Source organism: Podarcis cretensis (assembly GCF_951804945.1).
Source record: "Podarcis cretensis genome assembly, chromosome: 7".
Taxonomy (NCBI): Eukaryota; Metazoa; Chordata; class Lepidosauria; order Squamata; family Lacertidae; genus Podarcis; species Podarcis cretensis.
Window position 1 is genome coordinate 435605 of NC_137176.1, and position 144179 is coordinate 579783.

At 44.2% G+C, this 144179-nt stretch overlaps 1 protein-coding gene across 1 annotated transcript; it reads right to left on the reverse strand.

Moving 5' to 3' along the window:
* Nucleotides 1-13049: 13049 nt before the first annotated feature.
* OLFM4 (olfactomedin 4) lies at nt 13050-87778 on the reverse strand. The gene is made up of 6 exons (XM_079983608.1): nt 87612-87778; nt 38762-38955; nt 36285-36437; nt 25273-25485; nt 24218-24371; nt 13050-15524 (listed from the first exon to the last, which is right to left on the reverse strand). Exons 2-6 carry the CDS (start codon nt 38846-38848, stop codon nt 14716-14718), a joined length of 1416 nt encoding a protein of 471 aa, XP_079839734.1. The 5' UTR covers nt 38849-38955; nt 87612-87778; the 3' UTR covers nt 13050-14715.
* Nucleotides 87779-144179: the final 56401 nt, after the last annotated feature.

Below are 144179 nucleotides of genomic sequence, written 5' to 3' on the forward strand. Positions count from 1 at the left end.
AATCCTAGGAGGAATTATGACTGTATAAATAGAGGAAATTAGTAAATTCTTTGTCAAAAGGTGGCGTTTTCATGTGAGACATTGTCTTTCTCAGGTTGAGTTCTGACTAGCATTTATTTGAATTTGGATTTATTTGAATCATTAAAAGGTTACTGATCTCAGGTTTCATAAGATCATTTAGTGACCTACTTTAGAGAAGGGTGGGGGGCAAGTTTTAGATGTCTTGGTAGTTTTATTGTATACAAATTAGTCTAGGCTAGCCCATCAATGTCATATGTCAATTTTGTCAATTTTGAAGCTGTGTTTTCCTTTAAGATGTTTTTCGTCTTTGAGGCATCTGTCCACATTGGCTTCCAGTATGTTTCTGAGCACAATTCAAAGTGTTGGTGTTGACCTTTAAAGACCTAAACAGCATCTGCTCCGTGTACCTAAAGGAGCATCTCGACCCCCATAATTTGGCTCATACACTGAGGTCCAGCTCCGAGACTCTTCTGGTGGTTCCCTCTCTGCAAGAAGTGAAATTACAGGGAAACAGGCAGAACGGCTTTTTAGTAGTCACACCTGCCCTGTGGAATGCCCTCCCGGCAGACGTCAAAGAGTTAACCTACTATATAATTTTCCATAGACATATGAAGGCAACCCTGTTTCAGGAAACTTTTAATGTTTGATGCTATATTTGTGTTGGGGACCCCCCCCCAGTGTGGCTGTGGCAAAGCAGTCGGAAGGGCAAGGTATAAGAAATTGATGATGATAATGATGATGATTGCTGTCAGAAGCAGTACGTCTCTGAATACCAATTGTTAAACACCAGGTAGGGAGAGTACATTGTGTAACAGGCTTCCTATGGTCCTCTGGTTTGCCATTGTGAGAACTGGCTGCTTGATGAGATGTTCCTTCAGCCTGATTCAGCAGGCTCTTCTTGTGTTCTTAAGAGCCCACAGCTGACCCATGATGTACCTGTTCCCAAACCTGCCTGGCAGGTTTCAACCATTAACCCCTTCTCTTAGAATCAAGAACTACTGAATTAGAGGGTGCTATAAGAGGTTACACCAACCAACTCCCGATCTTGGAACACTTTTCATCATATTGCTCTCCACTGTTCATCACATACTCAACAACTGTGGGTCAGTTCTGCATAAGACAGCACTTTATTTGTCCTTTTCCATTGTCAGCTATGGAGTGCTGGGATTTCAGGGACTCCTCCCGGACTCCCAGTCCGGTACAGACATGCTGTGATTACTGTAAGTCAGCAGCAAAACAGTTAATGCTCTAAGGACTGCAAAATGGGCTCAGGCACATTCCAGCAAAAATTACCATTTTGTACCTGATACTTTCGCAACCCAACATTCATTTGTGGCAGTATTGTGCTATCAATCCATGTGCATTCCAGGTGCATGACTCCTATTAATTTTAATAGAAGTCAGGAGAATAAAATGCTGAGCAAAGCACTTTGAAAATGTGTTCCATTCTAGGGGAATGTATTGCTCTGCTTTGTGCAGGGGGACATCTTTAGAAAACAAAGCTGAATGCTGCATCATTTCAATAGCTCACACCTTTGTGCTGACTCCTAACAGTGGGGCTCTCTGGCTGGTGTAACATTGCCATAGACAATAGGCTTCTTTACTGAATAAATGACCAGAATTTATCGACCTGGAGCAGACAAAAACTCAGGAGAAAATAATGTTATAACATTTGCATGTTATGTTATTTGGGAAAGATAGATAGAGAGCAGAGGCTCAGACAGTCTTTTCCTGAGTAATCCCATCCACAGCACTACAGTTACTGTGGCACTGTAGACAGTGGCTTGAAGGCCTAACCAGTCTATTAGTCAGAATGAAATTTGATTAGTCTGTGTTTAGCCAGCAGGAAGCATAATGACACCAGCTGCTGGTCTTGGGCACCAGCTTCAGGGCCAGTTCACACATGCATGTACATCCAGAACTGTGCCGAATTGTGTGGTGTTTGAGCTGCAGTCACATCAGGGCTGCTGGGAGATAAACTGGGTTCATTACAAGCCATGATAAGAACATGCTGCCCCCCAAAAGGTACAATGCAGCATATACTATACCTTCTGGACAATATGAATGCAACCTGCAGGGTGGTTTCCCTAGGGAGAGCCTTTTGCATCCCTCTGACACAATCCACAGTGGACAACCCCTCTCCATGTATGACTTATCTGGGTGCTGAAGAAGGATCTCAGGGTAGGGCTGGCATTCCTATCATCTTACTGTGTATTTGGTGTGCTGGGTCAGTGGAGCTTTGGGTCCACTTCAAGGACTGTTGGTGTGCAGAGATACTGCCAGGGCATTACCAAGGACCTGGCCTGGCCTTTCTGGCAATTCCCCCCAGAGCTGGAGCTAGCTGCTCTGGCACCCGGAGGCAGGGCTAGCGTCCTGGGGGGCAGGGTGGTGATGTTACCCTCCCCCCAGGGATGACATCCGGGGTGGGTCACACACCCCTTCCACCACACACCCCTTCCTTCGCCAGTGTTTTCCCCTACCTTGGTTGCTGCCTATCTGTGGCTAGAGGAATTCAGAAATAAGAGAGCTCAGTTGTGGTGTGATAGCCAGGCTGCAGAGTCGGACATACAGAAAGATGTCCGAGTGTGTCATTAATCTGGCCCCTCAAGTCAACAACCCATTGGACACTAGCTCTCCTCTCCTCACTGTCATCTGAGCACAAGAGTGTCTGGATTATCATTTCACTGAATGCACACTATGCAGTGCTGGATGGTTGGCAAAACAGCATCCATCACAGCCTTCTTTTGCAGTCTAACTTGCTGGAGCTGAAACAAGATACGGCCTGGGCCTGCCACCTGAGTGTTTTGCTTTGATGTTGAACCAGCAGGGGTAGTACACGCAAATAATGTATTCCACTATCAATGCTAAGTTGTTGAAGATTTTGCCTTTAAGGCCATGTATAGAAACACATATTCAACAAAGCCTGTTTTTTTTTTTTTAGATATAGATAATACTTTATTCGGCTATAAGCCCACAAGGTAAAACAAATCAATAGATAAAATAGATAAAACCACACTCTGGTTTCTCTTCAGATCGTATAAACAAAGCCTGTTTGCTGTTCACCACGTTGAATGACTCACTGGGCCAATTTCGAAAAGGGCCAGATCCATGGGAAGTTTTCCTCTCCTTATGCCCTGTGTGATCCAATATCTGTATGCTTGATCAGTAGACAGATCCTTTATGACATTGTTACTCAGTGAAGCAAGAGGCTCGCCAGTTGAGAGTTTGGTGAATGAAGGATCAATTTCAAGTTCTGTAGCAGAGTCCAGCATCTTGCCAATGTTACCTGTCCACTTGCTGTTAGACAAGTTCCCTAGCTGTTCCTGTCAAGTGCTGTGATCGAGTGTTGCAGGGGCAACTTGGTGGTGTAGAGGACACAAACAAATCAGATCAGCTTATGAACAAGCTTGACCTCTACTCAATGCATACCAAGTGCCCAGCCAGTGTTAACATTTGTAGAACCACCTCCAGTGACTTGGAGGCCCTTATCAATGCCTACAGCTCCTTCCAGGCATGCCAGTCATTGGAGGGGTGGAGGCTGACAGCCATTGTCATGTGAAATAAGTATCACATATGATTTCCTGACCAGGATATCCCATATCCTCTGTTCCCCAGATGACAGTAGGGACATTTCTCACTCCTCTCCCAACTGACCATCCTTGATCCCCCCCCCATTTTTGATGCCCCACCCACAGAGCATTTTCTATCAGAAGAAGGGCACACAAGCCCTCCACCATCATGAGAAGACTCATTAATCCCCATTTTATTTTATTTTATTTTATTTTATTCTTTGGCAAATTTATAGAAAGAAAAACATAGGCCAATAGATAAATTTTAGAAAGGGGCAAGGTTAGATGCAGATGCACAAAGTATTATTTTTAAAAAAATCAAAACTCCTTGCTCAGCTCCCCCTTTCTTCCTGCCCAAAGTGGCCCTGCCCTCTACCTGGTCCTCAGAGCCAGTGTGTTATATGGGGCGGGGCCTTTGCAGTGGCAGCCTCTCTTCCTCCTCACCTGCTGTCCAGCAGCTGCTACGAGCTGCCCAAGGGAGGAGGCCAGCAGCAGCAGTCATGCAGAAGCAACAGGGTGCTCCTCACAGCCACCATTTTCACCATCATCATCAGTCTGATGCTGTAAGAGTGACCCTTCTCAGCGGAGCCAAGTGCAGCCACACTGTATCACCTGCTTGTCCAAGTAGGGGGAGCCTGGCCAGCTGACACAGGCCATGGTGGGTGATTCACTCTGATGCCAGCAGAGAGGAACTCTGGGCCAGGACATGCCTGTGTTAGGGGTGCCTGGTTTGCACCCCCTCAGAAATGTGCAAGGGCTATGGCCTCACTAGCACCCCCACACTATGTCCCTGCCTCCAAGTAGATCAAGCCAGCATATATCTTGTCCTTACAACAACAACCCTGTGAGGCAGGTTAGTCAGTGACCTTCGTGAAATAAATAAAAAATTGTCCAGTAGCACCTTAGAGACCAGGGACGCAGGTGGCGCTGTGGGTTAAAGCCTCAGCGCCTAGGGCTTGCCGATCGAAAGGTCGGCGGTTCGAATCCCTGCGGCGGGGTGCGCTCCCGCTGCTCGGTCCCAGCGCCTGCCAACCTAGCAGTTCGAAAGCACCTCCGGGTGCAAGTAGATAAATAGGGACCGCTTACCAGCGGGAAGGTAAACGGCGTTTCCGTGTGCGACTCTGGCTCGCCAGAGCAGCGATGTCACGCTGGCCACGTGACCCGGAAGTGTCTCCAGACAGCGCTGGCCCCTGGCCTCTTAAGTGAGATGGGCGCACAACCCCAGAGTCTGTCAAGACTGGCCCGTACGGGCAGGGGTACCTTTACCTTACCTTTACCTTAGAGACCAACTAAGTTTGTTCTGGGTAGAAGCTTCCGTGTGCATGCACACTTCTTCAGAAAGCTTATACCCAGAACAAACTTAGTTGGTCTCTAAGGTGCTACTGGACAATTTTTTATTTATTTTGACTGCGTCAGACCAACACGGCTACCTACCTGAATCTAGTGACCTTCAGCGTTCATGATGGATTTGAAAGGCAGATTATCCTGGCTGTTCCTATAAATATATTTTTATTAAGTTGTGCATAACAAATTTAAGTTCAAACAAATCATTCACCTCTTCATTTAGGATTCTCTGAATCCTTTGACCTCCCGCCACCCTTCCCTGGTTTCCATTATCAATCTCCCCCCCCCATGCTTTTCTTATTTTCTCTAATTTGTTAAAAGAATAGTAATCCACTTCCCATGGTTTTTCGTACATTACAAGCATTACTCAAATCCTGCCAAAGTTTTTAGTTGTTTACAGTGTTCTCTTAAATACAATTTTTTCCCATTCCTTAAAATTCTTATCTTCCTGGTTGCTGATTTTCCCAGTCATTTTCGCCACTTTGGCATAGTCCATCATCTTCATCAGTCATTTGTCTCTGGTTGGAACTTTGTCTTCTTTCCATCTCTGGGCCAGTAGTCTCCTAGCCGCTGTCATCGCATACATAAATAATCTATCCTGGATGTTCCAATGCACTACACCAGGGGTAGTCATCCTTTTTATACCTGTTGTTGTTGTTGTTTAGTCGTGTCCGACTCTTCGTGACCCCCTGGACCAGAGCACGCCAGGCCCTCCTGTCTTCCACTGCCTCCCACAGTTTGGTCAAACTCATGCTGGTAGCTTTGAGAACACTATCCAACCATCTCATCCTCTGTCGTCCCCTTCTCCTTGTGCCCTTCATCTTTCCCAACATCAGGGTCTTTTCTAGGGAGTCTTTTCTTCTCATGAGGTGGCCAAAGTATTGGAGCCTCAGCTTCACAATCTGTCCTACCTACTGCCCACTAATGAATCTTTCTTGATGGTAAAATTTCCTTACCGCCTATCAGTGCTTGATGGAAGGAAGATTCCCCTACTGTCACCTAGAATCCTGAAACGCTCACTAGTGGGCGGTAGGGACCAGGTTGACAACTCCTGCACTACACAACACACTGCACAACACTAAAAACAACAACAACAACAACAACAACAACAACGTTTGTTTTCATTTTCCATTCTACCGACCCATGTAGCAGCAAACAGAAAAAATGTTCACTAAACCACAGTTGCACCAAAAGGGCAGAGTCAGAGCCTGCTTCTGGAATTGCTTGTTGGTTTAAAAGCATCCCCTACAGGCTTCTGTATGAAAGGTGAGGAGGCCACTTGAGAACCTATGCCATAATGTGCTAAGGGATAAGTAGGTGATAAAAAGCAATCAGCAACAATGAGAAGAGGAAGGAATGGAAAACAGGACTAAATTATGTGGATCACCCCAGTGCTTTTCAACATCTTTATATGCCCCCTTGCTCAGTTTGTCCAGAGTTTTGAGCTGGGTTGCCATCAATATGCTGATGACACCCAACTCTATCTGTTGATGGACGGCCATCCTGACTTGGCCCCAGACACACTGATCAGATGTTTGGAAGCTGTGGCTGGATGGTTACGTGGGAGCCGGTTGAAGTTAAATCCTTCGAAGACAGAGGTCTTTGTTTGGGTTGGGACGATATGGGATTGGGGGGGCAACTCCCATCTCTTGCGGGGGCGCAATTAGTGCCAGCACTGTCCGTTTGGGTGTAATCTCTGACACCTCCCTTTCCACGGAGGCACAGGTTACAAAGGCGGCATTTTTTCATCTCTGCCAAGCTAAGCAGTTGGCTCCTTACCTCTTTTGCCCTGACCTAGCCACTGTGATCCACGTGACAGTCACCTCCAGATTGGATTATTATTATTTATTTCCAATTTTTAAAATTAATTTTCCAAAATTTTAAACTAACTAACAAACAAATATCATAACTGAACTTAATCCAATCTTATTGACATTGTTAAGTGACTTCCTCAAATTCCCTTGACTGAATTTCAATATATATCATTGTAACGGTTTTCCAAAACAGATTCTCATAAAATTTACTTAATCCTCTTAACATCTTTGTTTCTTTTCATCTTTGCTTTAAACATAGTATTCTATAACTTCACATATTTAAATCCTTAGCCTATCTATTTTCTTGCAAGTATTTCTAATTAATTTATCTTGGCATATTTAAGTAAATAATCTTTGAAATTCTTCCATTCTTCCTGATGCTCCTCCTCCTTCTGGTCACGGACTCTTCTGGTCAGGTTGGCTAGCTCCGAAAAGTCCATCATCTGCATCTGCCATTCCTCCACAGTTGGTACTTCTTGTGTTTTCCAATTCTTGGCCAGTAAAATTCGAGCTGCAGTTGCGGCATACAAAAACAATCTAACATTTTTTCTGAGCAATTCCAAACCTGTTATTCCAAGAAGAAAGGCCTCTGGTTTCTTAACAAATGCATATTTCAATTTTTTTTTTCCAATTCATTATAAATCTTCTCCTGGAAGTCTTTCACCTTGGGACAGGTCCACCACATATGGTAGAAGATACCCTCCTTTTCTTTACATTTCCAACATATATTATCACTGTTGTGATAAATCTTTGCTAATTTTACAGGGGTTAAGTACCATCTATACATCATTTTCATACTATTTTCCTTTAACACCATACACGCAGTGAACTTGATCCCTTTCCTCCACAACCTTTCCCAATTTTCAAACATTATGTTATGTCCCACATCTCTTGCCCAGTCTATCATCACAGATTTAACTTGTTCATCCTTCGTATGCCACTCCAACAACAGATTATACATTTTAGACAAATTTTTAACTTTAGAATCTACAACTCCGTTTCCAGTTTGGTTTTTTCCGATGCAAAACCATTTTTCTTATCTAATTTATACAATTCATTGATCTGGTGGTAATGTAACCAATTTATTTTATCTTTAATTTGGTCAAATGGTTTTAATTTAAATCCTTCTTTATCTTCCACTAACAAATCTGAATATCTCAACCACTTGGATTCCATGTTTAACTTTTCCTGGGCCTTTGCCTCCGTTGGCGAGAGCCATCTGGGTGTTTTCCTCTCTAAAAGATCTTTGTATTTTATCCAAACATTATGTAGAGATTTTCTAATTACATGAATTTTAAAACCATTATGGGCCTTTACCTTGTCATACCATAAATATGCATGCCATCCAAACACATTGTCAAATCCCTCTAAGTCTAAAACATCTGCGTCTTCTAGTTGTATCCATTCCTTAACCCAGCAAAGAGTGGCAGCTTCAAAATAAATCTTCAAGTCTGGCAGGGAGAATCCCCCTCTTTCTTTTGAATCCATTAATAATTTGTTAATTAATTCTGGGTTTTTTCCCCTGCCAGATGAATCTAGATAATTGGTAGGGCTTGAAACAAAAACAGCATCTTTGGCAATACATTCATCTTAACCACAGAAATCTGGCCCATTAATGACAATTTCAAATTTGACCAAATCTCCAAATCTCTCTTAATTTCATTCCATAATTTCTCATAATTATCTTTATATAAGTTCACATTTTTCACCGACACATTAACTCTCAGATATTTAATTTTTTTTACAAAGACTAGGCCCGTCTTTTCTTGTAATAATTTCCTTTCCTCATTATCCAGATAATTCTCTAATACTTTGCTTTTGCTCTTATTTAACTTAAATCCTGCTACCTGCCTTAACTCCTGTATCGTCTCCAGTGCTTTTACTGCACTGGAGTCTGGATCTTGAAGTGTCAACACCAAATCATCAGCAAAGGCTTTTAATTTATATTGTTTGGATCCTACTACTATACTTTTAATTTGTTCTTCTTTTCTTATCATACTTAAAAAGACCTCAAGGACTGAAATAAACAGCAGAGGGGAAAGTGGGCACCCTTGCCTGGTACCTTTCCCAATTCTAATTTCCTCCGACACCACATTATTTACTATGATTTTAGCTTTTTGTTCATAATAGATTGCATTAATACCATTTAAAAATCCTGACCCACCTTACTACTTTCTAAATTTTGTATCATAAAACTCCAAAGTACATTGTCAAAGGCCTTCTCCACATCGATAAACGTTAACATTGCTTTACAATTTTTTCTTGCTCTTAACTTTTCCAGAATATCTACTATATTCCTTATATTGTCCTTCATATGTCTACCAGGCAGAAAACCTGCCTGGTCCTTGTGAATATATTCTGACAAGACCTTCTTCAGCCTATTGGCCAGTAAGCAAAAAAATTGTAATCCACATTGAGTAGGGAAATTGGTCTGTAGTTTTTGACACTGGATCCATCTTGATCTTATTTAAAAGGTTAAAAGCAACAAAAAAGGCTTTTATGGGTATGTTCGTAGCAAAAGGAAGAACAAAGAAACAGTGGGGTCACTCAGAGGAGAAGATGGTGAAATGCAAACAGGGGACACAGAAAGGGGTGAACTCCTCAATGCCTTCTTTGCCTCAGTCTTCTCCGATAAAGAAAACAATGCCCGACCTGAAGAATTTGGAGCAAATGATTCAGCAGAGGAAACACAGCCCAGAATAACTAAGGAGATAGTACAAGAATACTTGGCTAGTTTAGATGTATTCAAGTCTCCAGGGCCAGATGAACTGCATCCAAGAGTATTAAAAGAACTGGCAGATGTGATCTCAGAACCACTGGCAGTCATCTTTGAGAATTCCTGGAGAACAGGCGAAGTCCCGTCAGACTGGAGGAGGGCAAATGTTGTCCCTATTTTCAAAAAGGGGAAAAGAGAGGACCCAAATAATTACCGCCCAGTCAGTCTGACATCAATACCAGGGAAGATTCTGGAGCAGATCATTAAGCAAACAGTCTGTGAGCACCTAGAAAGGAATGCTGTGATCACCAATAGTCAGCATGGATTTCTGAAAAATAGGTCATGTCAGACTAACCTGATCTCATTTTTTTGACAGAATTACAAGCCTGGTAGATGAAGGGAACGCAGTGGATGTAGCCTACCTTGATTTCAGGAAGGCATTTGACAAGGTGCCCCATGATATTCTTGTAAAGAAGCTGGTAAAATGCGGTCCCTTTTAATATTTAAAAGGCAATCCTGGAAGTGACAGATACTTTTTGTTACTTAAAAGCAAGTCCAGGCAGCAGCAGGATACAAAATATCCAAGTCAATGGAAACAAAATTTGAATGTTTCCTCTTCCATTGTGACGTCACAATGGAGTCTAGCCTTTCCCTACCGGGAGGTCCGCTACAAAATGAAGACACTTCTTTATATTAATACACAGACTCACAGGGTTTTTGAGACTAAAAATAATTTCCCCTCCTTCCCCCTGCAGAAGGGGGGCTTTGGAGTTAACTTGCAAAACTTTCTTTTCTCTCTCAGGGCTTCTGTCCACGTTTACCAACTCTCCTTTAATTCAGCGAAAGGGATTGACCTCCGTTTTTAAATCCCTATCTCTCCTAAATGTGGTCTGATTTAAGCTTTATTCTTTACTCACGGTTCTGAATTTTTAGTCCTTTTTTTCTGGAGGAATTGGCCGCTCACGATTGCCAGACACGGAGCTTCGTGCTGTGAAGGAAACAGTCATTTCCGCTGTGCCGCATCTCCAACCCCACTCGCTCTCGGGCTCTTTACGAGTTTACTGGGGAGTAGGGGAGTCACCAAAAGGCACCCAGGTCCTCAGAACGCCAGACTGGATTATTGTAACTCACTCTACGTGGGGCTGCCCTTGAGACTGACCCAGAAACTCCAGCGGATGCAGAATGCCACGGCGAGACTCCTTACGGGGTCCTTGCCATGGGATCACATTCCTCCAGTGCTATACTGGATGCACTGCCTCCCAGTGGAGTACAAGATCAGGTTTAAGGTGCTGGTTTTAAGCTTTAAAGCCCTATATGACCAGGACACTTGTACCTACGTGACCGCCTCTCGTGGTACGTCCCATGGAGGACCTTACAGTCTTCAAATAAAAACATATTGGAGATCCCGGGCCACAGGGAGGTAATGCTGGCCTCAACCAGAGCCAGGGCTTTTTTGGCAGTGGCCCCGATCTGGTGGAACACTCTGTCACAAGAGACTAGGGTCCTGGGGGACTTGACATCTTTCTGCAGGGCTTGCAAGACTGAGCTGTTCCACCGGGCCTTTGGCCAAGGCACAGTTTGACCCCCTCCTTCTGTAATCCTCATAGAACTCTAGACCAATGGTTGCCATTAATTTGACTCTGAATTGATTTTAGAATGAATTGATTTTAGAATGTATTTCAATTAATTGATTGTGATTTTATGTAAACTGTGTTATTTTTACTGTTATTAGCTGCTCTGAGCCCAGCTTCTGCTGGGGAGGGCGGGATATTATTATTATTATTATTATTATTATTATTATTATTATCTATAGACCCAAATCCCTCCTCAGCCATTACATTTTCTGTATGATGCTAAGGTTGCCATATGTCTGGAATTTTCTGGACTTATCCAGAATATTGCAGTTGGCAGCAGTGTCCGGGCGGAAATCGGCAAAATATCTGGGAAAATCCAAATGTATGGCAACCCATGTCAGCAGTGTCATTTTTGCCAATTTCCCATAAAAATAGCTCAAAAACATCCATTTTTGTTATTCCGCCAAAAAGCTGAACTTTTCTGTCCAGATTTTCACTGTTTGAAAAATGGCAACCCTAATTTGGGCCAGTAACTATTTCTCAGCCAAACCTCTCTGAGAGGGACATGATGAAGATAAAGAGAATTGGGTGGGGGCACAAGAGATGCATCCTTGATCTCTTCAAGGAAGGACAAGATAAAAATTAACAATAATTATATTAATTTATTATCATTTCTATCATCTGAAGTGCCATTTGAATCAGGTACTTCCAGGCTCACACATGTGCTTGATTGTGATTTTATGTGATTAAGCTGCACCAGCTCTCAATAACACAAAATGAGGATTCCTATAGTAGATCTCCTACTAAGCTGGCAATGTAAACAGTTCTTCTTCTTCTCCTTCTCCTCCCCCCCCCCCAATCTTTATATTAGAACCATACTGGATTCCCAAATTAAGGCATTGCGTAAGGACAGACTTTAGGCCCATTTTACAGGTTTGACAAAGAGTGTGCTAATCAACAGGGGCTTTTGGCCAAGCACAGCTCTCTGCTAAGTGTACATATGCAATTGGTGTTTCTGAATCCCTGGTGGCTGCACAGTACATGCTGCTTCCTATCAAACTAGGTGGTCAGGTAAATGTAGCAAATGTGACAGTAGCTTTTAAGTTAATTCCACACATTTTTAGATAAAAAGCTATGTCATGCAGAAGTTCCTCAGCCTAGAAAACCTGATGTCAGCGAGAGGACAGGGTTGGAACTTTTCTCCCTGGCTTCCAATTTTGTATATGGAACCGGGCCAGCTCAATACATTTTGGTACCTAAGTCAAACCAGAAAATGGTGCCCCCTCCAGGATCTGCATCAGGATCTGCTGCTTCTGTGGATCCTGCTGCCTGAGGTGGTCACTTCACCTGGCCTCATGTGTGGTACAGAAAGACATTTTCAGATGGAGGAACATTCAGATCTTCAGTGTGAATAAAATTGGGCTATACAGATTGGCCACATTGGTAAGAAATATGCTCATGATGTCAGTTGAGCTGGCCTTCCCAAGATTCTAATCCAGTTGGGTAATACACACAAAATTTGCTGACAGACTGCACAGTTTACTTCTATACACCCATTTGGGTTTTGTTAGGAGTCACATAAGCCACCATGTCTAGTGGCGTGTGAGCATCATGGTTTGAAATGGAATCTGCCCAAGCTGTTTCCTAGACTAGCTGTCAGAAACAGCATCACCCACTAAAGAATTCCATTTCATTTTTCTTTGCCTAATATATTTTATTGAAAAAGAAAAGAAAAACCAGACCAGTGGTAAAGCTATGCATTTTCTGCAATATTCAGTTCCAAATAAATGTAAGCCCGCATTCAACATGAATAATGCAAAGCATCACATTTATGCAAATGCACTTACAGTATCCAAGCTAGCACAACTTCCATGTTTTATTATGAATCTACTTTTAATTTTTTGGGTTTTTAAAATATTCATTATTTGATATTTATATGGCAAACAGAAGTGTGTAGGAAGAAACCATTGAACAAGTAGAAGAGAGGCAGTTGTGAGATTAAGCACACTAAATTCTGTATTAGATGGTGGTCTAGAGTTTTCTTTTATTTACAAAATATAGAAGTCATAGAAAATTTACTGTATGTAGTTCATTCAAAATTCTAATCACAATTATTCATAATTAATAAAAATGCAAAAGATGGCATAGCATATTATAATTTCTTGCTACAAAAAAATCAATTATTCACTCATTGATCACAACAAAGGAGGGGTTTACAAATGTTTGCATAGTATCTTGGAATTTGTTGTCCAAAATGTCACAAATAAGACCCCCTTTTCATAAAACAAATACTATTGCTCTCCCATTTCCTCCAAAAGTAGGGACAACAGCAATGAGCCATTTTTTATATATTCCAGTCCAAAAAAGGAAGGCTTCATTTGGCCTAAATCTTTATTACCTTTGCAGGACTCTTTTCACATCAAGAAGCTTGAGGACTGGAATCTATCCAAAGAGATAGATTAATATTTGGCTAAAATTGGCAGTACTTTTACATTAGTGGCAAATTGTTTTGCATACACCCTGGCTTGGATTATGCTGTGTGGACATAAAGGTCACAATCTACCTTGTGGATTGTTCTCTTGAGCAAGCCTCATTGAAATGAACATAACAATCCTTTGCTGTGTAGCTCTTGTTAATTTTATTATCTGAGCTTTCACAGAAGGAGTGTGCCTCATGAGCGTATCCACTAACTGTATTTTTTGTGTGATCCTTCCACATATCCCTGAGCAATAACTTTAAGGCCCCATCCAGATTTCACAAGATATACTTGTGGGAGTCAGTGGAGAGGGGTAGTAACCATAAAGGGCCTGTCTCCCCAAAAGTTATCAGTTTCATTCTGACTATCCAAAGTGAAATTGGCAAAGCACCATTCAGAGTGCTGATGAGGGATGAAAGAGTCCTCAGTCTACAATTTATATAACTTTCCACTTTAAAACATTTCATTATTGTTAGTAAGTCTAGATGAGTGTTGATGACATTCAAAGAATATTTTAAAACTATAATCATGTATAAAACATGTCACTATAAGGCACAGGAATAGGGGAGAGAGTACAGACAAGGAGTTGTCATGTGTTATTCTGATACCACAAATGCTAACCAAATGGTGCCTATGACACACACAAACCGCAGCCTGGGAGCAGAACCAAATTCTCACTGCAATGAACTACAGCAATTTGAGCACTGGGAAAATGTAATAACAGTAGTGGTGCTTTGAGAGGAAATGTTGTAAGTCTGCATAGCAAATAATATGGAGTAGGAAAGCCCTGAGGTAGAGATGAATATATTCCCCTGCCCCAATCCAAAAAGACCAGGTCCCCCCCCCTAGTAACAGACATGAGCATCACACATAGGAAGAACACTGACCTAAAGGGACAATTGGTCTGAACCATGCAAGGCGTATTGTTATGGGCACAATCAAGCCAAGCTTAAGCAGTTTTAAGTCCTGCTCATTTCAGTGGGAATGTTAAGCAAAGGCTTAATGAAATAAAGCAAAGGCTGGTGAAATAATTGAAATTTAAGTGTTCAACATTGGCTGGACCTTGCCCCAAGTTTTCCAAACTTCCATGTTGCCATGAGTTAATATTACATTTCTGCCCCTCGCCCCTCAGAAATGTAGTAGCAATATTGGGAGATAGTACAAATGAATTACAAACAAGTCAAACCTCTGCTTCCTCTGCTTCACTTTTGTTGTGGAAGAGTCTGGAAGGTCAACTGATGCTGAACAAGGTAGCCATCATTGAACACATAAAGTTTCCCATCTATAGGGCTGTAGTTGATACTCTGAATTGTTTCTAGCATTTTATCTAGAGTGATGCTTGTTCTGCCTTCTCTTCCTGTGTTTGTGTCATATGTGTAAAATATTTCCTCCTTCCTAGTATTGATGGGCCTTGTGGCATAGAGCACACCACACACAACAAAAGCATTGGACACGGCTGGCTTGTACTGCCTTGTTTCCCATGTACTGATCACCTCAAGAGTTGTTTCATTAAGTCTGCTTATCACGATATTACCTGTGCTAGCTTCTTTTGAGTAAATTACCCACAATCCATTCTCATCCACAGCAAAATCCAGATCTTGCCATGACACCCCTGCATATGAGAACCGATTGTTAAAAGCAGCATCTGGAAGAGTTTTCTTCAGCACCACAGTATTGGTGCTTAAATCTAGTTTGCTCATATCTCTTGAGCCATGTTGGTTAAAATACATATAGTTGTTGTAAGCAACCATGCCACTGCCCTGGCCATATAGAATTCTAAATTGATTAGAGTATCTGAACAGCAATAAATTATCAAAGGAATCATGAAGTCTATAATATTCCAGGTATCTTCCATCAGTGTTCAGTGGTGCAACCCAATAAAGCTCCTTTTCAGGGTTCAGGGGAGAGGTATATCTTCCCCAGGCACCATATTTGTAGTCAAATCCTCTCCAGTTTAGCTGGATCACAAAGGGCTGGCTGGCATTTGCAATTCCACCATGACTGCAGCTTCCTGAAACCAACCAAAAACAGAGTGTGTTGCACATATGCAGTTCAAAGATTCTGAGTATCTCTGGCAGTGAAATAACTTATGTCTCTAAAATCTTCACCTCTCACTTGCTTTGTGCCCTCAGTCACTCACCACCACTTCCTCACCCTCATTTCTACCTCCCATCCTGCTCTTGGCTAGTTATTACCTTTCGTGTCACAGGACCCTCGCTCCAGACCAGGTGTCTTGGCAACGCATCAGTTTGGAACATAGCTAGAGAAAACCTATTGCAATCATGGGGGTTTCCCCCCAGAGATTAAATGAATCATTCCGGGCAAAATTGACTAAGAGTGTCATGTCCAGAAGGATGGCTGTGTTTCAGTTCTCATATTGTTTTGCAAAGTGTGGATTAAGCAGGTTTGCCTTTAAATGTGAATTGAATTGACTTTATCCACCATTCTGACTCCCAAGCAAACATATTGCTAAAACAGGAGGACAATGCATTCCCAGGGTCAATAGTATTGAAAAGAAATGGTTGTTAACGTAACAACATCAAGCATTTATATAACACTTTAGAGAGTTTCTAGATGGGGGGGGGGGCAACCTGTGGCCCTCCAGGTATTACTAAACTACAAAACCCATCATCCCTGACCATTGCCCATTCTAGCTAGGGCTGATAGGAACTGGAGTCAAACAACTCCTGGAGGGCCATAGGTTCCCATCATTGCTCTAGACAAAACATATTAGCATTTGGCAAAACTGCTTCTAGGCTGTACTATTTCAGAATGCACAGGAGAAGGGCAATGATAGAACCTCCACCTCCAAAAACAACAATAAAAAACACCTGCACATAGAAAACTAGCATGTCAGGTAGAAAGCTAAATCTTGTCCTTTAATATGCAATCCTCTACCTGCAATGTGAAGTTGTGGAGTTCAACCTCCTGATCTGATTGTAGTGAGTCTATAAGACAAATGTTACTCAGGGCTCATCCACACTTCCATTTGTTCCTGGGAAAACCCAGGGACCCATGCTTTCTAGACATGGGGCAAGTGGAAGTGTAAACGAGCCTTTAGTCACCCTTACAACAGCTCAGGCCAGTGTTGATTGCTATCCCCAGACTATTGATGGGAGAGTTGCCAAATCCAACCCTGAGAGAGTTCATGGTAAGGCAAAAACTGAACTGGGGACTGCCCAACTCACATGCAATCAACATGATCTCAGCTCTTGGCATACCTACACTTCTGTACTTAGAGTTATATATACCTCCATCAGCCCAATACAGGAATAGAATAGGTAGTTTTATGATCCGGGTTTACTGCTAAATGTTGTGCCACTTACCAGCTCACTAAATCAATGGGAGCTCTTTACACAGCAGAGAAGCCACTATAATTTATAGTTTGCCCTTAACTGTCAACACATTATGAATTAGTGCACCTAAATCAGTAATGTTATTTTCAAATTAAATGCTTATTAACGGCATGCATAAATCTGCAACTTACTTTTTTAAAAGCTGCAAAAAAGATATAAAAATGTCCACAGCAAGTTGCAGAGATTCAGCCTAAAATAATTTTTCATGTCATTAAACCAAGCACGGATCTAGCTTCATCTTAATAATTCATGCATTGTTTCATAAATAAAAAACAATCATGTATTCAGCCAAAAGGCTTTTTATGGTACAAAAGAAATAAGAAGATCTTATTTTCCCCCTTAAAGAGATCTCTTTCCTGAACATTTGTTTGTTCTTTACTTATGAAATAATACATGAATTATTAAAGTTAGAAGTGGGTTTGGTTTATTAACATCAAACATTGTTTGAGGTTCAATATCCAGTCTAGGTTTTTCTTTTTAAAAACAAAACAGCCTTTTCAACATGCACACAACATGCACATGAATAGTCAGGGTAGGTTATCCATTTCTTGTACTAGATCTGAATACTGTGTTGCTGTTGAGTTTCTTTAATGTCAGTATGAGCAGAACAGGGTGGGGTGGAGGGGAGTAGAAGAAAACAAAGCATCCTCTCACTTTGTAAATATTGGAAGGCATAAGAAATAAATGTACATCCATTATTCAAGCTGTCACTTGTTTTCAAAGCTTGACCATGGGACAGCATGCATGTCAATGCAGGGGAGTTAAGAAATGTTTCACACACAACTAGGGGAATTAGCAGATATATGTTCATACACTTAGTAAACTCCTGTGGTCCCCCACAATATGCTGGAGCCATGCTAGTCTTTCTTTCACCTCAAGTATAACTCATAGATAACGGGGACCCCTCACAGTTTCCCATGACATGTACACAGTCATCAGGAAAAGCTTAGAAAAGCACTTACAAATTTCAGGGAATCTCAGAAGCACACAGCATATTCACACACATGTACCCACAATCCTTGCAATGTTTGAAGGGACACTAAGAGAGTATATGGGTGCTTTTCCAGATACTGAGGACTGCAGTTCTGGGAGAGGAACCAGGGATCTTTCTTCCCTTTCTTAAACGGCAAAGACTGAAAGTCATTGTGGTGGAAGTGATTTGAGCACAAGCCTTTGCCCTGAAAGACAAATGCTTTAAGTCATCTTCAAGCACTACATTTTGAGCTCAGGAAACCCAAGAGTGGGACAGGCAGCAGGGACATATCCACGAGCTGCATCCCTCTGTCACCTTTCCCATCACCTTTTAGCACAGGGAAAGCAATCTTCTGAAGCAGGGAGACTTCCATACATGCTTTTCAGATCCCTGGACAAACACGGCTCTCAAAGGTTTTCCCAAAGCACAGCAGGCTCCCTGCTTCAGACCACCTTCTGCAAATTGGAAGGAAATGAGCATACTCCTCTCTGGACCCATCTCACGTACTTGCTAAACCATCAAGGCCATCACCAAACAAAGAAATTTTAAGCACTTTCACTATTCTCAGGAGTCTTTGAAGTAAGTCATGAAAGCTAAAGCAGGATAAAACTGAAATAAGCTTAATGAGATCCATGCTAAAACACTCTTTCTTGCTCTTTCCTGAATTGTCTAAGTCTAAGACTTAGACTGCAAGAGGCTTTCATCATAACTTTACATGAAGGGAAAGGGAGAAGGGAGAAGAGGTGGAGACAGACAGGCAGGTGTCACTAGCACATTAGACCGCTTTAGGCAACAGCTTCCCAGAAACAGGACAGGTGTAGGCATGGGCATAGCCAGGGGGCAGGGGGGCATCTGCCCCCTGTAAATCAATCAAAATCTCTACAAATCATTACACATGTGAGGTTCTCCCTCCCCTAACAAAAGCCTCCCCCCTAACAAAAATCCTGGCTACAGCCATGGACATAGGATAGCTCCATTAAGATTCCTACTCAGCCCTGAAGCTCATTGGGCATAGAATCATAGAACTGTAGAGTTGGAGCAACCCCTAGGGTCATCTAGGAATCTTTTGCCTAACATGGGGCTTGAAACCATGATCCTGAGATTAAGAGACTCATGCTCTACCAACTGAGTTACACCAGCAACCATTGGTTACTTCTCAGTCTCACAGGAAAGTATAAATGACATTAGACTTGTAAAGCACTTTCTCACATTAGAAAACACTACAGGAAAAAATAATACCCTGCCATCTTATCTATAAGGTGTGCATGTGTAAAGAGGGCAGATGCACCTACAAGGCAGCAGCTCCCTTTTTTGAAACAGGTGCACTTGTTCATGGCATTATAATCATGTTTACAGTAGTCAGTGGCCATGCTAGAAGTCAGAGGCATATCAGACTTCTAGCATGGCCACTGACTACTGTAAACATGATTATAATGCCATGAACAAGTGCACCTGTTTCAAAAAAGGGAGCGAAACAATACAAACTGAAAGCATTTGCAGATGACCTAGTTTTGACCCTACAGGAGCCAGAGCCCAGTACTAAAAGGGTATTACAACTGATTTATGAGTTTGGTCGAGTGGCAGGATTTAAACTTAATAAGCAAAAAACTAAGGTTTTGGAAAAAAAATTGACTTATTCAGAATCAGAAAGGTTTCAGAAAGAGACAGAATTAAATGTGGTTAAAAAAGTGAGATACCTAGGGGTAAATATAACACCGAAGAACAGGAACTTATTTAAAGACAATTATGAAAAATGTTGGTCTGAAATTAAAAGGGATTTAGATGTTTGGTCAAGACTGAAACTTTCTTTGACAGGACGTATTGCTGCAATTAAGATGAATGTATTGCCAAAAATGTCATTTCTGTTTCAAACTTTGCAGATTGTGGACAAAATGGAGTGTTTTGGGAGGTGGCAGAGAGATATTTCAAGATTTGTCTGGCAGGGCAAAAAGCCCAGAATTAAGTTTAAGATATTAACTGATGCTAAAGAAAGAGGGGGATTTGCCCTGCCGGACCTAAAGTTGTATTATGAATCAGCAGCTTTCTGCTGGTTGAAAGACTGGCTACTTCTCGAGAACACTGATGTTTTAGATTTGGAAGGATTCAACAATGCGTTTGGGTGGCATGCATATCTATGGTATGACAAGGCCAAAATACTTAAGAATTTTAAGAACCATGTTGTCAGAAAAGCCGTATTTAATGTCTGGTTGAAATATAATGACTTATTGGAAAACAAGACCCCAAGGTGGTTATCACCAATGGAGGCTAAGGCTGTGAAAAAACTCAATATGGAGGCCAAATGGCCGAAATATTGGGAAATAATAGAAAAAGATGGAGATAACTGGAGGTTGCAGAGTATGGAGAAAATAAAAGATAAAGTGCGAGATTGGCTACATTATGCTCAGATTAAAGAAGTTTTTAAGTTGGATAAAAAGGTAGGATTCCAGGTGGAAAAATCAAAGTTAGAAACTGAACTGTTAGAACCCAGCTCTAAGATACTTTCAAGAATGTATAATTTGCTGTTAAAATGGAATACACAGGATGAAACGGTCAAATCAGCTATGATAAAATGGGCACAGGACATAGGGTACAACATCATGTTTGCTGACTGGGAAAAGTTATGGACTACAGGTTTGAGATTTACGGCATGTAATGCCTTGAAAGAAAATATTATGAAAATGATTTACAGGTGGTACATGACCCCAGTCAAGCTTGCAAAGATATACCATGTATCTGATAATAAATGTTGGAAGTGTAAACAAGCTGAAGGAACATTCTTTCACCTCTGGTGGACTTGCCCTAGAGTGAAGGTTTTCTGGGAAATGATTTACAATGAACTGAAAAAGGTATTTAAGTATACCTTCCCTAAGAAACCAGAGGCCTTTCTCTTGGGCATTGTTGGTCAGAGTGTGCAAAAGAAGGATCGAACCTTTTTTATGTACGCTACAACAGCAGCAAGGATACTCATTGCTAAAAGCTGGAAAACTCAAGTACCCACACTGGAAGAATGGCAGATGCAACTGATAGACTATATGGAACTGGCGGAGATGACGGGCAGAATCCAAGACCTGGGAGAAGAACTGGTGGAGGAAGACTGGAAGAAATTCAAGGACTATCTACAAAAATATTGCAAATTGTATGATTGTTAAGAAAGATGTAAGATTAGTAAAAACATGGCTTCAACAAACTAGTTATAAAGAATATAAATTTAAATTCAATTGGAAGATGAAAAGATAAATCTGGGATAAGTAATATTTTATGATTAAGCTTTAATAAGTGTATGTTAAATCCCAAAATTTGAGATATTAAATATTGGAAAATTATATTATATGAATTAAATCAAGTTAATAATTTGCTGGTAAAATTTATGTTTAGAAAGCAGGAACAAGAGATGTGAGGAAGTCCAAAGTTGAGAATGAAATGTGGATAATGGAAAATATTATGTTATTATGTATGTTTTTTATTGGTTATACAAAATTTAATAAATATTATTATATAAAAAAAATAGAAGTCAGAGGCATATCAAATATGCTTTTATTTAGCACTGATCTACAGTGAAGTAACTGTGTAGATAAGACAAAAGACTATTTTTGGAGGGGAGAATTGTTAAACAGATGAAAATGACAATGATTTGCCAAAATGTTCTTCAGAAAATGAGGGTGTAATTCAGTATGCCAAATGCTTTTTTCTTCCTTGGAATGAGCATTGAGTTAGAAATTTGCAAGCAAAATGGAGGACATATTTTGTTTTAACATTGCTGCAAACTAGGCTAATCCACTCTATTGAGCACAGCCACAAGAGAAGCATCTCATGAGGTGACTTTCTAAAGCTCTTCCATAGCCATTAAACTTTATATAGTCTCATTAGATTCATAAGCTTAGACAGCTCTGGGATTTCCTAGGCACTCTTCACACCCGCCACAAAATATCAAGGAAAGAGAGAGGAGAAAAAGGAAAGCATTGGAATCAGGACAAAAAAATCACCCAGTTTAATACAAACATTATAAATATAATATGAACCCAAAGCAAATGGAAGCCAAATGGGCTGGCAGATATACACATGGAGCTAAGTTTGCTGGGAGAATGTACTTAACTATTTGCTCTCACCTGCTTCGATGAGTGCAAGGAAGCTGTAAACCCACAAAGCCCCCACCCACTTAGAAAGTAAGGGAAATTACAGGGTCCTCCTGCTCCCCAGCTATCTGGGTGTTGCAGTCAAGTCAGGGGCAAATTAGAGATTACATGCAAATGTAGGTAACATTAAACCCCCATCAGCCTTGTTTTAAAATAATATGGAAAAGTAGCCTTGCTGTGGAGGCCAGTAATTTTAAACAAGTTAGTGGCAGACTAGTTTCTTTTGTTCAGACTTACTCTGACTGCTTTCCCCCATACAGATGTATATTTATTGTGAAAGCTCATCCAGCAACCCCCCCAAAAAGGATGAAAATACAGCTAGTGGGAGAGATTTTTGTGTGTCGGAAAATGACTAGTGCAAAAAGCATAGAGCCTCTCCCCCTGCACACACAACTCTGTGACTCAAAATTCAAGTTTTTTAGCTGTTTCTTGAAGGAGAGTAATGCCCTTTCTGGGCTTCAGAGGTGTTGTTTCAGATCTTTTGTATATGTGTGTGTGTTTTAAATCTCTCTCTCCCCAGCCCCACATGACCTGACAGACAAAAGGGTTCCTCATCCTTCAGAGAGAAAATGCAGCTGCTGCCTGAAAGGCAAGTAAGTTTAAGAAGGTGTTTTGAACAATGAAACTTTGTCTTCCATCACTTCATTTATCCTTCTATCAAGGAAACAGAAGCATGTGGTGAACAAAAATAATAAGATCTTTCTGAGATGAATTGCCCTTCATACAAAACACGTAACTTTTTTCCTGACCCACTTTGTACCTTATAATCCAGGGACTGTTTCCTGTGGGCCCCTAGATATTATTAGACTACAAATCCCATCCTCTCTAGCCACTGAACACGCACGTTAGGACAATGGTGGCTGCAGCCCAACAACACTGGAGGGTCACAGGTCCCCACAAGCATGTAAAGTACCAGAGACTGTCCCATCATGAGGGAATGGGCAGCAGCCGCCTACTCAGAGGGCAAATCCTGGGTCCTGTGAAAATGGCAGCAGAGATAGTTCAGCAGAATGGTGTGCTGTTCACCAGAAGATTTTCTGAATAAGCCCAACTGAGATGAAGGGAGCCATCCAAGAGCATAACAGAAGCCACTACACTACCTGATGGGTCAGGGGTCCCTGTTAATCTGTGGTCATTGAAGTGTCTTCCACACTTTGCCATGGTGATTATCTGAGACTGATTTCCCTTATGGCCCATTTCATTAGCATACTGCAAGCATACTGATAGTGCAGGAAATGTATTTCCCAAGATTGTGATGAGCAGCAGATCACAAAGGCAGTTTCAGAAGAGAGTCACTGCAGAAGATCCTCCATTATGTTATGTAGATAACTTGAATGTATTAAATTCTGGCATCAGTGAGTTATCACTGAATCTTGCTACCTCTGACAAAGGTCCCCCGCCTCCAAAATTAGGAGCCATTCTGGAATGTGGTAAGAGTCATTGAGCTAAAGCTCAACAGGTTGGGTAGGGTGGGAGACTCATTCAGGAACCTTGCAAGCAATCTGTGCAATAAACTGAAGTCAAAATTTTGACCGTTCTTTGTACTTTTGACCAGTGGGGAAGTGTTTTATTCCAGCATTTTTCTGCGCATTTTACCATGTGGCTTCATTTAGGTACCAAGTCATGTCTCAGTGTTTTTTAGAGTTGCAGTCACACACAACCTGGAACAATCTAAGGGGTCGGGAGCCTTTGGTGTTTTTTAGAGTTGCAGTCACACACAACCTAATCATTATCAGGATTGGTGTTGCAGGCCAAATTAGACAGGTGGGAAAGGCCACCCACTGTCAATCACATGATGTCACCATGCCATCCAGTGCCAGGTGTTTTGAAGTCCCAAACCTTCCAAGATGCTGCTGAAATTGAGGCCTCCCCCTTCCTTTTAGAGTTCAAAAGGGCTTACTTCTGGTTGGTTAGGATATTATTTACTTATTTACTTTCAGAAGCATTTTAATCCCTGTTTCATTGCAAAATGAAGAATTTCTCCATTAATTGCCTGGTCCTCCTCCTCTCTGCTCTTTTTCTCATTCACTGCAAGGAAGGATGAAAATGGCCACAGTGTGACATGCTGAGGGCTGGGCAAATGAATACTAAAGATAATTCATTCACAATATATGTAACAAAATGAAAAGTTTTCAGGAAAGAAGCCTCAGATCTAATTATTTACCCTGCCCTCCAAGAATGGAAAATATGAAAATATACTTCTGCAACATACGTTCCATCATCTAACAAAACAAATACTTACCAGGAGGGATGTAGTGGCTGGTGGTGCTCTGGTTTGTATTCGCTTCACATTCTTGCAATTTATTCTTTAGAGCCAGAATTTCTCGGCGGACTGCAAGGATGTTATGCTTATCCAGCGATTCCAGTTCATTCACCATAAGACTCAAATTCTTAATCTAGGCACATAAAATGGTAGGAGTGACTTTTGGTTATGCTCAAGTTTGTTTTGCAAACTCATTTTTGCTGATATTTTAATAAAGGATGTTACCAAGAGTGCAGTAAGTACAGTGGTACGGAGGTCCGTTCTTAACCTGAAACTGTTCTTAACCTGAGGTACCACTTTAGCTAATGGGGCCTCCCGCTGCCGCCGGGCTGCTGCTGTGCAATTTCTGTTCTCATCCTGAAGCAAAGTTCTTAACCCGAGGTACTATTTCTGGGTTTGCGGAGTCTGCAGCCTGAAGCGTATGTAACCCGAGGTACAACTGTAATTAGAAATTGTGCATTTCTAACAATAAATTTTATGCCATCCCCATTAATGTAGATAGATGTATGACAGGTGCTCAGTGTCACATAGAAATCTTTTGGCTTTTGCAAATAGCTTAGGATAAGGTTACTAATTTGCTTTAACTTCCTGTTTTGTTTTGTGTGCATGGTTTTGTTCTTTTACTGTGAAGTGCCTTGAACAAAATGAGTGGGCGATTGGATGCAAATTTATGAATTCTTTTCAGTGCTCAGTGTGGGAATAGTTACTAATTTTTTTACAGAGCAGGTTACTTGTGGAGCTTTGATTGGTCCATGGTAATTATTCTGGACCACATAGCTCCCATTTCCTCCTTAGGGCCTGGATCCTTCTCCCCCTTACTCTTGACCCTTATTCCAGCCCCACTGTTTCATCCTTGACACTTTTCTCTTATTCATGGACCAGCCATATTTTCCAGTCCTTGTGTAAACTGGCTAGGAAGGGAGGGAATAATTTCTACCTTTGGTTATATGTGCATAATTTCAGGAGAATCATATTAAAGCTACTGGAGTTTTTATCAGGAGAAACTGTGGATCTTAACAAAGCTTTTACCATACCTCTCCATACAGCTGCTCAACAATCACATTGCTTCCCGTTAGCGTACTTTTCAGCTGTGTGACTAGCCTCTCCATTTCACTGATTTCCAGTTTCATCAGTTGGAAGTCCAGTTCAGTGTAAGAAATGCTCATCTTCTCCATGTGCTCAATCTTGATGGTTAGGTTTACAATCTTTTTTTCATACATTGCAATTTCTTTGGTGTACTTGGTAATCTATACATATACACAGGAATGTATTCCATTTTAGAAAATGTATTTAAGATACCTTTTAAAAAGATAAGTTTTGCCCCACTGCACCTCTGTAATCTCGCCAAGATCAAAATATGATTACTTGGGTACCACTGAGCACAGAAGCTTATATAACATTGCTGTGGATTCTGGTCTAAAAATAAAGACAAAGATTACAGATAAATGACATAGATAAAGAAGAATGTCTGCAGGATAGGGAAAGTGTAATCACTGTTCAGCTACATTTTTCTCAGTGGGTTTTAATTTTTATTGAGTTCAACAGAAAAGTGCCTCCAACTGTGACAGAATGACATAGATGATCCTTATCCATACTTTAAAAAAAATAAATCTGGTGAATTCATCAATCAAGTGCAATCGATCACAAGAGCTTTTAGGCAGAAATACATTTACATAGATTACCTACCTTACCAATTGCAGGGGCCAACACTGCATACACATGCTACTTTCTATATCTAAAGATGTTTTGGAAGCCTGAGTACTGAGTATCCATGGAAATTAACTAGGTAAAGTCCCATTCTCAGAACCAGATGCCCCTGGGACAAGGCAGAGAACCCCAAGAGTCCCTGCCTATAACTACAGACGAAATGGATGTATAGGACACATGATCTGCATTACAGCCTTCCTTTTATTTCACACCAGTTAACTATCATGGCATCACCTATCACAGGGAAGGGAAGAAGTTTGAACCACCCAGTTCAAGTTGGTTGCTGAGATTCCTGCAAAGCATGTAGAACTAAATAGGCCTTCACAGAACAGCAATTAGGGAGTGGGGCTGGTTGAATTTTCAGGAGGGTTAGGGGAATGAAACCTGGAAGAATGTGAACTCAGGGTGTATGGGAACATCATAGTAAAAAGTAAAAAGTAAAAATGAACAATGTTTCACAATCATGACCTTAGATTTAGCTTATCACCAAACGTATCATTTGTACAGTTCTGTTAGCTGAGTACATGTGGTGAACAATCCAAAGCCATACAGGTTCTTTTCGGATCATGTCACCCTCTAGTTAACCCTTCAGATTGTGATATTTAATAGGTTTTCATGTCAGGATGATTGACTGTGTAAAAGAAATCCTCAGCATTGTGATTCCAGTGTGAGATTACAAGAGGACATACCGGTGCAATATAAGCACGTCTCAAACAGATGCTTGGAAGTGTAGTGCCTGGGGCACCTAGCCATTTTCAAGAACAGTTATGCATTTACAAGATCCATCAATCATTTGCTGCTGGAAATAATAAGAAAGGTGATGACTTGAATAATGTTTTTATATAGAACAATAACAAATGAGGTTGCATTTATTTTATGTCTTTACCAAATGACCTCAACTATGAAACAGAAGGCTCAAAAAGCTCTTTATTTTTCCTGTATAAACAATTCTCATAAATAAGTGAGTATCTTTAACACCCCTGTAGAAAAGCTGTGTTTTCATGTCTGACCCGATATGTTATCTGCCAAGATTATGTCAGAGGATGTGTCGCTCTGCATCTAGCTTGAGGGTTTGTTGCCCTGCTAGGCTGAATTGTCCAGCTGGACTGCGGAGCCACAAAGGTTTGGGGCAGGGCTGGGGGGTTTCTTTTTCCAGCTACCATAACTTTAATCACATAGTGCTCCACAGGAGAACAACACTGTTAGGTTTCAGAAATTTCATTGTTTAAAACTATCCTTAAACAGCTTTCAACTGGGAAGATGACTTTTTCTGTAATCACTTATTTTGCTGAATAGCTCAAGATAATTCGCTAGTAAGCACAAATGATTAAAATGATTTTTTTAAAGTTCCTATCAAAATTATTCATGTAGGTTGTTAAATTTTTTTTGTAGTCCTACAAGTGGGACCCCATTAAGAATGAACCAAATGGCTGATTTTAGTCCTTGACCATCCCTTCTTAACTTCTGCAAGAAATCTGTCACTGCTGGAATAGATGACCCTCTACAATTCTATGATTATGTGATTCTCAGTCTGTTGTCTGATTCTTTGTGAAGTCAGGTGAGAAAGCCTTCACAGCCTAATTCCTATACTTCCAATTTTTCTGTTCAGGATGGGATTTTAAACTTTATTCAGGCCCATATTTTAAATGTATGTTCAACTCTCATACATGGGCCTTGGAGGAATAAATTGCAATTAATATATCCTCTCCTGCCTATTAAATCCCACCCACAGTTAGAGAGGTGGACCTTTGGGTGACAAGGAAATCAAAGGTGTGCTAAACAAGAGAAGGAGATGACAGAGAAGCTGAATGAATCACTTGCATCTATCTTCACAGAAAAGCCTATAGCACAGATCTCTGTGCCTGAATAAACTTTTAGTCTGAGGAACAAATAGTGGTTACAAGAGAAAAAGTTCTAGATCTTATTGAGAAAAAAAAACCTTAAAAAATCTGGAAGTCTGGATGTTATCCACCCAAGAGATCTTAAATGACTCAAACGTGAAATTGCTGTCAAAATATTGTTTAAAAACTGAAATGTATGTATGTATTGTATGTAAGGGATGCGGGTGGCGCTGTGTGTTAAACCACAGAGCCTAGGACTTGCTGATCAGAAGGCTGGCGGTTTGAATCCCAGCGACAGGGTGAGCTCCCGTTGCTCGGTCCCTGCTCCTGCCAACCTAGCACGTCAAAAAAGTGCAAGTAGATAAATAGGTACTGCTCTGGCGGGAAGCTAAACGGTGTTTCCGTGCACTGCTCTGGTTCGCCAGAAGCGGCTTAGTCATGCTGACCACATGACCCAGAAGTTCTACGCCAGCTCCCTCAGCCAGTAAAGCGAGATGAGCTTTACCTTTATGTATTGTACAGTGGTGCCTCGCAAGACGAAAAGAATCCGTTCTGCGATTCTGTTCGTCTAGCGGTTTTTTCGTCTTGCGAAGCAAGCCCATTGACGGCTTAGCGGATTAGCGCTATTAGCGGCTTAGCGGCTTTTAGCAGCTTATCAGCTTTGCGGATAAGCAGATAAGTGGCTTAGCGGCTTAGAAAAAGGGGGGGAGGGAAAAAAAGTCGGAAAAACTCGCAAGACATTTCGTCTTGCGAAGCAAGCCCATAGGGAAATTCGTTTTGCGAAGCGCCTCCAAAACGGAAAACCCTTTCGTCTAGCGGGTTTTTCATCTTGCGAGGCATTCGTCTTGCGGGGCACCACTGTATGTAGAGAGAGAGAGGGAGAGAGAAAAATTGTTGTCCTTCTCACAAAAATATTTAACTTGTCTCTAAGATCAGCCTCTGTACCTGAAGACTAGTTAGTGGCCAGGGTAATACCGTTTTTTAAAAAGGATCCAGGCTGGATCCAGGGAACTACAGGCTGGTTACATTAAAACTGGTGAAAAGCATTGTTAAAGATAGAATTACCAAGAATACAGATGAAAGTCCTGCTGAAGATGAACAAACTGGCTTCGGCAAGGGTCAGTCCTGTCTCACTAACTTACTACTACTACTACTACTACTACTGCTAATAAATTTTTATTATACCCCGCCCTCCCCGGCCAGAGGGCGGCTAACACCAATAAAATTACAATAAAACATAATGGGGGGAACCCAGTTTATTAAAATACGGGTTAAAATACCATTTAAAATGCAGCCTCATTTTAATAGTAGCCCATAAATCAAAACCATAAGGGGAGGGAAACATAAGGGTCAGACTGAGTCCAAACCAAAGGCCAGGTGGAACAGCTCTGTCTTGCAGGCCCTGCAGAAAGATGTCAAGTCCTGCAGGGCCCTAGTCTCTTGTGACAGAGTGGGGCCAGTACTGAAAAGGTCCTGGTCCTAGCTGAGACCAATCTAACCACCTTGCAGCTTGGGACCTCCAAAGTGTTGTTATTTGTGGACCTTAAGGTCCTCCACAGGGCATACCAGGAGAGGCGGTCCTGTAGGTACGAGGGTCCTAGGCCGCATAGGTCATAGTGGACAGCTTTCAACCGAGTGTATGGCAGCTGTGAAAGATGCAAATTCCATGCAAGTGATCATTAGGAAAGGAACTGAAAATAAATCTACCAGTATCATAAGGCCATTATACAAATCTATGGCATTACTGTACCTGGACAGTTCTGGTCACCTCACCTGAAAAAAGGATATTGTAGAGTTGGGAAAGTTCAGAAACTGGCAATCAAAATTATCAAGGGGATGGAGCACCTCCCTTAGGAGGAAAGGATACAACATTGGGGGCTCTTTAACTTAGAGAAAAGGTTTAAGGAGTAAGGAGAGAAATGACAGAGGTCTATAAAGTTACGCATGGCAGACATAACACTATAACCCGTGGACCATCCAGTGAAGCTGAATGTCAGAAGATTCAGGACAGAGAAAGGAAAGGACTTCTTCACATGTGGCATTATCAGAGGTGCCAATTTGCGGGTGAGATTGAGGGGGCAGATGTTGCGCGTGTGACATCATGACATTAAGTCAGCATATGCTTCAACGTTGGTCCAACATTTCTTGCCCTCTTGCCCGCCCAACACCACTGATGCCTCTTCACATCTCGTACCCCGAAACTCAAACCACAATGCCACGGCCACAGCCACTTGGTCTCTTGCACTGCCCCCCCATACCTAAGGTGGCTAAGAGAAGGGGTGCTGGCACCGATGCCATGCTTCTTCTCTGCTGGGCTCCGGTGCATAAGGGGGGCGAGGACAGCCCCTGAGGGGAGAGTATCCTTGTAGCAGCCAGTGATGTACTTCAAGTAGCTTGTGCCTCAAAGTGCACTTCCAGAGAAAGTCAATCCAGACCTGCCAGCAGATTTATGTTTCTACAATGTTCTTTTAAATAAACTCTATATATTGACTTTCTGTGGGTAATAGAAGAATCTTACAAATGAAATGGAACAACATAGAGGAGATAAAGTTCAGTGTGTAGTTAAAAATGTAATGAGGGTAACACAATGGGTGAATCGGAGGTCATAGTGAATTTAACCACCAATCGTTTTTCTTTTCTTTTTTCTTTTTTTACAGTGTGTATTAATCATGGATTGAGTACTTGTTTATTTCCTTCTATTTTTGATTTCCAATGACTATTTATGTTACTTAGTATGTAATACAACAAAGCATTCAAAACTCAAAAAAAAAAAAAAAAAAAAGGAAAAAAGAAGAAGTGCACTTCCGGAAGTGCAGCCTGGCTTCCTGAAGGATATCAGCAGCCTTAGCAGGCCTTGGTGGAGGCTTGGCAGCAATCGAAACAGGAGATCATGGATTGACATCAGAAGCCGAGGCAGCTTCTGTCAATCAGTGATGTCCCTGTTGGCAGGAGGAGGAGCATGAGGCGGCTTGGTGCTCGGCCTCCTTCTCCCTCTCAATATGGAGAAAAAAATATTGAGGGGGCTGCCCCTAGTAGTTGGTGCTATGCTGCATATATATTCTGTGGGATTCACTCACACAAGAGGCAGTGATGGCACCTACATGGATTAGACAAATTTATGGAGATTCTTGGCATCTAGGGCCAGATCGTCCACTATCAGTTGGTGTTTCCTTGCCCTGGCTCTTCATGGTTCCCATTCAGCCAACACAACCCCTTCCTGGGCCAGGATCCTCTCTTCTCTGCAGACAGGGACATTTGTCAACAAGAGGACAGAGGTGAACATATGTAAGCCTCACCCTGGGCAGGTGTGTCATAATTCCTATTACTTTAAAGAAAAGTGTTTAAGCAAAAAACAAATGTTCCCAGAGAACTGTCTCTGTCTCCACCACCTCCCTGTTGTAGATTTTTTTTAATGCTTAAACTTCTTATCTCTTCCTGATTATACTGTTAGAAAGTTTATTAATATTTATGGCCAGAATTTATAATTTAGTGTTCTGTCTTTCCTCCTGATTAATTCAAGGACACTTCATTTGTTACGACGTCTGGTTCCTGGAGCAGTCAAATAATTTCTCCTGGACACCTAATTGAAACCCTGCATATTTTTCATCAAGCAGCCAATGTCAAATGCTGGTTCTTGGCTGCATGAGGTATTTCCACCCCCAAACCTCACCCACCCCCACTTCCTCGAAATTACAGATGTTGGGGGTTATTTGTGGGGATTTTAATGAATGTTGCAAGGGAAAGGCAGCAGAATTCCTATAGCAAACCACAAAACAGCAAAAGGCTAAGCAGCTTTGCTTTAATTAGACAGCCTCATGACCACATGAAAACAACCCACTGTTGTGCAGCTTCACAAGGCAGAGGGAGCTGTTGAATCTTGCAATATTTTCAGACAGAAAGGAGGAGTATCAGGCTATTATCACCCTTCTTTTGTGTGAGAAGATCCACCTTGCTTTCCCCCATAACTACCTGCCACAATAATAACAGGAGCTTCCCTTGCCGTTACAGTAAAAGCAAGGCTAATCAGTAGATTCTGTATCCACAGACACCCCCCAACCCCAGTACAGTGGTGCCTCACAAGACGAAAAGAATCCGTTCCGCGATTCTCTTCGTCTAGTGGTTTTTTTGTCTTGCGAAGCAAGCCCATTGACGGCTTAGCGGATTAGTGCTATTAGCGGTTTAGCGGCTTTTAGCGGCTTATCAGTTTAGCGGATAAGCGGATAAGCGGCTTAGCGGCTTAGAAAAAGGGGGAGGGGAAAAAAACCCTGCAGGAACTCGCAAGACATTTTCGTCTTGCGAAGCAAGCCCATAGGAAATTCGTTTTACGAAGCACCTCCAAAACGGAAATCCCTTTCGTCTAGCGGGTTTTTCGTCTTGCGAGGCATTCGTCTTGCGGGGCACCACTGTATGTTAAGCAATATGCTTAATGTGGGGCTCTCAACCAAGGAAAACATTTCACTTGATTAACTGGCTGCTTTTTAACCTCTGATTTTATTAATTACGCCTGCACAGAACCTCAGGACATGTGTGTCAGAGCTGCCCCTAGGTCCCAGCTCACAGAGGACCAACGCGAGGCTGTCGTTATGTACAAAGTCTTTATTGAGGTTCACTTTCCATTTCAAAGCCGCAGCGCGCAGCTCTACGTCTTAAAGCCTAGACCGGCGAAGTACCATCTGAGTCTCCTCCCCGATGACACCAGTTTAAGATCCTAGCCCGGCCCCACCTTTTACGCTGCTCTCTCCTCCTCTGGGTCCTCCTGCCCGCTGGGGCATTGCCCTTTCTGGACTCTTCCGATGCTGAGTCACTTAGCTCCTCCCCCTCCCTCCGGCGGGCTTTAGGACCCGGTTCCCAATCCTCATTCTCTGCTGTCCCGCGCTCCTGTACATTTGAACTTGCCTCTCGCGCCAACCCAGTGACCTTCCTCCTGACCGTTACACTACTTCTGTCACTGCTTCCCTCTTCCGGGATACTGGCCGGATCTGACCTCTCCTCCGTTGTCTGACTCTCCTATGGAGGTGTGGTCAGCCCTGCCTTATCTTCTCTCCCTGGTGGGGAATGCACTGGCCCTGATCCTTGGGACTCTTCCCCCCCACTCTGCTCTGGTGGGGAAGCTGGTCCTGATTTCCAACTACTGCTCTGGGAGTCCCCGCTGCCCCCTTGCTCCTGGGGCGTTCCCCTTGGGAACCCCCTACCCCTGGCCACTGGCGCCCCCTTCTGTGAATCTTCCGATTCACTGGAGAGGCTCATGGAATCCCTTGGTCCACTGTCCTCTTCTCCTACGCTCCCCTCGGATTCTTCCCCTTCACTCTCCATCTCCTCTGTTCCCTGTGCCTCTGCTCCTGAACCCCTGACAATGTGCCTTTTTGAAAGTTAAAGGAAGTATAGGTTACAATGCAATGTGACAAAGCTAACTCTCGTTCTTTGAAGGAAAGGCCATTTTTAATCTTTTCCTTTGTGTTTCTGACTTCTGTTCAACCCCATGGCAAGTTCTGTTTTGTCTCCCATGCTAGTCAACATCTATTTTAATCCATTGGATGACCTCATCTGGATATTTGAAGCATGTTACCATCAGCATGCTGATGAAAGTCAACTCTTTCTCTTCATACTATCCAAATCAGAAAGGGCTGTGCAAGTGCTGGAATGATGCCTGAACACTGGGATGGGTTGGATGACGGCTAGTAAACTGAGGTTGAATTCTGATAAGACAGAGACTCTGGTGATAAATGGTTCCAGTTCCAAGAAACAGGTGAATGTCATGTTCCACATGAGGTGCCACTCCCCCTAAAAGAACAGGTTTGTAGTCTGGGGGTGCTTCCAAGCTGTAGGTGCTCATGTGGCCTGAGTGGCTAGGCTCAGCTTTGACTGGTTTGCTAGCTGCACCTGTCCTTGGAACAGGGTGACCTATCAGTCACCCAGAGCTCTTATGCGAGGGTGTGGCATAAGAAATAAAATGATAATAGGACTTCCGGGTCAGCGCTATCGGCGAATGGTGGAGTTCCTCCGACCGGAGGAACGGACTTCGTGAAAATTGGGTCTTCCTGCCGCGGCGAAGGCGGGGACCCGCTAGAAATCCCAGGCGGAGAAGCCTGGGAACGTGGGGTTCAGCAGAGCACCAAGAGCGCCTCCCCTACCCATGGGGAAACCCCTCTTTGGGGCTCCGGAGCGGAGTGGGGTGAGCAGCGCGGTGCTGCGAACCGATTGCTACTTTCACGGAGGGAAGCCGCACAGCCATCGCCGGAGAGCGTTGACTTTTTCCTGATGACAATTGGACTTTAAACAAGTACCCGTGAGTAAAAACGGAAGATTTGACCAAGAAATTTATGAAATTTATGAATTAGGCAATGAAGCGGGAAGGTCTAAACAGGAGGTCCGCCTTCCGCTTTTTGTAAATAGACTGAAGCAAAGATTTCGCAAGCTAAATAGCCTGGAAAATTGATCTAAAGATTGAAATTTCCTGCATTTATAACCAATAAAACCCCCTTGGCAGCAGGAGAAAAGGGGGGGGGGGATTTTGACCGTCTAAGCCTGCAGAGAGAGAGTAAAGGAATATAAGTTTCCATCGTCCCAAACCTGGGGACGGGGTGTCAGGACAGAAATTGTTGGAGATGTCCATTGATTGAAAGTGGAACACTTTGACAGATAGTTAAAAAAAAAAGAGAAACAAATTAACTTCAATGCTGCTTTCTGCATTTCTGTATTTTAAAGAAACAAAGTATTTGAAAATCGAAAGTAAATTTCCCTTTGTTGGATACATCTTAAAGATGGATGTAAATAGAAATTGTGTCCCCTAGAGGGAGCTTGTCAGTTTGTTGCTGCAGTTTACAGGGAGACTTTACAGCTGTGAGACTCAGACCGTGGGACCAGTTGCTTGACCTTGAACAGAAATGCGCTGGGAGGAAGTTTTGGTGTCTGCCCTTGGCAAAACAAATGCTATGCTGAAGCAGTTGCATGAGAAAATGAACTTGATGGATGAAAAGTTGGACTTGATGACTGCTGTAGCCAGTGAATATGAACTAACAGGAAACAACGATAAAGAAATCTTACAGCAACCAACTCAGGAAACTGGCTTGACAGGGCAAGTCCAAGGGCAGATGAAGATGGAAGAGGTCGAGATTGCATCTCAAATGATACAAATGGAGAGATCCAAAGTCCTGCATGACCAAAAGCCGGAGTATTGGAAGATTGAACTTGGAGTGTGTCTGGAAGTGTCTGGAGTCAAGGAAGCTCTTAACTCTGGTGGGACTGTGAAACAAGTTGACAACTATTTTTGGAATAACTATTTTTTGGATTACAAAATTAATCTAGGGGAGTGGGACTGTGGGGAATGGGCTAGTTTGATGAAAGAAAATGGAGATTACTACCGGTTGGAATTCCCCGGAGATCCACTCCTCAAGGAGAAAGGGAAGAAACTACGAAAGAAACCAACAAGGGACAGGGAAGGGTGCAAGTATATAAACAGGAACAAGAAAATCCACAGAGGGGGCATAGAAGAGACCTAAGAGCCTCGGACATTAGAACACCAGATTGATGGACTGGATGTAATGGTTAGAAAGGACTGACATAACCCGAGACCAGGAAGAAGGGACGTTGGATAAAATTAGAGGAAAAAAGTATATAAAAAGGAGAATTTCTTTCTATTTTTGGAATTAGTGTAATACTAATGAAACATCAGGGAATATGCTGGAAAGGAACTAATTGGCTTTAGTAGAAAGGTTTGAAGGAGTTATGTATAAATATGGCTTAATTTTGAAATTTTATGGTTTTTAAGGTAAGATAAGGTTAAAGAAATTAATGGTAAATTGAATAACAGAATATAGTAAAAGCTGGAAAGGATATGCTGAGTTAATAAAGAAAAATAAGACAGATTGTTAAGATAAATTATTTAAATAAAAATTGAGAAATATGGGAAGAATTTGCTGAAATAATGAATTAAGTTAGAATACAAAAAGGGAGGTGTGAGGAGGTCCAAGAAACAAGCAAACGAAAGGATGTAATTTGGATTTGTATTTTTCTTTTGTATTTATGTTTTTTATTCTTTTTTCTCTTTTGTTGTTGTATTTTCCTGTTTTTTTCCATTCTTTTTTATATACCTATGTATTTTTGAAATTCTGAATAAATATCATTAAAAAAAAATAAATAAAATGATAATAGCAACACTGCCAATAACTCACCAGAATTATAACAGCAATGATCAAGTGGTCCCTTAATTCACAGGCTAACTGATTAAGATTATCTGATTAAACTGCAGGAGCCAAAGTCTTAGGTGCTTAATCAAACAGATTAAAGCCTGCAGTTGCCAATTAGACCAGAAAAATATAGAAGGTTGTGTAATGTCACTGTGCACTATCTACTGAGAAGTTATTCTGCACAGATCCTGTGAAACAAATGGGAGCTGATTTCTCCCTCCCTCTCTCTCTCAACTTAGTTTTAAAAAACCAGAAACTATATGTGCTGACTACAGAGGTGTATACTTTTATTTATTTTTTAAAGTAACTTACTTTTGAAAGCTCACTCTCAAATTTATTTGAGAGCTGTTGGGCTAAGATCTCAAGGCTCTCCATCCTCTGCACAGGGAATGTGGTGTCTGGTAAGAACACGGAACATCGGCAAACTTTGTGGTCATCCACAGAACCAGTCACATTAGCAAATGGCTGCAAGAAAATTGGGGTAGGGGGAAATAACATGAATGTTATACAATTATTGACACAAAAGCGTAAAAGCCTGAGAGAACAACTGGCCTGTTTGACTTCATTGGTCACTGATAAGAAACAAAATCTATTTAGTGGGTGTCATACCTGTTGAGCACTCCTTTTCCCTCTTCATGTTGTGTGCTCAAGCAAGTTCAAAGTGAAGAAAAGAGGCTAGATATTTACAGTACATCAGTAATTCCCCAAAGTACCATACTCTTAATTCTATAATTACCACACCACCATTGCTGTTGTTGTGTTGTTGTTTGACATGAAAAAGCAAAATCTGGCCCAACTCCCTGTTCCCTCACACTGAACATGGCCTCTAGGCTCTGAGAAGCTGGTGGCAAATTCCACTCCTCACTCTCACTCCAGAAACTGGAGGATTATTTTAAAATAAAAAATGGAAAAAAGAATAACTGAAGGGATTGTAATCCCTTGTCCTGATCCCAAAACTGTCCCCTGATTTGTCAGTGCTTGGAACTGTAAATATATATTGCTTTCTCCTCCAGAACAACTGGACTCTTTGGAGCCTCCTCCACTTAAAAATGGGGACAAAAGGCCTTGTTCTGCTGCCACCAGGCCCTGGGCTGCTTTGTGCTCCTCGCCACACATAGGCCAGGCTCTGACTGTTGAGAATACTCTTGTGGGTTTTCCTATTCACCTAAAGGCAATAGCTGGCCAGAGTCTGGAAGATTCAGATTATGTCCCTCAGTGGCAGATAACTCTTAAAAGATTGTTTTAAGACTCAGAGAAGGAGATAGGAAAGATACCTCCCTGCAGCCAAGGGTGATGCATTCCAAGGCATCTTGGAATGCCTTGCATGCAGTGCACTCCCACTGTGTACAAACATCGTTAGCATCCTGCAATATGGAATACTACCTTTTGACAGATTTTCCCCCAAACCAGATTTGGTCTGAATTGAAAAAAAGAATAACTTAGCCGCACAACAAGCTGGTAACATGTACACAGCAAATAACCCAAGTTGAAGTTCTGAATTGGGGAGCAAGAGAGACTGAGAAAAGACACAGAAAATGCTGAGGTGGGTTGAGGCGGAGGGGGGCGGGCGGTTCCTGTAAATACAAACAGTATCTGGAGATGCAGTGATGCCTTGCTGGATATTTAAAGTGGGACAGAGGAACTTGCTTTGTTTGAGCACTAAAGCTGTCTACCTCCAGTTTTGCTAACATTTATACATAAGCTCAAGTATGATACAATATTGTAAGGTTCCAGTGATCCCTCCTTTGAATGGAAACTGAATATGGAGAAGTACCATGCCCTTGCATCTTCCCATCCCTCAGTGAGATGAGGCACATGTAGGCTCCTGCAACACCTGCAGAGAGAGCAGGCAAGTTCCCTAAAAGCAAATTGTGCCTGCTCTGCTAAAGAAGAGACAAGGCAGGCATAGAACAACAACAGACAGAGAAAGTCAACAGCAGCTCTGCATTCTTCTCCAGCTTCCTCTGCCTGGTGAAACCTACAGAAGTCTCAACAGAGAAAGCCTGGCTCACCTGCAGCTACTTTTCACTCAATGACTTTTTGAAGCTAAGCCTGTGGTGGAAGGGTCATCAAGGGTCAGGGGTGGACCAGGTGCCTCTGCAACCTTGTCCAAAATTGCAGGTGCAACTCTTATGTTTCTAAACTGCTCACCCTGTGTTCTGTTTCTTGGTCACAGTTGTTTGGAATGCTGGGAACCTTCCCTGGATGAGATTAGATAGCATGAAAGAACCTAGGATTTCTCTCCCATCCACCCCTTTTTTTGTTTTTATATAAGTTGGAAGCTGCCCAGAGTAGCTGGGGCAACCCAGTAAGATGTGTAAATAAATAGGAAAATGATCATTATGGAATGGGACATCCCTATTTTCATCAGGGAAATTTTGAAGGACATGCTGTTCTACTGGCTATAAATTTGGTGTCACTGAAATAAAGCCTAATTTATCCCTGCCTCCCTTTCCCCTCTTCTTACTGTGTTGTCTGCTCTGTGGTGAGTTCTAAATTGTAAGGCCTTTGGGGCAGGGTCCTGTCCTCCTGTATACTGTGATGGTGTAATATAAACACCAACAGCAACACAAATATAAAATAACCCCCCACCCTTTGCTTCCCCCCTGACCTCCCCTATCTTTTGGGGGATGCTTTTTGGAAAACCTACCACAGCACTTAGTTGGGAATCAGCTGCTTTTGAACACTCTCACCCAATTTAACCTGAATAATATTGTGATGATTATGCCAGAAGGAAAAGAACTACAATATATGGAGTTAATGATAAATAATCAAGAGACATCTCTTACCCCAGTTGTTGGCCTTGCTGCAGTGACATTTGCTGCAACTGCACTTTGCAGAAGAAACAGCAGCCCAGCTGCACTGATGGACTTCATCTCCCCAGCTTGGACACATCTGATGAAGCATGGAGAGGGAAGTCTCTTTATAATGTGGTCTGGGGATTTCCCTTCAGGGGGCTTGCGCTTAGAAGGAATTTGTGCAACTGGTTGGATGACAAAATCAGAAGTGTGAGTCACAATACCACCAGCAACTGAACAAGAACATTTATTTCATTGTTTGTCCGCAATAGTTCTTGCAAAACCCCTTTTGTTACGGCCAACATCTTATCAGAGTGATTACAGAAGACAGAAATACCATTTACCATTTCCTCCTAAGGTGGGAAGTGATGACTTGGGCTAAGCTGAGCTGGGCAGTTTTCTCTATGCCTGTGGCTTAATCAAGAGCTTTCCAAACTTTTCATGTTGGTGGCACACATTTTAGACATGGATCATTTCGCTACACAGTAATTCAGTTTTACTAGCAAACAGGAGATTTTGGTGGACATACAGTGGACAGGCAGGGTTGATCTACAGGCCTGTGCCATTTATCAACCATGTATCCCCTTCAAGCACACTGAACCCTAATTAAACCCTAAATAGGTAATATGGATCAATCACCTGCTCCACTGTGGAAATGCAAACTCTGTCAAACAAATAATTTCATATATCACAACATCCACCCCTATTTCTGGAGAAAATGTGATGAACCAAGAGCAGCAATCAACAAAGCACACCCAGGAAGGCAGATTATGCAACTGCAAACAATTATGCTCACCTTGAATGTCTTACAAGGTAAAGGCATTCTTTGAAAGAGAAATACATCACAACTAGCAATACCTATTTTGCATGCCTGGGGAATTTCCCCTACATTCCTCTTGCCCCAGCTTAGAAATTTCCCTTCTGCCTCTACCTTTGTTTGATGAATTGTAGATTCATACACAAAGAGCCCCCAAACAGATCACAGTGTCTATATGTCCTCCTTCAACCTGTGCAGATGTTGCACTCCCAATCAGTTAAATACTACTTCTAAAAAAATATAAAATATAAAAAATATTATATTGTTTAATAAAAACTCCCCCACAAAATCAGCCTATTTCATTTGTTACGATTCATAGACTACTAGAGTTGGAAATGATTCCAAGGGTCCTCTAGCCCAACCCCCTGCAGTGCAGGAATCACAGCTAAAGCATCCCTGACAGACAGCCATCCAACCTCTGCTTAAAAACCTCCAAGGTCATGTACAACCTCCCAAGGGAGTCTGTCCCACCGTCAAACAGCTCTCACCATCAGAAAATACTTCCTGATGCTTATAAGAATTTATTTTCATGTAATTTGAATCCACTGGTTTGGGTCCTGCCCTCCGGAGTACCAGAAAACATGTGTGCCCCTGTGTATAAGACTACCTGCCTTTTTACATTATTTTTTAGTAAAAAACCCCTAGTCTTATACACAGAAAAGTACGGTAAGAATGCTTTTTAACAAGGAAGAAAACTTTGATTGTCCATGATTGCAAAATAGATCCTTCAAGATTTTTATTCATGGGGAACATCCTCAAGTCATTACTTTAATTCATTTTTATTTTATTTATTACATTTATATACCACCTTTATCTTCCAAGGATCTCAAGGTTGGTGTCCATGGTTCTCTTCCCCCCCGCAATTCATCCTCACTGGAACCCTGTACTGTAAATTAGGCTAAGAGATGATGACTGGCTCAAGGTCACCCAGTGAGCCGTCTAAGTTGTATGTGAGAGTTGGAAGCAGGCTGAAAATAGAAGCCAGAGATGGGGAGCCACACTCGATTTCTGCTGGAATCCAAGTCTGTGACCGTGGCAGAAGCGAGACCTTTTGGGGAGTTAATGCTGTGAGCCCCCACCACAGTCTCCACTGTCCCTCACTGCAAGGACACTGAACCCTGTGTAAGAGCATGGAACCCCTGGATTCTCACACCACTCAGAAATTGGAATGGTGAGCAACATCTTTTTTCCGGCATAGCACGGTGAACAGGAACATAAGTCAATATATTAAGTCAATATTTGCATTTCATTGCAATGTTCTCTTTTATTCAACACTGAGGACTGAAAAATGCTTACTGGAAAATTATGCAAGTTCTCCTAACCCAGCCCTAAAATATTTTGAAATAAGGCCAAAAGACAGAGGACACATTAACTTCTCTCTCATAGAAGCAAAAGAACATGATGTGAGGAATTTGACAGGGTACCTCCTTGCCCAATCTGTTGCAAAATGTTTCTTTTCTCAAGCAAATCAGCTTCACCCTTTTGCTAAGATCAGTAGAACAAGGAATTATCAATATAGGCAAAGCTTATGGCAGGCTCTAATTACTTCTATCTATCTATCTATCTGGACGCAGGTGGCACTGTGGGTTAAAGCCTCAGCGCCTAGGGCTTGCCGATTGAAAGGTCGGCGGTTCGAATCCCTGCGGCGGGGTGCGCTCCCGCTGCTCGGTCCCAGCGCCTGCCAACCTAGCAGTTCGAAAGCACCTCCGGGTGCAAGTAGATAAATAGGGACCGCTTACCAGCGGGAAGGTAAACGGTGTTTCCGTGTGCGGCTCTGGCTCTGGCTCTGGCTCTGGCCAGAGCAGCGATGTCACGCTGGCCACGTGACCCGGAAGTGTCTCCGGACAGCGCTGGCCCCTGGCCTCTTAAGTGAGATGGGCGCACAACCCCAGAGTCTGTCAAGACTGGCCCGTACGGGCAGGGGTACCTTTACCTTTTTATCTATCTATCTATCTATCTATCTATCTATCATCTATCATCTATCTATCTATCATCTATCTATCATCTATCTATCATCTATCTATCTATCTATATCTATCTATATCTATCTATCTATCTATCTATCTATCTATATCTATCTATCTATCTATCTATCTATCTATCATCTATCTATATCATCTATCTATCAATGCATGTCGTGCACAGGGCTTTTATCCAGCTAGAACTCACTGGAACTCAGTTCTGGCCCCTCTCAGCTGAGCACCATTGCCATTATAAGAGAACAAGGGAGGTGTTGAGTTCTGGCACCTCTTTTCCCTGAAAAATAGCACTGGTTGTGTGGGATAAAATACTGGAATTGGAAAGCAATGTGGCAAACAACTCTGTGGATGACATCCAGGTATAATAATGAGTGCCAATGTTGAAGGAAGGAAGTTGCAGACAGGTGTCCAATGTTAGCAGCTGTGGGGCTCATTCTGGAAAGTTGCCCAGGAAGGATTCTGGCTCTCAGGCTGAAAACTTTTATCGTTCCTCAAAATCCCAGTGGAGTTTAACATTTACTGCGAGAACACTCTTTGGATGCTGAAGGCCCACCCTGCCCAGTCTACCCCTCAAACCACAGAGGAAACCACAACATTAAATCCTTTTCAGTACACATCAAAAGTAGCTCCTCCTTTTCCTAACTTTTATGAGAGTTTCTGATGGACTAAGGCAGGCTGGATTATCATGCTATGTCTGTGTCACATCATACTAATAGCTAGATGCCATGATTTGGGACCCAGCTGGATGCCATGACCTAGGGACAGATGTCAGGACCCATGAGCTGGGCTGGATTTATGTATAAGCTAAACAAGCTGTAGCTTAGGGCCCCACTCTCTTGGGCTGCCCCCTAAAAAAAAATTAAAGGAAGGTTCCACTGTATATTCAACACAAAAAACAGTGACAATTTGTTGTTGACAAAGGACAGCTGGACATATAAAGGGCCCCATTCCCATTACCTTCAGTAGCTTAGGCCTTCATCAAACCTAATCCCACAGGGTCAAAACAGCACGCACATCCATGCTCACGTTCTCTGTCACATTCTGCTTCCACAGCATCTATTTCTGATACCTGAGTGCCATAACTCCGAGGGGCCAGAACTCAGGACTCAGATACACTCGTCAATTACTGTATTTTTATCTGTATAGATCCAGCCTCAGAGCCATAACTCAGAGGTGCCATAACTCTGAGGTTTGCACGTTATGTACACAGCTGACCTCAGCCTGCTGAGTGCTGAGTTTGCATAAACTCATTCCCAAAATCACAACCACAACCACAGTTGCAACTACAAGACCAGTTACGCTTGGCCTGGCCTGAGCTCCTGATACAGGAAGCAACTGTTCTGCAGCCAAGTAGAAGAATACCTTACTTAGGCATGCTTTGTGCATGTGTGTTCCTTGCCAATGGTGATGCAGGAAATCATGTCTTTTCTACTATTGTATAGATGCTCTGTGCATCCTTTGCTTTACACTTGGTCTTTTGGGAAATACTGTATCCTACCAAGACTTATTGCTGCGGCTATGAATAAACTCTTTTTATTTTTCTGTCCACTGTCTCTTTATTGGCTCTGGGAGCATTTGGACTTGGTTGTGGTAACAATATGTCAAAGTTATGTTACATCTGAATATGAGCCCTATGATGTGGAAGGGTCCTCTCTGTTATTTTCTAATATTATATATAATGTTTGCATGGGCATAGCCAGGATTTATTTTAGGCAGGCTGGCTTTATTGGGGGGGGGGGCAGAACCGAGTTATCTTTGACACAATTCATCAGTTAGCTATTTTTATTTACTTATTTGTTTTACTTACTTGACCCCCTGACTATGCCCATGCATAGGATTTTGTGCAAACTAAACTAATGGTTTGCAGGAAGACAGGAGTGCCTGGCGTGCTCTGGTCCATGGGGTCACGAAGAGTCGGACACGACTAAACAACAACAAAAATGGTTTGCAGAAGATTCCCAAAAGTAAAAAGACCCTACTAAACGGACTAATTTAAAGACAAGAGGTAGAAAATGTAATAAATTCAATGCAACTTGGCAAGGCCAGATGGTTTATCAGCAAAATACTATAAGACATTGAAAGACTGGCTTATTCAGCCACTGTTAGAAGTTTGCAACAAGATTATAGGAGGGGACAAAGCACCTGAAACCTGGAAGGAAGCTTATATTACTCCGATTCCAAAACATAGAATCATAGAATCATAGAGTTGGAAGAGACCACAAGGGCCATCGAGTCCAACCCCCTGCCAAGCAGGAAACACCATCAGAGCACTCCTGACATATGGTTGTCAAGCCTCTGCTTAAAGACCTCCAAAGAAGGAGACTCCTCCACACTCATCGCCCTCTCGCACTCTGATGAGGTTGTACGCCCCCCGGAGGTCCAGCTTGGTGAAAATTTTCCCCTTCTGCACCCTGGCCAGAACATCATTGATCCTCAGCATTGGGAAGGCCACAGGTTCCGTCAGGCTGTTCAAAACGCGAAAATCCATGACCAACCTCTGCTCGTTAGTCGATTTCATGTCCACAAAGTACAGGGGGCTCCCACCTGCCGCCTTGGATTCCCTGATGAATCCCCTTTTTATATTTTTCTCAATAAAGTCCCTCAGGTCCTTGATCTCTCCCTCCGACATGGAGTAGATCTTTCCCACTGGCAGCGTGGCCCCTGGAATCAGGTTGATCTGGCAATCATATGGTCGATGCGGCGGCAACGTGTCAGCCTCCTTCTCGCTGAACACCTCCTGTAGGTCCCGATAATACGGAGGAATTTCGATTGTCCCTGCTTTGCATGCTGCTGCCATCCTTGCCTCCGTTTGTCGAGGTTGCTCTATGCCCAGGCAGTTCTCCATGCAGTGGGTCAAACCGAACGTCAGGGACCGTTGATGCCAGGAAACCACCGGATCGTGCAAGGCCAACCAGCTCATGCCCAGTATGATAGGCGGGCCTGCCAATGTGGCCACGTGAAAGGCGATGACCTCGGAGTGGGTAGACACCCGCATCCTCATGGGAGGTGTTTGATGGGTCACTTCACCTCCCAACAGTTTTCTCCCATCAATTGTAGTGACTTGCAGTGGAAAATCCAAAGGCCTCAGGTTCAGTTGGTGCTGCGCTGCAAACTCCTTGCTAAAAAATGACGCCGAAGCTCCGGAATCAACCAAGGCCAACTCCTCCACCGCATGGCCATTCGGGAGTTCTAGGACCACCTTCAACACTATGCTTGCTTTGGGGTGTCCGAGCCAAGGACTTTTGCTCTTGCTCCCGCCTGGCTGTTGCCCCGGTTCACCACCAGCCAGGCTGCCCCATTTCCCGAAGTCTGGGGTTCCTCTGCCTCTGCCTGCTGGGTAGCCCCAACCATTCTCTGCCAGTTACGACGTTCCGGACACACTCTGGCAAAGTGCCCCATTTTCTGACAGAAAAAACATTTCTTGGCCGCTTGCCAGTACTTCTTCTCTTTGCCGCCCGGCCGTTGAGCCTTCAAACTTTCCCGCGCGCGGGCTGAGTCTATTTCCATGGGCTCCGGCTGTTGTTGACCTTCTGAGGCAGCTGCCGGCATTTCAGGAATGTGGTTACCATGGAAACTCCGGCCCTTGCCCTGCTTCCTTTCCCGCAGTCTGGCTTCCTGCCTCAGCCCCACCGCAAGAGCAGCTTTCATTAGCTCATCCATATCCTTGGGACAGGGGGGGGGGGGCTAGCAAGCTCATCCTTAACTTCAGCATTCAGTCCAGCCTTAAACCAAGCTTGCACAGGCTCTGATTCCAAATCCCATCCCAGTTTGTGCACAAGCATTGCGAATTCTGACCAGTAACTATGCACCGTAGATTTGCCTTGCTTCAAAGCCAAAAGCTCCTCCTGCGTCTTGTCAATATAACTTTGATCTGCATATATAAAGTCCATAGCTTGCCAAAACTTGGGCAGACTTCGAAGCGCTTCATTATTAGAGGCAATTAACGGTCTCACCCAGCTCTTAGCCTCCCCCGACAGGTGACTAATTATGTGAGCAACCTTCTGAGCATCGTTGGCAAACTGAGCTGCTTCAAGCTCCAAAACATCTCAGTCTTAAAATCCAAATAGCCCTCAGGATCGCCGTTAAACTTTTCCACCCATGCAGCTTTGCCCCTCGCCTGTAGCCCACCTGTGGCTCCACTCTGAGCAGCTCCGGCTTCCTCCAGACGCTACTGCAGGTCCGAAGCGCGGGCTTCCAGTCCGGCATTTCGCTTACGCAGTTCAGAAATCTCCTCCATTTTTTTGCTATTTCCTCTTTTCACTAGCTTTCAGCAGTGGAGTCGATTCATGCTGTGAGGATTTTGTGCTGCCAAAGCTAGCTGAGATAACGCTCCAAGCACACAGCCATTTCTGTTTTATTGCCAAAAGTTCAAAGCAGTTACAAGAGTTCAAAAAGCACATCCATCTCTTGCTCAGTCAGATGAATCGACTGGCGATCTTTTTTTATTCCTCCCCCAGCAGGACCATTTCCTCAGTGCACGCCTCCTACTTCCTCTGTTCTGTGAGTGGCTAGTTCCTGGCACTGGTTCCCCCCTCCCTATTTCCTCCTCTGAGTTGGATGAGAAACTGCTGATGAGCGATTTAGGCTCTCTTTAATTGCCTCCCCCCCCCCCTCAGCTCTTTGGCCGTTTCCAATTCCCTGACAACCGCTGTTTAACATCTAGGTGAGTTGCAGCTGAATTATTGTGATTTTTTTTTCTTTTTTAAGAAATGAATTTCACACTTTTAAAAAATACTGCTTAATCTACTGTTCTGTTCTTGGCTTACTCTGGTGCTTTGATATCACAGTGCTACATGGTATTATGCTATTGTAAGATCATACATAGTGTGCCTTGCAATATCTCAGCACAGTTGGGTAGTAGAAAATCTTGGTGGAGAACCATAATCTGTTAAATTTATTTGAAGTACTCCCCCCCCCCCGATCTTTGCAAATGAATTATACATCCTACACACAGTTTTTTTTGTGTGGAACATTAAAGAGGAGAAGTGAACAAAACAGCCTAGATTGAGAATTATCGCACTGTGGTCTAAACCACAGAGCCTAGGGCTTGCTGATCAGAAGGTAGGTTGGTGGTTCAAATCCCCACAACGGGGTGGGCTCCTATTGCTTGGTCCCAGCTCCTGCCAACCTAGCAGTTTGAAAGCATGCCAAATGTGCAAGTAGATAAGTAGTTACCGTGTGCTGCTCTGGTTTGCCAGAAGCGGCTTAGTCATGCAGGCCACATGACCCAGAAGCTGTCTGCAGACAAATGCTGGCTCCCTTGGCCAGTAAAGTGAGATGAGTGCTGCAACCCCAGAGTTGCCCGCGACTGGACTTAATGGTCAGGGGTCCCTTTACCTTTATACTGTGTGGAAGATGTGGGATCTTAGTTTATTCATCATTAAAGGTAAAGGTAAAGGTAAAGGACCCCTTACAGTTAAGTCCAGTCGCGGCGCTCATCTCACTTTACAGGCCAAGGGAGCAGGTGTTTGTCCGCAAACAGTTTTTCCGGGTCATGTGGCCAGCATGACTAAGCTGCATCTTGTGAAACCAGAGCAGTGCATGGAAACGCCGTTTACCTTCCCGCCAGAGCGGTACCTATTTATCTACTTGCACTCTGACGTGCTTTTGAACTGCTAGGTTGGCAGTAGCTGGGACCGAACAATGGGAGCTTGCTTCGTCACGGGGTTTCGAACCACCGATTTTCCGATCAGCAAGCCCAAGGTTCAGTGGTTCAGACCACAGTGCCACCCGCGTCCCTATTCATCATTAGCATGGCTAATGAATCCTTTGGAGTTGAGAGATACAAAGTAGGCAAATCTTTTCCTGGGAAATTCAAAAAAATATTTTTTTTTTCTTTGACAATGCAGGTTTGCCATATTGTTCAAGATTCGTCTCACTTTAAAGAGGTGGGGAAAAGAGGGTGAAGGAGTGTAATTGGAGGAAAGGGGGAATACAAGGGTCCCCTGATGCCCTGTGCACAATGGCCACATGGGGTTGGCCCTGTCCATAATGCCTCTGACCACCTGAGTCCTTGGAAAAGCGTTTTTGTCATGTCCTCACATTCAGAGAGTTCTTTGGGGAGCAGCACTGCTTTGGAGTTCATATCTTAGACAGCAAGATCCTTCCATTTCAAACCCTCCTACCTGACTTGCCAAATGCTGCTCTCTACACCAGAAAAATGTATAAAATTAACATTTTATTGTTGGAAACATGCTCTAACTCGAACCTACAGAGACTGCCACAATCATTCATGTTTCTAACATAAGTATCCTGAAGCTCCATCTGGAGCAGGAACCGGCAAGCCACTCCAGTATCCCTGCCAAGAAAACTCCATGGACAAAGACAACAGGCATATAAAAGTTATGACGCTGGAAGATGAGCCCCCCAGGTTGGAAGGCGTCCAACATGGTACTGAGGAAGAGCGGAGGACAAGTACAAGTAGATTCAGAGCTGATGAAGCGGCTGGGCCAAAGCCGAAAGGTTGCTCAATTGCGGATATGCCTGGAATCAAAAGGAAAGTCCAATGCTGTAAAGAAAAATATTGCATAGGAACCTGGAATGTAAGAACCATGAACCTTGGTAAGTTGGATGTGGTCAAAGATGAGATGGCAAGAATAAATATTGACATCCTGGGCATCAGTGAACTAAAATGGACGTGAACGGGCGAATTCAGTTCGGATGACCATCATATCTACTACTGTGGGCAAGAATCCCGTAAAAGAAATGGTGTGGCCTTCATAGTCAACAAAAGAATGGCGAAAGCTGTACTGGGATACAATCTCAAAAATGACAGAATGATCTCAATACGAATCCAAGGCAGACCTTTTAACATCACAGTAATCCAAGTTTATGCACCAACCACTAGTGCTGAAGAAACTGAAATTGACCAATTCTATGAAGACTTACAACACCTTCTAGAAATGACACCAAAGAAGGATGTTCCTCTCATTATAGGGGATTGGAATGCTAAAGTAGGGAATCAAGAGATAAAAGGAACAACTGGCAAGTTTGGCCTTGGAGTTCAAAATGAAGCAGGGCAAAGGCTAATAGAGTTCTGCCAAGCGAACAAGCTAGTCATCACAAACACTCTATTCCAACAACTCAAGAGATGACTCTACACATGGACATCACCAGATGGGCAGCATCGAAATCAGATTGATTATATTCTCTGCAGCCAAAGATGGAGAAGCTCTATACAGTCAGCAAAAACAAGACCTGGAGCTGAATGTGGCTCAGATCATCTTATAGCAAAATTCAACCTTAAACTGAAGAAAGTAGGAAAAACCACTGGGACAGTAAGATACAATCTAAATCAAATCCCTTATGAATAAACAGTGGAAGTGAGGAACAGGTTTAAGGATTTAGGTTTGGTGGATAGAGTGCCTGAAGAACTATGGATGGAGGCTCGGAACATTATACAGGAGGCAGCAATGAAAACCTCCCCAATGAAAAGGAAATGCAAGAAAGCAAAGTGGCTGTCCAATGAGGCCTTACAAATAGCGGGGGAGAGAAGGCAAGCAAAATGCAAGGGAGATAGTGAAAGATACAGGAAATTGAATGCAGATTTCCAAAAAATAGCAAGGAAAAACAAGAGGACCTTCTTAAATGAGCAATGCAAAGAAATAGAGGAAAACAATAGAATGGGAAAAACCAGAGATCTGTTCAAGAAAATTGGAGATATGAAAGGAACATTTCATACAAAGATTACCATAATAAAGGACAAAAGTGGTAAGGACCTAACAGAAACAGAAGACATCAAGAAGAGGTGGCAAGAATACACAGAGGAATTATACCAGAAAGATCTGGATGTCTCGTACACCCCAGGTAGTGTGGTTGCTGACCTTGAGCCAGACATGCTGTGATCACCAATAGTCAGCATGGATTTCTGAAAAATAAGTCATGTCAGACTAACCTGATCTCGTTTTTTGACAGAATTACAAGCCTGGTAGATGAAGGGAACACAGTGATTTCAGCAAGGCATTTGACAAGGTGCCCCATGATATTCTTGTAAAGAAGCTGGTAAAATGCGGACTTGACTATGCTACCACTCAGTGGATTTGTAACTGGCTGACTGACCAAACCCAAAGGGTGCTCATCAATGGTTCCTCTTCATCCTGGAGAAGAGTGACTAGTGGGGTGCCACAGGGTTCTGTCTTGGGCCCGGTCTTATTCAACATCTTTATCAACGACTTGGATGATGGACTCAAGGGCATCCTGATCAAATTTGCAGATGACACCAAACTGGGAGGGGTGGCTAACACCCCAGAGGACAGGATCACACTTCAAAACAACCTTGACAGATTAGAGAACTGGGCCAAAACAAACAAGATGAATTTTAACAGGGAGAAATGTAAAGTATTGCACTTGGGCAAAATAAATGAGAGGCACAAATACAGTGGTACCTCGCAAGATGAAATTTATTCGTTCTGCGAGTTTTTTCGTCTTGCGATTTTTTTGTCTTGCGAAGCTCGGATTTTGGAAAAACTTCAAAAATCACCAAAGTCTTCAAAAACCTCAAAAAAGGCTACCACACCGCGTGCTATGAGTTGTTCCTCGAAGTCAAGTCGCAACTGCACCCCTTGAATGCACGGTTTTAAGAAAAAGGAAACAAACTTGTAGGGCAGCGGCTGAAGAAGGAGCAAAAAGGGTTTTCTCCTGTGTGTGTTTCTTGTGGCTGATTAGCTGTTCTCCCTGTGCAAAGGTCAGAGGGGGCAGGGTTTCTGTTGAGGTAGGTGATTAGCTGTGGGAGGAGCTTATCAGAGCTTGTAGGGCAGCGGCGCGCGCAATTTTATCTATCTTTAGATTTAGGGGAGCTAGTCTCAAACGTTTGTTGGGGGAGACCTAGGGTTTTTTTGGGGGGAGTTACTTGTCCTGTCTGCACGCTTCTTATGATAGAGGACCACTGTAGCCAGCCCCAACGACACGTTCTCAAGATGGAGAGTGAGGGAACAGCTGCAGTCGCCTGCGGTTCCTGCACAATGTTTGCCATCTTGCCAAAGGTTGCAGGCAGCTTTACCTGCAGCAATTGCATGTTGATTGCCCTCTTAAAAGACAAAGTCCAGCAACTGGAGGAACGTGTGGCTACGCTCCAAAGAATTAGAGAGCTGGAGCTCTTCTTGGAAGCAACAGAGCACACTATCTCCACCAAGGAGGAGACAGGGGACTCCCCTGAGAAGGAGGCTAGTTCACCAACACAGGAGCCAGATATCTGGAGAAACGTGACTCAAAGAAGTAGGAGGCCCAGGGTTCGCTCTGATTGTTTAGAAATACACAATCGCTTTGAGGTCCTCTCCCCTAGAATGGAAGACGAAGAGCAGACTCCATTTGAGGATCTCTCCCTCGTTACAGTCGATCAGGTATATGAAGACGAGCAGCAAAGTCAGTCCTCAGGGAATGTGCAGGCGACCTTGGAACGGACAGATCACGGAAGAACCCCGACCAAACCTAAGAGGAGGCGTGTAGTGGTGATAGGGGATTCCCTACTGAGGGGAACAGAAGCTGTGATCTGTGGGCCTGACAAGATGTCTCGGGAAGTGTGCTGTCTCCCCGGGGCTAAGATCCAAGATGTAACTGAACGACTACAAGGAATCATAAAACCCACTGACAAATACCCCTTCCTCTTGGTTCATGTGGGAACCAATGACACTGCAAGCAATAGCCTCCAGAAGATCAAAAGAGACTATGAGGCTCTGGGCAGGAAATTGAAGCAATTAAATGCACAAATTGTCATCTCATCTGTCCTCCCAGTTGAACGACGTGGCCCAGGGAGAGGGAGAAAAATAGTGGAAGTGAACAGCTGGCTTCGCAAATGATGTAAACAGGAACGGTTTGGATTCTTAGATCATGGACGGCAGTTTCTTGAAGATGGACTTTTGGCAAGCGATGGGCTGCACATCACAACAGTTGGGAGGAATGTTTTTGCCAAAAATCTCAGAAACCTTGTCAGGAGGGCTTTAAACTGACTAATGTGGGGGAGGGAGACAGTGCTCCTGAAGGTAGGAGTCTATCAATTGATGAACATGATCATCCAAATGTCATAGACCAAATGGAGCAAACAGCACGCAGACCTAGTGGTGGGAGGAAAAAATCCTTAAATAAGAGACACGGGGGAATGATTAATGGACTTCAATGTCTGTACACTAATGCGCAAAGCATGGGTAATAAACAAGATGAGCTTGAGCTCTTGGTACAGCAAACTAAATATGACATAATAGGCATCACTGAAACCTGGTGGGATAAGTCCCACGACTGGAATGTAATAATGGAGGGTTACAATCTATTTCAGAGAAACAGACCAGACAAGAAAGGAGGAGGAGTGGCGTTATATGTCAGGGATGTGTATACCTGTGAAGAGATCCAAGATTTAGAACCTCAAAGCCAAAGTGAGAGCATTTGGGTCAAAATGAAGGGAGAGAAGAATAACAGGGACCTCATTGTGGGAGTTTACTATAGATCCCCATGCCAAACGGAGGACATAGATGATGCCTTCCTGGAACAGATGGCCAAGCATGCAAAAGGAAGGGAGATAGTAGTAATGGGGGACTTCAATTACCCGGATATTTGCTGGATGTCAAACTCAGCCAAGAGCATAAGGTCAAACAGATTCCTCACTGGCCTTGCAGACAACTTCGTTGTCCAGAAAGTGGGAGAAGCAACAAGAGGAACAGCCATTTTAGATCTGGTCCTAACCAATGTTGATGACCTGGTTAGTGGGGTAGAAGTAGAAGGATCACTAGGCGCGAGTGATCATGCTCTTCTGAAGTTTACTATACAGCGGAAAGGAGCAGCAAAGCATACTAGGACTCAATTTCTTGACTTTCAGAAAGCTGACTTCATAAAACTTAGGGAAGTGCTGGGTGAGATCCCATGGACAGTAATAATAAAAGGAAAGGGAGTTCATGATGGCTGGGAGTTTGTTAAGAGGGAGATAGTAAAAGCACAACTTCAGGCAATACCAATGAGACGGAAACATGGAAGGTGCCTAAAGAAGCCAGGGTGGCTATCTAAAGAACTTTTAACTGAGTTAAGATTAAAAAAGGATGTGTACAAAAAATGGAAAAGGGGGGAAACCACCAAAGAGGAATTCAAACAAATAGCCAGCATGTGTAGACACAAAGTCAGAAAAGCTAAAGCACAGAATGAACTCAGGCTTGCTAGAGAGGTTAAAAGCAACAAAAAAGGCTTTTATAGGTATGTTCGTAGCAAAAGGAAGAACAAAGAAACAGTGGGGTCACTCAGAGGAGAAGATGGTGAAATGCAAACAGGGGACACAGAAAGGGCTGAACTCCTCAATGCCTTCTTTGCCTCAGTCTTCTCTGATAAAGAAAACAATGCCTGACCTGAAGAATTTGGAGCAAATGATTCAGCAGAGGAAACACAGCCCAGAATAACTAAGGAGATAGTACAAGAATACTTGGCTAGTTTAGATGTATTCAAGTCTCCAGGGCCAGATGAACTGCATCCGAGAGTATTAAAAGAACTGGCAGATGTGATCTCAGAACCACTGGCAGTCATCTTTGAGAATTCCTGGAGAACAGGCGAAGTCCCGGCAGACTGGAGGAGGGCAAATGTTGTCCCTATTTTCAAAAAGGGGAAAAGAGAGGACCCAAATAATTACCGCCCAGTCAGTCTGACATCAATACCAGGGAAGATTCTGGAGCAGATCATTAAGCAAACAGTTTGTGAGCACCTAGAAAGGAATACTGTGATCACCAATAGTCAGCATGGATTTCTGAAAAATAAGTCGTGTCAGACTAACCTGATCTCGTTTTTTGACAGAATTACAAGCCTGGTAGATGAAGGGAACGCAGTGGATGTAGCCTACCTTGATTTCAGCAAGGCATTTGACAAGGTGCCCCATGATATTCTTGTAAAGAAGCTGGTAAAATGCGGTCTTGACTATGCTACCACTCAGTGGATTTGTAACTGGCTGACTGACCGAACCCAAAGGGTGCTCATCAATGGTTCCTCTTCATCCTGGAGAAGAGTGACTAGTGGGGTGCCACAGGGTTCTGTCTTGGGCCCGGTCTTATTCAACATCTTTATCAACGACTTGGATGATGGACTCAAGGGCATCCTGATCAAATTTGCAGATGACACCAAACTGGGAGGGGTGGCTAACACCCCAGAGGACAGGATCACACTTCAAAACGACCTTGACAGATTAGAGAACTGGGCCAAAACAAACAAGATGAATTTTAACAGGGAGAAATGTAAAGTATTGCACTTGGGCAAAAAAAATGAGAGGTACAAATACAAGATGGGTGACACCTGGCTTGAGAGCAGTACATGTGAAAAGGATCTAGGAGTCTTGGTTGACCACAAACTGGACATGAGCCAACAGTGTGACGCGGCAGCTAAAAAAGCCAATGCAATTCTGGGCTGCATCAATAGGAGTATTGCATCTAGATCAAGGGAAGTAATAGTGCCACTGTATTCTGCTCTGGTCAGACCTCACCTGGAGTACTGTGTCCAGTTCTGGGCACCACAGTTCAAGAAGGACACTGACAAACTGGAACGTGTCCAGAGGAGGGCAACCAAAATGGTCAAAGGCCTGGAAACGATGCCTTATGAAGAACGGCTAAGGGAGCTGGGCATGTTTAGCCTGGAGAAGAGGAGGTTAAGGGGTGATATGATAGCCATGTTCAAATATATAAAAGGATGTCACATAGAGGAGGGAGAAAGGTTGTTTTCTGCTGCTCCAGAGAAGCGGACACGGAGCAATGGTTCCAAACTACAAGAAAAAAGATTCCACCTAAACATTAGGAAGAACTTCCTGACAGTAAGAGCTGTTTGACAGTGGAATTTGCTGCCAAGGAGTGTGGTGGAGTCTCCTTCTTTGGAGGTCTTTAAGCAGAGGCTTGACAACCATATGTCAGGAGTGCTCTGATGGTGTTTCCTGCTTGGCAGGGGGTTGGACTCGATGGCCCTTGTGGTCTCTTCCAACTCTATGATTCTATGATTCTATGATTCTATGAAACTTGCAAGACAAAGGAAACAAACTTGCAAGACGTTTTCGTCTTGCAAAGCAAGCCCATAGGGAAATTCGTTTTGCGAAGCAACTCAAAAAACGAAAAACTCTTCCGTCTTGCGAGTTTTTCATCTTACGAGGCATTCGTCTTGCGAGGTACCACTGTATTTTTTTTTTGAAAATAATATTTATTAAAGTTTTAAAGGTTACAAAAAGAAAAGAGTTAGGCAAAAACTAGATAACACATCACAATAAGAAAGAAGAAAAAGAAAAAGAAAAAAGATTATAAAAAAACAGAAAACAGAGAAGTAGGAACAATTAAAAAAACACAACAAACCTTCCCATAACTTATCTTTCATTTTCTTGTTTCCTTGACCTCCTCACACCTCCCTTTTTTGTATTCTAGTTCGGTTAGCTATTTCAGCAAATCCTTTCCATCTTTCCCAGTTTTTATTATAATTTATCTTAATAAAGTGTAACTTTACCTTCCCTCCTTTCATCCATTACCAGTCTATTTTTACTTAGTCCTTTATAACATTTCTGCTAAAGCCACATAACTTCATTCCAGCCTCCTTCTAACATTCCTTAATTTTACAATTTTTCTGTAAATAAGCTTTAAATTTCTTCCAATCTTCTTCCACCGACTCTTCTCCCTGGTCTCGGATTCTGCCAGTCCAGTCATTTCCGCCAATTCCATGTAGTCCATCACCTTCCATCACCTGCCATTCTTCCCGGGTGGGTAGATCTTGTGTCTTCCAGTACTTTGCAATAAGTATTCTTGCTGCTGTTGTAGCATACATAAAGAAAGTTCTGTCCTTCTTTGGCACCATTTGGCCGACCATGCCCAGGAGAAAGGCCTCTGGTTTCTTCAGAAAGGTATATTTAAATTCCTTTTTCATTTCATAGAATCATTTCATTGTAGATCATCTCCCACAAAGTCTTAATCCTTGGGCATGTCCACCAAAGGTGAAAAAATGTACCTTCAGTCTCATTACATTTCCAACATTTATTTTTGGGCAAATGATAAATTTTTGCGAGCTTGACTGGTGTAATGTACCACCTGTATATTATTTTCATTATATTCTCTCTTAAGGCATTGCATGCCGTGAACTTCATACCTGTGGTCCATAACTGTTCCCAGTCAGCCATCATAATATTATGTCCAACATCTTGTGCCCATTTAATCATAGCTGATTTCACCGTTTCATCCTGAGTGTTCCATTTCAACAGCAAGTTATACATTCTTGACAAGTTCTTAATTTTGGGATCTAACAGTTCTGTTTCCAATTTTGATTTTTCCACCTGGAAGCCAATTTTTTTTTGTCCAAATTATATGCCTCCATTATTTGGTAATAATGGAGCCAGTCTTGCACTCTATTTTTTAGTTTTTCAAAACTCTGTAGTTTTAATCTATCTCCCTCTTGTTCCAAAATTTCCCAATATTTCGGCCATTTGGCCTCCATATTGAGCTTTTTCTGAGCCTTCGCTTCCATTGGTGACAACCACCTTGGGGTTTTATTTTCAAGCAAGTCCTTATATCTTATCCAAACATTAAACAGTGCTTTTCTGACAATATGGTTTTTAAACGCTTTATGTGCTTTGACCTTATCATACCACAAATATGCATGCCACCCAAATACGTTGTTAAAACCTTCTAAATCCAACACGTCAGTGTTTTCAAGAAGCAGCCATTCTCTCAGCCAGCAAAAAGCGGTTGATTCATAATCAAGTTTAAAGTCTGGCAGGGCAAATCCACCTCTTTCTTTAGCATCAGTTAATTTCTTAAATTTTCTTCGGGGTTTCTTGCCCTGCCAGACAAATCTAGAAATATCTCTGCCACTTCTTGAAACAATCCATTTTATCCAAATTTTGCAGTGTTTGAAACAAAAACAGCATCCTAGGCAATACATTCATTTTTATCACAGCAATTCGGCCTAGCAATGATAGCTTCAGATTTGACCATATTTCTAAATCCTTTTTCACTTCCATCCAACATTTTACATAGTTATCCTTAAATAAATTCACATTCTTGGAAGTCATATTAACCCCTAGGTATTTCACTTTCTTAACCTGTGTTAATCCTGTCTCCTTCTGAAACCTCTCTCTCTCAGTCACTGTTAGATTTTTCTCTAAAACCTTAGTTTTCATCTTGTTCAACTTAAAACCTGCTACCTGACCAAATTCTTGAATTAGTTCGAGTACTCTTTTAGTACTAGATTCTGGCTCCTGTAGTGTCAATACCAAATCATCGGCAAATGCTTTCAATTTGTACTGTTTAGCTCCGACTTGTATACCTTTAACCAATTGGTCCCTTCTAATCATGTTTAAAAGGACCTCCAGGACCAATATAAAAAGCAATGGAGAGATTGGGCAACCTTGTCGTGTTCCTTTCTCTATCTTAAATTCTTCCGTCACTACATTATTTACAATTAATTTAGCCTTTTGTTCTGAGTAAATTGCACCTATACCATTTCCAAACCCTTGACCAACCCCCATCCCTTGCAAATTCTTCTTCATAAAACTCCAAGAAATGTTGTCAAAGGCTTTCTCCGCGTCCACAAATATCAGAACTGCTTTGGTATTAATATTCACTTGTAGTTTTTCTAAGATGTTAACTATGTTCCTCGTATTGTCAGACAAGTGTCTGCCCGGGAGAAAGCCCGCTTGATCTTTATGAATTTCTTCTACTAGTGCCTTTTTTAGTCTTTTAGCCAAAATATCTGCAAAAATTTTATAATCCACATTAAGCAAAGATATGGGGCGGTAATTCTTAAGCTGTGTCTTCTCAGACTCTATTTTCGGTATAAGTGTAATATAAGCTTCCTTCCACGACTCTGGTGCCCTTTTCCCTTCCAATATTTCATTACAGACTTCCTTTAAAGGTTGTACTAACCATTCTTTCAGGGATCTATAATATCTTGAAGTCAAACCATCCAGTCCTGGAGATTTACCTAATTGCATGTTCTGAATGGCCCCTTCTACCTCCTGCTCCATTATTTTGTAATTCAGCATTAGCTTATTTTCTTGAGAGATTTTTTGTAGTCCATTTGTTTTCAAAAAATGGTCAATGTCCATTTCTTTCTGCGTCTCCTGTGTATATAATTGTTTAAAGTACCTCTGGAAGCACTTTCTAATATCCACTGGATTCTGTATATTCTTTCCTTCCACTTCCAAATTCGTAATGGTATTAAGTTTTTGTCTTTTTTTCATTTGCCAAGCCAGCAGTTTTCCGCATTTATTTGCCGATTCAAATGTCTTTTGTCTCATCTGATTAATTTTCCATTCTATTTCCTGATTCATCATTTTCATATATTGTATTTGATATAACTTTATCTCTTTCAGGATCTCCTGCGACTTTGGTTTCACTCTCAGTTTCTTCTCTCCTTCCTTTATTTTCTCCAAAATTTTATCTTTTTTCTCATTTTGGGCTCTCTTCTTAATTGCATTCTGTTGTATCAGAGATCCTCTCATAACCGCTTTGCTTGCATCCCAGATTACTCTTTTTTCAACAGTGGTGTTCATATTTATCTCAAAATAGTCTCAAGGCTTTTTGGGCCTTCTTGGTCACTTCTTCGTTCCTAAACAAAGTGTCATTCATCCTCCATCTAAAGGAACCAATTGGTGTTAGTTTCATTTCCATCTTCACAACATTATGGTCGGAGCAAGTTTTAGGGCAAATTTCCACTTTTCTGATCTTCGGAACCAGCCCTCTAGTTACCCAAATTTGGTCAATTCTTGTCCATGTCATTTTGGCCTCAGAGAAGAAAGTTCCCTCTCTTCCCAGAGGGTTCTTCATTCTCCAGATGTCAACTAAATCCATATTGTCAGTCATATTGAAAAAAGTTTTTGGTAGTCTACCATCCTTAGTAACTACCTGTCTCTGTGCCTTGTCCATATTTGTAGACACCACTCCATTCATGTCCCCATCAAAATCATATTGTAATCCATATAGTCCAACAGAGTCTCATGTAACTTCTTAAAAAATTTCGATTTCACCTCATTTGGTGCATAAATGACTACTATCAAAAATTTCTCTCCTTGTGATTGGATTTCAATTGCAACAAATCTTCCTTGATCATCTTTAAATATAAATTTCGGTGATAGGCTCTCCTTTGCGTAAAGTACTACTCCTCTTTTTTTAACTTTGATGAAATAAATTCATGGCCCAGTCTTTTATTGCTCAATACCTTCCTGTGTAGCCTTATCACATGTGTTTCTTGTAGGCAAATCAAGTCCAATTGTTCTTTTTTAAATAAATGAAAGACTCTCCGCCTTTTTTCCGGAGAGTTCAGTCCATTAACATTCCAATTCAATACTTGCAACACCATGGTGTAATTACTCTGATTTTCCTCCAACTGCACCCAATGCTTGCTCTTCTTCTGTTGGTGGTGTTGGTGTCACATTCACTGAGGGATCCAGTCCAAAGGAAAATGTTGATATATCCAATATTCCCTTATTTGATGATCTTCTGTCCGATGCTCTTTGCTCTAGTCCTTTGTCTGGTGATCTTCTATCCGATGCTCCTGGCTCTTTTCCAAGTTCCTTCTGCAGATCTTATTTGTAGTTATTCAGAAACTTTTCTTTATCCTCTACTGATCTTATTTTTATTTTCCTTCCTTTAAAACTAAAGGATAGGCCTTGGGGAAATTCCCACCTGAAGATGATTTTATTCCTTCTCAGCAGGACAACCAAATCTCCATAATTGGACCTAAGGTCCAAAAGATGTTTCGGGATATCTTTGAATATTTCCACTCTTGACTTCTGTACTACCAAAGTCTTCTGGTAGTGCCAACCCAAAATTTTGTCTCTCTCTTCTTTCGATCAGAGGGTAATCAAACAGTCTCTTGCTCTATTCTTCTCTTTCTTCCCTCTTCTTCCAAGTCTAAAGGCACTCACGATATTAAATTCCTCCTGTTCCAAATCCAAATCCCAAAAATTTGCAAATTCCTGCGTGAGGAAATCTATCAAACTATCCTTCTCCACTTCAGGTACAGCTCTGATCCTCAAATTCGTCTGTTTTTCCTTAAGCTCAATCATAGAAAGTGTCGACTTGTGGTCTTCAACTTGCCTCTGCAGGTCTTTGTTTCCAGTTGCGTTACCTTAACTTCCACGGCAGCAACTTTTCCCCTGGCTTCCTCTGTGGTCTGTCGTATCAAAGTAGATTCCTGTATCAATTTCTCGATGGTTTCTGTATTTGTATTCACCTTTTATCCCAAATTGTATAAACTTTCTGTGTTTAGCTTAATTGTAGTAGTTGCATCATCGACTTTCTTATTAAGTTGTTCCAGTGAGTTATTTATCTTAGTGCAAGCGCTAAAGCTTCTTCTGATGACATTCCTTTTGGTTTAGATTGTGTTGGTACAGTTGCCAATGAGGCAGAAGGGCCAGATGATGATGCTCTTCGCTGCCAAGACTTCCCAGACCTTGTTGTTTTGTCTTGGAATGACGAATCTACTTTTTCTTTCCCATCTGCCATAACACTTAAAAATTCCAAGGTCAGTCCCACAGTCCCACAGTTTTATCTTACAAGTGGAAAATTCCCCTGATCCAACTCTTGTAACAGTTTCAGAAACTTCCTCTAGGGGGAAACAGTTGCTATCTGTACTTGTGTTAATCCAAAATAACGCCTTTTGAAACACAGCTCAAGGAAAAAAATTAGTTTCAATTTTCAGTTACTTTTCCTCCTTTTTAAGATCAGAAGGGGACAGCTAAAAACAATGTATCTCTCTATTCACAGTCAAAGCACATTCCAAAGCATTGGCAGTCTGTTCCCAGGTTCTGAGCGGTGAAATTTTAACTTCCTCCCCTGTCTCTTGCACGTATATATGGTCCAAACTTCCCCCCCTCTTCTCCTGCTTCCAAGAGGGGGTTCACTATTTTTAAGTGCTGGAAAATTAGTCCTTTCTGATCGGCGTTCCAAGACTTTAGCTTGCAGCCTCTTTGCTTTGATCTATTTACAAAAGCGGAAGGCGTTCTTCCTGTTTGAGCCTCCCCGCTTCAGTACCAAATTAGGTCTTTTTTTCTTTAAAAACTTCCAATTTATTCTACTCACGGGTAGTTGCTTTTAGAATCAAATTGTCCACAGGAAAAAGTCAACGCTCTCCGGCAACGGCTGTGCGGCTTCGCTCCATGGAAAAAGCAGTCGATTCACAGCACCGTGCCGCTCACCCCACTTTGCTCCAGAGCCCCGAAATCAGGTCCCCTGCAAGTAGGGGAGGCGCAAAAGGTGCCCACCGAATCCCACGTTCAAAGGCTTCACCCGCCTGTGATTTTTGAGGGGTCTCCACCTTCGCCGTGGCGGCCAGACCCGGTTCCCACAGAGCAAATTCCTCCTAGTCAGAGGAATTCCGCCATTACCGATGGCGCTAACCTGGAAGTCTCGCGAGGTACCACTGTACAAGATGGGTGACACCTGGCTTGAGGTGTCACCCACATGTGCAAAGGATCTAGGAGTCTTGGTTGACCACAAACTTGACATGAGCCAACAGTGTGACGCGGCAGCTATAAAAGCCAATGCAATTCTGGGCTGCATCAATAGGAGTATAGCATCTAGATCAAGGGAAGTAATAGTGCCACTGTATTCTGCTCTGGTCAGACCTCACCTGGAGTACTGTGTCCAGTTCTGGGCACCACAGTTCAAGAAGGACACTGACAAACTGGAACGTGTCCAGAGGAGGGCAACCAAAATGGTCAAAGGTCAGGAAACGATGCCTTATGAGGAACGGCTAAGGGAGCTGGGCATGTTTAGCCTGGAGAAGAGGAGGTTAAGGGGTGATATGATAGCCATGTTCAAATATATAAAAGGATGTCACATAGAGGAGGGAGAATGGTTGTTTTCTGCTGCTCCAGAGAAGCGGACACGGAGCAATGGATCCAAACTACAAGAAAGAAGATTCCACCTAAACATTAGGAAGAACTTCCTGACAGTAAGAGCTGTTTGACAGTGGAATTTGCTGCCAAGGAGTGTGGTGGAGTCTCCTTCTTTGGAGGTCTTTAAGCAGAGGCTTGACAACCATATGTCAGGAGTGCTCTGATGGTGTTTCCTGCTTGGCAGGGGGTTGGACTCGATGGCCCTTGTGGTCTCTTCCAACTCTATGATTCTATGATTCTATCCTGGAGAGTGAAGTCAAATAGGGCTTAGAAAGCACTGCTAATAACAAGGCCAGTGAAAGTGATGATATTCCAGCTGAACTATTTAAAATTTTAAAAGATGTTGCTGTTAAGGTGCTACATTCAATATGCCAGCAAATTTGGAAAACTCAGCAGTGGCTAGAGGATTGGAGAAGATCAGTCTACATCCGAATCCCAAAGAAGAGCAGTGCCAAAGAATGCTCTAACTACCGCACAATTGCACTCATTTCACATGCTGGCAAGGTTATGCTTAAAATTCTACAAGGAAGGCTTAAGTAGCATGTGGACCGAGAACTCCCAGAAGTGCAAGCTGGATTTCGAGGGGGCAGAGGAACCAGAGTCCAAATTGCAAACACGCGCCAGATTATGGGGAAAGCTAGAGAGTTCCAGGAAAACATCTACTTCTGCTTCATTGACTACGCAAAAGCCATTGACCGTGTCGACCACAGCAAACTATGGCAAGTTCTTAAATAAATGGGAGTGCCTGATTACCTCATCTGTCTCCTGAGAAATCTCTATGTGGGGCAAGAAGTTACAGTTAGAACTGGATATGGAACAACTGATTGGTTCAAAATTGGGAAAGGAGTATGACAAGACTGTATATTGTCTCCCTGCTTATTTAACTTATATGCAGAATTCATCATGCGAAAGGCTGGACTGGATGAATCCCAGCAACCTCAGATATGCAGATGACACAACTTTGATGGCATAAAGTGAGGAGGAGTTAAAGAACCTCTTAATGAGGGTGAAAGAGGAGAGCGCAAAATATGGTCTGAAGCTCAACATCAAAAAAACAAAGATCATAGCCACTGGACCCATCACCTCCTGGCAAATAGAAGGGGAAGAAAAGGAGGCAGTGAGAGATTTTACTTTCTTGGGCCCCATGATTACTGCAGATGGTGACAGCAGTCACAAAATTAAAAGATACCTGCTTCTTGGGAGAAAAGCAATGACAAACCTAGACAGCATCTTAAAAAGTAGAGACATCACCTTGCCAACAAAGGTCCGTATAGTTAAAGCTATGGTTTTCCCAGTAGTGATGTATGTAAGTGAGAGCTGGACCAGTTGAACGACGTGGCCCAGGGAGAGAGAGAAAAATAGTGTAAACAGGAACTTCGCAAATGGTGTAAACAGGAACGGTTTGGATTCTTAGATCATGGACTGCAGTTTCTTGAAGATGGACTTCTGGCAAGCGATGGGCTGCACCTCACAACGGTTGGGAGGAATGTTTTTGCCAAAAATCTCAGAAACCTTGTCAGGAGGGCTTTAAACTGACTAATGTGGGGGAGGGAGACAGTGCTCCTGAAGGTAGGAGTCTATCAATTGATGAAGATGATCATCCAAATGTCATAGACCAAATGGAGCAAACAGCACGCAGATCTATTGGTGTGAGGAAAAAATCCTTAAATAAGAGACACGGGGGAATGATTAATGGACTTCAATTACTGTACACTAATGCGCAAAGCATGGGAAATAAACAAGATGAGCTTGAGCTCTTGGTACAGCAAACTAAATATGACATAATAGACATCACTGAAACCTGGTGGGATAAGTCCCACGACTGGAATGTAATAATGGAGGGATACAATCTATTTCAGAGAAACAGACCAGACAAGAAAGGAGGAGGAGTGGCGTTATATGTCAGGCATGTGTATACCTGTGAAGAGATCCAAGATTTAGAACCTCAAAGCCAAAGTGAGAGCATTTGGGTCAAAATGAAGGGAGAGAAGAATAACAGGGACCTCATTGTGGGAGTTTACTATAGATCCCGAAGCCAAACGGAGGACATAGATGATGCCTTCCTGGAACAGATGGCCAAGCATGCAAAAGGAAGGGAGATAGTAGTAATGGGGGACTTCAATTACCCGGATATTTGTTGGATGTCAAACTCAGCCAAAAGCATAAGGTCAAACAGATTCCTCACTGGCCTTGCAGACAACTTCGTTGTCCAGAAAGTGGGAGAAGCAACAAGAGGAACAGCCATTTTAGATCTGGTCCTAACCAATGTTGATGACCTGGTTAGTGGGGTAGAAGTAGAAGGATCATTAGGCGCAAGTGATCATGCTCTTCTGAAGTTTACTATACAGCGGAAAGGAACAGCCAAGCATACTAGGACTCAATTTCTTGACTTTAAGAAAGCCGACTTCATAAAACTTAGGGAAGTGCTGGGTGAGATCCCATGGACAGTAATAATAAAAGGAAAGGGAGTTCATGATGGCTGGGAGTTTGTTAAGAGGGAGATAGTAAAAGCACAACTTCAGGCAATACCAATGAGACGGAAACATGGAAGGTGCCTAAAGAAGCCAGGGTGGCTATCTAAAGAACTTTTAACTGAGTTAAGATTAAAAAAGGATGTGTACAAAAAATGGAAAAGGGGGGAAACCACCAAAGAGGAATTCAAACAAATAGCCAGCATGTGTAGACACAAAGTCAGAAAAGCTAAAGCACAGAATGAACTCAGGCTTGCTAGAGAGGTTAAAAGCAACAAAAAAGGCTTCGTAGCAAAAGGAAGAACAAAGAAACAGTGGGGTCACTCAGAGGAGAAGATGGTGAAATGCAAACAGGGGACACAGAAAGGGCTGAACTCCTCAATGCCTTCTTTGCCTCAGTCTTCTCCGATAAAGAAAACAATGCCCGACCTGAAGAATTTGGAGCAAATGATTCAGCAGAGGAAACACAGCCCAGAATAACTAAGGAGATAGTACAAGAATACTTGGCTAGTTTAGATGTATTCAAGTCTCCAGGGCCAGATGAACTGCATCCAAGAGTATTAAAAGAACTGGCAGATGTGATCTCAGAACCACTGGCAGTCATCTTTGAGAATTCCTGGAGAACAGGCGAAGTCCCGGCAGACTAGAGGAGGGCAAATCTTGTCCCTATTTTCAAAAAGGGGAAAAGAGAGGACCCAAATAATTACCGCCCAGTCAGTCTGACATCAATACCAGGGAAGATTCTGGAGCAGATCATTAAGCAAACAGTCTGTGAGCACCTAGAAAGGAATACTGTGATCACCAAGAGTCAGCATGGATTTCTGAAAAATAAGTCATGTCAGACTAACCTGATCTCGTTTTTTGACAGAATTACAAGCCTGGTAGATGAAGGGAATGCAGTGGATGTAGCCTACCTTGATTTCAGCAAGGCATTTTACAAGGTGCCCCATGATATTCTTGTAAAGAAGCTGGTAAAATGCGGACTTGACTATGCTACCACTCAGTGGATTTGTAACTGGCTGACTGACCGAACCCAAAGGGTGCTCATCAATGGTTCCTCTTCATCCTGGAGAAGAGTGACTAGTGGGGTGCCACAGGGTTCTGTCTTGGGCCCGGTCTTATTCAACATCTTTATCAACGACTTGGATGATGGACTCAAGGGCATCCTGATCAAATTTGCAGATGACACCTGTCAGAGCTGCCTCCAGGTCCCAGCTCACAGAGGACCAACGCTAGGCTGTAGTTATGTACAAAAGTCTTTATTGAGATTCAGTCTCCATTTTAAAGCCGCAGCGTGCAGCTCTACGTCCCGACCTTAGACCGGCGAAGTCCCGTCTGAGTCTCCTCCTCCTCCACACCAGTTTAAGACTCTCGCTTTGCTCCACCTCTTCCTAAGTTCCTTTCTCCTCTGGGCCCTCCTGCCCGCTAGGGTCTCATCCTTCCTGGACTCCTCTGACGCTGACCCTGACGATTCTTGCCCCTCCTTCCGGCGGGCTTTAGGACCTGGTTCCCTATCCGGGCTACCTTCTGTGCCGCTCGCCTGTACCTTTGAACTTGGCGCGCGCGCCCAGCCTGCAACTTTCCTCTTAACCGTTAATTCGCTCTCCGATGGAGGCGTGGTCAACCCTGACTCATCTTCTCTTGCTGGTGGTGCATATGTGGGCTCTGACACCTGGGACTCCTCCCCCCCACTACGCTCTGGTGGGGAAGCTGGTCCTGATTTCCAACTGCTGCTCTGGGAGTCCCCGCTGGCCCCTTGCTTCTGGGGTGTCCCCCTTGGGTCGCCCCTTGCCCTGCCCATCGGCGCCCCCTTCTGTGAATCTTCCGATTCGCTGGAGAGGCTCATGGAATCTATCGGGCTGCTGTCATATTCTCCTACGCTGCCCTCGGATTGCTCCCCCTCGCTTTCCATCTCCTCTCCTCCCTGCGCTCCCGCTGAGTCCCTGACATCCATCCCCCCCTCGAAGCCCCCCCTTCCCCCCTCCCCCTCTTCTGGCGTGGGTTCCGGGTGCTCCAATGCTGTGGGGGTGCATGCCGGATACAGTTCTTCCCCCCTGGCTTGCTGCCAGTCCGTGACGGGTACATCGACGTCGCTCTCCTCCGCTTCCATCTCGTTGCCGGCGTGCTCGAACCCAGGATCCTCCCCCAACCCGTCCATGCCCCCTTGTTCCCCCATTTCCTCTGGGTAGTCTGCGTGCCAGGGCCCTCTGAGCAGTCTCCTGTGCCACTCCTCCTCGGGTTGAGTGTCCCACCAATAAGAGCGTTCCGCACCCAAGTCTGAGACCGACCCCTCCGGCGAGGTAGTCTCTGGAACCGTCTCCTCAGCCGAGGAGAACCCCTGAAACGTACTGGCTGAGAGTGTGGGGGTGAAGAGATATTCGTCAAAATAATCCTCCGGCATGGGCCTGTGTGGGAAGAGTGCGTGGAACTCGTCTTTGAGGTAGTGCTCCTCCACCGCATAGTACGGCACCCAGCTGTTGGCGCTGGCCGGGGCACCTTCCCTTGCGATGAGATATTCGACTCCCTCTTCCCCCCATCTCGAGTCCAAAATCTCCGTCACCTCGTTGAGTGGCCCCGCCCTCGGCGACCCCCCTGTCATGGGTGCATCTCTAAGCGGACTGGAAGCTGTCCCTGGCTCCTGAAACCTGTGAGGTGCCTTGTAGGGCGTTAGCACCGATCTATGAAAGACCGGGTGCATTCTGGAACCCTCCGGTAGTGTCAAACGGAAAGCCACTGGGTTGATCTGTGCCTCGACTAGGTAAGGGCCTAGCTGCTTGTGTCCTAGCTTCTTCTTAGCTAAGGATCTGGCCGGCACTGCCTGGGCCGCTAACCAGACCCAGTCCCCTACCCGTATGTCCTCCCCCACTCTTCTGTGTTTGTCTGCTTGCATCTTGTATACGTGTTTTGCTAGGTCTAACTGTCTACGGAGCTGTTCATGGACCTCCTGTAACTCCTCTGCCAATGCCTCTGCTCCCTGTGGCTCCCCCTCCCCCTCTTTCTCTAAGCCCGGGAAGGTCCTGGGATGTCGCCCGTGGTTGGCAAAAAACGGTGTCACCCCCGTGGACACATGTTGTGTGTTGTTGTAGGCAAACTCGGCCAGGGGCAGATAGTCCACCCAGGTCGAGGGCTGCTGGTTGGCGTAACATCTCAGGTACTGCTGCATGACGGCTTGTCCGTTGGTCTGCGGGTGTCTTGCCGACGCTAGGTTGACCTTGACGTTCAGGATCCCCTTCAGCTTCCGCCAGAAACTCGAGATGAACTGGCGCCCCCTGTCGGACAGGATAGACCGTGGCAGGCCATGTACCTTGAACACGTGGTCTATGAACAGCTTGGCTGTCTGTTCCGCTGTGGCCACCTTCGCGCAAGGAATGAAGTGCGCCATCTTGGTGAACATGTCGACTACCACGAGTACTGCTGTTTTGCCCCTCGAGCTGGGCAGGTCAGTGACAAAGTCCAAGGCTACCCTCTCCCACGGTTCGGACGGGTTCTGTAGCGGTTCTAACAGTCCCGCCGGCGGTCTGTGTACTGGCTTGGCCCTTTGGCAGGTGTCGCACCTCGTTACGTAATCCGCGACTTCTCCCCGCATCTTGGGCCACCAAAAGTCTCTGGCTACTAATTCCACCGTCTTTTCCTTGCCGAAATGTCCGGCGCTGGGTGCGTCGTGTAGCTGTTGCAGTACTGTCGCGCGGAGTTCATCTCCCGGTACGTAGGTGGCCCCCTTGCGGAGGAGCAGTCCGTCGCGTATCTGGAACTCGTCGTCCTTCGCCGTGCCGCTGCGCACCTCCTCCATCTTGGAGCGCGCGAAGGAATCTGTTCGCAGCTCTCGCCGTATCGCTTCCAGGTCTACTGTGGCAGAAGCGCATGCCCACGCCTTGGGTGCGAAAATGTGTTTGGCCGCTACCGGTGCTGCTTCCTCCAGATACTGCGGCTTCCTGGATAGCGCATCAGCCATGATGTTGTTGTCTCCGGGGATATATTCTATCCTGAAGTCGAAATCCGCAAAGAACTCCGCCCAGCGGATGTGTCTCTGGTTCAGGAACCGCGCCGTGCGCCAGTACTCCAGGTTCTTATGGTCCGTGCGAACTTGCACCGTGTGTTTGGCTCCGATGAGGAAGTGCCGCCACGCCTTGAATGCTGCATGAATGGCCAGCAACTCTCTGTCCCAGATGGTGTAGTTCTGCTCCGACTTGCTGAGTTTCCTGGAGTAGAAAGCACACGGCCTCCAATCCCCTTGCGGGTCTCGCTGCAACAGGACTGCCCCCACGGCTCTGTCGGAGGCATCCGTCTCCACCCTCATGGGCTTGCTGGGGTTCACATGCAGCAGTTGTTCCTCGGAAGCGAAAAGACGCTTGAGTTTCTGAAAGGACTGCTCCGCCTGCTCCGTCCAGATGAACTTCCTCTTCTTGGAGCTGAGGGTGTCCGTGATGGCAGCCGTCTGCATAGCGAAACCCTTGATGAACTTGCGATAAAAGTTAGCAAAGCCGACAAACCTCTGGACCTCCTTCCGATTGTGCGGGCTCTTCCAGTCCAGTACTGATCGTACCTTGGCGCTGTCCATGGCGATTCCCTTGTCGGACAGCTTGTAGCCCAGGAAATCCACCTCCGTCATGTCGAACTGGCATTTCTCCAGTTTGGCGTAAAGCCTGTGCTCCCGTAGTCTTTGCAGGACTTCCTTGACATCTCTCTCGTGAGCCTCCTGCGATTCCGAGAAGATCAGAATGTCGTCCAGGAAGCAGACGCACTTCTTGTAGAGGAGCCCCGCTAACACGTGATGCATGAAGGCTTGGAAGCAGTGGGAGCCATTTTGTAAACCGAAGGGCATAACCCTATACTCATAGGTGCCCAAGGGCGTGAACATGGCCGTCTTCCACTCGTCGCCCTCCCGCATGCGTATAAGATTGTACGCCCCTCGTAGATCCAGCTTGGTGAAGATGCGTCCCTTCCTCACCGTCGCGAGCAAGTCGTCGATCTTGGGCATCGGGAAAGCCGTGGGCTTGGTTTTCGAATTTAAAATTCTGAAATCAACTACTAGCCTCTTCTGGGGCGTGTCTTTTTTCGTCACAAAGAACACAGGACTGCCCCCCACTGCTTTGGATTCTCGGATGAATCCCCGCTTCAAATTGTGATCTATGAACTCCCTGAGCTCTTGCAGTTCGTCTTCAGACATGGAGTACAGTTTTCCGGTCGGCAGCGTTGCCCCCGGCAGGAGGTCAATCTTGCAGTCGTAGGGTCTGTGGGGAGGCAGCTTGTCCGCTTCCTTCTCGCAGAAGACCTCCAAAAACGCCTTGTACTTGTCGGGTACCGCTTGCAGCATGCCCAGTTGTAGCTGTGGGTCATCCTCTTGCCCCTCGTCCTCCTGGTTAGTCATGATGCAATGTTCTGCACAGTAGGAGGAGCAGAAGGTCAATTTACGCTGGTACCATGCCAATGCTGGGCTGTGCCTGTCCAACCAGCTCATGCCCAACACTATGGGCGTGTCTGACAGTTGGGTGACGTTGAAGCTGATGACTTCGCGGTGATTTACAATGCGCATCACCATTGGCGGCGTTTGCTGTACCACCTGTCCCCCCAGCAATTCTCTTCCATCGACTGTCACTACTTTCAGGGGCATCGTGGCAGGCAGGAGCGCTATGCTATGTTGCTTGATGAAATCCACTCCTATAAAGTCTGCATTGCTACCAGAGTCAATGGTAATAGGCACTTCCATGGTGAGCCCATTGGGAAGCTGGAGTGTTGCGGTGAGCTGCACCACTGGTTTGGGCGGGAGGGGGTCTGTGGGCTGTAAGATTCCTGGGGACTGCTTCACTGATTCGTCTGGCTGGGCCCCAGCGGCTCTGCTTCCAGCCAGACTTCGTCGTTTCCCTGCTGCGGTTCCCTCTGCTGAGCTGCTTCTGTTACTTTTGCTGAGGCTGCATTGTGCTTGCGGAGCCTCTGGGGGCACTCTTTTGCCATATGCTGAGCACTTTCGCAGATGTAACACTTCCTGTTCCCTCTAGGAGGCTTCACCTTGGCTGCTCCTGGTGTGAGGGCTCTGGTCGCTGACTGAGCCTTGGCACCACCTATCTCCATCGGCTCCTCTCCCCCTCCCAGTGGAGGCGTGGATTGAGCGCGCGCTGAGTCTCTGGGAAAGAAAGGAGGTGCCCTTGCTGGCGTGCGTCCCCAACGCCCTTCATCCTTGCTCCAGGGACGTTCTTCTAGCCGCACACCAATCGTCAACGCCTTCTGGACCACTTCTTGAGTGCTCCGTGGCCTCTCCCCCCTTGCGATTTCGTCTTTCACAGCCCCGTTGAGCCCCTCCCAGAACAGGTCCCTGACGGACGCTGAGTCTTTTTCCCATCCCAGCGCGTTGACCAATGCAAAAAAGCGGGAATGATATTGCCTTACAGTGGCTCTGCCTTGTTTCAAACCGTGAATCTCTTTTCTAGCGACATCCACATCTATCTCCGATAAAAAACAATCGTCCATCGCCTTAATGAAGGCTTTTGCGTTTTGGAGGGCTGGATCATTATCTCTCCACAGATTGCGCAACCACGCTTTAGCTTCTCCATGGAGATGCGTTAGTATGAAGCCTACTTTCTCCTGCTCATCTCTAAAGTCCTTCTCCAGCAACTTTAGCGCAAAAACTACGTCTGCTCTGAAGTTAGGATATTGCTGCAGACTCCCATCGAAATGCGACACCAGGCTCCCCCCTCTCTTCCCGAGCCCGATCCCTTCTGATTTGGCTGCCGGTGGCCCCTGTTTAGTCAACATTTCCAACCTGTTTTGCAGATCCTTGCAGACAGCATCTGATTCCTCTTCTCTCCTCCTTGCCGCTCGTATTTCTGCGTTAAGTTGTACCATGGCATCTTGCAAAGCTGCCAGTCGTTCTTCTGTAGTCATCTTGTGCTGCTTTTGTGAGCTCGCGAAGCACCTATCTTCGCCCCTCGCTGCGTCCTCTCACGTTGCGAGGTTCTTTGAAATTAGAGACGGGACTTACTGTCAGAGCTGCCTCCAGGTCCCAGCTCACAGAGGACCAACGCTAGGCTGTAGTTATGTACAAAAGTCTTTATTGAGATTCAGTCTCCATTTTAAAGCCGCAGCGTGCAGCTCTACGTCCCGACCTTAGACCGGCGAAGTCCCGTCTGAGTCTCCTCCCCCTCCACACCAGTTTAAGACTCTCGCTTTGCTCCACCTCTTCCTAAGTTCCTTTCTCCTCTGGGCCCTCCTGCCCGCTAGGGTCTCATCCTTCCTGGACTCCTCTGACGCTGACCCTGACGATTCTTGCCCCTCCTTCCGGCGGGCTTTAGGACCTGGTTCCCTATCCGGGCTACCTTCTGTGCCGCTCGCCTGTACCTTTGAACTTGGCGCGCGCGCCCAGCCTGCTACTTTCCTCTTAACCGTTAATTCGCTCTCCGATGGAGGCGTGGTCAACCCTGACTCATCTTCTCTCGCTGGTGGTGCATATGTGGGCTCTGACACCTGGGACTCCTCCCCCCCACTACGCTCTGGTGGGGAAGCTGGTCCTGATTTCCAACTGCTGCTCTGGGAGTCCCCGCTGGCCCCTTGCTTCTGGGGTGTCCCCCTTGGGTCGCCCCTTGCCCTGCCCATCGGCGCCCCCTTCTGTGAATCTTCCGATTCGCTGGAGAGGCTCATGGAATCTATCGGGCTGCTGTCATATTCTCCTACGCTGCCCTCGGATTGCTCCCCCTCGCTTTCCATCTCCTCTCCTCCCTGCGCTCCCGCTGAGTCCCTGACAACACCAAACTGGGAGGGGTGGCTAACACCCCAGAGGACAGGATCACACTTCAAAACGACCTTGACAGATTAGAGAACTGGGCCAAAACAAACAAGATGAATTTTAACAGGGAGAAATGTAAAGTATTGCACTTGGGCAAAAAAAATGAGAGGCACAAATACAAGATGGGTGACACCTGGCTTGAGAGCAGTACATGTGAAAAGGATCTAGGAGTCTTGGTTGAGCACAAACTTGACATGAGCCAACAGTGTGACGCGGCAGCTAAAAAAGCCAATGCAATTCTGGGCTGCATCAATAGGAGTATAGCATCTAGATCAAGGGAAGGCAGTGGAAGACAGGAGTGCCTGGCGTGGCACTTCCAGGTTAGCGCCATCGGCAATGGCGGAGTTCCTCTAATCAGGAGGAACTTGCTCTGTGGAAATCGGGTCTGGCCGCCACGGCGAAGGCGGGGACCCTTCAAAAATCACAGGCGGGTGAATTCTGTGAATGTGGGATTTGGCTGGCACCTTTTGCGCCCCTCCTATTCGTGGGGAAACCCAGTTTGGGGTTCCGGAGCGACGCGGGGTGAGTGGCGCGGTGCTTCGAACCGACTGCTTTCTTCATGGAGTGAAGCTGCACAGCTGTTGCCGGAGAGCACTGACTTTTTCCTGTGGACAATTTGACTTTAAAACAACTACCCGTGAGTAGAGCGGAGAATTGGATTTTTTTTAAAAAAATGTCTTAATTTCGCAGTGAACGGGGAAGGTTCAAAACAGGAAGTCCGCCTTCCCCTTTTGTAAATAGACTGAAGCAAAGAGGCTGCAAGCTAAAGTCTTGGAAAAGCCTACTCTAAAGGACTAAATTTCCATCTGTAAAAAACTTCTAACCCCCCCCCTTTGGAAGCAGGAGAAGAGGGGGGAAGTGTTGAATCGTGGAGGAAGTTAGAACACTATTGCTCTGAACCTGGAAATAGGTCACCAGCAAGATTGACGTGCTTTGAAAGGTCTACTCATTGCAATTAGAACGATCATTGACAGCTTGCTAAATAAGAGAGATACATTGTTTTGACAGTCTCCGTCTGATTTTAAAAAGTAACTGAAAACTGAAACTAACTAACTTTATTGGTTGAACTGTATTTTAAAAGGGGACATTACGGATTGTTACAAATTGCAACTGTTTCCCTCTAGAGGAAGTTTTTGAAACTGTCACAGGAGCTGTACTAGGTAATTCCCAGTTGTAAGATAAAAACTGTGGGACTGTGGGACTGACATTGAATTCTTTAAGTGTTATGGCAGATGGAAAGGGAAAGATAGACCAGTCAATCCCAGAAAAAACAACAAGGTCTGGGAAGTCTTGACTGCAACCTAGGAGAGCCTCAACATCAGGCCCTCCTGCTCCCTCAGCGGCTGCATCAGTACATTCTAAATCAAGAGGAATGTCAACAGAAGAGGCATTAGCGGCTGCATTGGGTAAGATTAATGAGGCATTGGAACAGCTTAATAAAAAAGCAGACGCGACAAATGCGAAAGTGGATGCGACAATGCGAAAGTGGATGCCGCAACTATTAAAATTGATTTAAATACAGAAAGTATAAATAATTTAGGACAAAAGGTGAATACTAATACAGAAGCCACTTAGAAATTGATACAGGAATCTACTTTGATTCGACAGACCGCAGAGGAAGCTAGGGACAACGCATCATCAGAGACCTACAACCGCTCCTGGACAATGACAATTCTCTTTCTCAAGCTCTGGGAGGAAGACCTTTCATTGCCTACAGACAGCCACCCAATCTTAAACAACTCCTAACCCACAATAATACTACAACCAGACTTAACACGGACACTGGCACCAGAGCCTGCAATAAACCCAGATGCCAACTTTGCTGCCACATACACCCGGACAACACCATTACTGGCCCCAACATCACACATACCATCTCGGGACTATTTAATTGCTCATCGTCTAACATTGTGTATGCCATCAAATGCCAACAGTGTCCTTCAGCTCTCTATATTGGACAAACAGGCCAAACCTTACGCCAAAGAATAAACGGACATAAATCCGACATCGGGAACCACAAGACAGAGAAACCAGTAGGAGAACACTTCAATCTCCCAGGACATTCTATACAAGATCTCAAAGTAGCTGTTCTATTACAAAGGAATTTCAGAAATAGACTGGAAAGAGAAGCTGCTGAATTGCAACTTATTACCAAACTTAAAACCACAGAGAGACCTGGTCTGAACAAAGACATTGGATTCTTATCTCATTATACATGACAAAGCCATTTTTCACCTTCTCACCCCTTGCTTTTTCCTGTAAGACCTATTGGAGTCATCACAGCTATCTGCCAATCACCCAATCCCACCACCCTTCTGAGTAATACCCCTCCCCACCTTCTCACTATATAGAAGGGTCTGGTGACTTCTGTTTCAGTGTATCTGAAGAAGTATGCATGCACACGAAAGCTCATACCAAGAACTAACTTAGTTGGTCTTTAAGGTGCTACTGGAAGGAATTTTTTTATTTTGTTCCATTTATTGAAAAAAGAACATTTGGACTTGATTTGTTTACAAGAAACACATGTGATAAGGCTACATAGGAAGATATTGAGCAATAAAAGATTGGGCCATGAATTTATTTCATCGGATAAAGTTAAAAAAAGAGGAGGAGTACTCTATGCAAAGGAGAGCCTATCACTGAAATTTATGTTTAAAGATGAACAAGGAAGATTTGTTGCAATTGAAATTCAATCACAAGGAGAGAAATTTTTGATAGTAGGTATCTATGCAGCAAATGAAGGAAAATCAGAATTTTTTAAGAAGTTACATGAGACTCTATTGAATTCTATGGATTACAATATGATCTTGATGGGAGACATGAATTGAGTGGTGTCTACAAATATGGATAAGGCACAGAGACAAGTAGTCACCAAAGATGGTAGACTACCAAAAACTTTTTTTGACATGACTGAAAATATGGACTTAGTGGATATTTGGAGAATGAAGAACCCTTTGGGAAGAGAGGGAACTTTTTTCTCTGAAGCTAAAATGACATGGACAAGAATTGACCAAATTTGGATAACCAGAGGTCTGGTTCCGAAGACTAGCAAGGTGGAGATATGCCCCAAAACTTGTTCTGACCATAATCCCGTGAAGATGGAGATGAAATTGATGCCAATTGGTTCCTTTAGATGGAGAATGAATGATACTTTGTTTAGGAATGAAGAAGTAACCAAGAAGGCCCAAAAAGCCTTGAGACTACTTTGAGATAAATATGAACACTACAGTGGAAAAAAGAGTAATCTGGGATGCAAGTAAGGCGGTTATGAGAGGATTCCTGATACAACAGAATGCAATTAAGAAGAGAACTCAAAATGAAAAAAAGGTTAAAATCTTGGAGAAAATAAAGGAAGGAGAGAAGAAACTGAGAGCAAAACCAAAATCACAGGAGATCTTGAAAGCGATAAAATTATATAACATGACTGCCAAGAATGTAAACTTGTTTAAGGATAACTATGAAAAATGTTGGATTGAAGTGAAAAAGGATTTAGAAACATGGTCAAATTTGAAGCTATCATTGTTAGGTCGAATTGCTGCGATAAAAATGAATGTATTGCCAAGGATGCTGTTCTTATTTCAAACATTGCAAATCATAGATAAGATGGATTGTTTCAAGAAGTGGCAGAGAGACATTTCTAGATTTGTCTGGCAGGGCAAGAAGCCTAGAATAAAAAAAGATATTAACTGATGCTAAAGAAAGAGGTGGATTTGCCCTGCCAGACTTTAAACTTTACTATGAATCAGCTGCTTTTTGCTGGCTCAAAGAATGGCTGCTTCTTGAAAACACTGATTAGATTAGATTAGATAAATTTATTGTCATTGTCCGTATATACACAGTATACACAACAACGAAAATCAAACACCCAAGACCGGATTCACATACACATTTGCACGTATCTCCAACACTCTCATCCTATTCAGACATAATCTATTAAAACATACATAATCCAGAATATAACACAACCTATTAGAAGCATAGCATAACCTAAAACCTATCTCATTCCTTACTACTCACTGCTTGCTATTTCTTACAACTGGCCCTGAGATCATTGTTTAGTGCAATCAGAGCTCTTGGATAGAAACTATTCAGAAGGCGTGTGGTTCGTGTTTTCATTGTCCTATATCTTCTGCCCGAAGGCAACAGTTCAAAGAGGTTGTGAGCAGGATGGGTGGGATCTCTCAGGATATTGTGTGACTTCTTCAAGCTGCGAGACGTGAAGATCTCATCCAGGGTTGGTAGTTGGAGCCCAATAACATTCTGGGCAATTTTAATTATTCTCTGTAAGGCTTTTTTATCCATTCCAGAGCTGCTCCCATACCACGATAATATACTATAGGTTAAGACACTCTCAATGGTACTATGATAATAGGACAGAAGTAGGTGCTGAGATAGATTCAATCCTCTGAGCATTCTCAGGAAATACAACCTCCCCTGCACCTTCCTCACAACCATATTAATATTTGCAGTCCATGAGAGGTCCTCAGAGATGTAAGTGCCCAGGTATTTAAAACTACCAACCCTCTCCACCTCCTCGCCATTTATGTGCAATGGTAAAAATACACTTTTCTTTTGCCTAAAATCAATTATGAGTTCTTTGGTTTTTTTGGTGTTAAGCATAAGATTATTTTCTTTACACCATTGAATTAACCCCTGTACTTCTTTCCTATAAGCAGCCTCATCATTCTCACTAATGAGCCCCACCACTGTTGTATCATCCGCAAATTTGATGATTGTGTTGGACTTATACAGTGGGGTGCAGTCAAATGTGTACAGGGAATAGAGGAAGGGGCTTAACACACACCCCTGAGGGGCTCCTGTGCTTAATACTAGAGTAGAAGAATGGTAAGGTCCCATTCTCACTGTCTGCGGCCTATCGGTCAGGAAATTCCTTACCCACAAGCAGATCTTCTGATGTATACCCAAATTGGTCATTTTAAGGAATAACCTGTCTGGTAGAATTGTATTAAAGGCAGAACTGTAGTCCACAAACAACAGCCTTGCGTAGGTTCCCTGTCGTTCTAGATGACTCAGTACAGTATGGACAGCGATGGAAATAGCATCATCAGTAGATCTATTCCTTCTGTATGCAAACTGGAATGGGTCTAGAGTGGATGGAAGACCAGCCTTAATATAATCTAGCACCAATCTCTCAAAGCATTTCATAACGACAGATGTTAGGGCTATTGGTCTGTAGTCATTGAGAGATACCACCACTGACTGTTTAGGGACTGGCACTATAATCGATGTCTTCAGGCAGGTAGGGACAGAACCCTGCAACAGGGATAGATTAAAAATGTCCGTAAATACACCAGCTAATTCTGCAGCACAGTCCCTAATAACTCGTCCCATAATTCCATCCGGTCCAGCTGCCTTCCTAATATTAATGCTCCGAAAAGCACGTTGTACGTCGGAGGTCTGTAATAAAAGTGGTTGTTTATCAGTAATAGTTCCTGATGGTGTGCTGGTAGCCAATGCTGTAGTGACGGTGGTTCCAGTTCCCACCTCAAAACGACTGAAGAATTGATTCAGCTGATCAGCCAGGTGCGCACTGCTGTTAGCCAGTTCGTTTTTAATATTTTGCCCTGTAATTTGTCGCAGGCCTTGCCATACACAACGAGGGTCGGAGCTCTCAAATGCTTTTCGATCCTCCGGCAGTACATGGCTTTGGCATCCCTAATGCCCTTTTTCAGTTTGGCTCTAGCTTCTCTATACTGTTGCGCATCGCCAGAGTGAAAAGCAGCATTCCTTGCCTTTAGCAGAAGATACACATCCCTGTTTAGCCAGGGCTTGTTGTTAGGAAACACCCGTATTTGTTTGGTGGTAGTAACGACATCAATGCAGCTTTTGACATAGAACAGTACTATTGAAGCGTATGTGTCCACATTATTCTCCACAAAAAGTGACCATTCAGTGTTCCGAAAGCAATCTTGAAGTTGCTCGGGTGCACCTGCTGGCCACACTCGTATCTCTCTAGTTGATGGTCTAATTCTGCGTACGAGAGGTCTATATGATGGTATCATAAGTAAGGATATGTGGTCTGACTGTCCCAAATTGGGCAAGGGCTTGGTCTTGTATCCATGCATGATGTTGCTATATACTTGGTCTAGGGTATTTCCCCCCCTAGTGGGACAATCAACATACTGATGGAACTTAGGAAGCACAGTCCTTAAATCGGCTCGATTGAAATCACCAGCAACCACAAATGCTCCATCCGGGTGGGCCCGCTGCTGTTTGCTAATAGCAGTTAGCAGGTGACCCATAGCTGTAGTAGTATTTGTATCGGGAGGTATATACACCGCTGTTATTATGACAACATTAAACTCACGTGGCAAATAAAAAGGGCGGCACTTCACCACTAGGTACTCCAAGTCAGGAGAACAATGCGTGTCCAGTCCGAGCTCCAGTTGTTATTTATATAAACGCAGATTCCTCCTCCTCTACTCTTCCCGGATTCGGCGGTTCTATCCGCTCTAATTACTGAGCGTCCTTCTAGCTGCAAAAGTCCCTGTGGAAAGGAGGAATCCAGCCACGTCTCTAAAAGGACCATAACACAACAGTCCCGGATACTTTTCTGCCGAGAGGTAATAAGTTCCAACTCCTCTACCTTGTTGGGTAAAGATCTAACATTTGATACAAGGAGACTTGGCAGTGCAGGCTTGTGAGGATTTTTACTTAGCCTCACTCGTAGTCCGGCCCTACAGCCCCTCTTCTGCTTACGCCCTCTCCGTTTTCTTTTCTTTCTGGCCAGGAGAGCAAGGGGAGTATCCCAAGGATATGCAAGATATGGAGGCTCTCTGATAAGCTCAGCTGGAATGTTGTAGGTTAAGACCTCCTGGCTGCAACCTTCTCTGCCGATACTTAAGAGCTCTTGACGACTATAAATTACTTGTCCCTGAGTGTTCACAGTCCATAGCAGCAGTAAGTTCACAGATAAAAATAAAACACAACTCACTGAAAACCGGTCTTCGGAGTGCCGAGCCGCTGCAAGTGCTTGCGCCGCCATCTTTCTCTGCTGGATTTAGAAGGTTTTAACAATGTATTTGGTTGGCATGCATATTTGTGGTATGATAAGGTAAAGGCACACAAGGCGTTTAAAAATCATATTGTTAGGAAAGCATTGTTTAATGTTTGGATAAGATATAAGGACTTGTTAGAAAATAAAACCCCAAGATGGTTGTCACCAATGGAAGCGAAGGCACAGAAAAAACTCAATATGGAGGCCAAATGGCCGAAATATTGGGAAATTTTGGAACAAGATGGAGACAGAGTAAAACTAAAGAGTTTTGAAAAATTAAAAAACAAAGTGCGAGATTGGCTCCATTATTACCAAATAATGGAGGCATATAATTTGGATTAAAAAGTTGGCTTCCAGGTGGAAAAATCAAAATTGGAAACAGAATTGTTAGATCCTAAAATTAAGAATTTGTCAAGAATGTATAACTTGCTGTTGAAATGGAACACTCAGGACGAAACGGTGAAATCTGCTATGATTAAATGGGCACAAGATGTTGGACATAACATTATGATAGCTGACTGGGAACAGTTATGGACCACAGGTATGAAATTTACGGCATGTAATGCCTTAAGAGAGAATTTAATGAAAATGATTTACAGGTGGTACATGACACCAGTCAAGCTTGCAAAAAATTACCATTTGCCCGAAAATAAATGTTGGAAATGTAATGAGACTGAAGGTACATTTTTTCACCTTTGGTGGACATGCCCAAGGATTAAGACTTTCTGGGAGATGATCTATAATGAAATGAAAAAGGTATTTAAATATACCTTCCTGAAGAAACCAGAGGCCTTTCCCCTGGGCATGGTCGGCCAATTGGTGCCAAAGAAGGACAGAACTTTCTTTATGTATGCAACAACAGCAGCTAGAATACTCATTGCGAAGTATTGGAAGACACAAGACTTACCCACCCGGGAAGAATGGCAGATGAAGTTGATGGACTATATGGAACTGGCGGAAATGACTGGCAGAATCCGAGACCAGGGAGAAGAGTTGGTGGAAGAAGATTGGAAAAAAATTTAAATATTACAGAAATATTGTAAAATTAATGAGCTTTAGAAAAATGGTGGAATGAAGCAATATGGCTTTGGCAGAAATGTTATAAGGAACTAGGTACAGATAGATTGTTAATGTATTAAAGAGAAAAATCAGGTTAGAATATGTTAAGATTAATTATAGGACAGAAAATAGATGAAGATGGAAAGGACTTGCTGAAATAGTTAATTGAAGTGGAATACAAAAAGGGAGGCGTGAGGAAGTCAATGAAACAAGCGAATGAAAGTTAAGATTGAAAATATTGGAAGTGTTTTAAATTGTTTTTGTTTTTCTTTATTAATTCAATGTGTTATGTAGTGTTTTTGTTTTTGTTTTTGTATTTTATTATATTGTTATGTTTAAATTTCATTTTTTCTTTTTGTATTTTCTAAACTCTTAATAAATATTTTTATTTTATTTTTTAAAAAAGGAGTGCCTGGCGTGCTCTGGTCCATAGGGTCATGAAGAGTCAGACACGACTAAACGACTAAACAACAACAATCCTGAAGTCCATTTCTGCACTCTTTCTGAGAGTTTTATTTGGTTTCTCTTAAATGAGCAATATAAAAAGGGTATTAAGCAAAGGTGAATCTTAAGGCAGACTATAACACATAAACTCCAACAGGTACATTTCTCTGAGAAGAGAGATTCAAACAGTTCCCACAGTTACAGAACTTACTATTTCCCAACATTTCACATAGCTTGCATGATTGTTCTTTACTTTATACAGGCTGTTTACTTTCTTCCTTTGTACTTCAGTATGTACGCAATGAACTGACATATTTTGAAATATGTGCTATGGTGCCATTCACTAAGACATCTGGCGGGAGATCAGCAGGAAGTTACAGAATATTCACTGACTGGAAATGATGCCATGTAACCAACCCAAACCTTTACAGGTGCAAACAGTATTGAAAGTGGAATCACATAGGACTGCCACAACAGTATCACGAGTACAAATCATTGTGGATGTTGAATAAAAAGGATGTTTGGAGGGACCCAAATGTTCTGATTTATTTTTAACCCACTTTCATTGTGCTGTGGCCTCTCTAGACAGCAATAATGCACAATAATGCAATAATGCACTGGCTCTGCAAGGCCCTGGGAACAACCCAAAGCAATGGTCAAGGACCCAGGACCCTCGGGCAGGCCCATGCAAAGGATAGGGAGCTGGGTACACTTGCCCCAGACCTTGGAGGACTAAGCTGGCCATGGGGCTCACCCAGAGTTTATAACTTTATTTTAACAAGACTCCTGTCCTGGGCCTCAGGCAAGTTCTGCATGGGCCTGCCCTTGGGGGAGATGGCTGGGGTCCTACCATCCAGAAAGAAAGATCAGCCTCTGTTTCTCTCTGCCACCACCAATTAGAAAGTAGACAGAAACTGCACACCATTTTTAATTCAAAAACTGACTGATGGAAAGAATAAAGAGGGTTTGGGTTTGGTTTGGTTTGGTTTGGTTTGGTTGGTTTGGTTTGGTTTGGTTTTGTGCAAAGTTCTTAAGTGGCTAAAATTCCCCTTGGCCTCAATCTTAGCTGTGACACCCCAGGCTGCTACTTATTATTGACCCACACTTGCCATGTGGGAAGCTAGATAGTGTCATGGGCAATCCTTAAAGAAAGAGTTCAAGCAAAGCATTTACTTGGCAGCCCAGTTCTCCAGATAAGAATAATTTTCTTTCGTTGGATGTTAGGTTTTACTGGGACTTCAATGAGTGATCAAAGTCTCTAATAGAATAATTAACTGTTCATAGGAAATTTAATAAAGCTTGGTTTCTTTTCAGTCAGTAAGTCAATTGAACATATGGAATGCTTTCATACATTATTTTCTTACTTTAGCAGATTTATACCCACCTTTCTATGCAAAAGTGTCAGAGATAACAAATTCCTAACAATAAATAATAAACAACAATATCTATCTATCTATATCTATCATCTATCATCATCATCATCTATCTATCATCATCTATGATCTATCTATCTATCTATCTATCTATCATCTATCTATCTATCTATCTATCTATCTATCTATCTATCTATCTATCTATCATCTATCTATCTATCTATCTATCATCTATCTATCTATCTATCTATCTATCATCTATCTATCATCTATCTATCTATCTATCATCTATCTTCTATCTATATCTATCTATCTATCTATCTATCTATCTATCTATCTATCTGTCTGTCTATCTATCTATCTATATCTATCTATCTATCTATCATCTATCTATCTATCTATCATCATCTACCTATCATCTATCTAATCATCTATGTACACACACACACACTTTAGAAGTCCTTTAAAATAACACAGAATTCCAGAACAACCCCAATAAATCAGCCCAATAAAAATACCAATGCCTTCTGGAAAATAGATGTGTCTTTAAAAACCCAAATAAAAGTAATTAGAGAGAGTGTCAAACAGATATACCCAAGGAATGGCATTCCATATAATTAGTAATAGTAATAGTAATTTATTATTTGTACCCCGCCCATCTGGCTGGGTTTCCCCAGCCACTCTGGGTGGCTTCCAACAAAGATTAAAAATACATTCAATATAACTGCCACCACCGAGAAGGCTCTCTCTCATGTTCCTGCCATAAGGTCCTCTGATATTGGTGGGATGGACACAAGGTCTTTCTCCACTGATCTTATAGGATGTGCACAGCCTTAAAAGTATCCAGGCCATAAAGTGTAGTAGCAATGCATGTCAAGCAGTGAGTTCACATGGTGAAGTTGGCATATGCTGTTGTGAGTGTAGTTGCAGTTAATTTGGGCAGAATTCAAAACATGCTGAAACCAACAAGTGATTGTTTTGGTACACATGCCGAAAGTTTTATGTGGGTAAAGGGGGTGGCCTAAGTGGCTTTTAAAGTCAAAGAAAAGCACTAATTGCAATACCTAAGTTAAAGTGAAAGAAAAGCACTAAATGCAATACCTAATTTGGGCTGCAATACCAGCCCAAATTAAGTTATTTGATTATCTACCCCTTTGCATGAGTTAATCAGATCCTCCTGTCCATCCCAACCCCAAATACATCCAGTTTTGCAAGCTTGGAACCATTTTTTTTACCAGTTTACATTCTCATTCCTATTCTCATGTCAACAAAGGAAACAGTGATAGAAAAGCACAGCTGTATTATGCCATTAATTCCATATTGTTTCGCCTGTCATCCAACGTCAGAGAGAAATGTAATCCTTAATGTTTCCATATTTATAGATTAGAGACAGTGGCTGTTTCAAATCATTGTTTTATATTCATCTCTACTTCTTCTTCTGGGGAAGCCCAGCCAGATGGGCGGGGTATAAATAATAAATTATTATTATTATATTCTTTCCTTTTCATCAATTTGAAAACAAAATTAAAATTCATGACAATAACGTGTGATTTTGCTGGTGAGCAAGAAGCTTGAAAAGAAAGAGGTCTTTATATTCTGAATTCAAATTGCCCTTGCATACTTAAATAATAATAATAATAATAATAATAATAATAATAAATTTTATTTATATCCCGCCCTCCCCAGCCGAAGCCGGGCTCAGGGCGGCTAACAACAATTAAAACAGTGTGACATTATAAAACATTATAAAAATGAATTAAAATCAAAATTGATGGCAACCATAAACTAAAACTTTGTAAAGATTGCCAGAGGAGGGGGTCAGGCTGCGCCCTGACCAAATGCCAGGTGGAACAGCTCTGTCTTGCAGGCCCTGCGGAAAGATGTCAAGTCCTGCAGGGCCCTTGTCTCTTGTGACAGAGCGTTCCACCAGGTTGGAGCCGCAGCCGAAAAAGCCCTGGCTCTAGTTGAGGCCAGCCTAACCTCTCTGAGGCCTGGGACCCTCAAGGTGTTTTTATTTGAAGATCGTAAGTTCCTCTGTGGGGCATACCAGGAGAGGCGGTCCCGTAGGTACGAGGGCCCTAGGCCGTATAGGGCTTTGAAGGTTAAAACCAGCACCTTAAACCTGATCCTGTACTCCACCGGGAGCCAGTGCAGCTGGTATAGCACCGGATGAATGTGATCTCTAAGCGAGGACCCCGTAAGGAGTCTCGCTGCGGCATTCTGCACCCGCTGGAGTTTCTGGGTCAGTCTCAAGGGCAGCCCCACGTAGAGCGAGTTACAATAATCCAGTCTGGAGGTGACCGTCGCGTGGATCACAGTGGCTAGGTCAGGGCGAGAGAGGTAAGGAGCCAACTGCTTAGCTTGGCGGAGATGAAAAAATGCCGCCTTTGTTGTAGCTGCAATCTGCGCCTCCATGGAGAGGGAGGTATCAAAGATTACACCCAAACTCTTAACGGACGGTGCTGGCACTAATTGCACCCCCGCAAGAGATGGGAGTTGCCCCCTCAGTCCCATGTCGTCCCGTCCCAGCCAGAGGACCTCTGTCTTTGAAGGATTTAACTTCAGCCGGCTCCCACGTAACCATCCAGCCACAGCCTCCAAGCATCTGATCAGTGTGTCTGGGGCCGAGTCCGGGTGGCCGTCCATCAACAAATAGAGTTGGGTGTCATCAGCATACTGATGGCAGCCCAGCCCAAAACTCCGGACAAGCTGGGCGAGGGGGCGCATAAAGATGTTAAAAAGCATCGGGGAGAGTATTGCACCCTGAGGCACACCACACACCAAGGAGTGGCGGGATGACAATTCCCCCCCAAGCGCCACCCTCTGTCCCCGACCAGAGAGAAACGAGCGCAGCCATTGAAGGACTGTGCCCTGGATTCCCACGTCGGCAAGGCGGTGGTCCAGGAGTTCGTGATCGACCATGTCGAAGGCTGCTGACAGGTCTAGAAGAATCAGCAGCCCCGACCCGCCTCGATCCAGCTGCCTGCGGAGATCATCTGTTAGGGCGACCAGAGCCGTCTCGGTCCCATGACCAGCGCGGAAGCCGGACTGGAATGGATCCAGAGCTGATGTTTCATCCAGAAACCTACCAAGCTGTTCAGCAACCGCTCTCTCAATCACCTTACCCAGGAATGGAAGATTCGAAACCGGGCGGTAATTGGATAGATCTAAGGGATCTAATGATGTTTTCTTTAAGAGCGGGCGCACCACTGCCTCCTTCAGTTCCCCTGGGAATGTCCCGGTGCCAAGGGACAGATTGATGATATCCCCCAGGGGGGCCCGCACCTCTTCTGGACACGCTCTAATCAGCCAGGACGGGCACGGGTCGAGAGGACAGGTGGTGGGCTTTCCAGCTCGGAGGAATCTGTCTACATCAGCTGGGGATATCCAGTCAAAGTGGTCCAATATTGGACCCGAGGACAGTCGAGGGGCCTCCAGTTCCTTTATTGTATCCAAATTGGCAGGGAGGTCATGGCGGAGCAACAAGACCTTCTCCGCAAAAAAGCTCGCAAATGCCTCACAGCTGTGTGTCAAATTGTTATTTAAATTTGGCTGTCCTTCGAGGGACGTTAAAGACCGAATTATACTAAATAATTGTGCCGGGCGAGAGCTAGCGGATGCAATGGAGGCCGAGAAGTAGGACTTTTTAGCGGCCTTCACTGCCATCTCATAGGTTTTCATAAAAACCCTATAAGATGTTCTTGAGGCTCCGTCACGGGCACCCCGCCATACTCGCTCTAGCCGTCTGAGGTCCCGCTTCATTTTCCGGAGCTCCTCGGTAAACCAGGGAGCCCGGTTTCTGCGGGGTCGCAGAGGGCGCTTAGGTGCGATCTCATTGATGGCTGCCAGGAGCTGGGTATTTCAGGCCTCAACAAGCTCAGTCAATGAGTCGCCAGGGGGAGAAAGGTCCCGCAAGGCTTGACGGAATCTATCAGGGTCCATCAGCCTCTGCAGGCGAGCCCAAATTGGCTCGCCACCCAAGCAGGGTGGGGGTGGAACGTCAATCCTGGCTTTCAGAGCATAGTGATCAGACCATGGCACCTTCATCGAAGGAAACATGATCACATCAATACCGACGCCAAAGATCAAATCCAGCGTGTGGCCTGCTTGATGTGTGGGGCCCGAAACAAACTGGGAGAGCCCTAGTGTCGCCATGGAAGACACCAGGTCCAGAGCCTGTGAGGAGGGAGTGGCATCAGCATGGATGTTGAAGTCCCCCAATACCAATAGGTTAGGGAACTCCAAGGCCCAGCCGGCCACCGCCTCCAGCAGGCCTGACAGGGTGGCTGCTGGTGCGCTAGGTGGCCGGTACACCAGCCAGACAGCCAAGCTCACCTCGGAGCCCCACACTAGGCCAACACATTCAATGCCGGGGATCGATGGCGATGGTAGAGCCCTGAAAGAACAATCTTCCCGGATTAATAACGCCACCCCTCCCCCCCGGCCCACAGTCCGCGACTGGTGAAGGACGGAGAAACCCGGGGGCGCCATCTCTCGTAGGGTAACAGTATCCCCTTCGCGCACCCAGGTCTCAGTCACACATGCCAGGTCAACCCCCTGCGAGGTGAAGAAATCTCGCAGGGTGGCGGTTTTGTTGCCTTTGGCCTGGCATTGCACAACAATATGTAACCTGACCTGCAAGTTGCAAGAGTGGCTGAGGAAACCGAGTCAGATGGGTGGGGTATAAATAATCAATAAAATATTATTACTACTACTACTACTACTACTACTACTACTTCCAATAAGAAAAGACTTAATCATTTGAGCTAACTCAATTAAAGGCTTGATCCAGCCCAAATTAAGCACCGTTTAAGCACCCTTTCTTCTAATGGATAATCAAGCACATCCTTTATTCCGTGTCATTAAAATAAATAAAATTAAAATTCCTTAAATTTGGCTGCATCATACCCTAAATTGCAAGAAGAGCACTCAGGCACACAAGCTGGGCAAGCAGGTTATAGACATTTCTGTTAATTACAAGGAAACACATCTTTTCAAGTCTTGAGGTAATACTGGGCAATTTTGAATGTTGTCATCTAGTGAACAACATATGCAGACCTGAAAGTAAAGTCACCCAATCAGGTTGGGCATATTTGCATATGATTCAGGAAGCTGAAGGAAAACAGGGCGATTTGCGAAGGCCTGGTTGGTGCAGTCGTCATCACTTTATCTGCCCAAGAAAGAGAGGGATATGTTCCTCAACTAATCCAAATGCTAAATCTGCTCTGTCACACAGAGGTAATTTTGTTATATGGGGAGGATATGCATTTGCTTTTAAAAGAGGGTAATGTATCAGGAATAGCAACCTAGTTTGCCACTATTGAGACAGTTGTATTTCCAGTGTTGTAGCAATTCATTGGTGCCAAAATGTGGAGATTATGCTTGAGATGCATACATGGTGTCTTTCTCTGCCCCCCCCCCCGAAAAAGAGGTGCTGGAACTGTCCACAAACACCTCCCTTGTTCTCTTATAATGCTAATGGTACCCACCTGAGAGGTACCAGAACTGAGTTCCAGCTGAAAAAAGCCCTGTCTGGAACTTAGTACCTGCACCTTTCAGATGGTCGCCAATACCATTATAAGAGAACAAGGGAGGTGTTCATGGACAGTTCCGGCACCTCTTTTTCTGGGAAAATAGCACTGCTTATACAGCTCTACTTACCTCAGTGATAGCCCTCACATCCCTTCTACTAAAATAAAATACTGCTGTGCTTACAGGCTTTTCCTATCTTGAAGTACTTTCTCTCTTCTCTCTTTTTCTTTTTCAATGTGGCCTGGACAATATAAGAAGCACCAAGTGGAACATATTGACACTTAACAATATACTGTTAAATCATGTAGTCATTGTAGTGCCTGTTTTTAATATGATGGTTAAGCACCAGATACCAGCTTGCTCAGGGTCTTAGTGAGGGCAGCTGGCCAGGCAGTGACAGCATTGTACCTTCTGAGTCATTCTTACTATAGCCTAACACACAAAAACACATTCAGCTGCTGGATTCATGGTAAGAAAGGAGACAAATGAAGAGATGTGACAGAAACAATGGGCACATTTTTGCAGAATTTTGGAGTAGAGCCAGGCTACCTGATAAATGCCAATGTTGAATTCCAGCAACAAGATCCTTAAATATCCATAGGCATTCCCACTTGCCCCAGTGCCATTTCAAAGGGTGGGCACATGCATTTTCCAGCCTGCTTTGCACCCATTCCTCTCCTGGTATCACAATGGATTTCCATATAGCAGAAGCTGCCCAGGCACTCACCCATCCTCTTGTGAGCACTTCATGTGCCATTGGAAGATGCCTGCAGTTCCCCTTCAATAAAAGAGAAATGATCACAATCTACAATTCTTATAGCAGTTTAGCCTGGGGTCAAATGAACACAATCTATCTCTCTCTGCTGGAGAAGGGTTCTTCCTTTTTATCTGTGCTGCCATCTAAGTGTATTGCCTGTGTTATCTGCCTGTCTTCTTTTTCCATTTTCCCCTTCATCCCTTGGGAAGATGCTGCAGAATTTAATAGAAGTGGGGGAAAGAGGCTTAAAATTACTTCAAAGGGGTATTAGTAGCACTAGTAGCTTTTGTAACATTCTGTTTGCCTTGAGCAACCATTGCTCAAGCTGATGCCATCATGTGCTTGCCAATGTCATCACAAAGCAGCTGAACATCCTCCCCCAATAATCCATCACTCCCTTTCCCAGAAACTCTGCACTTATTTGCCTTGAGGTATAAGGAACTGCTGCAAAAGAGTAATGCTTAAGACCTGTTCTAAGGCCTAGTCGGTGGAAGTTCACGAGGTAAGAAAAACTGGTTTTGGACTATACCACTTCAGACTGCAGAAGGGGGACTGCCAGTTGGATGGGACTTGGTCTCACGACTTTCACCCTATATATGAATCATAGAATCATAGAGTTGGAAGAGACCACAAGGGCCATCGAGTCCAACCCCCTGCCAAGCAGGAAACACCATCAGAGCACTCCTGACATATGGTTGTCAAGCCTCTGCTTAAAGACCTCCAAAGAAGGAGACTCCACCACACTCCTTGGCAGCAAATTCCACTGTCGAACAGCTCTTACTGTCAGGAAGTTCTTCCTAATGTTTAGGTGGAATCTTCTTTCTTGTAGTTTGGAACCACTGCTCTGTGTCCGCTTCTCTGGAGCAGCAGAAAACAACCTTTCTCCCTCCTCTATGTGACATCCTTTTATATATTTGAACATGGCTATCATATCACCCCTTACCCTCCTCTTCTCCAGGCTAAACATGCCCAGCTCCCTTAGCCGTTCTTCATAAGGCATCGTTTCCAGGCCTTTAACCATTTTGGTTGCCCTCCTCTGGACACGTTCCAGTTTGTCAGTGTCCTTCTTGAACTGTGGTGCCCAGAACTGGACACAGTACTCCAGGTGAGGTCTGACCAGAGCAGAATACAGTGGCACTATTACTTCCCTTGATCTAGATGCTATACTCCTATTGATGCAGCCCAGAATTGCATTGGCTTTTTTAGCTGCTGCGTCACACTGTTGGCTCATGTCAAGTTTGTGCTCAACCAAGACTCCTAGATCCTTTTCACATGTACTGCTCTCAAGCCAGGTGTCACCCGTCTTGTATTTGTGCCTCTCATTTTTTTTGCCCAAGTGCAATACTTTACATTTCTCCCTATTAAAATTCATCTTGTTTGTTTTGGCCCAGTTCTCTAATCTGTCAATATGAACGAGTGCCTTGACATCCAGGGGGAAGTGCAAACATTGCATTTGGGATACTGCTGCACTGAAGGCATCGAGGAACCTTTTGTCTCTCAATGCAGGTCAGAACCTCAGGACTCCCTGCAAGCCACCTCTCTGCCACAGCCAGCTCCCCCGGTCATTCTGGGCATTTTGCTTGCAAGTCAATGGAGCCTGTTTCTGCCTCTGTACAGCAGGGGATGCTGTCGCTTTTAAAGATCTCTGAACTTTTTACTGTGCTTTGTTTGCTCCGATCCATTCATTGTGCATTTCTACTTGGTATGCAGCAGAAATACTCCAAAGCAAAAACCTGTCAGGCAAGCCATATTATTTGGAAATTAGCAATCTCTGAACTGTTTCTAAAACAAATTGTCTCCATTAGCTCAGCTTTCTTCAGTGTGTTTCACAATTAATGGCTGTCCAGATATATTTTTAGCTTCAAAAGGGAGGGACTGGAATAGTTGGTGGGGGGGGTCGGGTCACAATATTACTCACTTGCGGAAACTTCAGCCTCCAAGAGCCAGATGCAAATTACTTGCCATCATTTCCACACACCCTGGAGAACATATTGAGTGTTCTGTACCTTCTAATTTTAAAGAGGGCAGATGATAAATTAAATAAATAAGAAAATAGAACATAAATATATTAGCAACATCTTGGGGAAATTTGTAGATGGAAATATTAACCTTCTTTAAGGTTCTGCAAAAAGCACTGTCTGCCTCCATTTCACTGATGTTATACCAACAGGAAAACAAACAGGCAGGACTAAAGAAATGGAGGCAATTCCATTTGGAAGGAAATTTATGTATCCCATACTGCGATTCACGAGCACTCAGCCACACAAAATAACAATAATGCCTCTTGGCCTTTATACAGCTCTGTAGAGCACTCAAACCACTTGGCATGCATTGTCTCTCATATATGGTCTACACATGAAACAGAACGTAGTGCTCTGAGTTCTGAGATGGTCGGCCAGGTGGGGGAATCACGTTTTTTAAATGCTCCCACAGGGCGTGGAGGGAGCATGGGGAAAGCTAGCACACAAGAAATTGAGAAATGATGCAAGGGATTGTTAAGTGTTTCTTCATCTGCAGTTGGAAGGGTTTTTAATGCTGCATGTGTAAATCAGACCTGTGTGACCATTACAGGCAGCCCAATATCACAAGGGGGTTAGCATTGCTCTAACAGTGGAATTGCCCCAAGCCACTTGATGAGTCAGGGCTGAAGCAAAAATACAACCAGTTATTTTCAGGCATTATGCTAACTATGTCATCTCCTAGAGATGGGTTACTATCATTGCCTTTTGACAGATGGGGAAAGGAGACACAGAGAGAAGTATTTGCCCAAGACCTCCCTGTGAGTTCATTCAGCTGGCACGTAGATGTGCCAGTCTGCATTCTACCCATGGCCCCACATCTCCTGAAATCTCCTGCCTTTTATCCGGGTCTTAGAATTATAGAATCATAGAACTGTAAAGTTGGAAGGGACCCTGAGGATCATCTAGTCCAGGGCTTCTTTTAAAGCCAGAACTCAGTTCCAGCACCTCTCAGGTGGGCACCATTGCCATTATAGGAGAACAAGGGAGTTCCTGGTGAGTTCCAGCACCTATTTTTCTAGAAAAATAGCACTGATCTAGTCCAATGCCCTGCACTGCAGGAATCTTTTACCCAACATGGGGCAAACCATGGGGATTCTGAGTCTGGGGGAGGAGACAAAGCAAGTCCCCTGGCTGCCAGTGACACCTGCTTCTTGGTGAATCTGTCCACCCTTTTGCCCCTAGTTACACCCTTGCACATGGAAGAATGGAGAGTCACAACCAAGGAGCCCCTGAATTGACCAGACACAATCAACAAAGTCCAGTGGTGAAATCTAAGTAACATAGTCGAAGTTATCTTCTTGTAACTGAGGCAACTGGGCTATGCACGAAATTAAGAACTGCCACATGCAGAGGGAATGAAGAATATTGGGCAGCTCTAGCAGAAGGATGAGGGGACATTGGAGGGTGAAGCATAAAGAGCACCAGAAGGAAAAGGGAGGAGAAGCTGTGCATGGAATTCTTTTGCTCTTATATGTTGAATTTAGAGTTCTGTCCAACCATTTTTTTCCAAAGCAGCATTTTTAAAAAAGAACTTTGAATATATCATTTTAAAAAGAGTGTAGGAGCACAATTTGCAAGCAGCATTGTGCCATCTTGACAAGAATTATGGGTTCAGGGCTACTGAAAATGTTGTTCTCTTTTTTTGGCAAATAAACACTAATTTTCTGGTAGCAAGTATAAGACTGCCAGTTAATGGAAATCAAAACCTAAAATTAGCTCCTGTAACCTAAGATGTAACATGAAAGAATTTCACCAGTGGAGCAATATCTATTTCTAAAGCTCAGTGGCTGTGTATGTTGCCAGGATCCCACACGGTTCCACAGACTTCAGTGCCAATTCCATTGTTCAATATCTTCATCATGGCTGATACACATGGAAATATTCTAGGCTAGTGGAGTTCAAGCATTCTCTACATAGGGAAGTATTTCTACATTGATCCATCTATGTTGCAATGGATTCTGACCACATTCTAGGCCACACTCTGAGTTTCTGAGCTGAAAAAGCATTCAGGGTCATAATGCAAGCTTTGTATTTGAGATGAGTGTAACAGGTTCCTGAGATTCCCGTTTCTGAGTCAGGAAATATAAATTCTGGCAATATCTCTACATGTAGCTCAGTGCTGTCTGCTTTTGTTGGTAGTGGCTCTCCAGGACTGCAGGCTGAAGTACCTTGCTTTTAACCTGACTGGCCATACCAACGATGGAACCCAGAGGCCCTGGCATAAATAACATGTGCTGTGCCACTAAGCCATGCCTCCATCTGCAAATTTAGCAGTAAACTGCTGATAAGAAAGTCTGTACAGGTGCAGGTAGAATAAGAGGAAGTCTACATTACAAAATGCAAACCATGCTGAAATCACTTTAACTGTCAGGACTCCTGACTAAGAATCTCAGAGAACTGCCAGTTTATGAAGGTCTAGAAATATAAAATAAAAATATCCCAGGATATTCACAGAACTGCAATTTAGTTCACTGGGGAAGGCATGCTAGTTACCGGTAAATTGTCAGTTGCATGCCATTCTAAGTTGTTTCTGTGGTATCCCAACTTTCAGTAAAAAAATGGCAAATTTTTGTGCAATGTTTGTATGATCACATATGAGGTAAAAGTGTTTCATTTAAGGAGCAACAGCTACACTGTGATATTAATGTTTGAAACTCTGGATGGTTACTGAGGTCAGTTCCCTACCTGGAAATACCACTTTAAAAAAAGTTCTTAGAATCAAAGAATCATAGAATCATAGAGTTGGAAGAGACCACAAGGGCCATCGAGTCCAACCCCCTGCCAAGCAGGAAACACCATCAGAGCACTCCTGACATATGGTTGTCAAGCCTCTGCTTAAAGACCTCCAAAGAAGGAGACTCCTCCACACTCCTTGGCAGCAAATTCCACTGTCAAACAGCTCTTACTGTCAGGAAGTTCTTCCTAATGTTTAGGTGGAATCATCTTTCTTGTAGTTTGGAACCATTGCTCCATGTCCGCTTCTCTGGAGCAGCAGAAAACAACCTTTCTCCCTCCTCTATGTGACATCCTTTTATATATTTGAACATGGCTATCATATCACCCCTTAACCTCCTCTTCTCCAGGCTAAACATGCCCAGCTCCCTTAGCCGTTCCTCATAAGGCATCGTTTCCAGGCCTTTGACCATTTTGGTTGCCCTCCTCTGGACACGTTCCAGTTTGTCAGTGTCCTTCTTGAACTGTGGTGCCCAGAACTGGACACAGTACTCCAGGTGAGGTCTGACCAGAGCAGAATACAGTGGCACTATTACTTCCCTTGATCTAGATGCTATACTCCTATTGATGCAGCCCAGAATTGCATTGGCTTTCTTAGCTGCCGCGTCACACTGTTGGCTCATGTCAAGTTTGTGCTCAACCAAGACTCCTAGATCCTTTTCACATGTACTGCTCTCAAGCCAGGTGTCACCCGTCTTGTATTTGTGCCTCTCATTTTTTTTGCCCAAGTGCAATACTTTACATTTCTCCCTGTTAAAATTCATCTTGTTTGTTTTGGCCCAGTTCTCTAATCTGTCAAGGTCGTTTTGAAGTGTGATCCTGTCCTCTGGGGTGTTAGCCACCCCTCCCAGTTTGGTGTCATCTGCATTTTGATCAGTATGCCCTTGAGTCCATCATCCAAGTCGTTGATAAAGATGTTGAATAAGACCGGGCCCAAGACAGAACCCTGTGGCACCCCACTAGACACTCTTCTCCAGGATGAAGAGGAACCATTGATGAGCACCCTTTGGGTTCGGTCAGTCAGCCAGTTACAAATCCACTGAGTGGTAGCATAGTCAAGTCCGCATTTTACCAGCTTCTTTACAAGAATATCATGGGGCACCTTGTAAAATGCCTTGCTGAAATCAAGGTAGGCTACATCCACTGCATTCCCTTCATCTACCAGGCTTGTAATTCTTTCAAAAAACGAGATCAGGTTAGTCTGACATGACTTATTTTTCAGAAATCCATGCTGACTATTGGTGATCACAGCATTCCTTTCTAGGTGCTCACAGACTGTTTGCTTAATGATCTGCTCCAGAATCTTCCCTGGTATTGATGTCAGAGTGACTGGGCGGTAATTATTTGGGTCCTCTCTTTTCCCCTTTTTGAAAATAGGGACAACATTTGCCCTCCTCCAGTCTGCCGGGACTTCGCCTGTTCTCCAGGAATTCTCAAAGATGACTGCCAGTGGTTCTGAGATCACATCTGCCAGTTCTTTTAATACTCTTGGATGCAGTTCATCTGGCCCTGGAGACTTGAATACATCTAAACTAGCCAAGTATTCTTGTACTATCTCCTTAGTTATTCTGGGCTGTGTTTCCTCTGCTGAATCATTTGCTCCAAATTCTTCAGGTCGGGCATTGTTTTCTTTATCGGAGAAGACTGAGGCAAAGAAGGCATTGAGGAGTTCAGCCCTTTCTGTGTCCCCTGTTTGCATTTCACCATCTTCTCCTCTGAGTGACCCCACTGTTTCTTTGTTCTTCCTTTTGCTACGAAGCCTTTTTTGTTTCTTTTAACCTCTCTAGCAAGCCTGAGTTCATTCTGTGCTTTAGCTTTTCTGACTTTGTGTCTACACATGCTGGCTATTTGTTTGAATTCCTCTTTGGTGGTTTCCCCCCTTTTCCATTTTTTGTACACATCCTTTTTTAATCTTAACTCAGTTAAAAGTTCTTTAGATAGCCACCCTGGCTTCTTTAGGCACCTTCCATGTTTCCGCCTCATTGGTATTGCCTGAAGTTGTGCTTTTACTATCTCCCTCTTAACAAACTCCCAGCCATCATGAACTCCCTTTCCTTTTATTATTACTGTCCATGGGATCTCACCCAGCACTTCCCTAAGTTTTATGAAGTCGGCTTTCTTAAAGTCAAGAAATTGAGTCCTAGTATGCTTGGCTGTTCCTTTCCGCTGTATAGTAAACTTCAGAAGAGCATGATCACTTGCGCCTAATGATCCTTCTACTTCTACCCCACTAACCAGGTCATCAACATTGGTTAGGACCAGATCTAAAATGGCTGTTCCTCTTGTTGCTTCTCCCACTTTCTGGACAACGAAGTTGTCTGCAAGGCCAGTGAGGAATCTGTTTGACCTTATGCTTTTGGATGAGTTTGACATCCAACAAATATCCGGGTAATTGAAGTCCCCCATTACTACTATCTCCCTTCCTTTTGCATGCTTGGCCATCTGTTCCAGGAAGGCATCATCTATGTCCTCCGTTTGGCTTTGGGATCTATAGTAAACTCCCACAATGAGGTCCCTGTTATTCTTCTCTCCCTTAATTTTGACCCAAATGCTCTCACTTTGGCTTTGAGGTTCTAAATCTTGGATCTCTTCACAGGTATACACATCCCTGACATATAACGCCACTCCTCCTCCTTTCTTGTCTGGTCTGTTTCTCTGAAATAGATTGTAACCCTCCATTATTACATTCCAGTCGTGGGACTTATCCCACCAGGTTTCAGTGATGCCTATTATGTCATATTTAGTTTGCTGTACCAAGAGCTCAAGCTCATCTTGTTTATTACCCATGCTTTGCGCATTAGTGTACAGACATTGAAGTCCATTAATCATTCCCCCGTGTCTCTTATTTAAGGATTTTTTCCTCCCACCACTAGGTCTGCGTGCTGTTTGCTCCATTTGGTCTATGACATTTGGATGATCATGTTCATCAATTGATAGACTCCTACTTTCAGGAGCACTGTCTCCCTCCCCCACATTAGTCAGTTTAAAGCCCTCCTGATGAGGTTTCTGAGATTTTTGGCAAAAACATTCCTCCCAACCGTTGTGAGGTGCAGCCCATCGCTTGCCAGAAGTCCATCTTCAAGAAACTGCAGTCCGTGATCTAAGAATCCAAACCGTTCCTGTTTACACCATTTGCGAAGCCAGCTGTTCACTTCCACTATTTTTTTCTCTCTCCCTGGGCCACGTCGTTCAACTGGGAGGACAGGTGAGATGACAATTTGTGCATTTAATTGCTTCAATTTCCTGCCCAGAGCCTCATAGTCTCTTTTGATCTTCTGGAGGCTATTGCTTGCAGTGTCATTGGTTCCCACATGAACCAAGAGGAAGGGGTATTTGTCAGTGGGTTTTATGATACCTTGCAGTCTTTCAGTTACATCTTGGATCTTAGCCCCGGGGAGACAGCACACTTCCCGAGACATCTTGTCAGGCCCACAGATCACTGCTTCTGTTCCCCTCAGTAGGGAATCCCCTATCACCACTACACGCCTCCTCTTAAGTTTGGTCGGGGTTCTTCCATGAGCTGTCCGTTCCAAGGTTGCCTGCACATTCCCTGAGGACTGACTTTGCTGCTCGTCTTCATATACCTGATTGACTGTAATGAGGGAGAGATCCTCAAATGGAGTCTGCTCTTCGTCTTCCATCCTAAGGATAGGAGACAACCCACAGAGGTACTTGCCTTCCTTCTCTCCTTGCTTTGGTTAGTGTGCCTTTTATGATACAGTAGGTAGGTAGTTCAAAAGTGCTGTTGAACCAAGGGCTGCACTTAACTTGGAGGTGCCATGCCCAAGATGACGCGTAAGTGCAGGCGCCCCAGAGCCCAGTACGCCACTTCCCAAAGCAGTGTAGTCTGGGGCTGGCTTTGCAGCGCACTGAGCTGTTATGTCACCCCCGGCCACTGGAGGGCGACCAAGGAGGGTGAAACCGGCACGCACAGGCCCTGCGATCCCCATGGGACCTGCAGCGTGCCCGATCCACGGCGACTGCCCTGTGCTGTCTGAAAAAGCAGCATCCAGCCGCCGCCTCCCCCTCAGCTGCCCTCCAGCTGGAGCGTGCCCTGCAGGAACACAACAACTTGCACCCCAGCCCTGTGCTTCTTTTGCAGGCAGTGCTGGGCTGCCGCACACACCCTACATTCCACTCAGTCGCCGTCCAAGTGGAGGGCGCTGAGAGGGACAAGGTTCCAGCAGCTTGCCCTGCCCCACCTCACCCCGCTTCCATGGGTGGCTTTCCCCAGGCACCCCTGCAAGTTGCTACACCGCTGTGTGAAGGTGCTTCTTCTTTTTTTATACATATCACCATTGATGGCAGGTTGCTGTGCCCTAGAAACAGGAAGAAACACTCCAGTGTTTCCCAGGACGGCTCAGTAGTCTTTGGAGCAGATTGTTGCAGACCACTCAGAGCACCCCTCGGTGCTTTTCTTCTAGGAAGAAAGGTGTCGGTACCGCGTTCCCTTGAATACCCCCAGGGAAAAAGGCATTGTCACCCCTCAACCTAGTGGGCACAGGCAACAATAGGCGTACACAAACTGGACAAGACAAGATTATGGGAATTAAAATGGGCCACAACTTTTATTGATTACAGATGTATTTAGGCCTCCAGATGGAGGGCTGAAACTTAAGTAGGGTGGTGCCTGGGACCAGGGGCGCCATCCATGCTGAGTTGTGGGGGCTGAGGTCTCCCCAAATTTTAAATGAGGGAGCCATGCCCCCTTAATATTCCATAGCCCACACTGTGAGACAAGGCCCAATAGGGCCTGTTGCAGCTGCGGCAGGCCCCGTTGGGCCTGGGGGGGGGCACAACAGGGCATGTCAGGCCTCCGTTCACAGTCAGTGTGTGTGATATCACATGCATGCACTGGTCCCCCACAATGTTGGGCAGAACCCGGCACACCTGCCTGGGATTGAGGCCTCCTCAAGATGCAGGTCTACTGAGGTGGCCCTCAGTGGAAACTAACACCAACAGCACTGTTTCTAGAACCTCTCACTATTCACAGAAGTCAGGGACAGCGCATGGCATCATGTTACACTGGAAGGAGTTCTGCGTTTGAGTGTGCAAATCCTGTGCAGCCTCATGCTAATTCCTCTTAACACAACCCTACATGTTTATCACAAGCTCTGAGAGCTTCCAAACGATGCACCTTAGATTATTATTCCTTTAAACTCTCATTTGGAAGCATTACAATACTTTCCACTCAGGGATTGTGCAAACATTGTGCTTTCCTCAAGATCTTACCCCTATAAATTAATGTCTCCCTGAGGCAGTTGCCCTTTGTCCCCATATTATGCTCCAGGCAGGCCACAGAACTGCAGCAGATTCTCGCTTACCTCTCCTGAATTGTCTCGTCACTGATTAGATTTAGCCGCAGCTATTCAGAGGTCAATGCTGCAGCTGCTACAGCAACCAGGAAGCAAAATGTAAGTTGAACACAAGCCATTTTTTGCTTTTTCTGCTACTCTGAGCAGCACTTGACACAACTGCAAATCTGTTTTCCTCTCTGGTGCACTTTGCAACAGAGCTGAAAATCAGGCTTATGATTCATTTTAGCGGCAATAAGGCTGAACAAGAGTTCTAATTATGAGCAAACATGCCATGAATGAGGTTAATTTTACTGCAATCCCAGGGGTGGCACAGAAGAAAATGAATGGAAGCAAGGAAAGGGAGAGTTCCTTTATACGTTGAGCCTTGAAACTGTACAATATGAGAAAGAAGGAGGTTTTGCTCTGCATTCTTCTCCCATGACAATATTTAAAACATTCAGCCCCACTGACTGCATTTTGCTCCTCTGCCAGGAGACAGACATAAGAGATGCATAAACAGGATCACACACAGGGACTCCATACAGTGGTACCTCAGGTGACAGAAGTTTTATGTTACAGATGCTTCAGGTTACAGACTCTGCTAACCCAGAAATAGTAGCTCAGGTTAAGAACTTTGCTTCAGGGGGGGGCCACTAGGTGGCGCATCGGAAGATGGCTGACAATAACATCTCTCCGACCCACACGAGGTAATTTGGAGGCTATGATGGGGGTAATTAGCCTCCTTAACCCCCCCAGGATTATGGGGGGGATGGCCCTTGCCTGCTGTGCCCTATACCACCCCCGGATTTTGTGGGGTTTTGGGCACTAGGCACAAAGCCCTCCTGTGGGATTTTCGGCACTCCTCGACGCCGTCCCCGATTCGCGCCGCTGGTTGCAATGATCTTTAAAAGAAATAATTTGGACATGATTAATTGCACATACATCAAGGAAAAAGGGGAGTAAATACTGCTGACAGAAGAGATCTCTGATAACAAGACAACAATAAAATACGAGAAGAACGTCAAGATACGGTAATGACTGAGGGGGGAGGGGGGGGAAAAACCTGCCTCTGCCTTTTTATGTGATTTAACAAGAATCCCCCTCCCCTAATGAGTCAGAAATTAAGGACTTAAGCAGTGGATTTAAGGCTGTGTGGAGATAAACTTTCGATCCAAAGCAATGTTTCAAGATGAAGCTGGAAAGCTAAGAGTTTTGGAGTGACGCAGTCAGGAAAAAATGCCGTTCGCCATTTTGTGAGGCATTGTGGGAGCTCTTGGGTCTGGGAGGAGAAAGAGAGAAATAGAGTTGTTTACATATCGTGAATCAACTCCTCGGTGGGACTTAAGAGCGACAAATGCCAAAATTTACGATGGATAAAGTGATGTTATCTACGAAGGAGATATATGGAAACCATCTGGACTTAGTGGAGGAACGGGAAATCCACACAGGATTATTACACTTGCTATCGGCTTAAGGAGACTAACAGAAGAGATCGTAAAGGAAAAAGAGAAATTATACTGTCAGAGCTGCCTCCAGGTCCCAGCTCACAGAGGACCAACGCTAGGCTGTAGTTATGTACAAAAGTCTTTATTGAGGTTCAGTTTCCATTTTAAAGCCGCAGCGCGCAGCTCTACGTCTCGACCTTAGACCGGCGAAGTCCCGTCTGAGTCTCCGCCCCTTCCACACCAGTTTAAGACTCTCGCCTTGCTCCACCTCTTCCTAAGTTCCTTTCTCCTCTGGGCCCTCCTGCCCGCTAGGGTTTCATCCTTCCTGGACTCCTCTGACGCTGACCCTGATGATTCTTCCCCCTCCTTCCGGCAGGCTTTAGGACCTGGTTCCCTATCCGGGCTACCTTCTGTGCCGCTCGCCTGTACATTTGAACTTGGCGCGCGCGCCCAGCCTGCAACTTTCCTCTTGACCGTTCCCTCGCTCTCCGATGGAGGCGTGGCCACCCCTGACTCCTCTTCTCTCGCTGGTGGTGAATATGTGGGCTCTGATACCTGGGACTCCTCCCCCCCACTACGCTCTGGTGGGGAAGCTGGTCCTGATTTCCAACTGCTGCTCTGGGAGTCCCCGCTGGCCCCTTGTTTCTGGGGTGTCCCCCTTGGGTCGCCCCTTGCCCTGCCCATCGGCGCCCCCTTCTGTGAATCTTCCGATTCGCTGGAGAGGCTCACGGAATCTATTGGGCTGCTGTCATCCTCTCCTACACTGCCCTCGGATTGCTCCCCCTCGCTCTCCATCTCCTCTCCTCCCTGCGCTCCCGCTGAGTCCCTGACATATATGAACAAGATATGATGTGGCAACACCAAGATAAGACTGGATAGAATTATGAACTTCGGACTGATTGGGACTGATTTGGACATTAACGCAGTAATAAGAAGATGATCTGAATTCCCCTTTGGATCTTGAAGTATGGGTTCCCCCAACAAAATTTAAAAATTTGGCTTTGTAATTCGGAATTTATATGATGTGATTTAATTTGATGTGATTGGCCAGTTAATAAAAATTATTAAAAAAAAAAAAGAACTTTGCTTCAGGATGAGAACACAAATCGTGCTCCGGAGGCGCGGCAGCAGCGGGAGGTCCCATTAGCTAAAGTGGTGCTTAAGGTTAAGAACAGTTTCAGGTTAGGAACAGACCTCTGGAACAAATTAAGTTCTTAACCCGAGGTACCACTTTACTTGAAATCTGAAATATGGACATTATTTAATCTGCATCCACTGGTGAGAGTTGAGAGCACGGAGCTGAGCAAACCGTGGTCATGGTCACACCACATTCTGGTGAAGTTCAGTTTGTCAGTAGGTAGTGGGAGGAACTATTAAGATGTCCCACCCTTGGAGACTGATGGAACCTGATGTGATGTCACTCTGCTCATCTGCAGCAGGGTGGGCAAATCTGTCTCTTATGTTGCCTTCTTATACCCTATTCCATTCTGTTCCATTTCTAAATGAACGTGCTAAGTTTAAAAGTATATATTTTAAAATCCTTGTCTTAATACATTTTAGCATGTATTCATTTTTTCTTTTCTTTTCTTAAAGATACTAATTTAAATGTCTATTTTCTCTCAAAATAATTTATCTTGATACCTTGATGCCTTTAAACTGCCAAGAATTGCATCACAGCATCCAGAGCAATGCAAAAGTTGTTGAAGTGCAGATCAGGTCATTTCATACAGGAGTCTGCAAATATCAAATCCCTCAGATAAGCTAAATCCACATCCTTTCTCTGGAGGAAAGAGCCTGGAACTTGGATTATGACATCAACTGCCAGGGATCAGGAAAGACCATTGGAAACTCTTCTATGCTTCCCTGGTATATGTTGTACTTTTTTGTAGATTTTAGCTCTCAGCAATTAACAGTTTTAGGAGTTGATATTGGTTGAAAAGCAGCCTTGTGACATTGTTGCATGCCACCCCAATCACCAGGCAGTGCAGGCGCTTCCCCAGGGTTCAGTTTCCTTAGAATGAAGGACAGCGGAAGCTGTAGTGTCTTTAGAATATATGGTTTATTTACACATATATACAACCTGAGCCTACAATGGAGGAGCTAACAGCATCAACATCCCAGGAAGGTCTTCTCCAATAGTCACAACCTTGTATTCAAGCAGAAATCAAGTCTCTCTCTCTCTGGCTTTTGGATTTCTCTTTCAACCCTTTCACTGCTTGGTTTCCCCTCTGTTGGGATCATCTTTTCCACTTTTCCACTAAAGAGGTAGGAGCATTACCTATCCCCAGGAATTTGTCCAAGTCCAAATTAAACCATGGTTTGGACCTCCTTGCTAATAAGGATGACAAAACTAAGCAAGTTTCACCATGATAACTTTTAGCTAAGCAATAAGGAACTCCAGGGAGGCCTGGAAATGACATGGTGTTTGTACACACAGGTGTTACCTACTAACACATGAGGCTTTCAAGCCCCTGCTCCTCACTGTTTTGCCCTCTGAATGCATGGCTGTCTGGAGGCTTCTTCCAAGTCACCATCCTTTACCACTGGGCTTAATAGGTCACACATGAGGTCACAACCTTTTGATATAATCAGAGAATCATAGAATTGCAGAGTTGGAAGGAACCCCGGCTCAATGTTTTCCTTGATGCGCTTTCTGCAAAACTATTACCAAACTTTGGCTGCACAAAGCTACCAAACTTTGGTACCAATTTGGAGCGAATCAGACAACATTGGATTTTGGGGTGGTACCTATGATCCCCGTTTCAAGTGTCAATTATTCCATTTGTGGGGTGCTGCAAAATGTGGGGTTTTAACTGCAAAACACTGCAATTTTTTTTGCCAAACTTGGGTGCCAGTTTGGAGTGAATTGGATGGTGTTGGGTTTTGGAGTGACACCATGACCTGTTTTGAGTGTCAGTTACTCTGTTTGTGGGGCACTGCAAAACGTGGGGGGTTGCTGCAAAACACTGCAAAATGACTGCAAAACTTTGACATTGGTTTTGAGAGGATCCCAAATGTTGCAGTTTGTAGTTAATTAAGCTCCTGCAAGTCCCAAGAGCTTGAGGTGCCCTACCCTAACCCTAGTGCCTAGGAAGTAAAAAAGGAATTGAGGAATTCTCCGGAATGTTGATGTGAGGGATCCCTGCTCACACCTGTTCTTCAGCTCCTTTCTACAGCTCTGGTCACCTAACAAGTCCTTGACAGTGACTCACAAATTGCCTCTTGTTCTTTCAGTTTCTAGGGGATGTGACTGAGATGCTGACCTAATGATAGTGTAGTGTATATGTGTGTTTATTAAAAAAGCCTAATCATTGTGATGCCTTGTATTTTTATATTGTACGGATAGTATGTACAATATATGTACAGACAGTATACTGAGTCACACCATTTGCCCATCTAGCCAGGGTTCCAGGCAGAGGGTATTTCACAGCCGTGCGACTCGAGAGTGGGAAGGTGGATCTTGGCTTTCAAAACAACTGTGGCCCCCTCACCTCTTTGTTGTTGTTCAGTCATTTAGTCGTGTCCAACTAAGCAGAGGCTTGACAACCATATGTCAGGAGTGCTCTGATGGTGTTTCCTGCTTGGCAGGGGGTTGGACTCGATGGCCCTTGTGGTCTCTTCCAACTCTATGATTCTATGATTCTAACTCTTTGTGACCCCCTGGACCAGAGCATGTCAGGCACTCCTGTCTTCGACTGCCTCTTGCAGTTTGGTCAAACTAATGTTAGTAGCTTCGAGAACACTGTCCAACCATCTCATCCTCTGTCATCCCCTTCTCCTTGTGCCCTCAATCTTTCTCAACATCAGGGTGTTTTCCAGGGAGTCTTCTCTTCTCATGAGATGGCCAAAGTATTGGAGCCTCAGCTTCAGGATCTGTCCTTCCAGTGAGTACTCAGAGCTGATTTCCTTAAGAATGGAGAGGTTTGATCTTCTTGCAGTCCATGGGACTCTCAAGAGTCTCCTCCAACACCATAATTCAAAAGCATCAATTCTTCGGCGATCAGCTTCTTGATGGTTCAGCTCTCACTTCCATACATCACTACTGGAAAAACCATAGCTTTAACTATACGGACCTTTGTCGGCAAGGTGATGTCTCTGCTTTTTAAGATGCTGTCTAGGTTTGTCATCACTTTTCTCCCAAGAAGCAGGCATCTTTTAATTTCATGACTACTGTCACCAGCTGCAGTGATCATGGAGCCCAAGAAAGTAAAATCCCTCACTTCTTCAATTTCTTCCCCTTCTATTTGCCAGTAGGTGATGGGACCAGTGGCCATGACCTTAGTTTTTTTTATGTTGAGCTTCAGACCATATTTTGAGCTCTCCTCTTTCACCCTCATTAAGAGGTTCAATTCCTCCTCCCTTGCATTTTGCTTGTCTTCTCTCCCCCGCTATTTGTAAGGCCTCGTTGGACAGCCACTTTGCTTTCTTGCATTTCCTTTTCATTGGGGAGGTTTTCGTTGCTGCCTCCTGTATAATGTTGTGAGCCCCCATCCATAGTTCTTCAGGCACTCTGTCCAGCAAATCTAAATCCTTAAACCTTTTCCTCACTTCCACTGTGTATTCATAAGGGATTTGATTTAGATTGTATCTTAACAGCTCAGTGGTTTTTCCTACTTTCTTCAGTTTAAGCTGGAATTTTGCTATAAGAAGCTGATGATCTGAGCCACAGTCAGCTCCAGGTCTTGTTTTTGCTGACTGTATAGAGCTTCTCCATCTTTGGCTGCAGAGAATATAATCAATCTGATTTCGATGCTGCCCATCTGGTAATGTTCATGTGTACAGTGGCGTAGCATGGGGGGGTGCAGGGGAGGCTGGCCGCACCGGGCGCAACATCTGGGGGGGGACGCGCTCGCCGCCTCCGGAGTCACCAAAGAGCCTCGGGCGCAGGCTGTAGCAGAGCCCCATGTCTCGCGGAACCGATGAGCTGTGCACGCGTCCGGGCTGAAGGCGTCCGGTAAGCAGCGGCTCTCAGCGCTCACCGTGGTCCCTGCACGTCAGGGCCGCGAAGGGTGCGCCAGGCAGCCCCTCCTCACAGCCCTGCCGCCGCTGCTGCTGCAGCTGCTGGGCCATGTTGCATTTTCCTCGCCTCTCTGCCCTCTTCCTCCGGGCAAGCGGCGTCGTTTGGGTGGCAGCGCCAGCGGCAACTCGCCTCAGATCACCTGACACAGACCCACAGCCGCCGTGGCTACCTTACCATAAATACCCCAGCCCAGGCAGCAGCAAGAAGAAGCCGGCAGCGGCGGCAGGTTAGGGGTTAGGGGCGCAAATTACTTGCCTTGCCCCGGGTTAGGGGGCGCAAATTACTTGCCTTGCCCTGGGTGCTGACAACCCACGCTACGCCGCTGCATGTGTAGAGTCCTCTCTTGTGTTGTTGGAAAAGAGTGTTTGTGACGACCAGCTTGTTCTCTTGACAGAACTCTATTAGCCTTTGCCCTGCTTCGTTTTGAACTCCAAGGCCAAACTTGCCAGTTGCTGCTTTTATCTGTTGAGCATTCCAATCCCTTATAATGAGAAGAACATCCTTCTTTGTTTGTTTTTAATATTATTTTTTTCCCTTTATAACAGCCAAATAAAATTTCTGCATCGCTGTTATGGTTTCTATTTTTTTATATATATATAATTTTTATTAATTTTTTTCATTATATTAATTCCAATATCAAACAAATTTTCACAAATTTCAATTTTTGGACTTCCATCAGCTTCACTGTCAAACATCCATATTTTCCCATTTTTACACATTTTCTAAGTTTAATATTGCATTTTAATATTACTTTTTCAATCCTCTTTCTGTTTAACAATATTCCTCTACCTTTCACAAAGCCTCTTTAAATCCCACTAGCGTTGTTTGTTCATCACATATTGTCAGAGCTGCCTCCAGGTCCCAGCTCACAGAGGACCAACGCTAGGCTGTAGTTATGTACAAAAGTCTTTATTGAAGTTCAGTTTCCATTTTAAAGCCGCAGCGCGCAGCTCTACGTCTCGACCTTAGACCGGCGAAGTCCCGTCTGAGTCTCCGCCCCTTCCACACCAGTTTAAGACTCTCGCCTTGCTCCACCTCTTCCTAAGTTCCTTTCTCCTCTGGGCCCTCCTGCCCGCTAGGGTTTCATCCTTCCTGGACTCCTCTGACGCTGACCCTGATGATTCTTCCCCCTCCTTCCGGCGGGCTTTAGGACCTGGTTCCCTATCCGGGCTACCTTCTGTGCCGCTCGCCTGTACATTTGAACTTGGCGTGCGCGCCCAGCCTGCAACTTTCCTCTTGACCGTTCCCTCGCTCTCCGATGGAGGCGTGGCCACCCCTGACTCCTCTTCTCTCGCTGGTGGTGAATATGTGGGCTCTGATACCTGGGACTCCTCCCCCCCACTACGCTCTGGTGGGGAAGCTGGTCCTGATTTCCAACTGCTGCTCTGGGAGTCCCCGCTGGCCCCTTGTTTCTGGGGTGTCCCCCTTGGGTCGCCCCTTGCCCTGCCCATCGGCGCCCCCTTCTGTGAATCTTCCGATTCGCTGGAGAGGCTCACGGAATCTATTGGGCTGCTGTCATCCTCTCCTACGCTGCCCTCGGATTGCTCCCCCTCGCTCTCCATCTCCTCTCCTCCCTGCGCTCCCGCTGAGTCCCTGACACATATACTTTTCAGATATTCAGTAAATTTCCCCCAGTCCTCGATGAACTTGTGGTCCCGTTGATATCTAATCTTCCCAGTTAGTTTGTCCAGTTCAGCATAGTCCATAAGTTTCATTCTCCATTCTTCAAGTGTCGGTATTTCTTCCTGTTTCCATTTTTGGGCCATTAATATTCTTGCTGCTGTAACTGCGTATTAAAAGAGTTTATTGTCCCTTCTATTTATTTCACTTCCTATTATTCCTAACAGAAATGCTTCTGGTTTTTTTACAAATGTATATTTCAACATCTTCTTCAATTCATTATATATCATTTCCCAGAAACATTTCACTTTCTTGCACTCCCACCACATATGAAAAAAGGTTCCTTCTTTTTCTTTACATTTCCAACACTTATTGCATGTCTTATACATTTTTGCTAGTTTAACCGGTGTGATATACCATCTATATACTATTTTCATAGAATTCTCTTTTAACGCAGTACATGCTGTAAATTTTATATTTACATTCCATACTTTTCCCCAATCATCCAATTGTATATTATATCCCAAATCTTTGGCCCAATCACCGACTTTACTTCCTCATCCATCGTTTGCCATTCTAACAACATTCCATACATTTTTGACAATGTCTTATAATCACTGTTAATTATCTCTGTTTGAAATTTCGATTCTTTTTCTGCATATCCACTCTCTTTACAATCCTTTTTGAACATTTCATTTACCTGAAAATAGTGCAACCAATCAAACACAAATTCTTTTACTTGTTCATATGGCTTCATTTTCCACTTTCCTCCTTCTTTAATTATTAATTCTCCATATGTTATCCAGTTCCCTCTCATATTTATTTTCTTTACACTCATAACCTCTAATGGGGACAACCAGTGTGGAACTTTAGGTTCTAATATATTTTTATACCTATCCCATATTTCTATTAAAGATCTCCGGAAAATATGATTCTCAAAACCCTTATGGCATTTCTTCTTCTCCAACCATAGATACGCGTGCCATCCAAATCTGTTATCAAATCCTTCTAAATCTAACAGTTTGTTATTTTTTAATTTTATCCATGCTTTTAACCAACAGAGACAGGACGCTTCGTAATATAATTTCAAGTCTGGCAGGGCAAAGTCTCCTCTTTCTTTCGCATCTGTTAATAACTTAAATTGTATTCTTGGCTTTTTGCCCTGCCAAATATATCTTGAAATTACTCTTTGCCACTCTTTAAAAATCACAGTCCCTTTGATTATATGAATCATTTGAAATAAAAATAACATCTTTGGAAGCACACTCATTTTAATCGTTGAAATTCTGCCCCCAAAAGAAAGTTTCATCCTTCGCCATACCTCCAGGTCTTTTTTAATTCCGTTCCACACTGGTATGTAATTATTTTGAAATAAATCAATGTTTTTGGAAGTTAACCATATTCCCAAGTATTTCACCTTCTTCACCACTTCAATCCCTATTTCTTGTTGCATTATTTCTGTTACATTATGATCCATATTTTTTACAATTACTTTTGTTTTTTTCTTATTTAGTATAAACCCGGCTACCTTACCAAATTGGTCAATCTCCTCCAGTACCTCGTTTAGACTTTTTAGTGGATCTTCTATCGTTATTACCAAATCATCGGCAAAGGCTTTAACTTTATATTCATTCTGACCTACTGTCACCCCTTTTATTAGTCCATTTTGTCTAATCAAATTCAAAAGAACTTCCAGGACCATTATAAATAACAGTGGCGAGAAAGGACATCCCTGTCTTTTACCTTTCAATATCATCACTTCTTCCGTAATCACATTATTGACAATCAGTTTTGCTTTCTGTTCTGTATAAATCGCCCTTATCCCATTATAAAAATCTTTTTCAACCTCCATATACTCTAAATTTTTTAACATAAATTCCCATGATATATTGTCAAAGGCCTTTTCTGCATCTACAAACATTAGTATAGCTTGTTTCTCATTCCTGGCAGTCAGATATTCCAAAATATTAATTATATTTCTAACATTATCTTTCATCTGTCTGCCTGGGAGAAAACCAGCTTGATCTTCATGGATAAGTTCTTGTAAAACCTTTTTCAACCTTTTTGCTAATATTCCAGAAAAAAAATTGTAGTCTGTATTCAATAATGAAATCGGCCTGTAATTCTTAACTTGTGATAAATCAGAGTCTTGCTTGGGAATAAGTGTAATGAAGGCTTCTTTCCAAGATTCCGGGATATGTTTTTCCTTCAAAATGCTATTCACAACTTCTTTCAGTGGTACCGTCAGGATATGTCTCAGTTCCTTATAATAGCAAGATGTAAAACCATCTGGTCCTGGAGCTTTCCCTCTTTTTAATTCTTTTATGACCTCTATTATTTCCTCATTCTCAATTGGGGCGTTCAGTCTGTCTTTCTTTTCCATTGGGATCTTCTGCACCTTTTTATCTTTTAAGTATCTTTCTATTTTCTTCATATTATTCTTTTCTCTGTTTCTGTACAAATGACTGTAAAAGTCCAAGAATCCTTTCCTGATACCTTTCGGATTTTCTATTTCTTCTCCATCCACAACAATTTTATTAATTGTATTTTGTTCCTTTCTTTTCTTGATTTGCCACATGAGCCATTTGCCCGACTTGTTAGCAAACTCAAAATTCTTTTGTCTTAACTTTTTGATGTTCCATTCCACCTCTTTGTTTATTATCATAGCAAATTGCGTTTGCAGAACTTTAATGTTTTGTTTTATCTTTAAATTATTGGGTTTCTTGATTAGTTTTTGTTCATTCTTTTAAAATTTCTTTTTTTCCTTTCTCTCTATACTTATTTTTGATTGCATTTGGCTGAATGAAGAATCCTCTCATTACCGCCTTACTTGCATCCCAAACTACACTCATCTTTGTGCCTTTATTACAGTTATCCGTGAAATAGTCCATCAACTTCTTTTGTGCCTCTTGTATGATTTTTTGATCCTCTAAGAGGTAATCATTAATTCTCCATCTGAATGATCTTTCTTCATAACCTTTTATCTCCAATTTTATTGGGTTGTGATCCGAAATTACTCTAGGTTGGATTTCAATTTGAAAAATTCTTGGAGTTAATTCATTTGAGACCCAGATTTGATCTATTCTTGACATTGACTGATTTGGATCTGAGTAGATTAAAAATAATTATATAACTTCCATCAATGTTTAGTCTTTTTTCTCTATTTCTTTGAAGTATCAAATTTCTCATTTCTCTATCTTTGAAGGTAATTAAACAATCTCCTGGAACTTTCTTTGATTTGGTTGTTCTTACTCTCAACCTGAATGCGTTCTGTACTGTTCTCGCAACCTCATCGTTTTGTAACTCCATCCATTGTGCTATCTCTGTTATTAATTTCTCTCTAATGTTCTCACCTTGAACCTCTGGCACGGCTCTCAGTCTGAGGTTCACTTCCCTCTGTCTCAATTCGTTCATAGCAATAGCGTCCCATATCGCCTCCTGTGATTTGTTAACTTCAGATAAACCCGCTTTGATTTTCTCCTCCTCACGTTTCACTTCCTTCATTTCCGTTCTTGTCTTCTTCATTCCCTCTTCCAGAGAATGTGTTCTTTTCAATACCTCTTTAATTTGCCCCTTCAATTCATTTACTGTCTCATCAATTTTTTTGTCCATTTTTCCTATTCTAGTATCTACTTGTTCAATTCTCGTATCCACTTGTTCTAATTTTTCTTCTAAATTCTTTTCGCTTTGCCTAATTTCTGCAAACATTTTTAATATTTCTCCTTTAAAATCTGATTCTTGTTTGGATCCTCTTCTATCTGCTGGCGTTCCCCCCTCACCTCCTTTCTTCGGTTGGTGGGACATTCTCACAAATATAGTTTACACACTTATCACTTAGTAATCCAAATTAAAAAATAAAATTTCCCCACCGCTTCAGACAACTTTCTAAATACCCCACCGAAAACCAAATATATCCAATTACTTTCAAATTTTACGATCTATATGTTCTTAATTTAGTCTTTTGTATATTCCTTCAAATCCCACTTTCAAAGTCAAGATATCTTCAGCCCAGTTGGATCCTTAAACTTAAAATACTGTGAGAAAAGGAGACGCAGATTCGATGTCCAAATTCTTCTTGCCACCAATTAGGCTAATCCTTTTGGAACGCACAGTAACCCATTTCTAATCCAATTTATAATCCAATTTATAATCCAATTTCGTTCATATTATATCACCAAAGAAGAGTTACTTTCCCTCAAAAAATAATCCAAAGTTCTAAATCTTCTGCCTCCAATTAGGCTAATCCTTCCAGACCTTTATAAGCCAATTATAATTTAAATTGTAATCCAATGTTGGTAATTGTGTCCAAATAAATTTTCCAATTAAAAAAAAATTGAAAATTGAAATAGTACTAAAATTAAGCCAAATAAAAAAACATCCAAGTGGATACTTCACAAAAACTCATTATTGAGGACAAGGAAAAACCCAGAGACATCCAACCCCTAAAAAGGAAGAGAAAGCAAAAAAGAACAGCAAAACAAAGTAGAGCCAGGGAGAACAAAGAAAATCCAGCAAAAAAACAAGTTGTAGTTCCTCTTCTGTCCACAGGGGGCCTAAGCTCCCAAAACAAAATTTTTTGAGAAAAGTCTAAAAGTCCAACTTTATTTAAAGATTTCCTTATTAAAAAATCATAATCCAAATCCAAATGGTAATAGTGGCCAGTAAAAGTAAATAAAATCACTTCAAAAAAGCGATTGAAATGCCCCAAATCTAATGAATTTATGTCCTTTCAGTGATTGCAGAAGACAGACAAAAGACAATGGAGTCGGAAGCTCCTCTTCCGTTGCGCAGTTTTTTAAAAAAGTGAAACTGGGAACGTTCTTGCATCTCTTTTCTCCCACAGTTACAACGAGGACCTTCAAATTCTAAAATTAATCCTCCACCCCCCCTTTTAACTTAGTTTCGCCTTAAGTTACTCTGTATCTTTTTAGAGAAATATTTCTCAAGTAGTCAAAAGGGGGAAAGAACAGCCTTCTTTGGTGTAGAGTGTCCATGTGTAGAGTCGTCTCTTGTGTTGTTGGAAAAGAATGTTTGTGACGACCAGCTTGTTCTCTTGGCAGAACTCTATTAGCCTTTGCCCTGCTTCGTTTTGAACTCCAAGGCCAAACTTGCCAGTTGTTCCTTTTATCTCTTGATTCCCTACTTTAGCATTCCAATCCCCTATAATGAGAAGAACATCCTTCTTTGGTGTCACTTCTATAAGGTGTTGTAAGTCTTTATAGAATTGGTCAATTTCAGTTTCTTCAGCACCGGTAGTTGGTGCATAATCTTGGATTACAGTGATGTTAAAAGGTCTGCCTTGGATTCGTATCGAGATCATTCTATCATTTTTGAGATTGCATCCCAGTACAGCTTTTGCTACTCTTTTGTTGACTATGAGGGCCACTCCATTTCTTCTATGGGAGTCTTGCCCACAGTAGTAGATACGATTATCATCCTAACTGAATTTGCCCATTCCCATCCATTTTAGTTCACTGATGCCCAGGATGTCAATATTTATTCTTGCCATCCCATTTTTGACCACATCCAGTTTACCATGGTTCATGGAACTTACATTCCAGGTTCCTATGCAATATTTTTCATTACAGCATTGAACTTTTCTTTCACTTCCAGGCACATCCGGAACTGAGTGACCTTTCAGCTTTGGCCCAGCTGCTTCATCAGCTCTGAATCTACTTGTACTTGTCCTCCGCTCTTCCTCAGTAGCATGTTGGACACCTTACGACCTGAGGGGCTCATCTTCTAGCGTCATAACTTTTACATGCCTGTTGTTTTTGTCACCTCTTAGCCACTTACAAAACCAAGGTATTTACTGCAGAGAGGAGCATATTGTGAGATGCTATTTGTCTGTGTCACGATCTCTCCACTTTACAGAACAAGCTATAGTTGTCTGTCAGAATGGCTTCACGAAAGCGGTTATCAAGCATAATACAGAAGCTTTCTCATCAGAAGTCTTCAACCTTCTCTTTTTAACTCACTTGCCTTTCAACTGAACAATTTGCCCTACCATATGGCAAAGGCTGAGGTCAGACAGATAAAATATCTCATCACACGATAGAATGGTTAACCAACATGTGAGTTGGTACAATGAACACATCGTAAAAGTGTTGCAAAAGCCAGCTGAAAAGAAGCTTCAGCTTAAGGCAGGAAATCTGCTTCCCAGCCCCAGCCCCAGCCCTTCCAGTTCATTACAGATATTGTGCAAAGAAAAAAGGCCTCTGAGCCCTCCCTTGGCAATCTGTGCCTGGCTCCTCTGACAGATTTCTAATGACTTTTCAATGATAACGACTTAAAATGGCTTTGTACCTTGGCATTGAGGTTTCATATCTTATCCTTCTCACATACAGATCTAGAGTGACTTGAGTGCATGCAGGTGGATGTGCAAATACACCCACACCCACACACCTACCAACACTTTTGTGGCATTTTCACTTCATTTCAGTATTCCCTGCACAGTTATTCATAAAGATCAACCTAGTGGGGAAAAGACTCCTGTCTTTCCACTCTCTGGCTTCACCACCAAAAGCTCTCTTTTCCACTCGAAGAGGCTCCATCATGTTCTGTGAGGAGTGTGTGTGTGTGTGTGTGTGTGTGGAAGTGGCAGAGACTCTTGCTCACCCCTACAAAGCAACTGGAACTGAGAAGCTCATTTTCCACCATTGCATTACACCTCAGTCATTCCTTGCTGTCTAAGATATGGACACTCCCAGACTGTTATCTCCTTTACACACCTGTTAACTCCTTCAGCCTCTGTGGAGAGCAGAGTTGTGTGAACTGAAGTGAGCAAAGAGAGGAACCCAAGGCAACAGGAGTAGAAAAGGAGCCTGAAAAAAATGCTAAGTCCTGAGGCAGGAAGCAGAACCTGAAACATTCGAAAATAAATTGCAAGACTACTAGCTCATATACTGTATGGTCCATCAAAGATTTGTTTCCACCGCTAATTCCATGTACTGCATGTTCCTTCCTTTAAAAACTAGTGTGGGACTTACTATTCTTTTTTACAGAGTAAAGAGGTGACCTCTCTCTTTAGGTGTTACATGGCTTGACAACAGAAGGAGGCCAGGAGCTTGCCTTAATGCCTTTTGATGGCTGCTTCTATTCACTGGGAAATGTGTTGTGTCCCACTGCCCTATTAGGGGGTGGGGGCAGCAAAAGGAAGCAGGTTTTTCCTCCAGAGCAAACCCAAACACCGATTCACTGATTCAGTCCAGGTGCCAAAATAACTTGGCTAGCCTTGGATACTATGTACCTTGACCTGGTAGGGTATATTTGCTATTGCACCTCAAGCGGTAAAATGTCTTGGGCCACTCAGTTCTGAGGAAGACACCTTTAGTTGCTGACAAGAAGTGGCCTTGGGTAATGCTGTAGAGGAGAGTAGTTACATATGGGGAAAGTGGTTGAACTCAGCATGGATTGGGTCCCTTTCCCCATTAAAAAAAACCCCCTCAAAGTGGCTTGTCTACAAATAGAAACATTCATAACCATACTTTAAAACATGTGGAAGTTAAAATACTAAAGAAGTTAAAAACTATCCCAACTTCCTAAGCATTTGCAACAGGTGGTCCAACGCATGGCCCAACAGCTGCATGTGATCCTTGAGACCTTTTTGGAAGCCTTTGGCGACATCTGCCCCCCCCCACTGCCTTCCCAAAACCAGGTAAGCGAGGTGCTGGACTTTGGGAAGGAGGTGTGAAGGCTCTGGCAGGGTCCTAGAGTCCTCCTGCTCCTTCCCAAAGCCCTAGTTAGTGCTTTCCCAGCTTTGGGAAGGAGACAGGATGGCTTTAGGACCCTGCCAGAGCCCATGCACCTCCTTCCCAAAGCCCAGCACCTCACTGAGCCAGCTTGGGGAAGGCATTTCAAGGGTTGGGGCATCCAATTTTGGCCTTGCTCCCTGCCTCCCACATAACAAGGCCATGTGTGGCCAGCGGGTTCCAGATCTTGCAGCTCCCTTAGTATAGACTGTTGGACCACCTGCTCTAAGATTTGCATTTAGTGGCTTTTAGTGTTGATTTTCTAGCCCACTTTTAGCACTGGTGTTGCTTCTGCCTTCAGCACCATAAACACACCCTAGCAAGGATGGTTCAGACCTAACCCAGCAACTGCAGCAAAAAGATCTTTGTCCAGTGCTGTGTTCAGGGAGGTGTGTCACCCCCCCCCCCTTATTAAGAAGGAAAATCAAAGAGTTTAATCTTTTCTGGTCTCACCCTGAGGATTATCTTCAGCTTTGCCACGGCCTCTTAAAAGAGATTTACCTCACTCCGTGGTGAAGGTGCTCAAATTTTTACAGCTATCTAGGAAAGAGGCTGCACACAGTACAGGCATAATTAAACCATCACTAATCAGAGAGCAACAATGAATAATGGATATCTCCTCATTAGCAGGTCCTCCCCAAATCCACCATTTGGGGTAATTCATATGTCCTGATTTGCCTCAGACAGCAATAATCAACGGAGAGTTGCTATTGACTTTGTCGTCCAGTAGCTTTACGGCAAGTATAGTTCAAATAAATGCTGGTTTTTTAAAAAGCTTAAATCAAGTGTACTTTCACATAGAAAGTACTCTTGATTATAAGCTTATTTTTTTAAAAAAACCCCAACATTTATAGCCTAGGTTAAAGTGGCCTGGGACAATAAAATATATTACACACTTGTTATAGAAATATATATCATTCCAGGTCTGTGATAGCTTTTCCTTTAGATTTAGCTTGATCATTTCCTGGTAAAAGAGAAACACCAGGACTAGATTTTAATATATTTCACAGAGTAACATTTAAAACATAGTAAGCACAAGTAAATTCAAAGTAAAACTTCCAAGTCTACAGGGGCAATGAATTCAGAACGAATACCAGGTGAGCAGGCATTATGCAATATATAATCTATCTATCTATCTGGTTATACATACCAGGCGTTGCTGTGCCTCTTATAGCAACCCCACCTGCCTGCCACACACCCCACCCTTTCCACCTGACTAATCCCCATCCCATTAAATCTGCACTTCAGCAACTCATTGCTGTAGCTCTCCCCATGGTAAACCTCCAGATCAGGGGTTGTCAACCTGGTCCCCATCGCCCACTAGTGGGCGTTTCAGGATTTTAGGTGGACGGTAGGGGGTTCTACAGCACAAGCTGAATCCTCTTTCCATCAAGCACTGGTGGGCAGTAAGTATTTTTTATCATCAAGAAAGATGCGTTAGTGGGCAGTAGGTATGAAAAGATTGATTATCCCTGCTCTAGAGCTTCCCTTTCCCACCCCACATAAGTACTAAGCCGCCTTCCCTACCCTGTTTATGAAGTGGCTCCTCTTTTCTATTCTGCAGTCCTGCTTTGTACCCCTATTTTCGCTCTCACCGCCATGTTTGTGCTTCTTCCCAACTCCTTTTCTGTAGCCTCCCTCCTTGCACTTAAATAGCACTCCAGGCCACCTCCTGGGTCTTCTTCCCCACTCAACTGAGCCCTCTTTGCACACAGATCCAATTCTGAAGCATTTATTCCCTCCTGTTCTGCAGCCTTCTTCGTAACTGCTTTGTCACCTTTCCCCATTCCCATGCCTCTTCCTCCCTGCTCCTTTTCTGGCAACCCCCTGCCCAAGACACCTTGCAAAAGAAGCTCCTCTGAACATGTGCAAAATGACTTTTCCTCCCAGCCCACCATGTTTTTTTTATACCACCAAATGACTAATCTCCATAGTTCACTGCATCTTCTTTTTCTCTTCCCAGCCCTGGAGATTCCCTCTTTGACATGCTCGCTCCTCCCACTTCCCTGTTTGGCATACTTCTCCCCCTCTTTTGCCCTATGGTACTTGCCCATCCTTGGGACACCCCACTTTCCCCTTTTAGCCTCCTCCTCCCTCCCTTTCTGGTAAACCCCACTTCCCACCTCCTATCATAAATCCCAATACAGTGGTACCTCGGTTTAAGAACAGTTCTGTTTATGAACTATTCGGTTTATGAACTCCTCAAAACCGGAAGTAGTGTCGCGGTTTGTGAACTTTACCTCGGTCTACGAAAGGAAGCTGAATGGTGGAAGGGCACCGGCGGCGGGAGGCCTCATTAGGGGAAGCGTGCCTTGGTTTAAGAACAGCTTTGGTTTAAGAATGGACTTCTGGAATGGATTAAGTTTGTAAACTGAGGTACCACTGTACTCCATTGTTCTGATCTAATGTAGCACATTCAACTTTCCTCCACCCATTCAAGAAACTTGCTTTTAGTACACTTCTTCCTCTTAACTTTTTATCTCCCTTCACACACACACAACACACAGACAGACCCACACCCGCTTTCTATCTCTTTTTTTCACAAACACATAGAAAACACACACCCATCCCTTCCAGACGCACATGCATGCATTCAAGCACAAATCCCTTTCTCTCTCTTACTTGGGCTCACAAACAAACAAATTCTTCCATAGGTGGAAAAAGGCAGCAGTCTCCCCAGCAGACTCCACCCCTTGATATTAGATTAAATAAATAAGCAGTCTCCCCAGCAGACTCCACCCCTGGCATTAGATTAAATGCTGTATGGAATCTCTATTTAACTCCACTTCCAATCAATTACAGAATAGCAGTGTCTCATCATCACTAGAGGACCAAAGGGTGAAAATACGGTATCTCCCTCTGTTCAGACTAGCAGTGCACTGTTACTTGGAAAAACATCCACAATATATTTACGGAAAACAGCCTGACAAAGATCCTCCCCTAAGTTAAAGGCATGGGTCTTTAACTTGCCTACCATCTGAGACCAGGCTTGAACCAGGATGCTACCTCGGACGCATATCATACAGTTGTCCATGTGGTACAATTTCTGTTTTGCATTCCAGTTTGTCCAATTTAGCTTCACCTATATTGTGTCAAAGGCAGAGGAATATATCAAGTATATAAATAGAATTCAGCTAACTCAAGAAGAACAAATTTATCTTTTTTTGTCACAACTCCTTTGGCCCTCAGGAGCAGTTAACAAAAGCAGCACTGCACAAACTCAATTAACATAGCAACAAAGACTCTGAACTGCAGCACCACACAGTCAAGCTGAGAAACCAATTACACAGGGTTCTCCCGGAATGGCCACATACTCTTATCATTGGTAGATGATTTATTCCTTCCCTTTTATGCTAACCAGAAAAGGAATCCAGGCAGCCTCAGCACCTCTGTATCAAGTGGGACTTATTCTGTCATGGAGTAGGAGCATCAAGAACTAAATGTCTGTAGAAGGAGCAGCCTTAGAAGAGGTAGCACAGCCATTCCCTTCATGGCTTCTGATGAAACAGCTTGTGTTCCTACCAGTGCCAGATTTACATATAAGCTAAACAAGCTATAGCTTAGGGCCCCACTCTTCTGGGGGCCCCCCCAAAATTGAAAGGATGTGCATTTCCAAAATATAAGATAAAAAACAAATAAAATAAAACCTATATACAGCAACAGTGTGATGTGTTGTGTAGGCTCCTATTTATTATGTGCAAATAGCTTTAGATACCTTTTAGCATATTCAGCACAAAAAACAGAGACAATTTGTTGTTGACAAAGGACAGCTGGACATAGAAAGGGCGCCATTACCTTCAGTAGCTTAGGGCCTCAACAAACCTAAATCCAGCCCTGGTTCCTACCCTCATCTGTGTCTGCAGCAAACTACAGAAAGCTCATCATAGTCATTGGAAATATTTGCCTGAATACATAGGCAAGAAATGAAACTTACTGGAATCCTCGTAATTACTAATCCCAGTAATATGAAAATCAGTCAGACTGGATACAATGCAAATTTCCTGTTCTGTTTACCCTGCTTTGGGGCTGTTCTTATGCTAAGTACGGTAATATGCAGAAAGGCATCATGTTGCTTCATTATGTGACAACACCAGCCAATCAGAAGGTGCATATTAGCATACCTGTTGCTTCAACAACTTTCTTGACTTCAGATGTCCTAATTCACATTTATAAAAATCTGTAGCTTCAGAGCACATTTTGTATCTGAATCCAAAACTGTTCAGGTAAACTAAATGAACCTTTGCTAAAATTGAAGCAGCCTTGGTAGGGCTTGGCTTGTTTCTGAGGAAAGAAAGAAGCATTCAACAAAAGTGTTGTGTTAATGCTTATTATTATTTTCTAGGAAAAATTTAAAGGCCCTTTCTTGGGGAAAGGGGACTTAATCCCAAGACTTTTTCTAAAAATGAATAGCCCTCTTGAACCTTCCTCTATGGAGCTTTTGAACAGTGCCTTTAAAAGGCTAAATGAACATCATAAATATGGTATTTAGTGTCTGGCGTTTTCTAAGGCCCCTGAGACAGCTCAGCAAACCTCTGGCAGGAATCATTTCAAATTGGCTGGAATAATCACAGGTCTCAAAGGTTTGCAGTGACAAGATACACAATTAAGATTGTATGGGGGTGGGGGGTAGGAGGCTGCCTGAAGTTTCTTTCATGCTGTAGCTTATATGGAGAGGAAAGCTTGTGAAATGGCCCTTTCCCATTGCATTAATAATATCTGAATAGGAAAAGGGAACTTCTGAGCTCTGTAATACATAACACACACTGCTTCTGCCTAGCTCCCCTGCTGATTGATAGCTGGGGTTTTGTCCCTCCTGACATATGCTTTCTCTGTTCCTTCTCTTGCTCTTACCACCCCCCCCCCTTTCTCAGAGTAAAAGTAAATGGAGGGCATTCAAGAGCTCTTCATAAAGGGCTTCCTGGGCTGTGAGTCATCCCACCTCACCCGCTCCCGTCATGTGCTGAGCTACCAAACCCTCTGCCTCCCAGCACACTGGCTGTCAGAGTGCAGACACATCCCTCTTTCATGAGAGATTGGCTGCATCTCCAGGGAAGCCCCCCATCTTGCTATAGCACAGAGCGCAGAGAAGAGAGGCAGATGTGATAAACATTTAGCTGGTCTTGGGTGAATGTGGTAACACAGATTCATTAGCAAGGAAATGAAGCCCTTGACTAATGGAAAAGGTTGCCAGAGCTGGTTACTTGCTGGGGCCCAGACATACAAAGAGCCCTGCTGGATCAGGCCAAAGACCCATCTAGTCCAGCACTCTGTTCTCACAGAGGACAACCAGGTGCTTATGGGAAGCCTGCAAAGACACAAGAACAACACCCCTCCCCCACCTGGGATTCCCAGCAACTGGCTTTTAGAGGCAGAACACAAGACGCTGGGGCTGGGAGCCATCGATAGCCTGATCTACAATCAATTGGTCTAGTCCTCTTTCCAAGGCCTCCTGCTGCTGCTGTGCCGCTGCTGCGCGATTTCTGTTCTCATCCTGAAGCAAAGTTCTTAACCTGAAGCACTATTTCTGGGTTAGCAGAGTCTGTAACCTGAAACGTATGTAACCTGAAGCATATGTAACCCGAAGTACCACTGTATTATGCCCTATATCCTGTGCCCATTTAATCATTACTGATTTAACTTCCTCATCTTTAGTTTCCCATTCCCAAAGTATGCCATATGCCTTTTTAACAGTTTAGAGTTGTCATCTATAACATCCCTTTGGCATTTGGAAACTGTATAGGCAAATCCTTTTTTATTATCCTCTTTAAAAAATTCATTCAGTTGTCTGTGGTGCAACCAACTCTGAAGATATTTCTTTATTTCGCCATACTCTTTCAATTTCAATTTTCCTTCCTGTTCAATTAATAGTTCTCTATATGTTGGCCATATTCCTTTCTTTGAGGACATTTTGAATGACAATGCTTCAACAGGTGATATCCACCACGGAGTTTTAGGTTCCAATAACTTTATATTTTTCCCAAACCTTTAATAGGGACCTTCTTATTATGTTATATGGAATCCTTTACGTACCTGTCAGAGCTGCCTCCAGGTCCCAGCTCACAGAGGACCAACGCTAGGCTGTAGTTATGTACAAAAGTCTTTATTGAGGTTCAGTTTCCATTTTAAAGCCGCAGCGTGCAGCTCTACGTCTCGACCTTAGACCGGCGAAGTCCCGTCTGAGTCTCCTCCCCTTCCACACCAGTTTAAGACTCTCGCCTTGCTCCACCTCTTCCTAAGTTCCTTTCTCCTCTGGGCCCTCCTGCCCGCTAGGGTTTCATCCTTCCTGGACTCCTCTGACGCTGACCCTGACGATTCTTGCCCCTCCTTCCGGCGGGCTTTAGGACCTGGTTCCCTATCCGGGCTACCTTCTGTGCCGCTCGCCTGTACCTTTGAACTTGGCACGCGCGCCCAGCCTGCAACTTTCCTCTTGACCGTTAACTCGCTCTCCGATGGAGGCGTGGTCAACCCTGACTCATCTTCTCTCGCTGGTGGTGCATATGTGGGCTCTGACACCTGGGACTCCTCCCCCCCACTACGCTCTGGTGGGGAAGCTGGTCCTGATCTCCAACTGCTGCTCTGGGAGTCCCCGCTGGCCCCTTGCTTCTGGGGTGTCCCCCTTGGGTCGCCCCTTGCCCTGCCCATCGGCGCCCCCTTCTGTGAATCTTCCGATTCGCTGGAGAGGCTCACGGAATCTATTGAGCTGCTGTCATATTCTCCTACGCTGCCCTCGGATTGCTCCCCCTCGCTCTCCATCTCCTCTCCTCCCTGCGCTCCCGCTGAGTCCCTGACAGTACCTTTGCTTTCCCATACCATAATTATGCATGCCACCCAAATCTGTTATCATGTCCTTCTAGATCTATTGCCTCTTCTTTTTCTAATTTAATCCAATCCCGAATCCAAGTAAGACATGCTGCTTCATAATAAAGTTTAAAATCTGGAAGGGAAAAGCCTCCCCTTTCTTTTACATCTGTAAGTATTTTATTCTTGGCTTTTCCCCACTCCAGATAAATTTTGACATATCTCGCTGCCATTTTCTGAAGCAAGCATTATCACTTACTGTCAGGGGCTCAGGAGCAGAAGCACAGGGAAGAGAGGAGATGGAGAGCGAAGGGGAAGAATCGTTGGATTATTTTGATTGTTGTTAGCTGCCCTGAGCCCAGCTTCGGCTGGGGAGGGCAGGATATAAATAAAATTTATTATTTGTCAGGGGCTCAGGAGCAGAGGCACAGGGAAGAGGGGAGATGGAGAGCGAAGGGGAAGAATCTGAGGGCAGCGTAGGAGAAGATGACAGTGGCCCGAGAGATTCCATGAGCCTCTCCAGCGAATCGGAAGATTCACAGAAGGGGGCGCCGGTGGCCAGGGCAAGGGGTGTCCCAAGGGGGACACTCCAGAAGCAAGGGGCCAGCGGGGACTCCCAGAGCAGCAGTTGGAGATCAGGACCAGCTTCCCCACCTGAGCATAGTGGGGGGGAAGAGTCCCAGGTATCGGGGGTAGCGTCTCCCCCAGCAGGGAGAGAAGAGGAGTCAGGGCTGACCACGCCTCCATCAGAGAGTCAGGCAACGGAGGGGAGGTCAGGTCCAGCTAGCATCCCGGAAGAGGTAAGCAGTGACAGAAGCAGTGTAACGGTCAGGAGGAAGGTCACTGGGTTGGCGCGAGAGCCAAGTTCAAAAGTACAGGCGCGCAGGGCAGCAGAGAACGAGAATTGGGAACTGGGTCCTAAAGCCCGCCGGAGACAGGGGGAGGAGTCAGGGGACTCAGCGTCAGAAGAGTCCAGAAAGGGGAATGCCCCAGCGGACAGGAGGACCCAGAGGAGAAGAGAGCAGAGGAAGAGGTGGAGCAGGGCTAGAATCTTAAACTGGTGTCAGGGGGGAGGAGATTCAGACGGAACTTCGGCGGTCTAGGGTTTAAGACATAGAGCTACGCGCTATGGCTTTGGAATGGAAACTGAACTTCAATAAAGACTTTTGTATATAACGACGACCTGGCGTTGGTCCTCTGTGAGCTGGGACCTTGGGCAGCTCTGACAGTAAGTTCCGTCTGCAAAAAAACCTTCGCAGCGTGAGTTGACGCAGCGAGGGGCAAGACTTGGTGTTTTGCGAGCTCACGAAGATCGGGAAGGATGGCTACAGAGGAGCAAATGACAGCCCTGCAAGAAGCAGTCACGAGGCTTTCCATGGAAGTAGCAGCATCCAGAAAGAGAGAGGAGGAATCAGCCGCGTTCTGCCAGGATCTGCAAACCAGGTTGGAAATTTTGAGAAAGGAGGGGCTGCCCGGTGCCAAGCCGGAGGGGATTGGCCTCGGAAAGAGGGGGGGCAGCCTCGTGTCTCATTTCGATGGGAGCCTGCAGCAGTATCCTAACTTCAGAGCAGATGTAGTGTTCGCGCTCAAGTTGCTTCAGAAAGACTTTAGAGATGAGGAGGAGAAAGTGGGGTTCATAATAACTCATCTGCATGGAGAAGCTAAAGCGTGGCTGCGCAATCTTTGGCGCGACAATGATCCCGCCCTCCAAAATTCAGATGCCTTTATTAAGGCTATGGACGCTTGTTTTCAATCTGCAGTGGATGTGGACGTTGCCAGGAGGGAAATGCATGGACTGAAACAGGGGAAAGCCACTGTGAGACAATATCACTCCCGCTTTTTTGCGTTGGTTAATGCGCTGGGATGGGAAAAGGACTCAGCTGCCGTCCGAGACCTGTTCTGGGAAGGGCTGAATGGGGTGGTTCAAGATGAAATTGCGAGGGGGGAGAGGCCCAAGAGCACCACGGAAGTCGTCCAAAGAGCGCTGGCGATTGGGATGCGTCTGGAAGACCGCCCGTGGAGCAAGGATGAAGGGCGTTGGGGATGCACACCAGCCAGATCACCTCCTTTCTTACCCAGAGAGACAGCGCACGCCCAGTCCACACCTCCACTGGGAGGGGGAGAAGAGCCGATGGAGATAGGTGGTGCCAGGGCTCAGACAGCCACCAGAGCCCCAACACCGGGAGCAGTCAAGGCGAAGCCTCCTAGAGGGAGCAGGAAGTGTTACATCTGCGACAGTGCACAGCACCTGGCCAAAGAGTGTCCCCAGAGGCTCCACAAGCACACTGCAGCCTCAGCAACAGTAAGGGGAACAGTTCAGCAGGGGGAACAGCTACAGGGAAACGACCAAGCCTGGTTGGAGGCAGAGCCACTGGGGCCCAGCCAGGCAAGTCAGTGAAGCAGCCCCCAGGGATTTTACAACCCACAGACCCCCTCCTGCCCAAACCAGTGGTGCAACTCACTGCATCACTCCAGCTACCCAATGGACTCACAATGGAAGTCCCTATTACCATTGACTCTGGTAGTAATGCAGACTTTATAGGAGGGGATTTCGTCAAGCAGCATCGCATAGCGCTTTTACCAGCCACTATGCCCCTGAACGTTGTCACGGTTGATGGAAGAGAGCTACTGGGAGGACAGGTGGTACAGCAAACACCACCTATGGTGATGCGAATTGGGAATCACCGCGAAGTCATCAGCTTCAACGTCACTCACCTGTCAGACACACCCATAGTATTGGGCATGAGTTGGCTGGACAGGCACAGCCCGGCATTAGCATGGTACCAGCATCAATTGACCTTCTGCTCCTCCTACTGCGCAGAACACTGCATCCTGACCAGCCAGGAAGATGAGGGGCAAGAGGATGAACCACAGCTACACTTGGGCATGCTGCAAGCGGTACCCGACAAGTACAAGGCGTTTTTGGAGGTCTTCTGCGAGAAGGAAGCAGACAAGCTGCCTCCCCACAGACCCTACGACTGCAAGATTGACCTCCTGCCGGGGGCGACGCTGCCGACTGGAAAACTGTATTCCATGTCTGAAGACGAACTGCAGGAACTCAGGGAGTTCATAGACCACAACTTGAAGCGGGGATTCATCCAAGAATCCAAAGCAGTGGGGGGCAGTCCAGTGTTTTTTGTGAAGAAAAAAGACACGCCCCAAAAGAGGCTTGTAGTTGATTACAGGGTCATAAATTCGAGGACGAAGCCCACGGCATTCCCCATGCCCAAGATTGACGACCACCTGCTGGCGACGGTGAGGAAGGGTCGCATCTTCCCCAAGTTGGATCTGCGAGGGGCGTACAACCTTATACGCATGAGCGAAGGACGACGAGTTCCAGATACGCGACGGACTGCTCATCCGCAAAGGGGCCCTCTACGTGCCGGGAGACGACCTCCGCGCGAAAGTACTGCAGCAGTTACACGACGCGCCCAGCGCCGGGCACTTCGGCAAGGACAAGACGGCGGAATTAGTAGCCAGAGATTTTTGGTGGCCCAAGCTGAGGGGAGAAGTCGCAGAGTACGTTACTAGGTGTGACACATGCCAAAGGGCCAAGCCAGTACACAGGTCGCCAGCGGGACTGCTGGTACCGCTATAGATGCCGCTCGAACCGTGGGAGAGAGTGGCCCTGGACTTTGTCACAGATCTGCCCAGCTCGCGGGGCAAAACGGCGGTACTCGTGGTCGTAGACATGTTCACCAAGATGGCGCACTTCATCACTTGCGCGAAGGTGGCCACGGCGGAACAGACCGCCAAACTGTTCATAGACCACGTGTTCAAAGTGCACGGCTTACCGCGGTCCATCCTGTCCTACCGGGGTCGCCAGTTCATCTCGAACTTCTGGCAGAAGCTGCTGGGCATCCTGAACGTCAAGATCAACTTAGCGTCGGCACGACACCCGCAGACCAACGGACAAGCAGAGAGGGTCAACGCCATCATGCAGCAGTACCTGAGATGCTACGCGAATCAACAACCCTCGACCTGGGTGGACTACCTACCGCTGGCCGAGTTTGCCTACAACAACACGAAGCACGTGTCCACGGGGGTGACACCGTTATTCGCCAATAATGGGCGGCATCCCAGAACCTTCCCGGGATTAGAGAGAGTGGGGGAAGGGGAGCCAAAGGAAGCAGAGGCCTTGGCAGCGGAGCTACAGGAGGTCCACGAGCAACTCTGACGGCAGTTGGAGCTAGCAAAACACGCCTACAAAGTGCAGGCAGACAAACACAGGAGAGTTGGGGAAGACATCCAGGTGGGGGACTGGGTCTGGTTAGCAGCCCAGGCAGTGCCGGCCAGATCGTTAGCTAAGAAGAAGCTCGGACACAAGCAGCTAGGGCCTTACCAAGTCGAGGCACAGATCAATCCAGTAGCCTTCCGGTTGACACTCCCGGAGGGCTCCAGAATGCATCCGGTCTTTCATAGATCAGTGCTCACACCCTACAAGGCACCCCACAGGTTTCAGGCGCCAGGGACCGCACCAGGCCCGCTCAGCGAGGCGCCCACGAAGGGGGGGTCACCGAGAGCAGAGCCACTCAACGAGGTCACAGAGATTTTAGACTCGAGATGGGGGGAAGAGGGGGTTGAATATCTCCTCGCCAGGGAAGGTACCCCGGCCAGCGCCAACAGGTGGGTACCGTACTATGCCGTGGAGGAGCACTACCTCAAAGACGTGTTTCATGCACTCTTCCCACACAGACCCATGCCGGCAGATTATTTCGATGAATATCTTTTCACACCCACACTCTCAGCCAGCACGTTCCAGGGGTTCTCACCAGCTGAGGAAACGGCGCCAGAGACTACCTCCCCAGAGGGATCAATCTCAGGGTTTGGCACAGACCGCTCTTATTGGTGGGAAGATCAACCGGAAGTGGGGTGGAGCAGGGAACTGCCAGGAGGGCCCTTGCACGCAACGTCACCCGAGGCAACAGGGGGAGAGGGGGACATGGACGTGTTGGGGGAGGATCCTGGGTTCGAGCACACCTGCAGAGAAATGGAAGCAGAGGAGATCGACGTCGACGAGCCCGTCACGGACTGGCAGGAGCCAGCCGGCTGGCTGCACACCAGGGAAGATGAACTGTATCCTGCACTCACCCCCACAACACTGGAGCACCCGGAACCCACACCAGAAGAGGGAGAGGGGGGAAGGGGGGGCTTCGAGGGGGGGATGGATGTCAGGGGCTCAGGAGCAGAAGCACAGGGAAGAGGGGAGATGGAGAGCGAAGGGGAAGAATCTGAGGGCAGCGTAGGAGAAGATGACAGTGGCCCGAGAGATTCCATGAGCCTCTCCAGCGAATCGGAAGATTCACAGAAGGGGGCGCCAGTGGCCAGGGCAAGGGGGGTCCCAAGGGGGACACTCCAGAAGCAAGGGGCCAGCGGGGACTCCCAGAGCAGCAGTTGGAGATCAGGACCAGCTTCCCCACCTGAGCATAGTGGGGGGGAAGAGTCCCAGGTATCGGGGGTAGCGTCTCCCCCAGCAGGGAGAGAAGAGGAGTCAGGGCTGACCACGCCTCCATTGGAGAGTCAGGCAACGGAGGGGAGGTCAGGTCCAGCTAGCATCCCGGAAGAGGGAAGCAGTGACAGAAGCAGTGTAACGGTCAGGAGGAAGGTCACTGGGTTGGCGCGAGAGCCAAGTTCAAAAGTACAGGCGCGCAGGGCAGCAGAGAACGAGAATTGGGAACTGGGTCCTAAAGCCCGCCGGAGACAGGGGGAGGAGTCAGGGGACTCAGCGTCAGAAGAGTCCAGAAAGGGGAATGCCCCAGCGGACAGGAGGACCCAGAGGAGAAGAGAGCAGAGGAAGAGGTGGAGCAGGGCTAGAATCTTAAACTGGTGTCAGGGGGGAGGAGATTCAGACGGAACTTCGGCGGTCTAGGGTTTAAGACGTAGAGCTGCGCGCTACGGCTTTGGAATGGAAACTGAACTTCAATAAAGACTTTTGTATATAACGACGACCTGGCGTTGGTCCTCTGTGAGCTGGGACCTTGGGCAGCTCTGACACTTACTATTGGTATTGTTTATCTTTATTGTTGCGATTCTTCCTATTCCTATTGCTGGAATTCAACCTATTCCATATTTCTAGTTTCCTTTTTATTTCATTCCAAATTTTTCATAATTATCTTTATAAATATTAATATTTTTTGTAGTCAACCATATTCCCAAATATTTTACCTTTTTATGGGCTTTTATATCTAAAGCTTCTGATAGCTCTTTCTTTTCTGCTTCTTTTAAATTTTTGAATCATAATTTAGTTTTGCTTTTATTAAGTTTAAAACCTGCCACCTGGCCAGACTTTTGGATCTTTTCTATAATTCTGGGGAGAGAATTCTGTGGTTCTTCAACAGTAATAACCAAATCATCCGCAAATGCTTTCAGTTTATGTTCACTTGTCTTTACTCTTATTCCTATTATTTCTTTGTCCTCTCTAATATTCCTTGCTAAAACCTTCAGAACCAGATTGAATAAAAGTGGTGATAACGGGCATCCTTGTCTTGTTCCTTTTTGTATTTCATATTGATCTGTTATCACCTGATTAATAATTAGTTTTGCATTGTGTTCTGAGTAAAAAGCTTGGATTCCCTTATTAAATTTTGCTCCGAATTCCATTTCTTCTAAAACTTTTTTCATGAAATCCCAGGAAACATTATCAAAAGCTTTTTCTGCATCTATAAACATCAATGCTGCCTTCTTTTCGTTTCTTACATCCAGGTATTCGATTATATTTAAAACATTTATTTTATTATCTTTCATTTGTCTACCTTGGAGAAATCCTGCTTGGTCTTGATGTATATAATCTTCCAAGATTTTCTTCATTCTATTAGCAAGAATATATGCAAACAATATCATTGTTTAATAATGAGATAGTCCTATAATTTTTAACTAATGTTATATCTGCATCTTGTTTTGGCACAGTGGTACCTCGGGTTACATATACTTCAGGTTACAGACTCTGCTAACCCAGAAATAGTACCTCGGGTTAAGAACTTTGCTTCAGGATGAGAACAGAAATCGAACGGCAGCAGTGAGGCGGCAGCAGGAGGCCCCATTAGTTAAAGTGGTACCTCAGGTTAAGAGCAGTTTCAAGTTAAAAACAGACCTCCAGAACGAATTAAGTTCTTAACACGAGGTACCACTGTATTAGTGTTATATAGGCCTCTATCCATGTTTCTGGGATTTCCCCTGTTTTTAGAATCTCATTCATTGTGTCTTTTAAGGGAAACACAAGCTGCTCACTTAATTTTTTATAATACTTTGCCGAGGTTCCATCTGGTCCTGGGGATTTACCTGTCTTTGCCTGATTTATTGCTTCTAATATTTCTTGTAATGAAATATCTGCATTTAATACCATTATCTTTTCATTTAGTTTTGGGAGATTACTACTTTTTATATGGTCTTCCATCATCTTCCTTTCATGTCCTTTTTTATACAATTCTGTAAAAAAATTAGTAAAGGCTTCCCTTATTTCTCTTAGTTTATCAGTGACTTTTCCATTATGCTTAATTTTATTTAAGTGGGTTTTTTGCTCATTTTTCCTCATTTGCTATGCCAAGTTTCCCTGGTTTGTTGACATGTTCAAAATATTTTTGTTTCATCTTTTTAATTTTCCAACTCATTTTCTCATTGATCAACATTGAATATTGGGTCTGTAATAATTTAATTGCCTGTTTGGTTGTCTCTTTATTGGGTTTCTTTATTAATTCTTTCTTTTTCTGATAATTCATCCAAAATTTCTCTCTTTTTCTTTTCTCTTATTTTCTTTTTGGTTGAGTTTTGTTTGATAAACAGTCCTCTCATAACTGCTTTGCTAGCATCCCATACTGTTTGCAATATGGTTCCATTATTTAAGTTTAGTTTGAAATAGTCTCCCAGAATCTTTTTGGCCTTTTCTAAAAGAATTTTGTCATCTAATAATTCTTCATTCAATCTCCATCTAAAAGTAGCTTGAGTTTCTTTCCGTATCTCCATTATTATAGGATTATGATCCAATAATTATCTGGGGTTTATCTCAATTTTTTAAAACTTTTGATTCTAATTCTGCTAACCTAGCAGTTCGAAAGCACACCAGTGCAAGTAGATAAATAGGTACTGCTGCGGGAGGAAGGTAAATGGTGTTTCCATGTGCTCTGGCACTTGTTATGATCCTCTGTGCACCAGTAGTGGTTCAGTCCTGCTGGCCACATGACCCAGAAAGCGGTCTGTGGACAAACGGTGGCTCCCTCAGCCTAAAAGTGGAGATAAGCGCCACAACCCCATAGTCGCCTTTGACTGGACTTAACCATCCAGGAGTCCTTTACCTTTACCTTATCTTTACCATACAGCTTCATATTCATGATAAACAGCATGGAGGGTAAGATGTTACCACAGCATAGTTGCGCAGAAGATGACAGGCAGTCTGCTAATACTGCTCTCTGAAACAGACCCTGCAGGCAGGAAAAGAACTGCGGAAGCACAGCACTCACAGTTCCCATCTTGCAGATGCAATCCAGGAGAATACAATGTTTGATGTCAGTATCAAATATTGCTAAGAGATAGGACAAAAAATTGCTAAGACCAATAGGATCAAACTCCCCCTAGCCCTCTTTGGATAAAGATCATCCATCAGGGTGACCAAGGCCAATTCAGTCCCCAAACCAGGGGCTCATCCACACTTCCTTTTGTGTCACATTTTTAGGCACAGGAAACCCATGTTTTACACTGAATCAGAGCAAACGGCAATCCTTGGCTACATTGCTGTTGGTTCCATTGCAGCAGTAGAACGTGGGTTTTACCAGGAAAAGCGCTGGGACAACAGCAAAAACCCACTCAGACACAGACCCGGAAAGCCCAGAGCTATGCCTAGACTGAAATGGGTCTAAGTTAAATCTAGATCTCTTTCCTCAAGAATAAATACCAATGGGGCTGACACCAAGAAAATGCTGTGCATAATTATCTTGGAGGAATTTTTCCTTTATTTCCCCCCCAAAACCAGGTCGGGGAACAGTGGGATGGCGGCGCTGCGCCTCCCCGCTGTCCTCCGAGCTCGGGGAGCTGGCCGATGTATGTCCGGCGCGCGGGGCGCTCTGCTTCAGGGCACCATGCGTGCCGGGCGGCAGGCTGCTATCCGCAGGGTGGGGAGCCCTGCGGGGAACTCCTGCAGGGCTCCCCACGCTGAGAATGTATGTCCGGCACGCGGGGCGCTCTGCTTCAGGGCACCCCGCCCGCCGGACGGCAGGCTGCGGACACCTGCGCGAAGCACGGGGCGTCCTCCGGAGGGCGCCCCCTGCTCCGCGCTGCCGGCTGCCGCCCGCAAGCCGTGCACGCCCAGGGGAGTTCCCCCCGGGCGAGCAAGGCTTGCGGACACCTGTGCGTAGCACGGGGCGTCCTTCAAAGGGCACCCCTTGCTCCGCACTGCAGGCTGCCGCCCGCAAGCCTTGCGCACCCGGGGGGAGTTCCCCCGGGCACGCAAGGCTTGCGGATAGCTTCCTGGAGCCTGGAGAGCGAGAGGTGTCGGTGTGCACTGACGCCTCTCACTCTCCAGGCTTCAGCGAAAGCCTGCATTCGCCCCATAGGACGCACACACATTTCCCCTTCATTTTTGGAGGGGGAAAATTGCGTCCTATAGGGTGAAAAATACGGTAAGTCCTTTTGGCCACAGACTGCTAGCAATATTGACTGACTCCCTCCCCCATCAGGAACTTGCCACACACTCATTCAGTCACACCTCCCTTGCCCCACAAAGAGGCCACAACTGCTGGAAAACATGTTTACTTTTTCACATCTGTCAAATCTTCTATCATCAAAGTGGGAAGGAAAACTCCCAGAGACAAATCCAGAAATGAGCAAATTAACACTCGTTGGCAAGTGTGATCCTGGAGCAAACCAGCCCTCTCTCTTCCTTTTGGTGGTGTTTGCCCTTCCTTAGAGTTCTCTCTTGTCCTACATAATAAAGTGCTTTCAGCTTCGTAAAAGAAAGAAATTAGAGGGTGTTGTTAAAAAGCATCGCAATAAATCAGAGCAGACCAGTTCATTCTACTTAGATCGGTGAAGCATGCATAAGAGAGCCCTTCATCACGGGCGAATTTGCAGAGAGAACAAATGCACATTCTTTGGAAGAAAATGAGAGGAATCTAACATGAGTTTTTGGGCTTAGAGGGGGAAAAGCAAAGTATACACAGTGTTATGGTCTGAACAAACAGTTGTTCTAGCCATATATAGCACAAACAATGAAAAAAAAATACTTTTTCATTATTTTTTCATAAAAATTGATAGTCACTGTTGGGTTTGTAGAAGAAAGAGATGAGGAACATTAACGAACAATAATGAAAAAGGCAGATGGCTGCAAATGGCCAATCAGGGCATTGTGACAGAAGGAAAGCCTGACCGCCCCCCCCCAAAAAAAATTTTTTTATTTGAGCACTGGGCAGTAGATCTCTATCTGTAAACATAGTTCTGTCAAAAATCTTGTGGAAAGGAGGAGGGTCTTTTACAGTACTGGAGGTCCCCCAATATAACACCACATAACACCAGTCCAGAAAGACCTACAATGGCTCCCAATACGTTTCCAGGCATCAAATGTCAAGGAAATAAACAACTACAGTATCTGATTTTTAGAAGACATCTGAAGGCAGCCCTGTTTAGGGAAGTTTTTAATGTTTTTAATGTTCTGTTAAAAGCCGCCCAGGGTGGCTAGGGAAACCCAGCCAGATGGACAGGGTAGAAATTATAAATTCTTATTCTTACTCTTACTCTTCCCTGCCTCTTGCTTTGGCCCACTTCCTTCCATCACACTTCTGGAGAAGAGACATGGGTCTGGTGAGTGACTGTCCTATGCACGATCAGGCACTCACCCCCAAAAGCTGCTCAGGGTGGCTTGAGCTTTCCCAGCACATGGAAGTGCAGGTGCACATATCATTCTGAAGCACAGCTGTTGGGAAGAGGTTGGATCCATGCTCCTTCTTAGCCCTTGTGAACCTCCTGTGGCTCTCCAGATGTGGCTGGACTACATTATCTCCCATTATCCTTGACCTCTGGCCACACTGACTGGGGCAGATGGGAAGGAAGTCCAAAAACATCTGGAGGGCCACAGATTCCACACTAATCATTTGAGGTGTTTAAATCTTTTCCTTTGCCTTTTGCATTTACATAGGGAATGAAGTCTAGGTTCTGTGGTTGTCATAAATATTTATGCAATGGTGTGTTACTCTTCCTATCATGCAACAGGCCAATTGTTGTCATTGGACTGCGGAAGCAATGGGAAATGGTGCTCTGGTCCCAGACACTTGCCAAAGGAAAAATAACCACCAATGACTATTTAAGCAAGAACACCAGTGAGGGAAGATCACATGGGCCTGACCTGGAGATGCATGCCCTCTTATAGCTCACCACTTTGTTCTGGATTTTGGCATTAATGTTGGCTCTTGTGGAAAGATAACTGCCTAGGTAGGAGAAGTGATTGACATTTTCCAACGTTACACCATTGAGTTGGATTTGTGGTGCTGCAGAGGGGTTGTTTTGTACTTGTTGGTGCAGCATTTTGGTTTTTTGGATGTTGAGTGATAGGCCAAGCTTTTGTAAGCTTCTGCAAAGATATTTAGGATGGTTTGGAGGTCATCCTCTGAGTGTGAGCACACTACGTTGTCATCAGCATACAGAAGCTGTATGACAGAAATTACAGTAACCTTACTCTTTGCTTTGAGCCTGTTCAGATTGAAGAGCTTTCCATCTGTTTGATATATGGTTTCTAATCCAATGGGGAGTTTCCCTTTGACAAAGTATAGGATCAGTACAATTGCAAACAGTTCTTCTGCAGTGTTAACCTCATTTCACAGCTTGCATCATAGACACACTAGTTAGTCAAACACTGGTTCAGCTGTCCGCCTTGCTGCTCCCCAAATTCTTCAAAGGGTCTATCCTTCCCTCCCCTGCCCCCTGCTCATGCATTTATTCATTTGAGTGTTCAGTCTTTCTTTGGTGTGTGTGTGAAAACAGAAACATTCTCAAAACAATGACAAACTTGCTGTAGGTATTGGGGGAAAGGTGACATCATTGGTGTGGCACAGGTCTCAGGTCTTGTGGCCCCACTGCTGCTCTAAGCCAAGATTATGGTCTGACTATGGCAGACCAACACAGCTACCTATCTGTAACTAAGCCAAGATGACAGACTGACTCTGGCTCTCATTGGTCAGAAAGAGTCACAGGACATGCCCTCCAATGATAGGGGAGGGAGTCTCTCAAGGCTGAGCTGCTCCTAGAGCTTTGTTCCATGTCTCACCAAATGGAAGCTGATTCTCCTGATGGCCTACTTGACCTCTTCCAACTATGTGTAAATAAACTAGGAACATTATATGCAATAAGCCAGGATTAGTCTGGTTTTAGAGTCGCAATGCTCTGGTTTGCCTGTGGTCTGCTTCCCCCTTACTTTTTATTTCTAATAAAGTTTCAGTGTTGGAGTAGTAGAGGCAGTGTGTGCTTGCTGCCCTCAGGATCTGGGAATCCCCACATGCCTTAATTGCTTTGAGTTCTGTGCTGTTGGAAGTCTTAAAGCCAGAGTGCCAAGATCCAACTGGCAGGGCTGTCATGCAGCAGTTGGGCAAGGAAGGGAGTGTGAGAGGCTCCCATAAAGAAATTACCCCCATAAAGAAAATTATACTGAACATGGTGACATCATTTCCAGACTAGTTCTAGTGTTCAAAAATTGTTATACCTGTTTCCAGCCTTTATGGGCCAGCTAAAATCTTCATGTAGCAAATGCACACCCTCCCCCTGCAACACAGATTACACTACAGGTAATGTGGGTGCTACTCACAAAGTAGGTGCCCAAATTGCATGATGTTCATTTTTTTTTGCTCTTTTTTTTTTTTTTTTTTTGCTCTTTGGGAAGAAGTATGCAAATAAAATATTCAAGTGATGTTTGCGTGGAGCATTCAGATTGTATGGGAAGCTACATCTGTGGTTGTGGAGAGGGTTTGCCTGTCTCCAAACCACAATAACACTTTCACTAACTTATTAAGCACCTGATTGGCCCTGAAATCAAGGATGTGGGACCTAAAGGCCAGACTCCCAAACATCAATATCAAGTGGCTCTGCAGATGTCATACCAGGTCAGACGAAAGAGCTATGTGCGCCATCAGCACACTTCAAGATCTGAAGAGCAAGATGCCCGTAGAGATTTAAAATATGTCTAACTTTCAGTCTGGGATGGAAATACTTCAATAACTTTTTTTAAAGTGTGCGCTGAGTTCAGCAATTTATGTCTCAGACTGGCTACTTTCCAAACTGGAAAAAGAGGGAGGGGAGTGAAAAAGGGAAAGAGGAAAAGAAAAAGGCTATCAGGTTCTGCACACTCAACCCACCAAACCCCCTTGTTTCAGATTCCATTCTAGATGCTGGCAGAGTTTCAAGCAATGAGTGAAACTTTATGCAAATTAATCTGCCATTCACTGTAATTTAAATCTAAATTCATCATGCATCATGAATTCATTAAGGTAGATGGCCATTTGAATACTCAGCAAAGTTACCTGACTGCTGCCTAATTAATCTTTACACCACCTTGGAGTGAATCCACTTCCTTCAAACTCATCCTGTAGTCTTCCCATACCTGATTTCTGCCCCCTTCCACTTTGACATTGGTTCTACCTCCTCCCTACTCCCTTCAGTCTAGAAGAGGTCCAGGATATGAATAACAGAATCATAAATCATATAGTCCAACCCCCCTGCAATCCAGGAGTGATGCAGGGGAGACATTTTCCTCTTGAGAACAAGAGATAGTTCAGTGCTAAATGTTCAGTTTTTTATACAGAAAACACAACACATTTAAGGCATCTTAAAGTTTGGCAAGGGTTGCAATTAGCCTGTTGTTGTTATTTTGCCATTAAGATGGTGGTTTCAGAGTAGAGTGCTTGGGCTCAGAAACCACCACTTGGTAGCCTTGGGCAAATCCCTTGTTTCCACCTAGTCCAGCAGTCTCTTGCCTCTGTAAGGTCACAAGCAGACCACAAGGGTAGCAGAGTTCTTCTTCTCTTTTCCCCCTTCTTTTCTTTGTTCATAGACCTACTGCCTCTGAATACAGAGGTTCCATTTAGCTAGCTGGGCTGGTGTGGGGGCAAGATCATTAGTGCAGCACTAATGGAAGATATGAGTAGGATTTGTAGCATCCTTACTTTTGTGACCAGTCAAGGTGCAGAGAATTCAGAGTGTCCATCTGATGTGAGATTTGACTGGACATGGATCAGGACCACCAAGAGGCACTATTGTACCAGGCCTGCATGGATTAGGATGGGCATTGGGGGGCAGGAGCAGGGCTCTTGTGCCTTTTGCAACCGTGTGACGGGTGGAAATTTAACAGGAAAAGTCTACTATGGGAATTCAATGGTGGGGAAAGCTTCACCTGTCTGCCAAACATCTTTTTACTTGTGTGTGGTCCATGATTTTCTTATGGGCCCTTTGACTCCATCTGCACAAGAGGGCACAAACTTGCAGGTGACAAAATGTATGAGATGTGTTTCTTCTTTTGCAAGTGCAGCAGAGGCTCCAATCCATATGCTGTGAACTGGGCACAGAAAACCATGGTGGCACTTCTGATGTGGATGCAAGACTACAAGAAGGAGCTTTAGGGCAGTGGAAGCTGCATAATTAGGAAGCAGGCAACAAAGGTCCCAGCTAACCAAAGATCAAAACATTAATCACATTGATTGTGCTCATCCCAAACCAAAATATGGTCTAAAGACCACGCTATGGGAACTTACGCTGTCACTACAACAGAAAGCGAGACCAGACAGTTGTCATTTTTAATTATCATCATTTGCCATTATTAATACTGATTTATATAATGTCCCATCATGTTTGCATGAAATCTGTCTGCTTTCTCCTCCTGAACTGTTTTGCTGATCTGGGCAGAAGAAGTATTGTCATAAAGCTGAGAGGGAGGGGAAAGTTATTGATGAAGACCTTGACTTTGGTGCAAGGTTCCTTCATGCATTTTTGCCTAAAGTCCCTCTAATGTGTTTCATTCATTCATTCATTCATTCATTCATTCATTCATTTACCAATAGACCAGTCTTTTCCATCTGTAGACACAGATTTACACTGCAAAACTTCCCTCTATCATCGGCATTACTGGATGAGATCTGAAAAGAAAATTGTAAGGTGTAGGGAGCCGAGAAGGTAATGGGAGAAAGTGACCAGCCTTAAGAAATAAAGAAGGGTGGAAATAGATAACAAAGGAGGCCTGGGGGAGGCAGGAGCTGAGGACCAGCAGAAGGTGAAGATATACATCGTATTTTAGAGCAGTGGCTACTTTGGAAGCATCCTCACCATAATCAGTGCAGATATCGATATCATCATCCATTTGATTAATATGCTGTTGAATATTGGAAATGAAATGGTGAGTTACCAGTCTGAAGCATTAGGGAGAAGCAAGTCTGGTGGCTGAGCCCACACCTGTGGATATTTCCACTCAGAGGAATCTGGGATCACCAGTTACACTCTTTAAAATCCCTGCCTTTTTATATTATGGCTTCTTCAGCTATAGAAGTTTAGGAAAGCAATGGGAAATGAGTGCAAGAGGAGGTGGAAATATGTGTTGGGATGTGAATAGATGCTAGGAGAGGGTATATTTATTAGACATCATCCTTCCTTCTTCATGTTTGTGAGTTCATCAGAGTACAGCCCTTTCAGCTTAAAAGGAAGCTTAAATAGGTTAGTTTTAGCCATTTGGTTTAAGTAATCTAGGATGCTTTAAGGCATGTATTTTCCTGGTATTTCCTCCTTTTCTCCCCCTTTTAAAACAATAAATCACAAAAACAGTCTTGTAAAGATACAAATAACATTTACTCACACAGAGTTTCTGTTGTAGAATAACAGATACAGCAGCCCATACATAGGGGTCTATGTCTATTCACTTTCTCTATTCTGACATTTATGCCAAATGTATCGATGCATGTGGAAGTTCATTCACATGCTTGTAATTAGCTCATGGATGGCTAAAAAGTGCCTTTCTTCCCCCACCCCTAATCTCTTTATATTTTGAACTGACATCCAAGGGTTTATTTATTAATAAAGCTTTCAATTACTAATTTATAGCTTGATATTTTGAGCTATGGCACACAGCATATATTATATTTCATTATTTAGGATACTTAATTATGTACGTGCCTAATTAGTATCTGAAGGAAAAGAAGTTTCTTTACTGCACTATAGATTTGTGATAACAGTAAAAAGCCCCCTTTAACGCCACCCTGAGCTTCTGCTCTTTTTCCTTAGATTCCTGAGTTTTAATATGTGTAATTGCTAGCAACTGGCAGGAATAATATTAAGTGACAAAATCATTATTTGGATGAAAAGGTTTTTAAAATACTAAGATCAAGTTTCAGAGTTTTTATAGGTACAGCTTTATAGGTACCTTGGACACTTCACCCATTTCCATCACTTCTCCATACCCATGATGAGGAGCCACGAATGAACCCACACTCTTACCATAACCAAAACATAATACAAGATGAGGGTTTATTTCTGCAGTATTTCTCCACCAAAAGTGGGGGAAATCCATGTGGACTCTCTGCACATGTTATAAGCCCATAACATGGGACTCTCTGAGCATTGTAGAATTGCAAGAATATTCACACTTTCCAGCCAGCTGACACACATCTTTTTAGGTGGATGTATAAACTGGGCCAGAGTGTATTTCGTTTCTGTCTCGGTAAACACAATTTTTTCTCTATTTTACAAAGGACCTCTGTGCTTGAAAAACATATGGCTAACTGCTATGATTTATATTTTTTAGGGATCTCACCCTTCCCCCAGCATCCCACCATGTTTTGAACTTTATTTATTGTGGATGAGGCTTCCAAAATATGGACATTTGGTAGCCCTGAGTCGTCCATTCCACCCATGACCCCTTTGTGTTTCAAACTTTAAAAAGAATAGTATAGTCTTTATTAAACAGTAGCTTTCAAATATACATGAGCAGGCAAGGCTTGTTTCTTTGTCCTCAGTTTGTTACGGATGCTTCCTAGACAGTAGAATAACAAATCCTTAAATATGCAGCAGAAAGCAACCTCATGAAGTATGTCCCATTGCCCTCCCTCAGCATGTTCAGCATAACTCCCAAAGCAGTCAGTGCTGCTACAGCAAACTTCAGACCTCAGTGCTTATTAGTTGGCTTGTGACCTTTGCAGACTATGGTTATTTAGAAGAATGTTGAATTTTTCAGCAGGATAGATGCACAGCCTTCAGTCAAAAGAAAGAAAAGAGAAGCCCTTCAGTCTCTTTGAGCTTTCAGTAGGTTAAAATGGCCCTCCAGTTGCAGTAAGGTTTTAAAATATATTTTAACAATGTCCACAGGCCTTTTGGTTGTACATGAAAAGACAATAGGCAGGCGCAATTAAGAATGATGGGTTTGTTGCTTGGGTGATAAATAACTCTAAATAGCTCTTTAGATCATCATTTAGGGCCTTCCTTTCCTTCTCTTTTTTGTGGCAGATGGTTTGAGATCTCTGCGCTCCCCAAGCCTTGACCTCCTGCAGATGTTGGGATGGCCCAAAATGGTCCTCATGATTACAGAAGAAAGGAAGAAAACTTTCATAATGTACCGTATCAGGGCTAGCAGTGGGGTGGGCCACTAACTGCTTTTTTATTACTGTCACTTACCAGCTCTGATTCTTCTGTACTTAAAGAGTTATGTCAGCAATTGTGAAGCAGTTGAAAGGAAAAGTGGATGCATGTGGTGGAAAGCATTATTGGAAAGCAGGCCAATGGAAGATGAGAGGGGCCCACAGAACATAGCTAGCAATGCAGTAACTAACTAGACACTTATATTGTCTTCCCAGAGATATTCTGACAGGCTGTTATAGGGCCCCTAATGAGGTTGTCATGCATATCTCTTTATATAGCTATTAAAATCTTGTCTACATCTGCTGAAGTTTGCCTTAGAAAGGGCAAGGTTAGGCTGGGAGAAAGTTGGGGGGCTAACAGTATTCTCTCTATTCTGCAGTGTGCCCTGGCTTCCTAACATGCACTGCACCTGACCTAACAGTGGGAGGAAATATTTCAGAACGTCTAATACATAGGATCAGCTTGGTACAGTCTTTCATCGAAAACAGAGTGGAAGGAGCATTCCACAGCAGTCACTAGCAATGATGAAAGGGCATGATGGATGGGAATATAACCAATGGGGAGCACTTTGCTCCAGCCTTTCTTGATCTATCCAGACAGTGAAGCTATGCAGTATCATTATCCAGGCCTCATTAAATGTAAAAACCCTGCACATTGCTTGTTAAGTTAAAAAGCCAGCTAACATAGGCTCTAAAATAACAAATGAAAAAGGGATTAAAATTCACAATCAGCATTTATTAGCTTCTAAATTCTGACTGGGAATCTATGTGGTATGCCCTCTGAGTTGTGAGCATCACTAGCCACAGCAAAACTGTAACATAAGCAGTTGTGGAGAGGTCTAAGCCTTCCTCTAAACCTGTGGGAAGATTAGAAGTAGTCTTCTAGTCACATTCATCCCACTAAGGTCTCTGGTCGAATAGTTTTTGCATTTCACAGTCTTCTGGAAAAAGCCCTTGGTTGCTTGCAACTACCACACCTGACCCAACAGTGGCAAGAAGGTTCTGAAATGTCCAATATGCAGGGAGTGAGTTGCGCGGGACCACAGTGGAACAAAAATAAGTTAGTTTGTATACCATGGTCAATGCTGACTCTAACAAACCAATTCTCTTGTTGCAAATAAACAGGAAATCCCACGCACATTGAGAAGAAAAGAGTTTATTGTCTTTATTGGCCAGTAAAGTTGACTCAGAGGAATCAGTTCCAAATTCTGAGTGGCGCTTACAGAGCGGGCACTCTCTGATATACAATTCTTAAGGCATGAATATGCATGAGCTTCTGTCCAATCCTAGAATTACACATTCTGCTAATGAGATCCTTATATGGGCAGCTCTAATTGCATATGCATTAGAGGCAGAACAAAGACTCTAAATATCACCTTGTAGCACATGAAGAAGAGTGGGCCTCTTCTTATTATGCATACACTCTGGTATGTGGTAAACAAGGTAAGGAGTAAGGCTGTTCCTGGTACCTTAAGGACAGAATGTTTCCTGATACAATGGGGCAACTCTTTGGTGCAAAGGAGATTAGCTGCAGGTCTCTAATTGCCACATTTAGAAGTATTATCTAACTGCAGTTTGCATAATGCCTGTTTGGATACGAAAATCGTGGAAAACTGAACCAGAATTCTGCCTGTGGGGTTTAGTGGCTAAATCAATTCAGCATTGATTGGATCCCTGAGGTTTGTGAATCTGAGTTTTTGCTGCCCTCAGGATAGAGTGGGACTTCTTGCTCTGTTGGGTTAGGGCAGCAGTTGGCTTAGCCCGTGGCCCTCCAGACACGGCTGTACTTCAACTTCCATCACTGGCCAGGCTGGCTAAGGAGTCCAACGACATCCAGAAGACAGCAGGTTAGCTACCCTGGGCTAAGAAAACCAGGGGCCCTTTGATGTGGCTTGTGGGTGCAGGTTGCATAATCTCAGCTGTGGAACTTGATGGTCATGAGGCCTGCAGAAGAGCCCACCCGGGCCTTCAAGTTGTATCACAAGTCTAAATCTAGCCAATAATTCTTTTTACTATTACCAACTGTGTGTTAGACCTCTAAGCAAAAAATCATAACATGGTTTATCAAGCCATAGTTTGAGCAACAAGTTGCAAGCTGCCCTGCAGACAACTAAACAAACCTTGGTTAGTTTCATCATTCTTTGACTTGTCCTCATCTCCCCTCCCTGCCCACTTCCCACCTTTTTCTGAGGTGCCCTGCTCCTGGCTTTCCCTCACAAAGTCACCATGCCCTCTCACTACCCATCAGTAGTGCACAGCTAACCCCCACCCCAACATTACTGAGTCCCTGAGCTGCCATGAGCAAAAGGAGCAGTGCCACATCTAACAGCGCATCTCTCCCCACCACCAGTCCCCACTGACTCATGACTTAGAACCATACTCCATCTGAAGTTCCCTCTAATGCACACAGCTGCAGGGGCCTTTATTCATTGCTCCACATTCACCCCTTCACTGTTACTCTGCTTGTGAGCCGTAATGAGTGTGATGAACAGCAGTTGTCACAATTCGCCCCCAAAACCCTCCTGGCCTCCCCATCCTTCTCAGGTAATTTTTTTTAAAAAATAGTTTTTATTAAGGTTTAATGTTAACTTGGACTAAGCATGATGTAAGTTTTCAAAACTACTGCAAAAAGAAGCATGTAGGAGTGGAGGAAAAGGGGACAAGCATCATTTGCTGTCTTTGCTTTTCCTTGGAAAGCTCCCCACAGGGGAGACAAATAACAAAATTTAATTCAGTAATCTTAAGTTCAGCCTTTCAACAATACAAATGTCAGCTAAAAGATGAATTCCAAAATGTCCCTTTAGGGTTTTATCTCCAGTGTGCATGAATGAAGGCTATAATGGGAGAAGCTGGGCAGGGGGACAGATCCTGTCAGCGTGACCCAGTACATTTTGGCACCTGAGGTGAACCACAAAATGGCACCCTCCTTCCACCATGAAAGAAGGGGTGAATGAAGATCTACATCAGAAATGATGGGGAGAGAGATCGACATCAGGTTCTGCTACCCCTGGGGATCCTGCCACCTGAGGCAGTTGCCTTACTTGGCTTCACAGGTGGGCCGGTCCTGGAACCTGTCATAGATTGAGTTAGCAGTGACATCAGAGGAAGAGCCAGCAAAAGCAATGAAGTGCCGAGAGAGCTTGCATTTTCTAGCCACCCTTGGGTAGCTTCTTTGTCGCCTGGTGGGCAACTTGCGTGATGTGAACAAGCAAACCACACTGAAACCATCATTAAGGAAGTGTCCGCATTCAGCTGTAATACCAAACCATAGGTAAGGTCAGTCAGCTAGCAACTAACCAGGGCCTGTTTTCTCTAACAAGCCATAGACCCTGGACTGGGTCTGCATGTAACACTAAACCGGGGTGAAGAACCTAAGACCTAGAGACCAGCTGTAGTCCTTCATGTGCCTCTACCTGACCCTTGGAGCTCAGCCCAGGCCACATCCCTCACTGATCCTGCTCTGTGCCTTCCTTTAGAGTTTTTCCTGGCTGGAATGTGTCCCTGATCTATGATGATTCCCCTTGCTTATCTGAAGGATGGAGAGGTATATGTGTGGAAACTACTCTATTGCATGAAGGTGAGATTCACATTCACTGTTCTTCTTACTTCTGCCTCTAGAACTTCTGCCAATGCATCCCTTCAGCTGAAATTAGCTGTGCTAAACCATGGTTTACTCATCCATAGTTTCTTAAACAGTGGTTTAATGTAATGTGCAAACCAGGTTAAAGAGGGCATCTAGAAAAGTTTTGTTCAGCAGGTATGAAACACTTCAGAATTGCAATATCATGATCCTAGTATGCAACCAGTGTTATTCCAATAGGCAATTTTAATTAATTAATTAATTTTTCTGGGTTCTGTTCTGTATTTTATATCAACATAATTTTTTTTTGTTTTAAAATTTTGTTGCTCACTCTGAGGTCCTGAAATAGGTGAAAACTAAAACTTTAAATAAACAAGCAAACACCTTTCTGTGGTCTTTCAGTGAAGTTCTAAGGTTCACATTTTCTCCATTGCTCAAGTCAACTTATTTGTCTGCCTTCCTTCACAGAAATTCAGAAACAAAACCTATGTTCTACATGAGTTACCACCCAACTGGGCAAAGGGGCTGGCCTGACAGATCCATTGGGGCTTGATGTGTGAACCGTTCTGAAACGAGGGTTCGCCATGAATATGTCAGATGCTTGCGCTTTGCTTCGCAAGAGGCAGAGAAAGGAAGTCTCAGTGGGCTCTAATGAGGCAGATTGAAATGTGTGAATACATTTCTACGCACAATGCATTGGTGTCTGGTTTGTTTTAGTGAAACACTAACCTCTTTTGCTTTTCCAGGGTAAATGCCACACAATAGGCCAGCACCACATGAATCTATTATGTCTTGCAGAGCTTTTAGCAGTAGTATGACTGTTTAACCAGGCAGTGACACGAGAAGAATTACTAGCCAGCCCTGCAGCTGAAAGTAGAGATTTTATTGATTCACTGCATTGCCTGCCATTTGAGCCTTGATTGAAAGGCACTCATGAATTCAAGGAAGGTAATGCTGCTTTGCAGAAAACAACAGCAGGCTGTGACTGGAACCATCTGTCAGTTCATAAGAAAGATGGAGCCACGTCTCAAAGAAGTGCTTTAGCTCAGGAGTGGGTGAGTGAGTCCTGCTATCTGCTGCACAGCTCTAACAAGAAAACTGGTTTTTTAAGGATTTGGGAGCTATATTATTCTTTAGCAGCTTTTATAAACTTTGAGCTGGTTCTCACAACACAACGCTAATCCAAACTATGGCATAGTGCAAGCAGGAGACATCCCAGAGAGGCCATTGTGACCCCTTTTCTCCTCTTCCACACTTGCTCTTGCTGTGCTGTTGTAAGCTAAGCCATGGTTTGGCTTAGCAAGTTGTCTGAACCTGAGCTAATGCTTTGCCTCCTCCAGACAAATCACAAACAAACCCTGGCTATAGCTTGTGGTTTGTGTGGGTGGCTTTAAGAGAGGATTAGACAAATTCATGGGGAAGAGGGCTACTAGTCATGGCGGCTATGCTCTGCCTCCATAGGCAGCAGGGCTTCCAAATACCAGGTGCTGGAGATCACAGAAGTGGGGTCTGTTGTTGTAATCAAATTCTTCTTGCTGGTTTCCCACAGGCATCTGGTCGGCCACAGCAATGACAGCATGCTGGACTAGATGGGCCACTGGCCTGATTCAGTAGGACAGGACCCAAACCAAGGACTTCCAGTTACAAAGGACATTCCAACTCAACATCAGGATGAAGTTTCTGATATGTTTGATGGTGGAACGGTCTCCCTCAGGAGATTGTGAACTCTCCTTCCTGGGGGTTTTTAAGCAGAGGTTGGATGACCATCTGTCAGGGATTCTTAAGTTGAGATTCCTGCAATGGAGGGGGTTATATTAGATGACCCTCAGGACCCCTTCCAACTCCACCATTCTATGATTCCATTCTATGATATCACACTAAGCCAAACCATTGTTTGCTTTGCTCAGAGGCACACAGAAGAAGCAGGACCAGAAGAGGAGCAAAGCAACCACAATCTCTTTTTCAGGAACTTCTCCATGTCTCTAAAGCCATAGTTTGGCTTAGCATTACATGCAAACTGGCTCACTATGTCTTTCATTCATGCAGAACCTGTGCAAGGTAAAATCATGGTGCTTCCCATTGTTTCACACCTTCACTCCATTGAGGAAGGTTTAAAGGCAAACCTTTTATATGCTTACTGTCAGGAGCTGGAGTCACAGTGTCAGTGAAGTTAACTCTTTATTCAAAAAACCCAAGACAACACAGGCAGTGCTTTTCTTCTAGAAAAAAATGTGCCAGTTCTGTCTACCCTTGAGTACCCTCAGAAAAAAAGGCCTTGTGATCCTAGCAACAATTCCCTGTAGGACTTGCCCCAATGAGGCAGTTGTGATGACTGAAGGTTCTTGCCTTTCCACTGCTCTCTAAGGCTCCTCTTCTCCAGGGTGTTTCCCAAGCAGTCATAGACTGTCTTCACACAGCCAATCTCTGTTCTGCTCTTTTCATTTTTCTGCATGTACTAGACAACCAGGGGGAGGGAAGTGGTTGCAGCAGGATGGGGAGACTCCCTGGCTTCT

Bases quoted from the DNA above. Each gene is read 5' to 3' on its own strand.
- OLFM4 (XM_079983608.1), bottom strand. From the start codon at position 38,848: ATGAAGTCCATCAGTGCAGCTGGGCTGCTGTTTCTTCTGCAAAGTGCA. The intron at 36,438-38,761 runs GTAAGAGATGTC...ATTTTCTTGCAG, and splicing joins CAGCAAGGCCAACAACTGGG to CCATTTGCTAATGTGACTGG. The intron at 25,486-36,284 runs GTAAGTTACTTT...GTATATGTATAG, and splicing joins TTGAGAGTGAGCTTTCAAAA to ATTACCAAGTACACCAAAGA.